The sequence below is a fragment of the Leptidea sinapis genome, chromosome 31, assembly GCF_905404315.1.
Source record: "Leptidea sinapis chromosome 31, ilLepSina1.1, whole genome shotgun sequence".
Taxonomy (NCBI): domain Eukaryota; kingdom Metazoa; phylum Arthropoda; class Insecta; order Lepidoptera; family Pieridae; genus Leptidea; species Leptidea sinapis.
The window spans coordinates 917,945-1,062,123 of record NC_066295.1 but is presented as its reverse complement, the minus strand read 5'-3'; the positions used below and the strand labels follow the sequence as shown (position 1 = coordinate 1,062,123).

Genomic DNA, 144,179 nt, shown 5'->3' with positions numbered 1-144,179 from the left:
TACCCCCATACCGAGAGGAGTCCCAGGAGATCTCCTGCCATTCACCTCGACCCTCTGAATCCTATTATTTAAATATGAGATCAGAAGATCGAGTGCAGATCCTCTTATACCATAGTGGCATAGCTTCCTGACCAGCGTTGAATGTTGAACACAATCAAAAGCCTTAGATAAATCACAGAAGATACCAAGTGCATTCTGTGATTCCTCCCAGGCCTCAAAAATATTCCTGATGAGTTCAACACCTGCATCCGTAGTCGTAGTTCAAAAATTTTACTAATGGTCGGCAACACCGAAACAGGGCGATAGTTATTCGGGTCAGAAGTGAGTCCCGATTTAAATATTGGTGTAATTTTACTATACTTCAGAAGGTCAGGAAACACGCCATGTTCAATACAGCTATTAAAAACTAGTGCTAGATATGGTGCTATGACGTCAATAACAGAACTTATTATTTTTACAGATATGCCCCATATATCGGCAGCTTTTTTCATTTCTAAGGATCTGAAAGTTTTAAGAAATTTTGTTTACATTCCTTAACATTTTCCAAAAGAAGTGACTCGGCAACACTAGGTAGGCTAGACAAGGGTGCTTGAGATGGAAACTGGAATGTCAGAAAAAAATTTCTCAAAAGCAGAAGCTATTCCCTGCTCAGAGTGGATTTTTTATAGTTTTTTTTGTTCAAGTTTTGTACCTTCTTGTAAATCCGAACATGGCTCGGTCATCCAGGCACTATGCAATTATTGGGTTTGAGCAGGTTATCAACTGTAAAATAGATCCTGCAGATGAAGCCGCAACGAGAGTTGACACAAACATATCAAGATTTATGAAAGATCCGACACTCAATGGAAGACGCAGGTCGCATGGAACCCGAGAGGTCGCGGGTTCGAATGCCGCATCGCTTATAAATTTTCTCTTCAAAGTTAATTTGTCATTGACCATTCCTTGATGACTAGCATAATGAATCTCAGAATTCAAGATCGGTACTAACTCATGAAGTTAAGTATATATCATATAGTCTAGAGATTAGGTTAAGTATCCTTTAAATTAATATTGACGATAGTTATCACGGGGAGTGTTCCGATGAGCTGTTCACCTGATTCCTGCCGCCGAAATACAAATTCTCACGACCCGCGACAAATTAGGATATCATCTCCACCATCAGATACTCCACTGTGCGCTTTTCAATGAGCTTTGTTCCACGTACTACAAAGCTGGGGTATTAGCTTGTGTGGTGTTTCCGGGACGATACGACATGGGTACCTTAAGGCGCTATAGTCCTAAAAAGTAACATTTTTAAAAATCTACTTAAAATACTTCTACAAATACTACGGTTCCAATTTTTTGACATGTTTATCTTCATTTCTTTATCTAAATTATCGCTGTTTCGAAAACACGATTACGAAAAAAAAATTCGATAGATTTATTTTTTGAAAAATAGTCTTTTTTATTTGAATTGTTTATATTATCATAAAACTATGATAGCTATAAACACAAAACTTATTTTATTCGATAGTTTATTAGTATTTATAAGTTTTAACTGTGGGATTTATCAATACGCTTTGTGAATTATTTTATATTAATTTTTTTCGTAATAAACTAAACGCGACGCCTTGGTTGCATGCTCGCTCAAGCCAGCAGTACGCCCGTGACCACTGTCAAGGAAGGTACTGTGTTCGTGTCTCTCGGGCTCACATTACGTAAGATTTTAGCAAACAAGTACAAAGCGGGAATCATAGTAAAAAAATAATGATGATGCGACAGCGTATTTGTTGAAATATATATGTAAATGTAAGTCGGAAAGTACTAAAATAAAATTTATGTAATATTATTTTGAATATTATGCCACGCGGGATTTTTGTATATATGTACTTTAGGGAAGTTAGATAAATCCAAGATGACCGCCGCACAAAATTATGATTTCAGCAATATGGATATCGTGTCCGAGGTTCTCGAGGGTGCAGACAACGATTTTGTGATCATTTTTGAAATCCAAGATGGCCGTCGCACAAAATTATGTTTTCAGCAATATGGATATCGTGTCCGAGGTTCTCGAGGGTGCAGAGAACGATTGTGTGATCATATTTGAAATCCAAGATGGCCGCCGCGCAAAATTATGATTTCAGCAATATGGATATCGTGTCCGAGGTTCTCGAGGGTGCAGAGAACGATTGTGTGATCATATTTAAAATCCAAGATGGCCGCCGCGCAAAATTATGATTTCAGCAATATGGATATCGTGTCCGAGGTTCTCGAGGGTGCAGAGAACGATTGTGTGATCATATTTAAAATCCAAGATGGCCGCCGCACAAAATTATGATTTCTGCAATATGGATATCGTGTCCGAGGTTCTCGAGAGTGCAGAGAACGATTGTGTGATCATATTTGAAATCCAAGATGGCCACCGCAAAAATTATGATTTCAGCAATATGGATATCGTGTCCGAGGTTCTCGAGGGTGCAGAGAACGATTCTGTGATCATTTTTGAATTCAAAGATGGCCGCCGCTCATAATTATGATTTCAGCAATATGGATATCGTGTCCGAGGTTCTCGAGGGTGCAGAGAACGATTGTGTGATCATATTTGAAATCCAAGATGGCCGCCGCACAAAATTATGATTTCAGCAATATGGATATCGTGTCCGAGGTTCTCGAGGGTGCAGAGAACGATTCTGTGATCATTTTTGAATTCAAAGATGGCCGCCGCTCATAATTATGATTTCAGCAATATGGATATCTTGTCCGAGGTTCTCGAGGGTGCAGAGAACGATTCTGTGATCATTTTTGAATTCAAAGATGTCCGCCGCTCATAATTATGATTTCAGCAATATGGATATCGTGTCCGAGGTTCTCGAGGGTGCAGAGAACGATTGTGTGATCATATTTGAAATCCAAGATGGCCGCCGCACAAAATTATGATTTCAGCAATATGGATATCGTGGCCGAGGTTCTCGAGGGTGCAGAGAACGATTCTGTGATCATTTTTGAATTCAAAGATGGCCGCCGCTCATAATTATGATTTCAGCAATATGGATATCGTGTCTGAGGTTCTCGAGGGTGCAGAAAACGATTTTGTGATCATTTTTGAAATCCAAGATGGCCGCCGCACAAAATTATGATTTCAGCAATATGGATATCGTGTCCGAGGTTCTCGAGGGTGCAGAGAACGATTGTGTGATCATATTTGAAATCCAAGAAGGCCGCCGCACAAAATTATGATTTCAGCAATATGGATATCGTGTCCGAGGTTCTCGAGGGTGCAGAGAACGATTCTGTGATCATTTTTGAATTCAAAGATGGCCGCCGCTCATAATTATGATTTCAGCAATATGGATATCGTGTCCGAGGTTCTCGAGGGTGCAGAGAACGATTCTGTGATCATTTTTGAATTCAAAGATGGCCGCCGCTCATAATTATGATTTCAGCAATATGGATATCGTGTCCGAGGTTCTCGAGGGTGCAGAGAACGATTTTGATTTTGTGATAATTTTTGAAATCCAAGATGGCCGCCACACAAAATTATGATTTCAGCAATATGGATATCGTGTCCGAGGTTCTCGAGGGTGCAGAGAACGAGTGTGTGATCATATTTGAAATCCAAGATGGCCGCCGCACAAAATTATGATTTCAGCAATATGGATGTCGTGTCCGAGGTTCTCGAGGGTGCAGAGAACGATTATGTGATCATATTTGAAATCCAAGATGGCCGCCGCACAAAATTATGATTTCAGCAATATGGATGTCGTGTCCGAGGTTCTCGAGGGTGCAGAGAACGATTATGTGATCATATTTGAAATCCAAGATGGCCGCCGCACAAAATTATGATTTCAGCAATATGGATATCGTGTCCGAGGTTCTCGAGGGTGCAGAGAACGATTCTGTGATCAGTTTTGAATTCAAAGATGGCCGCCGCTCATAATTATGATTTCAGCAACATGGATATCGTGTCCGAGGTTCTCGAGGGTGCAGAGAACGATTTTGATTTTGTGATCATTTTTGAAATCCAAGATGGCCGCCACACAAAATTATGATTTCAGCAATATGGATATCGTGGCCGAGGTTCTCGAGGGTGCAGAGAACGATTTTGTGATCATTTTTGAAATCCAAGATGGCCGCCGCACAAAATTATGATTTCAGCAATATGGATATCGTGTCCGAGGTTCTCGAGGGTGCAGAGAACGATTGTGTGATCATATTTGAAATCCAAGATGGCCGCCGCACAAAATTATGATTTCAGCAATATGGATATCGTGTCCGAGGTTCTCGAGGGTGCAGAGAACGATTCTGTGATCAGTTTTGAATTCAAAGATGGCCGCCGCTCATAATTATGATTTCAGCAACATGGATATCGTGTCCGAGGTTCTCGAGGGTGCAGAGAACGATTCTGTGATCATTTTTGAATTCAAAGATGGCCGCCGCTCATAATTATGATTTCAGCAATATGGATATCGTGTCCGAGGTTCTCGAGGGTGCAGAGAACGATTGTGTGATCATATTTGAAATCCAAGATGGCCGCCGCACAAAATTATGATTTCAGCAATATGGATATCGTGGCCGAGGTTCTCGAGAGTGCAGAGAACGATTCTGTGATCATTTTTGAATTCAAAGATGGCCGCCGCTCATAATTATGATTTCAGCAATATGGATATCGTGTCCGAGGTTCTCGAGGGTGCAGAGAACGATTGTGTGATCATATTTGAAATCCAAGATGGCCGCCGCACAGAATTATGATTTCAGCAATATGAATATCGTGTCCGAGGTTCTCGAGGGTGCAGATAACGATTTTGTGATTATTTTTGAAATCCAAGATGGCCGCCGCACAAAATTATGATTTCAGCAATATGGATATCGTGTCCGAGGTTCTCGAGGGTGCAGAGAACGATTATGTGATCATTCGAGGTACCGTATTCGAGTTACTCGAGGGTGTCGAGGGCAAATTTTGAACGGTGGCCATCTTGGATTCCAAAAATGATCCCAAAATCGTTCTCTGCACCCTCGAGAACCTCGGACACGATATCCAAATTGCTGAAATTATAATTATGAGTGGCAACCATCTTTGAATTCAAAAATGATCACAGAATCGTTCTCTGCACCCTCGAGAACCTCGGACACGATATCCATATTGCTGAAATCATAATTAAGTGCGGCGGCCATCTTGGATTTCAAAAATGATCACACAATCGTTCTCTGCACCCTCGGTAATCTCGGATACGATATCCATAATGTTGAAGTCATAATTTTACGCGTAATTTAACATTTCTCTCATACGTCGATAAAAAGATTTACTTCAAAAATGCATAAAAAATATTATCACAGTAATTCCGTACTCTAGCACAACTGTAAGTTTTAAAAAATATTACGCGGTCCTTTGGGTCGGCGGTCGTTGACCCGCATCGCTCGGTTCGTTCTCAGCCATGCCCGACGCCTGTGTCCATGCGTACCTATCGAATCTAACGTTCGCTCAATTTTTACCTAAAGTGTTGGGAAAACCTCGCCTTAAAAAAAGAACGTACACCTTCCGTAAGGGCCAGCAATGCTCCTGTGATTCCTCTGGTGTTGGGCGGCGGTGATCACTTAACTTTGTCACACAGTTTGTCCCCCCTTTTCCATAAAAAAAAGTTTGCATTTCCTGTATTTGTAACTGTAGAGTAGTTTATAGAGTACATTCTACGCTCGTCTGAACACTTACTTGTAACCAATATCCCACCAGCCCCGCGTGTCTACATGAAACCGTAGCATCTCCGTCATTGCTTGTTCACACTGACTCCTCGTAAAGCAAGCTGGTGGTGAATACGAATGGTGTATTACCACGAATGGGACCGGAGTCGATAATGAAAGGTACTGCTTCGGTGTATCTGCATTCCAACCTGAACGTGGAACGAATTCAAAATCATAAGTTGATACCTCATTTTCAGAATCTGAAAGAAAAACAATTGCTTGGTTAAAATTGGCCTTCGTTCTAGTAGTAAAGTGGGGGGCTGCGCAGTTTGTCGGAATAATATGTATATATCATTTGTAATGTTATATCAGAAATAAAAAAAAATATAAAAGAATATCTGGTTGGAATATTTGGTTTAGCAGATTTATAAAAGAAAAGAAAGTTCAATTCATTGACGGCCGTTCCCAATATTCAGTCTATTTCTTATTTGAGATATAAATAGTAACTATCGTTGAGTTTTCTGTCCCAATAAACTTATCGACAGTAACTCACCTTATCCGTACACGCTGTCTGTCAATGGGACGAACGACGTACAGCTTACCAGCGAGAGAAGTTTGTATGGAAATTTAAATTCACGCGTCGCAATATAAAGCCATAAGAATGACTTATCGGGTTTATTGGGACAGCTTCAGATTATTGACAGCTAATTACTGACAGTAGAAGGTAGTAATTTATCTCTATCTGTAGGTAGTATATTGGGAACGGCCGTTAATCACTTAGGTAAAAATTACAATTATGAAAGACTTTACCACCACTTCGAAAATGTTGAGCTTTAATGAGAAAAAGTGGCAAGAAACTCATTGCCACTCTTTTAAATCTAAGTACCTACTTATATTTACAGATTTGTCTATTTCAAATATACATGGAGTGATGCACCAAAATTATTCTAACGTTTTGACTTACTTGTGTAAGTTAATAACTTAAAATTGTAAATTATAATTAATACAAGACCGACCAGGCACCACAATCAGCGCCCGTTCACGAGCATGACGCATGCACCAGCCATCGCTAACCTCGCTATCTTAGCGACCTGCCCTACGACGCCACCACGAGCCATTTAAGCGAACATGATAAACTCCGTGCTGGAAACTTGGTCAGAAAATATGTGATATATATACTGACGAAATACCTCACAGTAAAAGTAAAATATTTTAAAGTTAAGAACTTTATAGTGAATTACAAGAATCCAGATCTATCTAACTATCGTTTTTTTTATGGAATAAGAGGACAAACGAGCGTACGGGTCACCTGTTGTTAAGTGATCACCGCCGCCCACAATCTCTTGCAACACCAGAAGAATCACAGGTGCGTTGCCGGAAAACATCTTGATCTCCGACAACGTGCAGGGACAGTTATTAAAGGAACGGAACGCAATTTTTGAATCTATCTGTCATCATATAATCTATCTTCCTTCTTCTTGCCTCGACTCGTGTTTAAATATAATGAACGTCTGAAGAATATTAAACACAAAGACACAGATTTGTAACAGAACTTTTTTAAAAAACAAGTGTTCAACGCGTGTTTAACTTTTTTGTGATAACACCGTAGGTAAATTATTATTATTATTATTTCAACAGATTTTTGTTCTCGACTTTAGGTCGGTAATGAACCTAAGAACGGGCATATGCCAAGTAACTTAGTTCAAGTGTTTTGCGAATGAAGATGTGGTGTTGATGAGTTGTGTGTTAATGAATGATGATTGGTATGATTTTCGTCTTGGATTGAAAAGAAGTTGGGTTCATGAAACGGTGGTTATTATAATTATTATTTATAATAGACTAAGCAGCTTTCATTATTTGCCATATCTATTCAAATGTTTGTCCAGTCTATTCTTAAACTGATTAACAGATTTTGATTTAACCACTTCCTTGGGCAATCTATTCCATATATGAACAACTCTGTTGGTCAAGAAGTGTTTTAATGGATTTGATGATACTAATTGATATTCTAGCTTCATATCATGTCCCCTTAGTCTGTGTTTAAGAAAGGTAGATAGTAGACAAAGATCTTTTAGTAACGATCAACTGAATAAATGAATTAGAATGGGGCAATCGTCACCATATACAATATAATTAATACCTACATAGATATAATTGTAATGTAAAATTATCTTGTGGAATAGTGTTTCGAACACGAAGTACGAGACTTGATGGTCTTTTTAAATATTTGCTCAAAACAAACAAAAGAGGAAGCTATAATGATATGTAAAAATTCTAAACAATTCTGAGAGGCCGCTGTATTAATTTGTTAAGAAATGTTAATTATGAATTTGGCATCATTGTTATTATATTGGCAATCACACACTCTGTTTAAATTTCAGCAGCCGAGCATTTACGGTTTTGGAGATACAGATAGACTATATTCTTAACGGGAAGGGTTTTTTTTAATGAAAATAAGGGACGAGACGAGCAGGACGTTCAGCTGATGGTAATTGATACGATCAAAGAAGACCTGAAGATTGATGCTTAATATCGATAAGAAGGACATGTTAGGGCAATAAAACAATCACTACAGTTAAAGAGTGGGTCAATAAAAATGCTTGGTCTCCCGATATAGGTTGCCCTTCTCTGTCTGCCGCTGGTTTGAGTCATATCTTTTCGAATATATTTTCTGAATATTCATTTGAGTGATTGACTTCTACCACTCACACCCACCCTTCCATGCAAAGCCAAATAAACTTTATTAAATTAGTCTTAAGTGCTTTAAATCATCACTGTAAGTATTTCTTTTAAATTACTGAATTTACCATATTATATTTGAAAAAGTAGACCTCGAGAAAAGTAGCGTCCGTTCACAAGCATACGCATGGACCTGCCATCGTTTCCCTTGACCATATTTTAAGGAAGTGAAAGATCCACCCACCACTGTACAATGACATCTTCAATGAGCATGACCAAATCTGCAACAAGAACTCAACCAAATAGCAAGCAGTAACTTCATACCCGACCCGTCATACAATTATTATACCTTCTTAATAACTGTCACTATCCAATATACCTGCGGTTGCTAATAACATAATTTCGTTTATGTTTTACTCACCAATTGGAGCTGGACTACTCATAACGTTGATCTGTTGCCACAAGAACAAAACACTGACCATAAACAGCAGAAGTCTTGCCATGACCGAATAGCTGAAAATAATTTGTAATATTCATACAATTATTTATGGTTTTAGCATATATTTGGAAACGGCTTTAAGTACTTTATTGAAAAAAGTGGAATTATTTAATCGCAGATCCTTTGATTTTTTAACCACCAGGTGGAGGCTCGTTTGCACAGTATGCCGGCTAGATTATGGGTACTACAATGCTGCCTTTTTCTGCTGTGAAGCAGTAATGTGTAAGCATTAGGTACTGTGTTTCGGTCTGAAAGGCGCCGTATCTAGTGAAATTCAAATTCAAATATTTTTATTCAAAATAGGATTTAAAATCACTTATTGAACGTCAAAATATACCACTCATTCAAAAGAGACTGCCTCAGACCTGAGATGAATGGGCGCAAGAAACTCAGCGGGCTTTTTTTTTTATCGTACAATAAACATTTATAATTAAAGAGCCTGAGGGTGTTCGCTTTATTCCCAGTCCGTGGTGTCATTAAGAACATAGTTTATGCTATAATAACCTTTCCCACACAAACGTTTTTTAACAATTCTTTTAAATTTCGTAACACATTTGTTTTGTACATTTTCTGGGATCATATTGTATATACATCGCCCAACAAAAGACTTACTAACTCGACCCAACCGAGTAGTAGGCATAACAAGTTTATGTTTGTTCCTCGTGTGAACATTATGAATGTCACAGTTTCTAGAAAATTCCTCAATGTGCTTATGAATATACAAAACAATATCAAAAATGTATTGAGAAGCAACAATCAAAATGTTTATTTCTTTAAATTTTTCTCTAAATTACTTTACTTTCTCCGGGGCTTAAAAAGAATAGGGGAGTCCAAGGCCAATGGGTGTCGTAAGAAGCGACTAAGGGCTTTTTAGAATTCGGAGAGTCACCTACCGTCTTTTGACGTCAGTACAATCGTGCCAGACTCGTCCTGGTTAATTAACACACTGGCACGGAATACTGGCGTGAAGTAGCGGCCTAGTGCCGCTATGTTTGGCATAGGTTAGTGTCGAGGACCTGTGGCGATTCGATTTGCATTGGCGTATGGTCTGTCCCAATTGGTTGAGTCACCAACGCGGCTCCCGGATGTGGATAGCCACATGCCGTCCTTATTAGATCTTCTGCTGACTATACATCCCGATGGTTACCAGGTCTTTGTCGACGCCCCTCTCGGAACGTCCGACCATTGCCTGATTAGGAGAGTAGTGCCTATCCGACGCCAACGTCGCAGACCACCAGCGGCCCGCCGCGTTTGGCACTACAAGTCAGCAGATTGGGATAGGATGCGTTACTTCTTTGCATCCTACACTTGGGGCGGGGTTTGTTTCCCTTCGGATGATCCTAGTGCCTGCGCCGTTGCAGCAGCCGATGTGATACTACAGGGCATGGATATTTTTATACCAAGTTCTGTAGTACCGATCGGTGGCAGATCACAGCTCTGGTTCGATGCGTCAGTTAAAGAAGCATTTGACTGCAAAAAACAGGCCTATCGAACTAGGGTTGCGGCGCTGGGCACAAAGGATTCGAACAGCAAAGTTCTTAAGAGGAAATATAACCATGCCTCCAGATTTTTTTAGCGGCAAATCGCCCGTGCGAAGTCAAAGCACGTCGTCAAAATCGGCGAGCAGCTTTCCAGTTACCCGACCGGAACACGCAAGTTCTGGTCGTTGTCGAAAGCTGCTCTTGGTAACTTCAACCAGCCGTCCACGCCGCCGTTGCACATGAGGAATGACACCCTGACCCATACGGCAAAAGAGAAAGCCTGTGCGCTCTTTTCGCCTCCAACTTGACTCTTGACGACAACGTAGAGCAGCTCGAATTGTCGGGGACCCAGTGCTTTTTAAACGGCTGGACTTGGCTTTGCGTAGAGACGTCGATTCATTGTCTTCTATCGCATTTATCACGAACAGTGTTCCGAAGAGATGTTTCACCTGATTCCTGCCGCCGAATTGCACCTTCGCACGACACGCCACATGTTAGGATATCATCCCCACCATCTGGATGTGTGGCGGTCCTCCACAGTGCGGTTTTCAAGGAGCTTTCTCCCACGTACTACAATGCTGTGGAATGATCTTCCTTGTGCGTTGTTTCGGGGACGATTCGACAAGGGTACCATCAAAAAAAGCGCGTACACCTTCCTTAAAGGCCGACATCGCTCCTGTGATTCCTCTGGCGTTGCAAGAGATTGTGGGCGGAGGTGATCACTTAACAACGGGTGACCCGTACGCTCGTTTGTCCTCCTATTCCATAAAAAAAATATTACCGGGCAAAATAGGACTTAACATCTTATGTCTCAGGGTGACACTCTGACTTTTTGAGGTTTTTCAAGAATCATAAATTTACACTCAATTAAAATCAAAACATATGGATAGTACTGGACTTCCACATAATAACGCCTCATTCAATAAATTTTCTTTATATCATCATCTACAACTCAAACCACATATTAGCAACTATCAGATCGAGAGGTAGCCACAGGTTCAATATCTAGGACTCCTCCTCGACCGTGAGCTCACATTCTAATGAGAATGTGTTTAACGATTAGTGTACCAGTGGGATGCTCTTTTGCACAGGATGCCGGCTATATTTTGGGTACCATAATAGCGCCTATTTCTGCCGTGAAGCAATGTGTAAGCATGTGTTTTCCAATGAAGGGCGCCGTAGCTAGTGAAATTACTGGGCAAATGAGACTTGACATCTTATGTCCCATTTGTGACGAGCGCAGTTGTAGTGCCACAGAGAATTTTTGGGTTTACAAGGGCAGGACGTTATTATCATAAGGTGAACGTCCTGCTCATCTCGTCCCTTATTTTCATAAAAAAAGGTCACGCTGTCCGTAAGGCAGATAGCCTACCGCTCTGGGAGACAGTCTGCAGTGTTTACCCTGAATGCCAGCTTCAAAAAGGCTTTGATAAAAATTAATTAGGCAAATTTGTATATATAAATAAGCACTTCATAAGAATAATTATCAGGATATTTAGGAGTAGATACTGAATACTATATATATACTGTATACTACCCTCACCATAGCGTAAAATAACTTACCAGAGAAAAATTATGACCGTAAAACAATCAGCGAATCACTTGAGTGCTGATGAATTGGCATGAGAATTCAATAAAAACATAAATTGTTAGAACTTATAATTCGTCGAATGACGAGTACAGCTTAGATCATAATAATATGATGTAAACATAATTAATGATCCTTACGTCATTCTAATGCTGCTCATTACTGATCAACGGAAAATTCCACTGGCCGTATATTTTTTATTTATCTAAATAACCAAGTAGATAGATAGTTGAACAAGATATACCAAGAGTTACGAGCGTTACGTCACTCGAACGCTTGGCTTAGTGGAAGTGCGCTCGGACGGAAATTAATTATAATGATATCACTTTAAAAATGACAAATTGTTAAGATAATACAGTCAAAAAATATTAACAATTTGAAGGATCTTGAGTGTGTCATTGAATGCGTCGAATAGATAGAGTCTTTCCGCCTTAAATAGCCGCTAAGAAGTATTTTTTCTCATTCTGACTTAGGTCAATAGAAGAAGACAGAGTGAGAATTAGCAATGCTTTAAGTTAGCAGACTATTATGAATAAGGGGGTTAAGGGTACGGAGAACTACATGCGTCGCGTAGGGTATAATACGGTATGCGACTTAGATCTGAATAAGTTTTGCTCAGCGTTCAAGATTCAAGATGAGAAAAGGTGCGTTCACCAGTGGGAGGCTCCTTTGCACAGGATGCCGGCTAGATTATGGGTACCACAACGGCGCCTATTTCTGCCGTGAAGCAGTAATGTGTAAGCATTACTGTGTTTCGGTCTGAAGGGCGCCGTAGCTAGTGAAATTACTGGGCAAATGAGACTTAACATCTTGTCTCAAGGTGACGAGCGCAGTTGTAGTCCCGCTCGGAATTTTTGGGGGTTTCAAGAATCCTGAGCGGCACTGCATTGTAATGGGCAGGGCGTATCCATCAGCTGAACGTCCTGTTCGTCTTGTCCCTTATTTTCATAAAAAAAAAAGATCAATGCTGTTGCAAAAAGTATTTTTATATTAATTGAGATATATTAAAGATAAAGAACTACATATATCACACAAATAAAATTACTTTAAGCGGGAGGTGCAGCGGCGGAATCTGCCGAAAACCTAAAGCGGAGGAAATATGCATCACTCGGTGATGGATACATATTTGTTCCCTTTGGGGTGGAGACGATGGGACCTTGGGGTTCATCGGCACAAAAACTCGTTAAAGAGCTATCCAAGCGTCTAGCCGATTTAACAGGTGACCCAAGATCTGGTACGTACGTCTGTCAAAGGATAAGTTTGGCTATACAAAGAGGTAACGTTGCCAGCTTCATGGGCACCTTACCTGCCGATAGCGATCTTAATGATATTTTCTATTTGTAATTTATTAATTTTGTTAGATTAATTAAGTTTTATTTTATTATTATTTATGTAAATAGCGTTATTAATTATTAAGTCATATGTCAATGAAATTTGAAAACAAAATTTTATGAACGATACGGGACCTCTGGCGTTCCTTGCCAGTGCTCTACCAACTGAGCTAACCGTTCGAGTGACGTATCGTCATAAACATATAGCATATATCCCAATACAGTATTTTTTAAAATGGGAAATAATATCTGAAAGTTACCTATACACTTTACAATTCAAATTCGAAAAATAAACAACGGTATTTTGAGGTAACGAACATGAGAAATATAATAATATAATATTGACACACTTTTTACACAAATTATCTTGCCCCAAGTTTAGCATATATAGCCTGTGTTATGGGTTACAAGACAACGATATATTTAATACAATATACTTACTTAAACATACATAGATTCATATAAACATACATAAATACATTTAAACATCCATGACTCGGAAACAAACATCTATATTCATCATATAAATGCTTGCACCTACCGGGATTCGAACCCGGGACCTCTAGCTTAGTAGGTAGGATCGCTAACCACTCGGCTATACAGGTCTATATATACACGTATTACGTACATGAAAAACATTCTTTTGCAAGTATTGCAAATATAAAGTATGATTTGCTTAAAATAATATAATTTTTTTTTTTATAAAACTTAATCTTACTTACTGTCTTGACTACTATACCTACCACGCCTAACACAATTATCATAACCTCACTGCTGATACACGAGTTCAGCTGCTATTAAACTTACTCCAAATATGTACTACGGCTTTATATTAAGACCATTTCGTGCGTATTTAACGGTAAGGTTATTCCCCTGAATAAATAACATGGTGTCAATCTGCGATACGAAAAAATTAATGAGCTTATGATTTTGTTATGTAAAAATACATATTGGTTAAGTTTGCTTATTGCTAAGTATGTTTGTTGTATCATTTTACATATTATACTGTAATTGGAATGATTTGTAAATCGATGGAAACGTAAATCTTGATATAATAGAGTGGCAATGAGTTTCTTGCTACTTCTTCTTATTACCTCAACCCTTCACGAAGTAGCGGTAGATTCAATAAGAAAAATATTTTTTTGACATTCATAAGTGTCATTTCCGTGACCTGCATGAATAAAGTGATTTTGATTTGATTTGATTTGATCTGATACAAAGAGTTCACTATAGTATTTCGTTTGATGAACTTTAGATAATACCACACATTTAGATTATAACAAGTTTAATCCTATTCATTTAGAAGTTTTACTTTAATTAAATATTGGCCAAACTAACAACAAGAAAATAAGTTGAAACCTACTAACATTACTCACTTCTAATGTGAAAAATAATTGTTTTGAAGTTTTACGCGTATTCAAAATTATTTTGGGAATAGCACGCATTTTAAATATTTTAGATGCTGTTACACAATGTACAAGTAAAGTTACGAATAGGCTACCTGCTACTTATCTATCGAAAAAAGACATCGTATGCGTTTCAAAATATATAAATAGTATTATCTAGTAGGTAAGTGCCATTTAAATTATAGGATTGATGTAGTAGCAAGTAAAATAGTTATCTGCCTGGTACTGAATATCCTGTAAGAGTGACAAGGATTTGACAAAATAATGTCAATTTATGAAATGCTAGGGGAGAGACTAAATAGGGATTTACTCGAGCGTCATGGGCACCTATTGGATTGTGAAGGTTAGATGTAAAAAGAAAAAAGTTTATATGATATGTACCCTGTCATTGGTTGGGGGAGCGTGCACAACAAGGTAAAAACACATTCACAAAGAGATATACAAAGTCAAATTCGAATATCGAATAAATAAATTTGTTGAAAGTTAAAAATCCACCAATCATTCGGTGCCTTAGACCTGAGAAGAACGGGCGCAAGAAAATCAGCGGGCTTTTTTAATAAAAATATAAATGAAATCACTACATAGTATAAAACAAAGTCGCTTTCTCTGTCCCTATATCCCTAATGTATGCTTAAATCTTTAAAACTACGCAACGGATTTTAATGCGGTTTTTTAATAGATAGAGTGATTGAAGAGGAAGGTTTATTGGTATCATAACATCCATTAAGTCGTGGATAAATACTGTTATTTTTGAGGTTTCTAATGTGATGTCGTAAATAATAACATTTTTTTCCGTTTTCATTGCAAACGCAGGCTGAACCCTACGAGATTTATCAAAATAATGTACTAAGTATTGTACACATTGAAAAAAGGTCTAGGCAAAGGCAAGAAACATAAGTGACAGACATATATACTATGTCTATCACTTATGTTTTTTTTTTGTCATTTACTTTTTACGACAAATAATGGCTAATAATCGAAGCGATTTTAAAAAATACAGCATTAATCCTTATCTAATTAAATACCTTTAATGCATTGTGGATTTAATATAGCCCTATATGGCCCTTTACAGCATTTGATTTAAATGAATATTTATGTTCTCCCTATAACACTTTGAATTTAGCAGCGATCGGACGCATTTATTATAGGAAAATAACAATCTATATATATAAAAATGATATGCTGTTCGTTAGTCTCGCTAAAACTCGAGAATGGCTGGACCGATTTGGCTTATTTTGGTCTTGAATTATTTGTGGAAGTCCAGAGAAGGTTTAAAAGGTGAATAAATAGGAAAATGCTGCTAAATTAAATAAAAACAACAAATTTATTTTTCCTTTGATGTGTCCATACATAATTTCTGTGAGAGAATTTATTGACGCACGGATTGACAGTTCTGCTGTGAAACAATATCATTACGACAGCAGATGAAGTTCATATAAAAACATTATTTTATTTATTATATACAGAACAACATCTGTCGGGTCAGCTAGTACTTAGTAAAAACGTGCTGATATTCCAAAGATAACAGGAAATCTTCATGGTTTTGGGAAAGAAGAATTGTTTTACTCTAAATTTAACGCATGCGGGCCGCGGGCAGTGATGAATAAATCAAAATGACTGGATCGATTTTAATCATTCTTTCAGTGAATGACATAGGCTTTATACTTTATACCCGTGCGAAGCCGGAGCAGGCCGCTAGTTATACATATATTTTTGTTTATTACTCCTTAGTCCTTATGTTCTTTGGTAATTAGTTATTCATTATTGGATAGCCAAAAGACACAAGCATGATAACATAAGTCCTTGGTTTAAAACTCTGCAGACATTATTAGGGAGGGAATAGGGGAATACATTTGTATGATGAAACTGCAGCTTTTAAAGGCATTGAATGATCGGGGAAGTATTTACTAACACGTCAGAATATAATGATAATATTTATCTTGAGATTACCTCACTCTTGTTAATGATGTTTTAATAGAATGATTCATTTGCCTTTTAACTTTATATAAAACTAGCTGTTCCGACAGACGTTGTTCTGTAGATAATAAAAAAAATACGGAATTTGCCAATAATATTTAAAAACATCAAGTATTATTTCGTAAAAAATGCTCCCTGTTGTTACAATGCCATTGTTTAACAGCGGAACTGTCAAACCATGCGTCACTAAATTCTCTCATAGAAAATATGTCCATGCAAAACAAATATTTAAAATAAAAATAATTATGGGTCCCAGATTAAAATAAAAACTATCCTATCTCTCAAGTTGGACCAAACTGCACTCCATGAAGTGCTCCCCATTAAAATCCGTTCATTAGTTTAGGAGTCTATCGCGGACAAACAACGTGTCACGTAATTTATATATATTAAGATTATTATATATATATATTATGTAAGTAGATCTGAGCTACACATATTATGCAAAGATCTACAATTTTTTTGATTCCATATCCTAAATATACCGAAAAACAATTTCTTTTTGTATTTAGAAAAACTGTGCAACAATTATTTTTCAAGACAATATTTAAAAAAAAAACAATATTAACAATTCAGAAAATTATTCGACAAAGCCAAAATCGCTAGTGTTAACGCATACGTTTATCTTAATATATATAAATTACGTGTCACATTGTTTGTCCGCGATGGACTCCTAAACTAATGAACTGATTTTAATGGGGATTTCTTAATGAAGTGCAGTTTAGTCCAACTTGAGAGATGGATAGTTTTTATTTTGATTTGGGATCCATAATTATTTTTATTTTAATTTTTGTTTTGTATGGACAAATTTTCTATGAGAGAATTTAGTGACGCACGGTTTGACAGTTCCGCTGTGAAACAATTTCATTATAACAACAGGGAGCATTTTTTACGACATAATTCTTGATGTTTTGAAATTCCACTAAAACAGTATTTCTTTTTATTATCTACAGAACAACGTCTGTCGAGTCAGCTAGAAATATATATAAACATGATGTTGATAATATTAGCGTCATCGGCGAGGTAGGTGGTTTCTGAGACGCCCCGCGCCTGTGAGCTACTTTTTCGGCCTCCAAGGCCCCCGCCTGACTTCGCCTTAAAAGTCTTTAGGGCTAACAAATTAGGGCACAGAGGAGGTTTTTAGTCGGTTGGGGGTGTTTACACCCGCGCCCAAAATATGAGCCCCATTTCCGGATCTTCAATACGTAAATGTATTTTCCTCCTCTCGAAAAAAAAGAAAGGTGGACCATCACCACGGCGACCCTGGCTCGATGCTTGCCGGTTATGTACCAATGTTTCGCGCTTTAAATTTATATATATCGGCAGCGCTCCTGTGATTCCTCTATTGCTTTATACCATCCGGCGATGCACATGCTCTTTCATAAAAAAGAACTGAGAATTTATACCTATATCCCGCAGAACATCGTAGCACGGTAATACTGCCTTAACTAGAAATAACGATGTAACTAAAGGGTGCTCAAGAAGCAAGGAACTTCGGACGATAATAAGACCCTCGACCGACATGTATGTAAACTTTAATATTATATATTATGCATGCCAAATGTAAATGTAATGTAAAGACTATGGTTACTTCAGAGCTGTAAATACGACGGATCTATACAAATATGCATAATTGTGTTAGATTTAATATTACCTAAGCTGATTATGATATGTTGTCGTAATGGCAATGTCTCTCAAGAATTATAAAATTATATCTCCGTAATGTTGATATGTTAGGCAGATCCAATTTCCAGAAGGAGGTCACTCGTCGAATCCAACTCGGATGGGCAGCGTTCGGGAAGCTCCGTAAAATCTTCTCGTCCCAAATACCGCAGTGTCTGAAGACGAAGGTTTTCAACCAGTGTGTATTGCCAGTGATGACTTACGGTACACAGACGTGGTCCCTAACTATGGGCCTTATGAGAAAGCTCATGGTCGCTCAGAGGGCAATGGAGAGGGCTATGCTTGGAGTTTCCCTGCGAGATCGAATCAGAAATGAGGAGATCCGTAGGAGAACCAAAGTAACCGACATAGTCTAAACGATTGCGAAACTAAAGTGGCAGTGGGCAGGGCACATAGTTCGACGGACAGGTGGCCGTTGGGGCAGTAAAGTCCTCGAATGGCGACCACGTACCGGAAGACGCAGTGTTGGCAGGCCCCCCACAAGATGGACCTACGATCTGGTCAAGATCGCTGGAATACGTTGGATGAGGGCAGCATCAAGAAATATTTGTTAATGACCATAACCGGAATGTGCCAAATAGTCAGTTAATTTTATGATTATAATATAGAATCTACACGGTCTACATGAAAGTAAGTAGAATACTCCATTTGAGAGACGAAGTTTCTTTCAAGGTCTTCGTTTTTGAAGTGAAACTTCTTTAGAATCGTTGTGATTTGAAGTCGATGAAACGAAAAAGCGAGACGATAGAGACAAAAACAGATAAATGTAATAGATTCAGCCGGCGAGAGAATGAGACTGGCACATAAATTCATAAAATTGAACGTGGGAGAAAATGAGATAGGAACCGAGAATAGGAATGAGATAAATACCAGGCGATCATAGTTGAAGAAGAGGTTGTCTCATGTATGATGAATATTCAATATACCTTAATATAGTCTGATGTCATGCGCCTGATGTATGTAACATCAACACCAGGAGACCATAAATATGATAGCGGTGATAGTAATGTCCTTCATAGCGGTTGAAATCGTGTGTCATGTCAGCAACATGTACCAGGACCTCATTTGCAGTTTAAAGGTTCATGCACAATGCACATATTTAAATTATTATAGTACAAGTGCTGACCCGTTGCTGTTCGTTGGTATTCGTAGTTCTCCTTGTGCTCTGTACCCCCTCCACTAGTGCTTACTTAAGGCTAGGCTGGACGAATTTGATGAATTTAATTTTCTTGAAAGTCCATTATTTAAATTATTATTGTTATTTTCTAGAAGAGACGACAAAGGAGAGTTCCAAATGTAACGTGTTGAGTTTTGTAGCAATTTTTGCCGAGAAATATCTCTGTTGTGATAATTTTTGTCTCTCAAATCCCACAAACACCTGTTCTCGTACACGAGAGTGACGAAAAAATCAAACTCGTTTGAACGCTCGACTGGTTCTGACGACGTCATGCATGTTCTGACGCGTTCGTCGTTGCCAGCGTAAACACTGTGATTGGATACCAGGCGTTTGTTTCTTCTGACGAATCCGTCAGAACTCGTCAGAACAAATTTTCGTCAGAACTCGCATCCATAGTAACCCTAGCCTTAGGCAAACTCCCACAGTTTGCTTGGGTTTCAGCGTTGTACGTGTGTTCAACGTACAAAGCTTGAGAAAAGGCATCACAACAACCGTGGTGCTTTGTATACGTGTACAGATATATACATTTGTATTTTTTTCATGATTTCTATGGTAAAATTCTTAAATGATTTTTGATGGTTCCACCACGTGTGAATTGCACACATTTCTTTTATGTTTGATTTCTTTACCGCTTCATGAGACTGTATACCTTGGTGTATACACTACTGAATTATTTGTATTGCGAATATATTGGTATTTCTAAGTCAAAAAAATATAGATTCGGGATAAGTAATCACCAACATATCATATACTTAAACCTTCTCCGAAACACGCTTCATCTTACGTTATTAGTATTATTTCGATCGGTTTTTCTAGTTTTCGTAGTATATCCGAAGGAAAAACCCGGATACTAGTAATATTAGTATAATTAGCAATTAGTAATATTACTTTATCTACACCAATGCTTTTAATCCTCTATAAAAGAGCTTAAAACCTCCTCCTCTATAAAAGTTAGCTTATTGCCAATATTAAAACACCCAATGTTCTAATAACCATTACATCATCCCAACGAGTGTTGTAATGTTGTACTGAATTTCATAACAACACTCCTACGTTTTTTTTTCGATCCCTTCATGCGCAAAGAGTTTCAACAGACAGCCACATTCTTATTGCTCGGTGCGTGGTATCTGTATGAATTTCAAAAAAAGAACATTTTCGTTTATGCGCGTTCCACACTACCAGAACGTCGCGCGCCGTAAAAAAAAGTAGGTTATTCGAATCCCCGCCATTTTTTTTCGATATTTTTATTGTTTTGTTTACAAAAAATGAGCGATTCATTTTAAACGCTGAATATTCGAGTGAATTTTAACTATTGCACTATACAAAATGTAAATTACTACTTAAATTAATAATTGATACATTAATACTTAGTTAATTTGTATATAATCAGTAATGATTGATATTAGGTTACTACTAGGACTGGTGTTTCAATGTTAGCAGTAAGCTAACTGTTCCAGAATCTTTTAGAGTATTCATATTCTGGGTGTAGATAAAGTCTTTCAATGCAACTGTTGATAATTAGGTATTAAAACACTCATGTGATACTATTATCACACTCGGCTTCGCCTCGTGTAATAAATCCACATTCGTGTTTTAATACCCTTTATTACACAACAGTTGCATAAATAATACATATTGTTGACATAGAGTATGCCATTTCAAAAACATATATGTTTTTGAAATATACATATATATGTTTTTGTTCGTAAATAAAAATTTTTCGCTGTCAATCATAGATATTCTCGGCTAACGGTGGGGTTAAGGGTATTATATTAAAATTTAATTGACGTACCGCCGACCCATTTCAACGTGAAAAAACGGAAAAGTGACCTCGCCTTTACTGCCGCAAACGATGTTTTGACCTAATGCTAGTGTTGACTTCATAGGTCTCCCTGGGACAATAACTCAGCACTCCGCACTCCCACGGCAGGTAGATTGTGTTATTTAGAAATCTAAATTGTCATATTTTTCTTTTATTAAAATTAAATATATAATATTATGGCCGTTGGGGCAGTAAGGTCCTCGATTGGCGACCACATACAGGAAGACGTAGTATTGGTAGGCCCCCCACAAGATGGACCGACGCTCTGGTCTAGTTGGATGAGGGCAGTGCAGGACCGATCGTTGTGTAGATCGTAGTGTTAAGGGAAGCCTTTGTCTAGAAGTGGACGTCTTCCGGCTGATGAAGATGATGATGATTATCTTGTATTTGTTTACAAAACATACGTTTTATGTTGAATCTTTACTATACTTATTTTCCCCAGCTTTACCTAGGCCCAGTTAATTCTCTTCTATACCCAGCAAACGTTGTATTGTCATATAAAGTAATAAATAACAAAATCCATTGCCATCTTGCAACCCTATTGCGGATCTGTGGATGTAACAGAATTATATAAAAATCGCGATAGAAAATTAGGTGTTTATAGTAGACGGGTGTAAATTTGAATTTGTATGTATTTCTTAAAGTTGTATCATAAAAAAATAAAAAATAAATAATTTATCTAAAAATTAAAAAAAAAATTAGGGGTGGACTACCCTTAATATTTAGGGGGATGAAAAATAGATGTTGTCCGATTCTCAGACCTATCCAATATGCACACAAAATTTCATGAGAATCGGTCAAGCTGTTTTGGAGGAGTTTAACTACAAACACCGCGACACGAGAATTTTATATATTCGATAGCAGTGTACTGAAATAAATAAAGGGAACGAATATCAAAAAATTTATTTGAATTTCAAGATGTCAGCGCTTATTGGACAACTCATTATTCCCATTGCCTTCTTTGTTTCCTTATGGATGACCGCGATATAGCTAATGTACGGTGTTTCAGGTTGTTGGGAGGCACAGGACTGCTTGGAGAACAACGATACATCCGTTTGAACACCTTTATCTCTCTTTTCAATGGTGACCTGAAAAAAAATGTTTTATCAATTACGTAACCTACACCAAAATTTTGCTTAACTTAAAAAAACATCATGTTATAACCAAAATTTGTTTATTGCTATTCAAAATACTCTCCTTTACATTTTAAACATGCGATCGAACCATTTTTTAAAACAGGAGGATCACAGATCTGAAGGCACGTTTTCTACGTGCTGATTGAACGCTATCACTGCCTCTTCGGAATTGGTAAAAGTGAAACCTCTCATCAAATCTTTGATTTTGGGGAAAATACAGAAATCATAGTTGACACACAATTGAGAAATCATTTTCCACCAAATGTTTTTTTATTACTAAGAAGGTTGCAACGTTTCCAAAAATAAAACATTCGAAATTCAAATAGTTCCGATTAGCTAGAAATGCAAAACTTTTAGTGTCCCGTGAAGTAAATATAAAGTATTTAATATTAAAATAATAATATAAATATTAAGTATTTATTGGTATCTTATGGCTACATTTAGAAATAAGTAATTTTAAAGTTTGATCAGGTATATGGTAATAACTCAAAACAATAAATCATGCATGTCCATAGCCTACCTATGGTTTAAAATAATTTTTCTCGGCGTGGATACATGGATGTCTTTCTTGATTTATCGAACCGAAAAATTACCCATAGTTAAATAAAAATACTACTTACTCTGTCAAATAAATACCAGGAAGTGATCAATAATTTACAATATGTTAATTATTCATGCAAAGGCGAATGGCATGTTTCAGTGGAAGTCTCGTACACCAAAAAAAAAGTCGTGTTGAAACATGAAATATTTACATTTAATAGATCATTGTATAAGAATATGTGGCATTCATTTTCTTTTTTTTTTATAAAGTTGGGAGTCATAAGTTAAGTTTGTATTTTTAAGAAGTGTTGGGGTTATGTTACGACCCCGTTTGCTTGACTGTTAGAGATCAATATCTACACAAATAATTGAAACAAAATCATTCTAATATACACACATACATACATATGTATATGTATAAATAAACGGTCAGATAAAAAAGCAAGAAACATAATTGAACATAAATATATATATACGCGTCGAATTGAGGACCTCCTCCATTTTTGAAGTCTGTTAAGTACTACCTACTGCTCAACTAGCAACAGCGGTTTTCTTCGTGTAAAACGACAATTTTCTCATGTTCTAGGATACTTTAGAACTCCCACCAGGCAGTCTACTACTACTACATAATATACTACTTGCATATTTTGAATAACAAAAACAACTTTTTCATTAAATGGTGTTTATTGAGACAGATCTTATCTACATGTAGTATATAAACGTATGGATAGTGGCGCCTTTTCAATCAACTACACTCTTAAAATAATGTCATTCAAGAAATTAGCTGGTCGCGTCACTCCCTCATGGCGAGCATAGCCCAGGTACCAGATGATACTCATCACATGGGAGCAACACCCCACAGTTCTCAGCCCTACAATGCAGTTGCAATAATAACTTATTATTGCTTCTCTGCCACGATTACTTCGTTCAGTTACAATAAAAACAAAGTATGTTTTTCCTGAAGAGAGAGAGATTTATTCCCTGCAATGCTGGTATTTGGTCACGGCTCACTTCTAATGTGTAAATACCGTGAAACCTGAAATATTGTAAAAACGCGCCTGCTTTATTTGATAGGTGCCACAAGCAAAAAGAATCAAGTCGGTCATAGTTTGAAATCAAATAACTGGAACTCTTCTGAGTGTATAAGTATGTTGCGTCTGCGATTGTAATGGCTGGTTTTTGCTCTGACGGAAGATCAGGGTCCCCAAGTACCATCTGTAACAATTGAATTTTTTGCTGCCACTTGCTCTCTGCCTACACGCACGATCGGCATTTTTGCTGCAATAGTTCAGATTCGATTCCACAATCACAGCACAAAATAAGACGTATTAACACAACACAGCGTCCTTTTAGCAAAATCAAAACAACGTAATAAGCGTCCTATCGCAAACTGTAAAAGTTTTTTGAACGAAGGAGCACAAACTCAACTCAACGTCGTTGGGAAAAGATGTAGTAATAAATATTCCCTATATATTATTATGCTCTTTGAAATAAGCCAATGTTTCAAAAAACACACAGTACACGACATAAAACGGCTAGTAAATAGTTTCACGTTTTTGCAAATGTGAAATTCAAATACCCTGATTTTCACTTTGACATGACAGTTTGATTCTTTTTTGGCTTGAAAGATTTAAAACAATCGATGGGCATCCCCGAAAAAGGTTGTAAAATAATTTAAATAATGGCGTTCCGTTTCTGTTTGTAAATTGAGTTTTATTTAATTATTTACTTCCCCCTAATTTAAAAAAATATTTGAAAAACTGAAAAAAGAGCCAGTTGCGAAATACTAAAGTTGGGAAAATATAAACCCAAAACATTCTTTTAATAGGGCGGTACACCAGATGCCGTTCTCATTTATTTTATCGTTAGGTTGGTTCGGAACTGACTCTTTCTAGCGTGCCCTCAGTGACTAATACGATTGAGTTTTTCAAGAAAATTCAGATCTTTTGGAATTAAACGAGCGGCAATTTAAAAAGATACAGAAAGTTCAACGACAACAACAAACTTGAATGAGAATTTTCAGTCCTTAATTCCTTCACTTTTGCGATGTTAACTTCAGTTAGAAATGTTGATGTGATACCAGGGCGAGTTAGATCTTTCAGCACATCACACTTTTGAACGCTTAGTACCAATAACAGCACTTGATTTTGATTAAGAAAATTAATCTATTTTTATATTTTCAGTATCTCAGAACATAAAATTCCATGCACGATGCACAATTTAAGACAAACTCTTTGTTGAATCTTTTAATTCATTATGAAATTCACAGTCATCAGCATCATCATCATCAGCTGGAAGATGTCCACTGCTGTACAAAGGCCTCCCCAAAATATTTCCACGACGATCAGCTTCTTCCGGTCAGACGTAGTGTGACGTAGTGAAATTCATAATAAACAATAGATATTATTATTTTACTAAAAACAGTATATAATCTTATACAACAGTACTCGACACGATCGCACTTGTGGCGCACGCGTCTAGCGACAACTAGTATTTCTTAAACCTCTCGCGGTGTTTTTTGGTTTGCTTTAAATAATTTACACAATATGGTTAACTGTGGAAGTTGTGGTCAGGAAGCAAGAGACTGTATTCAATGCAGTTCATGTTCTAGGCATTTTGACTACCAATGCTCAGGTATTACCGAGGCCGGGTACCGTAAACTTGGCATAGAAAGGCAGGCAGCCTGGAGATGTCCTTCCTGCAAATCTGGAGGATCAGCTGTTTCACCTCGTATAATTTCAGGAGAAAGCGGCTTATTACTTTTTCATTGGATCAAGTCATGCAAGAGCTCAGAAATATCAAACGCACAGTGGATTCGGTTTCAAACATTGTTGTAAACGGGTATCGACAGCATTAAAAGTGACGTCAGCGAGTTGAAAACCTCAATGGGTCAATTCACATTAAAATTTCAAGGTCTAGAAGAAAGGATCCATGTTATAGAACAAGCCCAAGCTGAGGTTCTAAGTGACCGTATTCTTACTATGGAAAGTGACCTGAATGACAAAAATCAGTGGATGAGGCTCAATAATGTGGAGATCAAAGATGTTCCCATGAAGGACCGTGAAAACCTGATTGAAATTATAAACAAAATTGGAAATAAAATTCAATATCCCACCACAAAACAAAATATAAATTTTTAGGCGAGAGTGCCTTCGAGAGATGGCCTAGCCGACAGGGCCAAGCCGATTATAGTTTCATTTTTAAATAGGTATGTGAAAGAGGATTTTGTTGTCTCTGCACGTTCATTCAAGAAGTTGATTGCTGTGGACATTGACTTGCCAGGTACCTCGCCAATATTTATTAATGACCATTTAACTGTGGAAAATAAGATCCTTCTTAAGAAAACTAAAAAAATTGAAGGAAGAAAAGAACTTTGATTTCGTCTGGGTAAAAAACTGCAAAATATTCGCAAGAAAAAACCCGGGATCCAAAATAATAACTACCAAGAGCGAGAAAGACTTGTTAAGAATGCAGTGAGGTCTATTTGTTATAATAACTCCGTTTGTTATATTATACTTGTAAGTGTTGTTTACAATTTAATTCATAGCATTAATAACTTTATCGCTAAGTATTTCCCGCTTCGAAGTATGTCTTTAGCTGCCAATGATCGCTCATTGGCAGCTAAAGACATAATTCGAAGCGTATTGTGTATTTTGTGTTATTCTATTTTACTGAGGTGTACCTACATATTTTGATGCGGTACAGCCAAGCTTGTTTGAACCTTATATACTCATATCATATGTTTTATTATTTAACAAAATTAGCTAGTTATTCACTTATCTGTGCTGGAATTCGATGCCAAACAATGATTTCAATTTTTTATTTTCATTTTTATAAACAATTAAGAAGTGTTATACCGGTTTCAAATGGCTAACCTATCAATTTATTATCAAAATTGTCGTGGGCTTCGGACTAAAACATTATCTTTTTACCGTAATGTCGCAATAAATAATTATGGCATTATTTTGTTAACTGAGACTTGGTTGCTTGATAGTATTTTTGATAACGAGTTATTCGATGACAGGTACTTAGTTTACAGGCGTGACAGAAATTATGTTCTTACAGGTCAGAAAAAGGGTGGCGGAGTAGCTATAGCAGTTCACCGTCAATATTCATCTTTGTGTAATGTGGATTGGTTATCGAGCGCAGGGGATTTGTGGGTGTCAAACTGCGTAACTCTCGGAGGACGGTAATTACATTCAATATATGTGTACTATATTTATGCGATCAAAAAGGAGGTTTGAATTTCTTTCAACAATTAGATAGCTTTTGTCGAAATCTTAGTGACATAGTTTATTGTAATCTGTCACAGGAATTTATTGTTGTTGGAGACTTCAACATGAGTGACATTTTATGGCTTCAGTCTGACGTTGGCTATGTACCTTCTATTCCTACGAACCCCCGAAAACAAGAATTTATTAATTACATGAACCATTGCAGCCTTAGGCAATATAATTTTCATAAAAACAATTTAGGTGGCATTTTGGATTTAGTTTTCTGTAATGACTTCATTTCGGTTGCGTCTTGCTCCGACCCCCTTACGCCTGAGGATGCCCTGCACCCGAGCCTAATTATTCAACTATGTGCACTTGACACACCAAAACGCACTGCTTATTCTTACATACGAGGTGGCTACGACAAAATATGTTTACATTTATCGCAAATTGACTGGGACAATAGCCTTGCTTTAGGTAGTGTTGACGATGCGGTTAATTACTTTTATTTAATACTTTATAAACTTAGAGAACAATTTATTCCGATGCGTACTACAAAGATAGGCCAGTATCCGCGATGGTATAATTATATAATATATTAATAAAAATGATAAAAGAGAAATTTAAGTACCTCAAGAAATTCAAAATTTATGGTAATAGATCAAACGAACACAACTTTAGACTACTTAGAAATAGAGTTAAAGCAGCCGAAGATAATTGTTATAAAAAATACATAATCAAAATAGAAAATAACATTGCTGCCAACCCTACGAAGTTTTGGTTTTATATGAAGAGTAAAAGGGTTAGTAGTGTATATCCTGCAACAATGACTTATTCTGGTACTAGCAGTGACACTGGTCCAGGAATCTGCGGTCTATTCTCTTCATACTTTCGATCGACTTTTTTGGCTCCTGACACTGAACCTGACAATGTTTTGTCTTTTCCAAATTTACAAAATACGTCTTGCAGTATTTCCTCTATTGAAGTGTCTGCAGGATGTTTGACGATTCTTGAATCATCTAGATCGTAGTAAGTCAGCTGGTCCCGACACCATACCAGCATTACTTCTAGTTAATTGCGCCAACGAACTGTTTAAACCAGTTACAATACTCTTTCGTCGTTCCGTTACTGAGGGAATTATGCCAGCTATATGGAAATCAAATTAAAAATCAGAAATCATCTAAAAATCAAATAGAAAACTACAGACCTATTAGTAAGTTATGATTGTTAGCAAAAATCTTAGAGCGTATTGTGTACAACCAGCTATACAATAACATTAAATCAACTTTTATCCCTCAACAGCACGGTTTCTTGAGAGGAAGGTCAACTGTGACAAATCTAATTACTTTTAATGATTACTCAACATTTCATATGGATAAAGGTTCTCAGGTTGACACTGTCTATACTGACTACAGCAAGGCTTTTTACCGTATTGACCATAGTATACTACTGTCAAAATTATATTCTCTAGGCATCCATGGTCATTTGTATAGATGGTTTTCTTCCTACGTTCTAAATAGGTCTCAAGCGGTTGTTCTGAATGGTTATACCTCGGCGTGGGTTGATATTCCGTCAGGCGTTCCTCAGGGATCATTGTTAGGACCCCTATTTGTTATATTTATTAACGATATCAGCTCATGCTTTTCGAATTCAGAGTTTTTATTATTTGCTGACGACATGAAAATTTTCAAGACTGTTAACAATCTTCATGATGCTTTACTTCTCCAAGATGACTTGAACAGGCTGGATAACTATTGCACATTCAACAAGTTAGATTTGAATGTCTCTAAATGCTTTTTTATAAACTTTTCACGTAAACGAAACGTTTTTGAATATTATAAATATAAGATTAAAAATCAAAATTTAGCTGTTATAAAAAATATTAAAGATCTATTTGTAATTCATGACAATAAATTAATGTTAGATGACCATGTTAATGCTGTAGTAAATGGAGCCTATCAGGCTCTTGGATTTATTATTCGTGCTTCACAGAATTAAAAAAACAAAATTAAGAAAACTATAAAAATATCTATTGCGCCTACGTACGTAGTCATTTAGAGTACGGGTCTCAAATTTGTAATCCCTGTTATAAAATATACTCAGACAACATCGAGAGAATCCAAAGGAAATTCACGCGTTGCCTGTCATATAAATTTAATATACCAATGTCTGAATATCCACAGCGAATCCTGATGTTCCATCTACCTCCATTATATCAGAGGCGAAACATGTCGGACATCGCGTTTTTACTGAAATTAGCCCAAAATAACATTGATAGTCCGGAGCTTCTTAGCAAAATTAATCTTAATATTCCTACTCGTAGTCCTAAGAAACCGGCTTTGTTTAGCATTGATTCCAGCCACTAACTACCGGAAAAATTGCTTTTTTCCTCGTTGCATGCGGCAGTTCAATAAGCTTAACCATGATGACCGTTTTGACCTCTTTACTTGTAGTCCTCGTGTAGCTAAGAATGTGCTTACCAAAGACAGTGTCGATGTAAGTCTAACATAAAAAAGAAGCACTTAATCTCATAAGTTAGAACCTATTTTGTGTTACAGTATTGTTTGTGTTATATATTAATCTGAGCTTAAGCAATTAAAAACATATGTGGAAGCTTGTAATTAGTATTTATTAATCTATTTGTTGTGTAAAATTTGTTAAAATGGCTGTAAGTTTCCCAAATAAAATAAAATAAAATAAAATAAAAATTATTTGTAAACTTGTTTATAATCTAAATGACAGATGCAACTCAAACCCCATGCCATAATGAAGAACAGATGTGCAACAAAAAAGCTTACTAAAAATAAGATAGTTCTGGCAGAGAGGGCGAGTACTACTTCTTCCAACAGCACCCAGCTTATCTGTGACATACTAATAGACACCACAGCAGAGACACACTCATATTAGAAGTAAAACGTGGTGACGCTCTAACTGAAGAAAGAATGATTGACTTTTAATACTCTCACTATACAGTAAATGAAAATGTAATAGTTAGTTCTCTGCCTTCGAAGGCAGGGCCAGTAACGCACTGGTTTAGCGGGCCAGTTATGCACTGGAAGCCTGAACGGCTTTTATGTGGTCGGGGTCACGCTGAAAGCTTGAGGAGTCAACGAGCAAATCAGGGATCCACCAGAAGCCTGAAGAATTCGTGCGGGCGGAGCGGGTGATCACTATTTCAGTGCGACCGAGGTCACCAAACTAGCGTTGGAATTGTTTCTGATGTCCATTACGGATTTTGTTGACGATGATGATCCGTTGGAATTGTGTATCTTAAGTATTTATTATATAGCGACACAAAGTAAAAGCTAGCGGCAAGTACAGCCTGAATTATAATTTAAGATTATCATGTAACCGATACCTTTCTAGATCGTCGAACACTGCGACGACGTCTGCTGCTTTCTCGACGCCTTGGTGTTGTTGTTGCTCTTTTAGGGAGTGATGGCGTTGTTGTTGCTTTTCTAGATGGTGGTGGTGTTGTATGAATTGCTCCAGATGGTGATGGTGTCGATGTTGCTCTTCCAGGGAGTGATGGTGTTGTTGTTGCCATTCTAGATGGTGGTGGTGTTATTGATACTGCTCCAGATGGTGATGCTGTTGTTGTTGCTCTTCCAGGGAGTGATGGTGTTGTTGTTGCCATTCTAGATGGTGGTGGTGTTATTGATACTGCTCCAGGTGGTGATGGTGTAGTTGTTGCTTTTCCAGGGAGTGATGGTGTTGTTGTAATTCTAGATGGTGGTGGTGTTGTTGATACTACTCCAGGTGGTGATGGTGTTGTTGTTGCTCTTCCAAAGAGTGATGGTGTTGTTGTTGCTCTTCCAAAGAGTGATGGTGCTGTTGTTGCTCTTCCAAAGAGTGATGGTGTTGTTGTTGCTCTACCAGGAAGTGATGGTGTTGTTGTTGCCATTCTAGATGGTGGTGGTGTTATTGATACTTCTCCAGGTGGTGTTGGTGTCGAAGTTGCTCTTCCAGGGAGTGATGGTGTTGTTGTTGCCATTCTAGATGGTGGTGGTGTTGTTGATACTGCTCCAGGTGGTGATGGTGTTGTTGTTGCCATTCTAGATGGTGGTGGTGTTATTGATATTTCTCCAGGTGGTGTTGGTGTCGAAGTTGCTCTTCCAGGGAGTGATGGTGTTGTTGTTGCCATTCTAGATGGTGGTGGTGTTATTGATACTTCTCCAGGTGGTGTTGGTGTCGAAGTTGCTCTTCCAGGGAGTGATGGTGTTGTTGTTGCCATTCTAGATGGTGGTGGTGTTGTTGATACTACTCCAGGTGGTGATGGTGTTGTTGTTGCTCTTCCAAAGAGTGATGGTGTTTTTGTTGCTCTTCCAATGAGTGATGGTGTTGCTGTTACCCTTCTAGGGAGTGATGGTCTTGTAGTTGATGTTCTAGATGGTGGTGGTGTTGTTGTTGCTATTAAGGATAGTGGTGATGTTGTTGTTGCTATTCCAGGTGGTGACGGTGTTGTTGTTGATGTCCCAGATAGTGATCGTGTTGAACTGTCTATAGTCTCGTTGGAATATTGGTTCTCATCGAAGCATTCTGAAATGAGGTTTTAATAATTAAAATAAATATGATAATAATGTGGTTTATAAAAACATACTTTTTCAACAATCAAAAACAACGATAAAATAAAAAGATATTAATATAATATAATTGTGATTGCCGCCATTTAACTGAGCCGTGGCATTCCTGGAAACTGTGGATTCATCAGTTGAACAAATTGGAACTGTTGACCATTCAATATTATCAATTATTTTGATTATGAGGACAAAATTAAGTAATTTCTCATCAATTTTGGAAATGGAAATCTCGCTATTTGCAAGAGCCCACGTCTTATCGACCTGGAAACACTGCGGTCCAAAATTTAATCCAGATTTGGTTCGAACTGGAAGGTCCTCGACAATCAGTCTAGAACTTACAGTGAATGCAAGACTCACATCATGATGGTAATCAACTTTATTAAATGTGATGCGACACTCGAACTCACTAGTAGAAACCAGGTGAAACCTACATACATAAAAGTGAATGTTTGTCTGTATGTACTTTATAGAATCGAAAACTATGCGTTTAATCAGATGATGATCTTCAGCAAAGTGTTGTGCATGAGCCCACGAAGGATTCTGAGTTGGCACGATCAATCATCGACAGATGGCGCCACTTTCATTCCAAGGAATTTCAAACATTATATTGAATTTATTTTAGTTAGTGTCTTAGCAGCGCGCGATAATGAATCTAGATTGTAAGTGATCATAAAAAATGCCTTCAGGATTCCCGCACTACCCTAGTAATACCACAGTCACACTATTAGTAGATTACACCTTTTTTTTATGAAAATAAGGGACGAGACGAGTAGGACGTTCTGCTGATGGTAATTGAAACGCCCTGCAAATTACAATGCAGTGCCGTTAAGGATCATTAAAAATCCCAATAATACAATTTATGCTCGTCACTTTGTGACATTCTTATGTCGCATTATTGGGATTTATGACATCTTTGTCAAGTCTCATTTGCCCAGTAATTTCACTAGCTACGATGCCCTTCAGACCGAAACACAGTAATGCTTACACATAACTGCTTAACGGCAGAAATAGGCGACGTTGTGGTACCCATAATCTAGCCGGCATCCGGTGAAAAGGAGCCTCCCACTGTCACTCCCACACACCTGCCTAGAGCCAGCTTTATCCGAGCAGTTCTATAAGCATCTCTTTCGGTTAGGACTACGATGGTTTGTAAGGCACTCACCGGTGAATAAGTTGTCAGCGCGTTTCTGAAGAAGTCTAGTCATTCCACTCTGGAGTAGTGAAGATGTTTTGAGAGAGAGTCGCTTCTTGGGATTGTCCGATGTGTTATTCACCCGTTTCTTAACATATGAACTATAAAATAATAAAGTATAGTTTTAGCAAGCCTTATTTTAGTTTAAGTATAATTCAAATTCAAATATATTATTCAAAATAGGATGTGCCAACACTTATTGAAAGTCAAAAATTACCACCCATTCCAAAAAGTATGCCTCAGGCCTGAGAAGAACGGGTGCAACAAATTCAGCGGGGTGGTACCATTAAGAAATTCATTTATGTTATAGTAGACTTTGTCACACAGCCGTTTTTTATACAATTCTTTTGAATATCGAAAATAATTTTGTTTTGAAAATTTTCTGGGATCTTGTAGTAAAAGCATATACAAAAGAAATACTAACTTGACGTATAAGAATTTATTTAACCAAATCTTGACGAAAAATGTATTTGGAGGTAGCATAATTTTACTCATAAAGAATCTGTACGCTTCTAAAATAAATTAAAAAAAAATGCAGAACAAACTTAAAATGTACATCAAACAACAGTTATAACGATACCTACTAATCAATGACGTTCTATGCACCTATTTTAGGGACATATCATGTGTGACAACTGTCACTGTCCGAATCGAACGTAAACCGAATGAAAGTTTTACATTGCTGCTTATTGAAGAATAATATTTTATGCAACTGAAGTAATGCAGCAATGTAAAAGTATATCAGTCGAAGCTTGTTATGATGTAATTTGTGACATGACGTGTTGTATCTATTTGTATAGAACGTCATCACTTCATATTATTATAATAGGATTAATTAGAACTATAAAGCATGGGAGTGGATTTTCCCAAGCTGACAACTTACATTATTGAAAATAATTCAAATATTGTTTACAAAATCTTATCAAATAAATAAATATTTTATTTGAATACTTATTTAAGCTTGAATTTCCAACTCGTCATACTATTATTTATTTCCATTTTGTAGGTGCCGCATATGGCTCAGTGCTTACTGACTCTGACAAGGCTTAGAGCTAGACCTCCCGGGTTCGAATCGCGGTAGATGCAAACATTAGTAGGATGAATTCGAATGTATGCTGCAAAACAAACAGACATTGATACATCCTGCCCATTAATTCTGAGCGGCACTAGAACTGCGCACGTCACCTTTAGACTATAAGCTGTTAAGTCTCATTTGCCCAGTAATTTCACTAGTTACGGCGCCCTTAGACCGAAACAGTAATGCTTACACATTACTGCTTCAGGGCAGAAATAGGCACCGTTGTGATACCATAATCTAGCCGGCATCCTGTGCAAAGGAGCCTCCCACTGATAAAACACTTTTTATATGTTATTTATCTTTAATGAAATGAAGTTATTCGTTTTCTGACACCCATAGCACAAGACTGTAAACTTGGTTAGAAGGTTTAAAAATTATATTTGATATTTTTTTAATTGTTCATGTTAACATTAAACAATCACAGAAGTTGAGTAGAACTTGTTTCTTGTCGCAAAACTGTAAAATGTTATAAGTAAAACAAAAATATTTGTAAAAAGAGTATCTGAACTAATTTCGCAATAAAAACGTAATACAAAAAAAATTTTAATGTTTCCATTACACTATCAATGAAATAATGATTAATGCTCTTATTTGGGCAATAATCAAACAAGACATGCCACTTGATTTATTTTGTGAGCGTCGTGTTAATTCGCTTCGATACACATTCAATATCCAGGGTAGGTTTTGCAATTTGTGTCTGTCACATGTACTCAACAATAATTATTTTAGGTAGAGGTTGAATCTAATATTGTTTCACAGTAACACTGGTACACCACCAGTGAGGAAGGAAGAACTTCTTCAGCACCAGTTTCTAAAAACCTCAAAACACTAGAGATGCTTGAACAGCGTATTGTCCCCGCGTTCACGGATCCATCGAATCTTATTTGAGTTTCAAAAGTACAGAAAAATTAAACGGATACAAAATTTTTTAAGAGATTTTAAAACTTACCACACAGCGTTCAAATTTACAGAACCCTCATAACTGGGTAATGGTTGACTATGAGCGGCGCACCAAACAGTTCTGGTCGAAGGGTTTTTAATAATTTTCTCCTCGAAAAACATTATAAGTAGCTACTGTCCGTAAACCGTTCTGTGCATAGACTACATAGATATACTAAGATGTTCTGTCTTGTCTATTTAATATTTTTTAGAAGTACCCTCATTTTTATTACATAGATAAAGTATCGTCTAAGTTTAAGCAATTTACATATTATGGTCTGAACTTTTAAAAGAAACGAATATAGTAATAATAAACATAATAGTATAAATATACTAGTTGACACAGCAAAGTTGTATTGCCATATCAAGTAATTAAAAAGATATTCAATAATTAAAATTTTTGGTGTATAAAAATTAGATGACGACCGATTCTGAAACATATATCGTATATACATAAAATTTATCGTAGTACAATTATTGTATTCGATTGCCATCTTGCAACCCTATTGCGGATCGGTGGATGGAATAGAATATTATAAAATTGCGATACAAAATAGCTGTTGATCCTAGAGGGTTGAAAATTCAGGGTTGTGTGTATTTTTTAATGTTGTATCATAAAAAAATAAAACATAAATAATTAATCTAAAAATTAAAATAAAATTGGGGTGGACTACACTTAACATTTAGGGAGATACAAAATAGATGTTGATCGACTCTCAGACCTACCCAATATGCACACAAAATTTTATGAGAATCGGTCAAGCCGAAGGTCAAGAGTTTCGCAGGAGTTTAACTACAAACACGAGAGAGACACGAGAATTTTTTATATTAGATTTACATATATGTACTAAGTAGGAAATGTATGAACCGTGCAGTCATTGATAGATTGACAGATGACGGCTATAATCTTGTAAGAAACGGAGATAGCCGAAATCAAAACAGACACGGCCTTTGAATCCGCATCTAACATGAATCGTAAGGATAGAATCCTGCATTATGTAATAGGGAAGTCACTTACAACAAGAACCTTAATTATGAGGCTTAATTTCACAATATCTTAATGCTAACATAATATTAATTGTCATTTCTACTAAACTGTTACTGGTTCTATGTGCATTCTGCATGAACCTCTAAATTGCATATGAGTTCCTGGTATATGTTGCTAGGATGACACATGACTTCAACCGCTTTGAAAGACATTGCTGTCACCGCTACCATATTTATGTTCTCCTGGTGTAGTAGTAATACGTGGTGAGCATGACGTCAGAATATATTGAGGTATACTCGCGTCATACATAAGACAATCTCTTCTTCAACTATGATTGCCTGGTACCAAAACACTGCATAATGCCTCCTTTCTCAAAGAGAAAGTTTTTTATTTTATTAATTATATTGGTTATTTGGTTTAAATTAATTTTATGGAAATTTTAAAGAACGACCTTAAGTTAAGTTTGAATACGAATTTCTGCCTGCTTCATTTGTGATCATTTTTTTTAGCTTACTTGAAATAAGTTCCTAGTTGCTATACATTGTTGGATAGCTAAGGAAACGGTTATATTTTTAATCTGCAAGCCTAAATCCATAACTTGTTTTTTTTTTTTTTTAAATTTATAGCATAGCAAAGGAAAAAGCCTTAAAAAATTATCATTTTTCGTGTCGCAATTTTAAATTTGGACCGCTATTGACCAGTGACCAACCTTTGCTCTTACAAAACATTGAGCGGCAATTTTAAATTTGCTAAATTCGAATAAAAAAATCACTACGTTAATATATACTTGTGCGTTACTATAAAGTATACGTGAGTATTTGCGTAGTGCTCTGGTATGAATTGGAAGAACTTGATAAAAAGTTATTTTCAATCTATATGTGATTATTTTCCTACCCTTGCGTTCTGGGCATGTATAGAATGGAAAGACGCTGCCCGGCAACTTCAGTTTCGCAATAATCTGGGCTTTTTTGGTGACTTTAGTTCTCCCACGGATCTCCTCATTTCTGATTCAATCTCGCTGGAAAACTCAGAGCATAGCAATTCCTCAATCAATCCCTCTGAGCGACCATAAGCTCCCTCATAAAGCTCATAGTCAGTGAACCCGTCTGCGTTCCGTGTGTCATCACTGGCAGCACACACTTGTTGACAACATTCGACGAATGATTTCTTTCGCAAAATTGGACCTGCCTATCTAGATTATTTGTCTATGGTAGTAGTACTTCTCAACAATTTCAAGAGTAGAGTACCCAACTGTTACGGAAATAGGTGCGACATGGACATTAGACATAATGTTTGTCTTATCCACGGCTAATTGAGACATCCTCTGTGGCAAGTTGTATTGAAGCCATCAAGGCTTAGGTCTTCCATGGTCGCAGCCAAGATTAAAATATCGAAAACCAGTGCTCTGTAAACGGCTGGATCAGTTGGCGTTGCTTCATTGTATGTCTTCTACCGCATTTATCACGGGGAGTGTTACGAAGAGCTGTTTGACCTGATTCCTGCCGCCGATTTCCACCTTCGAACGACACGCCAAAAGTTACGATATCATCCCCACCATCTGGATGTGTGGCGGTCCTCCACAGTGCAGTTTTCAAGGAGCTTTCGCTTCGCCCTGTACTTTCCCCGGGGCGTAAAAAGAATAGGGGAGTCCCCCCGCTTGCTCGGCAACCTTAAGCCATCACATGTGGCTTTCTGGAAGCTGCCTCGCGCGCTCAAACAGGAGCCACCCACTGTCATGCCTCCTTTGGACAGACCGGGACTGCAGCCGGCGCTCGATGACGATGAGAAGGCTGAATGCCTCGCCGATAGTCTCGAGAGTCAGTGCTCTCCAAATGCAGCAGCCGACCCGACACACGTTGACGAAGTTGATCGTGAAGTTGAACGTCGCTCCGCTCTGAGCCCTTCAGGCGATGTAATAAAACCCACCTCTTACGAAGAGGTGAAGCTAATCATTAAGGAGCTTCACTCCAAGAAGGCCCCGGGGCCCGACACTATAAACAATAGGGTTCTTAAAATCCTACCCTTGACTCTTATTACTTTATTGGTTACCATTTTTAATATTCTATTGTCTAATAGCGCGTTCCCCGAACAATGGAAGGATTCCATTGTTATCGGTATCCCAAAACCCAATAAACCTAAAGCTAATCCGAGTAGCTATAGGCCTATTAGCTTAATTAACTCGATCGGGAAACTTTACGAAAGATTAATTCTCGCGCGTCTTAATCATTACATCGCGGAGCTCAACCTGATACCCGACATACAGTTCGGATTCAGAACCGCTCACTCGTGTCCCCAGCAGGCCCACCGACTCACCGAGTACATTCTCCTACGGCGTCAATTTCACGCTACCACGGCAGCCGTGTTTTTCGATGTCGCGAAGGCATTCGACAAGGTATGGCACAACGGCTTAGTATTCAAGCTGTATCAACTGGGAGTTCCAGACAGGGTCGTGCGCATCATACGAGCCTACCTTACTGATCGCTCCTTCCGATATCGAGTAGAGGGCACCCTATCCTCACCCAGACCCATCAGGTCTGGCGTGCCACAGGGTTCAGTCCTCTCTCCCACTCTTTTCTCGCTCTTCACGAGCGACATTCCCAAGTTTCCGAGTGTCCAGCTCGCTCAGTACGCTGATGATGCGGCACTCTACTTTGGCTCCGCTCTACTGAACCGCTCAACCTTGAGCAGGAACATTAAAGTGCTTCAAGCCACCGTCGATGTACTAGGTAACTGGTTCAGAAAATGGCGGATTGAAGTGAGCCCCACCAAGAGTGCAGCGGTACTCTTCGGTAACGCGAATAGCATCCGCGCTAAAAACGACCGACCGACGTCATTAAATTGTATGAAACACCCATACCGTGGGTGAAGGATTACAAATACTTAGGAGTCACGCTCAACAGCAATATGAACTTCAAGAAACATATTGATACAGTATGCAATAGAGCCCGATTTGTCCTCAGTCGCCTTTATCCACTTGTGTGTGGGCGAAGCAAACTTCCGCTCAAACACAAAGTGACGCTGTACAAAACCATCGTACGTCCCATACTGTCATACGCAAGCGTCGTTTTCGCGCACACCCGACCGAGCTACTTACGTCGTTTGCAAGTAGTTCAAAATAAATTCACGCGCATGGCAACCGGAGCCCCGTGGTTCATCCGAAACGTTGACCTTCACCGCGACCTAGAGCTTCCGACGATAGCTCAACACTTTAAACAGATCTCGCGACGCTTCTTTGACAAGGCACCTAACCATCCAAACATCTTGGTTAGGAAGGCATGCGGGTACACCCCCCTTCGCCATAGTCTCAACCCAATAAGACGTCCCAGACACGTAACGGTAGACCCGGATGACGACATCACCATCGCGAACGCGACACCCACACAAACACCGACACAGACACGCACACACCGCCTTCGCAGGCGTAGGTGCGGTCGACCACCGCAAACTACTGGCACTCGTCACTCTGACGCACCCTAGATACACCACACATTGTTTTGATACCCGATGAGACGTTAGTCCTCGTCCTGTAATCGTTTCACTACACCCACTCACACACGGACTGACATACACCACTTACACAATCACAAACTCACTCCACAAACAGACACAAACACAAACATACATGCACACTAACATTTACACTACTTACACACATACAAACATACATACATACAATCATAAACACATACACACACACTTACATACATTACACTAAACATCACCACACTCGCCGGCGAGTGTGTTCTTCTCATCTTTTCATCTTCATTTTCATTTTCATTCTCTCTCCTTCCCACAAGCACACAGCCGGTCTGAGGTTCGAGTCTCCTTAGGAGACGCCCCGCGACTGTTGTTGCGTAGTCTTTGCGGCCTCCACGGCCCACGTCCTACTCCGCTGTGAAAGCCAGGGCTGCTAACAGCACAGAGGAGGTTTTAGTCGGTATGGGGCGTCCGCTTACGCGGACACTCGAGTCCGACATATTACGCCCCGTTCCGGGGCGTAAATACGTAACAGTATTTCCTCCTCTCAAAAAAAAAAAAAAAAAAACAAAAAAGGGGAGTCCCAGGCCCATAGGTGTCGTAAGAGGCGACTAAGGGCTTTTTAGAAGTGGGAGAGTCACGCTGCCGTCTTATGACGTCAGCACAATCGGGCCAGACTCGTCCGGGTTAATTACCACACTCGCACAGAATACCGGCGTGAAGTAGCGGCCTGGTGCCGCTATATTTCGTATAGGGTAGTGTCGAGGACCGGAGGCCATCCCTTCCTCCAACCAACAAAATATGAAAGCGGTCCGTAAAAAGATATTACCCCAGGAGGGCTATTACCGGCTCTACCAGAGCCGGAGAAACCCTCCCCGAGCTCTCTCGCTTGGGCTGCCCTTCGTATTCTGGGGTGGGCAAAGAACCGCGCATGACCGAGGACAAACGAGGCAGTAACACTACGGCACCCCGCTCCACGCTCAACGTACGGTACAAAATTGAGCACAATTTTTTGCCTCATGCCGGGGTATGTGTGTACGTTAGGGAGGATATCTGCTGTCGCCGTCTCGGCAATTTTGAGGGTAGGGACCTGTCTACTCTCTGGCTCCGCGTAGATTTAGAGGACCGCGTCCGCATCTATGCGTGTGTCTACAGGTACCATAGTGCTACCGCAGAATCAGATCATCTCATGGGCTGCGTTCAAACGGCAATTGACGACGTGCTTGCACAGATCCCTTCCGCTGAAATCGTAGTTCTGGGTAATTTCAACGGGCACAATGCCGAATGGCTTGGATCACGTACCACAGACTACGCAGGGCGATCTGTGCATAATTTTGCAATGGCGTATGGTCTGTTCCAATTGGTTGAGTCGCCAACGCGGCTCCCGGATGTGGATAGCCACATGCCGTCCTTATTAGTTCTTCTGCTGACTACACATCCCGATGGTTACCAGGTCTTTGTCGACGACCCTCTCGGAACGTCCGACCATTGCCTGGTCAGGAGTGTAGTGCCTATCCGACGCCAACGTCGCAGACCACCAGCGACCCGCCGCGTTTGGCACTACAAGTCAGCAGATTGGGATAGGTTGCGTTCCTTTTTAGCATCCTACCCTTGGGACAAGGTTTGTTTCCCTTCGGATGATCCCAGTGCCGGCGCCGTTGCAGTAGCCGATGTGATACTACAGGGCATGGATATTTTTATACCAAGCTCTGTGGTACCGATCGGTGGCAGATCACAGCCCCAGTTAGATGCGTCAAATAAAGCATCATCTGACTGCAAAAACAGGCGTATTGAACTTGGGTTACGGCTCTGGGCACAAGGGATCCAAACTGCTAAGTTCTTAAGAGGAAATATAACCGTGCCTCCAGATTTTTTAAGCGGCAAATCGCCCGTGCAAAATCGAAGCACATCGTCAAAATCGGCGAGCAGCTTTCCAGTTACCCGACCGGAACAGGCAAGTTCTGGTCGTTGTCGAAAGCTGCTCTTGATAACTTCAACCAGCCATCCCTGCCGCCGTTGCACATGAGGAATGACACCCTGGCCCATACGGCAAAAGAGAAAGCCGATCTCCTGTGCGCTCTTTTTGCCTCCAACTCGACTCTTGACGACAACGAAAAAAACACCGCCGACCATCCCGCGGTGTCAGAGCTCTATGCCTGAAGTACAGTTCAGACAGAAAACTGTTACGCGAGCTCTGTTTTCGTTGGACGTCAGGAAGTCGAGCGGGCCGGATGGCATTTCTCCAATCGTGCTTAGAACGTGTGCCCCTGAGTTGACGCCGGTGCTAACGCGTTTATTCCGGCACTCTTATTCAAAAGGCGTAGTCCCTGACTCAAGGAAGTCCGCCCTTGTCCATCCGATCCAAAAAAAACGAGACAGTTCGGATCCAGCAAATTACAGGCCTATTGCTATTACCTCCCTGCTCTCCAAAATCATGGAGAGCAAAATCAACCCCCAGCTCTTGGTATACCTAGAAGGTCATCAGTTGATCAACGACCGACAGTACGGCTTTCGCCATGGTCGGTCGGCAGGTGATCTTCTGGTATACCTAACACATAGATGGGCTGCGGCTATTGAAAGCAAGGGGGAAGGCCTGGCAGTTAGCCTGGATATAGCGAAGGCCTTTGATCGTGTATGGCACAAGGTGCTCCTCTCAAAACTTCCATCATTTGGGCTTCCCGAGAGCTTGTGCAAGTGGACCTCCAGCTTCCTCACTGGGCGTAGCATACAGGTCGTTGTCGACGGATATTGCTCGAACCCGAAGCCCGTGAATGCTGGAGTGCCCCAAGGTTGAGTGCTATCTCCCACGCTGTTTCTTCTGCATATCCATGATATTTTGGATACCTCCGACATACATTGCTATGCAGATGACAGCACTGGTGATGCCGTATACACGGGCTATGCAGGTCTCTCTCGGGAAATTGACGACCAGTGCCAGGAGAAACTTGTGTCTTCTATCGAGTCATCTCTCGAGAAGGTCGCGGAATGGGGTAAATTGAACCTTGTCCAATTTAACCCCCAGAAGACTCAAGTTTGCGCGTTTACCACTAAAAAAACCCCATTTGTCGTATCACCGCTCTTCAACAACACTTCTCTTAAAGCATCGGAATACTGGGTCTCGAAATCTCGAGGGATTGCCAATTCCGTGGGCATCTGGAGGGCAAAGCCAAATTGGCTTCGAAGAAGCTGGGCGTTATCAATAGAGCACGGCAATACTTCAAGCCGGCCCACATTCTAGCGCTCTACAAAGCACAGGTTCGGCCACACATGTAGTATTGCTGTCATCTCTGGTCTGGCGCACCCCAGTATCTGCTCGATCCATTTGACCGCGTGCAACGTAGAGCAGCTCGAATTGTCGGGGATTCAGTGCTCTGTGAACGGCTGGATCACTTGGCGTTGCGTAGAGACGTCGCTTCATTGTGTGTCTTCTACCGCATTTATCTCGGGGGGTGTTCCAAAGAGCTGTTTAACCTGATTCCTGCCGCCGAATTCCACCTTCGCACGACACGCCACAAGTTAGGGTATCATCCTCACCATCTGGATGTGTGGCGGTCTTCCACAGTGCAGTTTTCAAGGAGCTTTCTTCCACGTGCTACAAAGCTGTGGAATGAGCTTCCTTGTGTGGTGTTTCCGGGACGATACGACATGGGTACCTTCAAAAAAAGCGCGTACACCTTCCTTAAAGGCCGGTAACGCTCTTGGGATTGCTCTGGTGTTGCAAGAGAATTTGGGCGGCTGTGATCACTTTACACCAGGTGACCCGTACGCTCGTTTGTCCTCCTATTCCATAAAAAAAAATGACATCAACTTGTCTGACTCCTCGCTGCAGTGGGATAGGCTTCGAGATCTGATTCTGCAGACAGACTAAAATATTCAACAGATTATCGATGTGGCCTTTGGTTTTCTCATAGTCCATGAACGCCAAGCACAGTGGATGGTTATACTCACCGTCTTCTCTATTACCTGTCGCAACATTTATATGTGGTCTGTAGTGCTAATGCCTTTTCGGCACCTGGCTTGTTCAGGAGATTTGAAGTCGTCGAATCTGCGAAAACAAGACGATTCGTGATAAGCAACAACTTATAAACATGGCTTTTTGAATCACATACTCTGTCAGTATTTAACCGAGTGAAATCTTATAAATTATATTATAGGAATATAGTGACCGCGTGCTCTTGGATGTCCGAAAATTTTGACGAAATTTATTTAGTTGCGTGCTAGAATGCGCCAATAGTTTTTAATCCGTCCATTAACCTAGCTGATTGATGACACCGCAGATAAATCAATCAGAGATAAACAACGTGGCATACTCTTGGTGACTTGATAAGAGCATGTAAGCTATTAATTATTTAAAAGATACTTATATGCATCGTCAATAAGTTGCTGAATCAGCGGGATACGAATTCTAGGTCAGGTCCACATATAACAAAAGACAGCCGAAAAAGCAATGGAAGAAAATGTAATCATTAAAAAGGTTCTAGATAAAATTAAGTGAAATCCAAGATGGAGGCTGCGCATAATAGATGGATGCTCCGCTAAACTTATCATATTTAATCTTATTTACCTATATTTGCATAACAATAATAATTAATACATCATTATATACATACATTTTGACCAGTGGGAAGCTCTTTTGCCCTGTGCGTACCACAACGGCGCCTATTTCTACCGTGAAGTAGTAATGTGTAAACATTATCGTGTTTCGGTCTGAAGGGCGCCGTAGCTAGTGAAATTACTGGGCAAATGAGACTTAACATCTTATGTCTCAAGGTGACGAGCGCAATTGTAGTGCCGCTCTGAATTTTTGGATTTTTCAAGAATCCTGAGCATCACTGCATTGTAATGGGCAGGGTGTATCAATTACCATCAGCAGAACGTCCAGCTCGTCTCGTAACTTATTTTCATTAAAAAAAAGCACTTAGTGACATTTTTTTGAGAGTGCAAAACACAATTGACACTGGACAAAGTTGCGGGCAAAGAATGAATAGTAAGTACACATAGATATTATAATTAAAATGAAAAAAAAATAAGAATAATCTTAATATATATAAATTACGTGACACGTTGTTTGTCCGCGATGGACTCCTGAACTAATGAACGGATTTTAATGGGGATTACTTCATGTAGTGCAGTTTAGTCCAACTTGAGAGATGGATAGTTTTTATTTCGATTTGGGACCCATACTTATTTTTATTTTCAATATTTGTTTGTATGGACATATTTTCTATGAGAGATTTTTGTGACGCACGGTTTGACAGTTCCGCTGTTAAATAATTTCATTATAATAACAGGGAGCATATTTTACTAAATAATTCTTGATGTTCTGAAATATTATTTACAAACTAGCTGACCCGGCAAACGTTGTTTTGCCATATAAAGTATAATTCACGCGATAGTTTTATAAGTAATAAAATATTGCCTATATTATAGCCTATACATCATTTTGTTCTATTGTCAATAGTTTTTGCAGCGCACGCAATAATAGGTTTTCGATTTTACACCTTGTGTTACAAAATAGCAATTTTACTACGGATCCCTAACTTTGAAAAAAAACATAGCTTATAGCCTTCCTCGATAAATGGACTACCCAACACTGAAAGAATCATTCAAATCGTACCAGTAGTACCAGAGATTAGCGCGTTCAAACAAACAAACAAACAAACACTGCAGCTTTATAATATTAGTATAGATTTATAAAAAAAAAACGTTTTTTATTTATTATGAACAGAACAACGTCTGTCGGGTCAGCTAGTTGTTCTATAAAACAGGCAGCAGTCTGTATTTGGTAAATTCAAGTTATTCATTTATTCACAGTGCACAAAATTACTGAGATCTCGTTCTAGAAAATTGGCATATTTGTATGTATTAAGGTAATTCACCGTGTGATTATGTAGCAAGAGCGAACGACGGTGAGATGAATGAGATAATATCAAGAAAACGAAAACAAATTCGACTCAATGAGATGGCGCTAACTTTTACGATTGTCCTCGAAATGTGTCTAGCAATAAACGACTTTAAACGTACCATGTTACGGATTATTTTCATTTTCTGGCAATAATATACAATAGGTAAACACTATAGCTATTGTTGTTTTTAAACGCTTTGCTGTTAAAAAATGGCAAGGCGTTATAAATTTAATGTACGAACGGAGCTAGGGCGAGTGATAAATCAATAAAATAAAAATAAAAAAACAAACACACACGCACACACACATACCTCTTTTTAGTGAGTTTGCTAATCTTTATATATATATATATATTTCTTGTGTGCGTGTGTGTGTCACTAAACTCCTCCTAGACGGCTGGACCGATTTTGATGAAATTTTTTGTGTGTTCCAGTGAATTTGAGATTGGTGTGTGTCTTCAGGTGGTTTCGAGAATGGTTTAGATTCACAATTAAACTACCTCCTAAACGGCTGGACCGATTTTGATGTTTTTTTTGTTTGTTTCAGTGAATTTGAGATATGTTTAGATTCTCAATTCCGTCCATATAATATAATTCTCCTGCTCATGTGTATGTTAGTGAACTCCTCCTAACGGCTAGACCGATTTTTCAAATTTAAGACGTGTGTACAGGACAACGTCTGTTGGGTCCACTAGTTATGTATAATTTCGGAAGGACCTTGCCTATTATTATTAATGAATATATCATTATAATAGTACAAGTTATAATATTAAAAAAAAAACAAATATTTATTAACGTAAACCCATTTGAATCATCAATAATTCTTCTACACCACCAGTGATTCGTGAAGCTTAGTATGTTTAGAAGAATAGGCAAGTAACTCATGAAACAGATACCGAGGGTCCTGATGTTGACGTCGGAATGTCAGTCAGAGGCCGTGGCGATGAATTCGTTTTACCGAATGTTCTCTTTGTTAGATTGCAAAGATGTGGCAACGGGCTGCCCACAAGGAGGGGTACTCTCGCCGCTGCTCTGGAACCTTGTGATAGATGAGCTCATCACAAGGCTAAACAAAAAGAAACTGTACACGGTGGGCACGGTGGTGGGTGGTGTAATAACAGGACCAGTCGAGAGCGTCTTATGAGATCTGCTTTTAAGATTTTGGAAGAATGGTGCGCGCAACACAAACTCACAGCTAATCCGTTAAAGACAGAACTAATACTATTCACTAACAAACGCAGCCTTGGTAATCTAACATTACCAAAGCTGTTCAACACCGATCTAAGCCTTACTAAAGAAGTTAAATACCTGGGGGTTATACTGAATAGTAAGTTGCTTTGGAACAAACACCTTGAACACAAGCTGGTAAAAGCATGCATCATCTTTTGGCAGTGCAGAAGACTCATAGGCAGAACCTGGGGTCTTGCTCCAAAGATAAGCAGATGGCTCTATACAGCAGTCATCAGACCAATTATCTCCTACGGAGCAATAGCGTGGTGGCCCAGGACAAAGCTTGTGACAGTATAAACCAAGCTGCAGCGTTTCCAGCGGCTGGCCTGCACAGCCATAACAGGATGCATGCGCACCACGCCTTCCTCGGCCCTTGAAACTATTCTAGGGCTAACACCACTCGACATACACTTTCAACAAGAAGCGACAATGGCGACTCTACGTCTAAAGCTGTTGGGTGTATGGAAGAATGAAGACGGCCTAACAGATAAGCTCTGGAATAGGGTAACAAAGGATTATCCACTCTGTGAGGCACCATGTGATAAGATACCTAAAACACATACCTTCCATAAAAACTATCACATACAGCTATATGAGAAAGATGCTGACCAGTCAGGTGTAAACGAATTATGAATTTACACAGACGGCTCGAAAATGGCTACTGGAACTGGTGCCGGCATATTCTCACAGGAACTAAACATACACATTTCCATACCCTTGGGCACACACAGCTCCATCTTCCAATGTGAGTGCGTAGCCATCAAGGAAGCCGCCAGCGCTATATTAAGAAGAAAGGTACATGGCCACAGCATCAGATTTCTTTCTGACAGTAGGGCGGTACTAACAGCGCTGAAGGGTACCACACACAAGTCAGCACTAATACACGAATGTCACCAAACCCTGGAGCAAGTTGCCTCTTATAACCAAGTAACTCTGCAATGGATCAAGGGACATAGTGGTGCGTTGGGTAATGATGCAGCGGATGAGCTTGCAAGGCGGGCATCGGCAAATATAGTGACTGGTCCTTTGCCACTTCTGCCACTGCCCTTCAGCCAAATGCGCTCATGGATATGCTCTCCCACCAACGACCTACACAACACCCGATGGATGAATGTCTCAAGCTGTAGATAGTCGAAGGTGGCGATACCTGCACTATCGCCCAAACTGACACGTAGACTTATCAGCCTCAACAGACATGACATCCGTATAATGGTGGGCACCCTAACGGGTCACACATCACTAAACAAACACCTTTTCACAATCGGCGTAACGGACAGTCCTAAGTGCAGAGGTTGTCTGACCGAAGACGAAACGGTCGCTCACGTAATCCTGGAATGTGCGGGGGTGGCCAACCAACGGGCAAAAACCTTAACCAATACGAGGTCGCTCCAAGAAGTCTGTGAACACCCCAGGAATGTTCTGAACTTCTGGAAGGAGCTGGGCTGGTTGGAGTAACTGGCCATTACTGCACGCAAAATGAACCCATGCTAGTGGTTTAATTGCGGAAACAGGACCCCTATACCATACCATACCATAGATTGCAAAGATGTGGTAGTTGGTAGTTTGCTACAGGAGTAAGTACTGGAAGCTCTGAACGTGAAATCTTGTATGTCGTGCTAAAAATAGTTTACATCTGCCTACTCTATAGTATGTATTAATTTATTACTCCATTAACTCTTTATATTTCTAACACAAATGCATAGACAATAAATTCTTAAGAACTTTTTTCTTTATTTATTTATAAAACTTATTACACAATATATAAGCAAACACAATACACATTCACACACACACTTACTCATACAAACGCACACATACACACACACACAAACCTTATTAGTTTTTAGTAGGTACCTACTTACGGCCCTTTTTAATAACCTATCTAACCTTAGTTTAACTTACTAGACGTAGACAAATCTATCCTTTAACGCTTACTTATATTTCAATAACCTATTGACAGAAAGCATTGGACTATAACTATATTGGACATAACTATGGATAGATAAGATCTTGTCAAAAACTAAGGGTAGATAGGTTATTGAGAACGGCCATTAGTGATTATAGATATGGAAGAGCGGGTACTTCTGATTCAGGTTTTGTTACCTAAAAGAAAGTATACCAATTATATCATGTAGCATAACTTTTGGTACCAATAAAGAAATTTGAATTTGTTAACGTGACAAGTTACGTTACACTCGCGGTTTGTATGACACTTTGTGTTAGTGTGCGTGAATTGCCCAAAACAGAGGTTACTTCCAAAGTCTATTTAAGATAATAACAAGCAACTTCTTTTTATTATTATTACTTCCCGTGGTGGTAATAACAGTATAAAAAAACAGTAACGGTATAGACGTGTTTCTGATAAGCCTTTTTGAATTACAATTATTTTTGTTGATCCACGACGTGGATGCAATTTTCTCTGTACAGTTATATTATACCAACTGAAGTCCCGCGTCCAACCTCCATTAAATATCTACTCTACCTAGTTTACACTCCTTTTGTTAATATTTTCTGTAATAATATAATAATATTGACACACTTTTTACACTAATTATCTTGCCCCAAATTAAACATATATAGCCTGTGTTACAAGACAACGATATATTTAATACAATATACTTACTTAAACATACATAAAGTCATATAAACATAGATAAATACATTTAAACATCCATGACTCGGAAACAAACATCCATATTCATCATATAAATGCTTGCACCTACCGGGATTCGCACCCGGGACCTCTATAGCTTAGTAGGTAGGATCGCTAACCACTCGGCTATACAGGTCGTCGTGTTATTAAAAAAATAAGATGAAGTTGTAAATATCATCAAGTACTTATATTAATTAATTATTTAAGTAATTCTATCTGAGTATGTCCTTTATAGTCTTATAGCATGTATATTATTTGTTTCAGATATTATAAGAAAATTAAACTTTATGTAATTTTAACACCAATCATTCCCGTTAAACTTAGAAGACACATACTCAAAGCTTGGTAGTCTACTTTGACGTGATACTGGCAAATCTGTGGTGTGTCTTCCACAGAAGCCACAGTAGGAAGAATAGAATAGAATAGCAGTAATGTGTAAACATTACTGTGTTTCGGTCTGAAGGGCTCCATAGCTAGTGAAATTACTGGGCAAATGAGACTTAACATCTTATGTCTCAAGGTGGCGAACGTAATTGTAGTGCCACTCAGAATTTTTGGGTTTTTCAAGAATCCTGAGCGGCACTGCATTGTTATGGGTAGAGCGAATCAATTACCATCTGAGCTGAACGTCCTACTCGTCTCGTTCCTTATTTTCATAAAAAAAAAAGATGTGGATCGCAAATAAAACACGACCGTGTTCGTCACGATATATCTGATGAAACTCCTTCGAAATGTTTACTTTTAATCCAAGTCTCGTAATAGAAATGTTCAGCACTGTGTTTACATTATCATCTCAAAATATCTATTGCAGTGTATGAGAGTAACCCTAATAATTACTATTAAACAAGAGACAACGACAATAGGTTTGACGTTACTAAATATATTGATGAAGCTTTTAACAATCTACAAGAGTATTTCAATTCACATTCAAATATATTTATTCAAAATAGGATGTGACATCACTTATTTAAAGTCAAAAACTACCACCCATTCCAAAACGAATGCCTCAGACCTGAGAAGGGAGCAACAAACTCAGCGGGCTTTTTTTATCGAAAAAATATATTAACAAAGTAATATTGTACAATTAAACTTATTATTTAATAGCCTGAGGGCGGTCGGTCCATTCCCATTCTGTGGTATCATTAAGAAAGGCATTTATGTTATAGTAACCTTTACCACACAAACGTTTTTTAACAATTATTTTGAATAAAGTAATACTTTTTTATTCAACATTTTTTGGGATCTTGTTGTAAAAGCATATACATCGCCCCAAAAAAAAACTTACTAACTCGACTTGGCCGAGTAGTAGGCATTATAAGTTTATGTCGGTTCCTGGTGTTAACATTATGGTTATGACAGTTTCTAGCAAATTCACTTATGTGCCTATGAACATACATTGCATTATCAAGAATATATTGAGAAGCAACACTAAAGACGTTAATTTCTTTAAATTTTGGTCTCAATGATTCTTTAGGACCTAGGTTATAAATAGCGCGAATAGCCCTCTTCTACAGCACAAATATTGTGTTAACATCGGCAGCGTTGCCCCACAGCAATATACCATAATAATATGGAAATAACTAAAGTAAACTTGTCGCCCCGCATCTACGTCAGTGAATTGTCTAATCTTTTTAACCGCGTATGCTGCAGAACTAAGTCCGTTTGCGAATAATATTATATTTAGTTAATTCATATTTACGAATCCTACTAAACTATTTTATGTTAAATTCTCAAGACCACTCGAGACTCTTAGTTCATCCATACTTCGTACCAAAAAATAAACCTACCTGATGGGCTGGCAACGCCCCTGTTATTCCTCTGCTGTGTTGTCATAATATTAATCAAGTACGCTCATCTTATTATATATTATTTAATGTAAAAGTCATATTCTGACTCTGTTTCTTCAGTAAAATATGTATTAAATTGTACTTTATATAACAGTGCACATTAAACCCTAAATTCCTACACATTTGTAATAATAACGACATTATAAAATGTAACACATTATTATACAGTAAATTGTTGTACAGTTTTTGTGTTTAGGAATATGAAATGATATTAATAATAGCGACAAGCAAACTCAAGCCGCGCAACACACATGTGAATCTCCCACAGAGATCAACTTTAGCGAATGCACCTCTCTTTATGTCAACTTCATTTTAAAATAATTATGTTATACAACTCGGTTTCTATAGTACATCTTATTCTTGTCTAACGGCCGTTCCCAATATTCAGTCAATCTCTTACTTGAGTTATGTGTCTTATCGTTGACTTTTCTGTCCCAATAAACTTATCGACGGTAACTCATCTTATCCGTACACGCTGTCTGTCAATGGGACGACGTATAGCTTACCAGCGATAGAAGTTTGTATAGAAATTGCAATGCACGCGTCCCAATATAAGGAGATAAGAATAACTTATCGGGTATATGGGGACAGCTTCAGATTATTGACAGCTAATTACTGACAGTAGAAGGTAATAATTTATCTCTATCTGTTGATAGTATATTGGGAACGGTCGTAAATTGTATACATAAACGATGTAATGTCGTATGTATCTCACTTCCTATATTCGTTACGCTTGGATAATATTTTTGTATGTAAGTATATACGATATATTTAATAGAAATACTTAATTATGTATTTGTGATAAATATACCATTATCTTGCACACCTATCTAGTATTACTTATACTTGGACGACTAGAGAGAGGAGCTAGATAATTTTTGTGGAAAAGCGTAATTCGTTATATCTTAATATACTTAATCTCGCCATAAATACTCTTTGTGACAGAAAAAGATCTGGCCGTCCACGTAGTGTTCGTACGAAAAAGGTGGTCAAAGCAGTAAGGAAAAGAATTCGAAGAAATCCTGGCCGAAAGCAAATTTTTTATATCGGGAGATGAAAATAGCAACTAGAATCATGTCACGTATTTTAAAAGATGACTGAGGAGACATCTTTTAAAATATATATAGGCTGCAAGTCCTAAATTGCAGCCTATAAGAGGCGTACTAGTCATTTATTAACTGATAATTTAAAAAGAATAGGGTGGTAAAATCGAAACAACTACTGAAGCGGTACGCAAAGGTAGGTTACAGAATTTTGTTTACGGATCAGATTTTTTTTACAACTGAGCCACATTTTAACAAACAAAAATTTTCAACAAAAAAACAACCGCCTTCAAAAACACTATTCCAAAACAATAGATATAATGTGCACTAAAAAGTATAAAAATAATTGCGTATTTTCATACAATCTAATAAATTAATCTAATTCTAGTTACGATTATTGTAATTTTTGGAACTGGTGTCCATCGTTTCCATTTTTTCTATAATTTTTCTGGTTAATTTAAAAAACTACTCTTAGTAAAAATAAACTGAAATTGCTAAATTTATTGTTGACAAATCCAGGATATGCGATGGTTACTTTGATAGCCCTTTTGGTGAAGATGAAATGGGTTGTAATGGTAATACTGAGTTTAATATAATAATAATAATATACCAATTGTCGTAGTACCTAGACCTAGCACACGAGGTTACTGACAAGTGGGATATTGATTTAACATCCCACTTGTCCCAATAGTCATTTCCGTAAACGGTCTTATAGCAAAGAGCCTCGACAATCATCTCAAGGGACAGTTACAGAATGCAGCTGTTTTGGGAACGGCACGCATCGTGCGTAAGTTCCTCAGTCTGTCACCGTACAGTGTACCACCGGCGGAATTGTCGTGAACCAACGCCGGTAGGACTCTATTTCTTATATTTATATTTGTAATATATTTTTTTATTAAAAACGTTATATATATAAATGTAGAAAATAAGATAAAATTGTAATAAAGAGTACTTATAATAATAATCATAAAATTTATTACCTTGAAGTAAATTTAAGTTTACAAAGTCAACTTATTATAAAAACATTAATTTTTTTTTATGGAATAGGAGGACAAACGAGCGTACGTGTCACCTGGTGTTAAGTGATCACCGCCGCCCACATTCATTTGCAAACCCAGAGGAATCACAAGAGCGTTGCTGGCCGGTAAATTAAGACAAAGGGGAGTAGGCTCAGTGCTTGAAATAATAATTTCATGCAGCGATGGTTTTCAGCCATCCCCATATCCCTAAGGTTTTTTTTAAATGTATCAACATCTATATTTATGAGTGTATTTGTGAGGGTGAGTGTTTCTGTTGTATAAATATATAAATGTGTGCTAATGTGTCAGTTTAAATATTAATATCCGGACGACCGAGCCTTCCTCGGATTTTTAAGAATGTACAAAACCTGAACAAAAAAACACTAATAGGACATCTGGATTCGAACCGGGGTCTTCTGCTTTCTGGATCACCCAATGTCCCATCTGAGCTATAATAGTCTTGTATATAGTGGCGAAATTTACCTTTGTATTCTAATGTTATTGTAGCTGTTTCTCATTCAAACATGGATAAAACCATTTTTTTTTAAATTGAAACCTAGCTAGATCGATTTATCACCCCCGAAATCCCCTGCATACTTAATTTTATGAAAATCGTTGGAGCCGTTTCCGAGATTCAGATTATATATATATACAAGAATTGCTCGTTTAAAGATATAAGATATAAATCGAGTTGAAAATGTTATTGCTAAATTATGAAAAATATTAAAATTATACTTAAAACCAAATAGTATATCTTCTATGCAGATATAGTTGTTACTACAGTATCACCCTGAACTGTAGGCATATTGTTTGGCAGAATTCCAAATATGTTTAAGTAGCTTGTGATATCACGTAAATGGTGTTAGATATTTGTTTAACAGCATATTATGCATCACTCTTGAGATGAAGTATTATGTTATCAAATATCAGGAAAGAATTAATAAGTACATATTAACTTTTTTAATGGCTCCATATTTGTATGGAGTTGGTTTGAGAAAAAGCAATGGTTGCGGTTGGAAAGTGATGTTGAAGAAGATGAAATGTTATTGAAAATGAGTAGGGTCATGTTCTGAGGATAAATGAATATTTAATCATAAAATTAATATAATTACGAGTTATTTTCTTAGAATCTGTTGTTATACGTACCATGATATAAATAATGCTATTTTGTAATGATTTTGCTAAGTTTCGCAAAATCACCTAAACACAAACGTCTAAGCACGTGTAATCTTTAGCAACTGTTGCCTCGCCAAGTTATTTTATTTATTTCTTTATTTATTATTATAAATTACATATAAATATCAAAATTCCTATACATACAAAAACTCATTCGAGTTTTACCGTGTATAAAATTTAAAGTGTAATACTTATTATAAAAGAAAAAGTAAACAACTAATAAACTACATACAAATATTAAAAATGTACAAAAAAAAGCATTAGAATTTAGGTGCTAAGACATATGAACAACATTACAAACTAAAGAATTTAGGAATACCCTCAATATTAACAATAACAGCATTGTTGCTTCTTATACAGAGTGAATATTTTATTAACTAACAATATACTAACAACTACACTACAAGAACGACGAGGAGGTTGAAAATAGTTATGGAACGTATGTCACTGGCGATAGCGTTACAGATCATCACATAAAGTAATTTAAATAAATGTCAAAGTATGCACAGTGGAGCTGGTGACATGAATGTGTTAGGACAGATCGCACTGTTCGCATTTCTTACGATTAGTCCGGGGATGTACTAGCAGCCAAGCTAAGAGTACCAAGTGGAAGAAACCAGGGATATGTGTTTTATCATGGCAAAAGCTCCGCAATCTCTAAACAATTTGTTATGTTTTTAAAGTGATAACCCTCACTTCTAGGATTAATACACAAATCAAATTTGAAAACAAAATTTTATGAACGATGCGCGGCTCGAACCCATGACCTCTGGCGTTCCGTTCCAGTTCTCTCCCAACTAAGCTAACCGTTCGAGTTCCGTATCGTCATAAAAGCTTGTATGCTTTGTTCAACTCTCAGGTTGTGGCTTCATTTGGGAGAGCACTAACTGGGAACGCCAGAGGTCGTGGGTTCGAGCCCCGTGTCGTTCTTCAAATTTTGTTTTCAAATTCCGCAATCTCTTCCCACACGCACTTACAATGTTTGTCTTAAAGTTTTGAAATCTTTGTTCTTATATCTCGTATAATAATTTGAGATCCGCTTAGTAATGCTGATAGTATACTTAGTATACACAAGTGACTAGAATACTAACGGCCGTTCCCATTGTACTATCTACAGATAGAACAAAGTTACTACCTTCTACTGTCAGTAATTAGCTGTCAATAATCTGAAGCTGTCCCAATATACCCGATAAGTCATTCTTATCGGCTTATAGTGAGACGGGTCAATTGAAATTTCCATACAAACTTCTATCGCTGGTAAGCTATACGTCGTCCCATTGACAGACCGCGTGTACGGATAAGGTAAGATACCGTCGATAAGTTTATTGGTACAGAAATGTCAACGATAGTTAAGATTTTTGTCTCAAGTAAGAGATACACTGAATATTGGGAACGGCCGTTTAGAGATTAATTAACGTGACAATAATGTAGTATGAAAGATTAGTTCCCGGGCAAGAGACGATTGAGACTTCATTTTACCAGTGGGAAGACCCTTTGCAACGGATATAGGCTAGATTATGAGTACCACAACGGCGCCTATTTCAGTTGTGAAGCAGTAATGTATAAGAATTACTGTGTTTCACTCTGAAGGGCGCCGTAGTTTGTGAAATTACTGGGCAAATGAGACTTAACATCTTATATCTCAAGGTGACGAGCGCAATTTGCATTACATTACTATGGGCAGGGCGTGTCAATTACCATCAGCTGAACGTCCTGCTCGTCTCGTTCCTTATTTTCATAAAAATAATCCAGGTTATTGCGCTTGCTCCTATCATCAATTCTCATGTTCACGCCTTAACTCATCCCGCAATTTACAGCCCATACTATCTACAGCTGATAGAGATAAATCACTACCTTCTACTGTCAGTAATTAGCTGTCAATAATCTGAAGCTGTCCCAATATACCCGATAAGTCATTCATATCGGCTTATAATGGGACGCGTGAATTGAAATTTCCATACAAACTTCTATCGCTGGTAAGCTATACGTCGCGACATTGACAGACAGAGTGTACGGATAAGGTAAGATACTGTCGATAAGTTTATTGGTACAGAAAGGTCAACGATAGTTAAGATTTTTATCTCAAGTAAGAGATAGCCTGAATATTGGGAGCTGCCGTAAAATGAGGCCGTTAAATTGTAAGAAATGAAGTCGATTAACAATCTACCAGTTACAATATCACTAGTGAAATTGTAATATCACGGCTTTGACAATATACCCGCGACATAAATATTATAGAAAAAACACTAAATTATACGGAACCTTATTGAAAACGTGTTACAGAAATGGGTAAGAGACCTATAAAGCGGTTAATGAATCGGTGTAATCAATTTCCTTGTTAGTGTAGTCCGCGTTCTTATCAGCTCAGTGTAAAAACTTGAGACATTCACCTCTCTTCACAGTGACACATAGAACTGACACATACGACATGATAATGTTTCGGTTTTAGTGATAATATAGTTTTTACTAGCTGACCCGACATCGTCGTTGTTCTGCATATAATAAACAAAATAATGTTTTTTATGAATTTGTCGATAATAGAAAATATGTCCATACAAGACAAATATTGGAAATAAAAATAATTGCTTTAGATTGTAAATTTTCTCCCACAATGACAACAACCACTTCGTCAATGGTGGGTGAATTAAACCTCCTCGTGTGTTCACTGGCAGGTGTTTTGTTAGCTCGAATGACAATATTATGGCTGTTTGATGTACACGAACTCGTTGCATTCTAAGCCTGCCAATGTACTTCATTGTCACTCTCAAACTTATGATATCAGTCCACATAAAAATAATCTGATAGATAGTAAACAACTGTTGTTTATCTACCAACTATAGTTATCTAAAATTAAGTTTTTTTTAATTTATTTTTTACCTCCTGAGATAGTTAGAAAGATATAAAAATTCTTATTAGTTATTCATTTTAAACTATTCTTTCAATTTGATTTCTGTACGACGGGGGACACATCAAAGGAAAAACAAATTTGTTGTTTTTATTTAATTCTGAGCATTTTGATATTTATTCACCTTTTAAACCTTCCCTGGACGTCCACAATTAATTTAAGACCAAATTTAGCCAAATCGCTCCAGAGGTTCTCGAGTTTTAGCGAGACTAACGAACAGCATATATATATAGATAATAAATAAAGTTTTACTTATGAATGCACGCAAGAAGTTATACTTCTTTGACCTAACGAAGCAAAAATCATTAAAATGATTTATTCCTCGTGCTATTATACGTTTTTAGAAAGAACAATTTTGTAAAAATCTTGCAAAGATGGCTTTGAAAATTAATTATTAAATAATAGATGCGGCTGTATGGGCTTGCACCATTTGCCTGTCCTAATAATGGACGGCGAAACCAAAAAAATAAATAACGAATGATGCAAACGTCAGAAATATATAGTAACCAACTTCAACCTGTTACTTTTGTGTTACAGTGATTCACGCGCATCTTAATACTTTGGAAATAATTGGAGGAGGCCTTTACTCTATCGACATCCACAACTCAAAGAAAGCAGCAAAATAAGCAACTAATCTTACTTTTCACCAAACAAATTTAGTTTTATCTTACCTAATAATACACTTTGTGTAAAAAGAGTTATGGAATAAATGAAGCTTTATTATTAATATTATTCTGAAGTACTGCCATCTCTGATCTATTCGAACCCCCCAGCTCAAAGCTTTTGACAGCGTGCAAGGAAAACTTCTCAAAAGAGGATCAAGTACTCTTTTAACATACGCAACCACAATACATACCTAACACAGGGAGTATTTGGTTCAGCAGATGTCACCACTAAAGTAAAAGTCTGCCCAATTAATATTAGTATTACCAATTATAATCAACGCAATATTTGTAATTCAAATTTAATGTGCTACATTTGTACTGTGTAGGTACCATAATGTTTACAAAACCAGATTTTCACTAAACAGATTAATATGATATCAAATTGTTAAAAATGTCAGATGGCGCTAACGTTGATAAATTCTTGACACTTGGGCGAACTTGCCATCCCATTCACTGTAATTTTTACTTTCTTGTTGAGAAAGGGATAATCATATGGTTATGGAACGCCTTCTTTGTCAGTTATTAGCCGACTTCAAAAAAGATGGAAGGGTCTCAATTCGTCGTTATATTTTTGTATGTTTGTTACCTGAGAACTTTCGACTGGGTGAACCGATTTTGATAATTATTTTTTTACTGAAATCACGATTATTTTTATTTTTGGAATCGGTGTCCTCCCGCTGCGGCCACGCTCTAACATCCTCACGTCGCGCGTGCGAGTCAAGCACATCTCACCTATAACTATTTATGTATGTAGTTTCAAAGCACAAACATACCTTGGCTAACACCGACTCCAAAAATAACGATAATCGTAACTAGAATTAGATGAATTAATTAGATTGTATAAAAATACGCAATTATTTTAACACTATTTAGTGCATAATATTATATCTATTGTTTTGGAATCTTGTTTATGAAGTCGGTTGATATTTTATTAAAAATTTTGTAAAAATAATTGGGCAAAAGAAAATAAAAACATTATCTAGATTTTTTGAAAACAAAATTTTATGAACAATGCAGGGCACGAACCCACGACCTCTGGAGTTTTGTGCCGGTGCTCTAATCAACTGAGCTAACCGTTCGAGTGACGTACCTACCTACATAAAATCTTGTATGCTTTATTCAACTCTCAGGTTGTGGCTTCATCTACAGGATCTACTTTACAGTTGATAACCTGCTCAACCCCAATATTTGTATATAAGAAAATTGACTTGAGATATCGCTATTGTAAATCTAAACAATTCTTTATTCTGTATTTATCCTAAAAGTGAGGGTTATCACTTTAAAACATAACAAATCATCTCGATTTACCAGACATCAATAAACTATACAAACAATATTACTTCATAACGAAGTAGGCACCCACCAAACTGCACAATACCGCATTCACCTTCATAGAGAGGTTAGGTAGAACTAGGTTTTTCTTTGATACCGATAAATACATTTAACAACACTCGGCTCGGGATCACTTGACTCCGGTAGCGCGCCTGTGAATTGAAACGTGTACAAAATAAACATGGCAGAAATGTGTATATGTGCTTGCTTTCATTAAAATGAAATATGTGTTTTCTTTGATGAACGCTAGTGTAACACAAGGAAATATTTTTTTTAAAGATTAAATCGCGTGTAATTGTAACTAATACCAATAATTATAATACTACAGACACACTTTTACACAAATTATCTTGCCCCAAACTAGGCATAGACTAGACTAGACAACGATATATTTAATACAATATACTTACAAACAATATACATAAATCAAATCAAATCAAAATCAAAATCAAAATCAAAATCAAAATCAAAATCAAAATCAAAATCAAAATCAAAATCAAAATCAAAATCAAAATCAAAATCAAAATCAAAATCAAAATCAAAATCAAATCAAATCAAAATAATTTTATTCACGTAGGTGAGGACGGAAATGACAATTATGAATGTCAAAAAAATATATTTCTTATTGAATCTACCGCTGCTTCGTAAAGGGTTGAGCTAATGAGAAGAAGTAGCAGGAAACTCATCGCCACTCTTTTATATCAATATTTACATTTCCATCGATTTACAAATCATTTCAATTACAATATAATATGTAAATACATATAAACATCATTCAAACATTCATATTTATCATATAAATGTTTGCACCTACCGGGATTCGAACCCGGGACCTCTTGCTCAGTAGGCAGGGTCACTAACCACTGGGCTATAGGGATTGTGTTGTAACTGTATTTTTACATTAGGTTTTTACGTGACTGTCAACTGCAATACCCCTTAAAACTTTGCAGAGATGCAAACACCAGGTAACGTCGGGTTAAATAAAATAATAATAAAAATATAATGTTTAAATCCCTTTTAAAGTATTTTATTTAGAAATTTGCGTAATATACCATTTCTATTTGTTATCTAATAACCAGCCCACAACTTCGTCTATAACTTAAAATTGCATATTTTAATACGTTATGTGAACCGATATAAACCTGTGACACCTCAAATTTGCATCCGAATCGATAAGTCGTTACCGAGATTAGCGAAAAGAAATCCACTGATAAACAGATGAAAATTATAAAAATAATTCTCTACTTCAGTCTCGTGTAGAAGCTGACTCACAGAAAATCTGGATTCAAAACTCTAATCAAGCCATCGAATATTGAAATCAGCTGTGAGAAAGTAGTTACTTAATTTAGAATTAGAGTAATGCGATATATTATATAAGCCGGTGTGCCCAAGCCTACGTATTTCGAAAGCTCTCCGGGCTCCGAAGCCTTATTTACTTCAAAGCTCCGCCGCGCGTTGTGCTGGAAGCACGTTATCGATTTCGATCCGGACAGAACCGTAAAGTTCGTTCGGAGAGTGTGTTCCAGGAAAAAGTAAGTTTTAACTTTGACATTATTTTTTTTTCATATTGAGTTTTGCTTTATTTGTTCTTAATAATAATTAAATGGTATTTATACACGTACTAAAATTGTATCCTATATCATAATAAATAAAATGTGTTATTAAATTTATTTTTGGTAATTGATATACCAAAATTGTTTCATATTAATCTAATATATAAAATTCTCGTGTCGCGGTGTTTGTAGTTAAACTCCTCCGAAACGGCTTGAACGATTCTCATGAAATTTTGAGTGCATATTGGGTGGGTCTGAGAATCTAACAACATTTACTTTTCATCCACCTAAATGTTAAGGGTGGTCCTCGCCAATTTTTTTTTTAATTTTTTTGTATTTTTTTTTTAATTTGTTTGATTATGAGTCAGCATTAAAAAATACATACAACTTCGAATTTTCACCCATCTACGATCAACAGTTACTTTTGTATCGCGATTTTAATATCGGTAATACAACGTTTGCTGGGTCAGCTAGTAATATTATATAATTTTTCTAAAAGCGAATATGTTGATGGTCTTTAGTTTTATTTTTTATCGCTTCAGAAAAAAGCGTATTATTTTTGGGTACCCTTAAATATGAGACTATAATTAAGGTATACAAGAATTAATAACTTTTAAAAATCATATCGGTTATACGATTGTCGTATTTAATGTAGGAAAGTAAAACTCAAATTGTTTTAATATTTAGCCAATAAATAATGAATATTGTCATATTTATTCCGTTTTATTTAATATAATATATTATATGCTGACCCGACAGACGTTGTTCTGTAGATAGTAAAAAAAAATACTGTTTCATAGAAATTTGCCAATAATATTTCAATACATCAAGAATTAATTCGTAATAAATGCTCCCTGTTGTTATAATGAAATTGTTTCACAACAGAACTGTCAAACCGTGCGTCGATAAATTCTCTCACAGAAAATATGTCCATACACAACAAATATTGGATTTAAAAATAATTATGGGTGCCAAATCGAAATAAAAACTATCTTATCTCTCAAGTTGGACCAAACTGCACTCCATGAAGTAATCCACATTTAAATCAGTTCATTAGTTTAGGAGTCCATCGCGGACAAACAACGTGTCACGTAATTTATATATATTAAGATTATATGCTGACCCAGCAAACGTTGTATTGCCATATAAAGTAATTAAAAAAAAAATCAATAATTAAAATACGTACAAAAAATAGATGCAACCGATTCTCAGATCTATTAAATATAATAACGTACTACAATTATTGTATTCGATTGGCATCTTTCAACCCTTTAGCGGATTTGTGGGTGGAACAGAATAATATAAAAATCGCGATACAAAAATAGTTGTAGATCGTGGAAGGGCAAAAATTTGAAGTTGTATGTATTGTTAAATTCTAAATCATAATAAAATAAAAATAAAAAAATTTACAAAAAATAAAAATAAAATATTTAGGAGTGGGTCATTTAAAGTTATGAAAAATAGATGTTGGCCGATTCTTAGACTCAGAATCGGTTAAGCTGTTTCGGAGGTGTTTGGTAACAAACACCGCGACACGAGAATTTATATAGGTATTAGATAATGGTCACTATTAATTCCTATAGCTACTATATTTTACGGGTATTTATTGTTGCAATATAAGTAGATCTAATACAGAAAAACGTTTTAATTATTAACATAATAATGTACAAAAAATACAATAGACAGTAATTTTTTTATTTTTATGATAATAAGGGACGAGACGAGCAGGACGTTGTTAATTGATACGCTATGCCCATTACAATTCAAATTCAAATTCAAATATTTTTATTCAAAATAGGATTTATAATCACTTATTGAACGTCAAAATCTACCACCCATTCAAAAGAGACGGATTCAAATGGGCGCAAGAAACTCAGCGGGCTTTTTTTATATAAAATATGGATTACAATGTAATATCGTACAATAAACATTAATAATTAAAGAGCCTGAGGGTGTTGGTGGTGGTGCCGCTTTAATCCCAGTCCGTGGTGTCATTAAGAAAATCGTTTATGCTATAATAACCTTTCCCACACAAACGTTTTTTAACAATTCTTTTAAATTTCGTAACACATTTCTTTTGTACATTTTCTGGGATCATATTGTAGAAGCATATAAATCGTTCCTTAAATTTTTCTCTTAATGATTCTTTAGGACCTAGGTTATAAATCGCGCGAATAGCCCTCTTCTGCAGCACAAAGATGGTATTAATATCGGCCGCACTGTCCCATAACAATATACCATAGGACATAATACAATAAAATGCAGTGCCGCTCAGGATTCTCAAAAAACCCGAAATTCTGAGCGGCACTACAATTGAGCTCGTCACCTTGAGACATAAGATGTTAAGCCTCATTTGCCCAGTAATTTCACTAGCTACGGCGCCCTTCAGACCGAAACACAGTAATGCTTACATATTACTGCTTCACGGCAGAAATAGGCGTCGTTGTGGTACCCATAATCTAGCCGGCTTCCTGTGCAAAGGAGCCTCCCACTGGTAACAGTAAATACAATATCTCCCCGATGGGGACAATTTTAAAGGAATTGTACCCTTATATTTTTGGTATGGAAACGTTTTTAATTCTATACTTTTAATTATTAATATATTTTAGAGCACACATTTGTACTGTCTTGGGCATTAGTCGCTGTCGTGAAAACATTGGGCTTAATTATAATGAAATATATATATTACTAGCTGACCCAGCAAACGTTGTATTGCCGATATTAAAATCGCGATACAAAAGTAACTGTTGATCGTAGATGGGTGAAAATTTGAAGTTGTATGTATTTTTTTAATGCTGATTCATAATCAAACAAATTTAAAAAAAAATGTCAAAAAATTTCGTGTGGACCACCCTTAACATTTAGGGGGATGAAAAATAGATGTTGTCCGATTCTCAGACCTACCCAATATGCACTCAAAATTTCATGAGAATCGGCCAAGCCGCTTCGGAGGAGTTCAAAGTTTAACACCATGACACGAGAATTTTATATATTAGATAAGCAGTACAGATTATTTTATGTAAGAGAATTTTAGCGTTATACATAGTGTTTTATTTTCTGGGTCAACTATTTATTCTATTCAAATCTATCTGTGAAATATTATAAAATGATCTACCTAGTAGAAATAATAAAGTAAATTATATTATTATTCATAGTTACGGTTTAATAAGGTTTGCATTCTGATTTTTTACTGATCCGAGATTTGATGGACACCAAAATATCTTAATAATCTATGTACCTACATACGCCAATCTTAGAAATCCTCAATAAAAGGCATAAAAAGGCATAAAAGGCATTTATTTTCTCAAAATTGATTCTTTTAGAATTCTTTTTGATGTCATTTCTTATACTACTACCGCTTCGGAAACAAATGGAGCTCTGAGAGAGAAGAAGCGGCGCAAGAAACTCTCCCAGCATTCTTTTTTTTGCGCTCTTTTCAATAAAAAAAGAAACTCTCCCAGCATTCTTAATAGATGGGTCCTACAGTGTCAACTATACATATAAATAATATTGGTGTAATATTGAAATCTGTTTGTAATATTGAAATTTTATTCTTATACATTTATATGAATAAATATACGGTACATACAGCAAAATAATTTTTTTTACAGTTTTTGTTTGTATGTCTGTTTGTTCCAGCTAATCTCTGAAACGGCTGGATCGATTTTGACTGGACTTTTATTGGCAGGTAGCTGATGTAATAAGGAGTAACTTAGGATACGTTATTTTAGAAAAATAAAGAAATGTTGCCAATATCCAAGAATAGGTCTAACTCTAAAAATAATTTATATGGCAAAACAACGTTTGCCGGGTCAGCTACTATATAATATATCGAGTGTCCTGATGTTTGTTTCCAGTGAAGTCCTAAGCTAACGAACAGATTTTAATGGGGATTACTTCATGGAGTGCAGTTTAGTCCAAATTGAGAGATAGGAAAGTTTTATTTCGATTGGGGACCCATAATTATTATTATCTCCAATATTTGTTTTGTATGGACATATTTTCCACAGGAAAAAGACATATTGTAATATTTTCTATGAGAGAATTCTTTGACGCACGTTTTGACAGTTCTGCTATGAAACAATTTCATTATTACCACAGGGAGCATATTTTACGAAATAATTCTTGATGTTATGAAATATTTTTGACAAATTCATAAAAAGCAGTATTTTATTTATTATGTACAGAACAACGTCTGTCGGGTTCGCTAGTGTTGTATAAATTAGCAATATCGCTCATTGATTAAAGTTATAACTTCTTAAGGTGCGTTGACCATTTAATTGGGTATTAAATTACACTTGGCTATGTAACGCTCAATGCGATCAGTAACAACAAAATTTTCGGCAGTAGTTTATACAAAATTATCAATTTATAAAAAAAAAACTTTATGAATAGAATCACTATGAGTACTGACCAACCCCTACGGTTATGTCCGTTCAAAGTTTAATTACAACATCCAACAACGGACTAGTAAAAAAATAAGGACTCTGTGTCACCTTACATAATCGTGTAGCACCAAAACAAGCCGATTAACGTGTAAATACATAGCCCCACGCACAAACTGACACTACTACATGCCGATAGGCGGCAAATATAAGAATTGTCATCGTCTGTGACAGATCAGTTTGCGTCTCAATAAAATATTTTAAAATGCCGTCGTGCGTTGTGGAAACGTGTAAAAACGATACTTTATAAGTATTTGTGGTCAAATAAATAAATATATGATTATTTAAGGGAGAAAACATTATGTATTTATTATTATTATTATTATTATTTGAAGAGGGTGGCTATTTCCTGGTCCTAAAAGGTTCCTAGTAACACCGCGTCCAGAATTGGACTATTGTGTTCGCCACTCATACTAAAGCTCATCGTCAAGCCCTACCGCCTTTACGAACCGCAGTAGTTCCTTGACGCGAGTGTTGCAAACACTATCTGGTGGTACGAAGTAGTTGCCAAAGATTGTGTTACGCTTATGCATTAGTGGGCCGCAGTCGCAGAGTAGATGAATAGGTGTTTCATCATCCTCAAGGCAGAACCTGCAAGCCTTGTCGCTTCTGATGCCGACCACACTGAGGTGCTTGTTTAGGCGACAGTGCCCGGTTAGCATCCTAGTGAGTATGCATAGATTTTTCCTGTTCAATGATAGGGCTTCATTCGCATAGCTACTGTTGAATGCCCTTATCAGTGCTTTAGAGTGGTTTAAACCTGAAGAGTTGTTCCAGCGTTTAAGTGCTTCTTGTTTACATTGGTTACTCAGGGTGTGTCGGATGGCGCTCTTTGGCAGTCCACAAATGGGTTCCGGACCATATTGGACTGCTTTAGCCCCAGCTCTTGCGAGCTCATCGGCCATTTCATTGCCTATGATTCCGGCGTGCCCTGGGACCCATCTGAGAATCACTCTGTTTTTCATGCCTAATGAATTCAGGCATTCGACGCAATTATTGACTAACTTAGACGACGTCAAGTCAGCGTCTAAAGCCAACAATGCTGCCTGACTATCAGAGTGAATGTATATGTTATGATTGAAGTAGCCTTTTTGGATATTGGTTTCCGCACATTCCAGGATGGCGTACACCTCTGCTTGAAATATGGAGGTAAAGCTTCCCAGGTTTGTGCTGGATTTAAACCTGGGGCGTTCTCCATAGACCCCACAGCCGACTTCATTTTCCATTTTGGACCCATCGGTGAACCACATGAGGCTCCCGTCCTTCCACGTGACTTTGTTGTTCATCCAGTCGTCCCTGGAAGGTAGTTCCACGATATAGTGTTTAACAGAGATTAATTGTGGAATCATCTGATCAGGTAACATGCCTAATATGTGGTCTCGCAGAACTGAGTCCTCTAAGGTAATAAGCGTTTGCGACATCCAGTTACATGAACCCCCCTGGGCGATTGCCCTCAGCATGCTTGCCTTCGCCTCTTGCTGTATGAACAGTGGAAGAGGCGGTAGGTTTAGCATTGCTTCAATGGCCGCACCAGGAGAAGACGTCATGGCTCCGGTTACCAACATACAGGCAAGTCTCTGCAGGCTATTTAGTCTGTCTGCAGTTGTTTTCTGGATGGCTTTGTTCCACCACACAATGGAGGCGTATGTGATTGTTGGTCTCACAATTGCTTTGAATAGCCATAGGAGGATTTTGGGGCGCATTCCCCACTGTCTCCCTACCAGACGTCGACATACACCCAAGGTTGTTTTAGCCTTTTTCACGGCTTTGTCGATGTGAGAATTCCATGTGAGTTTCTGGTCGAATGTGACTCCCAGATACTTAACCTCAGCTGAGAATTCCAAAGTAGAGCCGTTCAAGGTGGGAGACTTCAGTTTGTTAAGTGTCCGTTTCCTCGTGAATAATAACAGTCTTTCCTGCGTTGACTGACAGTTTGTTGACTGTACACCACTGTGAGATGGTGTTTAGCGCCTTTTGCAGTATAGAACTTAGTAAGCTTTGGCAGAAACCTCTGACGATAATAACTAGGTCGTCTGCGTACCCTAGTGCATCAATTCTGAGTTCTGCCAGCTTACTAAGTAGTTCGTCTACTGCTAGTGTCCATAGAAGTGGCGAAAGAACGCCACCTTGTGGGCAACCTCGCGTAGTGTATAGCTCCAGTGATGTCCCATGGAGGGAGATTAGAGCTTTGCGATTTGAGAGCATTGACCTTACCCATTTGACAGTGAGTCTACATTTCTGTTAATTAGTCCCTTCACTAGCGTGTCTGTCGGGGTATTGTCAAAGGCGCCCTCAATGTCTAGAAACGCACAAAGTGCAATCTGTTTGTCTTGTAACGCCTTCTCGACTCTATCCACAAGTTGTAGAAGGGCCGTTTCTGTAGACCTGCCTCTACAGTAGGCGTGTTGAGAGCTATGAATGGGCTTTAGGCTTAGAGCATGCTCTCTTATGTGTCTGTCCAAGACTTTCTCAATAACCTTTAGGAGAAAGGAGGTTAGGCTAATGGGTCTGAAGGAGCTTGGCAGGGAGTAGTCCTTTCTGCCTGCCTTAGGTATAAATAGTACTTTAGCCCTAGTCCATTGCTCTGGAAGATAGCCCCAGGCAAAGCTTACCCGGTATATCTTGACTAGTAGCGGTACTAGGATATCCAGGCCTTTTTGAAGAAGCGCTGGAAAAATGTTGTCTAGATCGCTTGACTTGTAGGGTTTCAGAGTCTTGATGGCGCACCTTATATCCCGGGGTCTGATTATCTTTGCCGCTCTACGCCAGTCCTCGTCAAGAGGCCGTTGTGTAGGCGTTGCTACAGTTGGTTGATAGGTAGCCCCCGGAAAGTGGTGGGCCATCAGTACTCTTACGTTTTCTACGTCGTCGGCTGTAAAAGATCCATCTGGTCTCTTAAGCAGGCCGATTTGGCTAGGTTTGTCCTTGGCGAGCAGTTTGTGTACTCGGGATCCTTGGGGAATTTTAGATAAATCCTCGCAGAACCTCTTCCAAGATGCTCGTTTGGCCTTCCTAACTTCTCTGTTGTAATCTGTTAGGGCTTCTTTGTAGGGTTCCCATTCTTGGGTTTTTTTAGCCCTGTTAAACAGCCTTCTGGATTTCTGCCTTAGTTTGTTTAAGTTTGAATTCCACCAAGGCACTTTCCTGTTTGAGTGTTGTAGGGAGAGAGGGCAGCTAGCCTCGTAGGCGTCAGTGATGCCATCCGTGGTTACTTTCACTGCCAACTCTAGCTCATCCAGGGTTCTGATGCGCTTAGAGATATTCTCCAAATTACTCCTGAGTTTCTCTTTATAGACAGTCCAGTTTGTTTTCTTTGGATCCCTAAACGTATATAGTTGTTTTTCGAGGCAAGTCAAGATGTCGTATGCTATGTGTCGGTGATCCGATAGCGAAATTTCATCACTGACTCGCCAGTTTGATATTCGCCTGGCAATGTTGTCGGTAGCGAAAGTAATATCTAGAACTTCCTGCCTGTTTGAGGTAACGAAGGTTGGCTTATTACCTCTGTTTAGTACCTGTAGGCCGTTAGTGTCTAAGAAATTAAGAAGTTGCTCACCTCTGTGGTTGACGTCGCTGCTTCCCCAAGTTGTGTGGTGCGCATTGACGTCGGCCCCGACAATCAGTTCGGCGTTGTTGCGTCGTGCATACTCGACCACTCTCGCCAATTCTGTTGTCGGGTCTCTTTCTTCATATGGAAGGTACGCCGAGCAAACGATCACTTTGGTGCCTTCCCAACCTTCGAAACAGAAATACGCCGCAACAAGGTCGTCGGTGCAGACCTCTGTAACAGGTAAGAAATTAGTGTTCTTGTTGAAGACTATGCAAGCTCTGGGTTTTGATCCGCTGGTATTGTAGATTAACTTACCAGCGGTGTTCAGTCCCAGTATTTTGCCGGTATTGACATAAACATTATGTAACTAGTATCCCCCGTAACCGCACACACACTATTATATACCCGAAAACGTGGAGCGAGTAAAATCGTCTGTTCGTGACCAACCTGGACTATCAACTCGAAAGCGGTCTGCTGTCCTTAACGTGCCAAGATAATGATTTATTAAACCGCATTCTCAAGAAAGATTTAAGTCTACATTCCTATAAAATCCAAATGGTGCAGGAATTAAGGCCTCAGGACCATGCCACTAGGTTGCAGTTTGTGAACGAAATGGTAGAGCGATTCACCAGTTTTGCAAACATTTTTTTCTCAACAAGGCACACTTCCACCTAAATGGGCATGTTAATAGACAAAATTGTCGTTATTGGAGTGACACTATGTCATGGTGATCAAAAACCATTCCAGCCAACCAACCCAGTAACTCTTGACGAATTAAAGGATCGTATTCGCACAGAAATCCAAAACATCTCAACAGAAACATGTAAAGCTGTCATCGAAAATTTCCGCTTTAGATTGCAGCAATGCCAGAATGATGAAGGATTGCAAATGGATGATGTAATTTTTAAGAAATAAATTCCCCCTTTGTTTACTTTCGAAAACAATAAACAATTTTGATCTACTGTAATTAGTTTTTTCTTAATCATCATTCCAATTATAAACGGACTTTTGGTCCACCCTGTAGCATAGCGGTGCTTCACTTGCTAATATCACGGCGCGGAGTCCTTCTTTTTTTACTTGTCCGTGCATCCAACCTAAGCCGGCGGTAGAAGCTAGTCTAATTATTGTTTAGTATTGTCGTCTGAGTAAAGTACGCTCTTGTACTTTGTATCAAGACGCGTCTGAGTTCAGGGAAGTTAATCACTCAGCCTTCAACTAGGGTTGCCATTTACTTTAAACCTTTTAAATAAAAATGATTTTATTTTTGAAGTTATACATCTTTAGGCGCGTTATGAAATTTTGAGGGTGAATTTTTATGATGCGCACGCATCACTGAAACAAGGTGGTGGTTCCTAAAATTTTCTGACTTTTGCGGCATTCGTCTTTTTTTGGTATCTTCGTCCATTATTAGGATAGGCATAGTGTTCCGTATTCCTAATTAAATAATTAATTGTCAAAGCCATCTTTGCAAGTTTTTTTTACAATATTCTTTCTACAAACGTAGAATAGCAGGAGCATTAAATAATTTTAACGATCTTTGCTTTGTTACGCCAAAGAATTATAACTTCTTGCGCGCATCTTAAAATTTCACTCTCATAATTTTTTCATAACGCGCCTATAGAATTATAACTTCAATAAATTGTAATGATTCTGGTTTGATTGAAGCATAAAAATTAAAAGATAATATAAAATATCTTCCACGTACTACAAAGCTGTGGAATGAGCTTCCTTGTGCGGTGTTTCCAGGACGATACGACATGGGTACCTTCAAAAAAAGCGCGTACACTTTCCTTAAAGGCCGGCAACGCTCTTTTGATTCCTCCGGTGTTGCAAGATAATGTGGGCGGCGGTGATCACTTAACACCAGGTGACCCATACGCTCGTTTGTCCTCCTATTCCATAAAAAAAACATTAATATTTTGCTTTTTTATTATGCCTTTCAATTTGTAACAAATAATACCTAATTAGAACGTTTTCCTACTTTGACGAAAAATTACTTCCAGCACCGCAATATCAATATTACTACGTTTGTCAAACATTTTTAGGATGGTTGATTATTATCAACACAAACGATAACAGTGCACAATTGAACAATAAATACTTAAAGCCAACTTTGATATTGTAAATATATCGGTATGTTTTATCAGTGGGAAACTCCTTTGCACAGGATGCCGGCTAGATTATGTGTACCACAACGGCGCCTATTTCTGCCGTGAAGCAGTAATGTGTTAGCATCACTGTTTTTGGTCTGAAGGGTGCTATAGCTAGTGAAATTACTGGGCAAATGAGACTTAACATCTTATGTCTCAAGGTGACGAGCGCAATTGTAGTGCCGCTCAGAATTTTTGGGTTTTTCAAGAATTCTGGGTTCCTACTGCATTGTAGTGGGCAAGGCGTATCAATAACCATCAGCTCTCTGAACGTCCTGCTCGTCTCATCCCTTATTTTCATAAAAAAATGTAGGTTTGTTTGTTTGTAACGCCTTTACTATATAACCAGTCATTTAACTTTGCACACACGTCATAGGTACAGGAAAGGCCATAGGTACCCTACATATCATCCCGAAATCACGGACAGAACTTAATACTGTGATAAATTATATTTTTAGAAATACATTTAACGAAGAACGTTGACAGCCCTAGCAAGTTCTGAATAACAGAGAAACAAAAGCTTTCTAATATGCAACAAAAGCACTCTTTTTCTATACGCCTACAGTTATTAGTGGGCTATTATGTTGCGCGTTCTGTTTAGTTAGAATAGAAGTTTATTGAAGGCAACTCTTGGATCGAAACAGGTAATTAGCAGTGTCGCGCCGGCCTTTTTAATTTTTATTTCCACCGACTCTCACCTTTGTAAATACACAATGTATTTGAAGACTTTTGTGTTCAAATAATTTGGAAATTTAATGTTTCTAGGAAAATAGTACACAACAAAAACGCGGCAACGCGAACGCTTCTGTGATTGCTACTTTTGATTATAGAAAAATAGTACGAGATTGGTATCTTAAAACAAGTCTGGCAACTGTCCTGTGATTGCTACTTTTAACTTTAGGAAAATAGTATGGTTTTAAATTTCACACACACTAAAGAAACGTAATAATATTTTTAACTGTGAAGATTTATATGAATAATATAAAACGTTAAATTTAAAACATCAATAAAAGAAGAAGGAAGAAAAATGTCTCAGACGTGAAAAGATCGCTTGCAAAAAATTAACAGAATTGTTTCTGCTTATAAATATATAAAAATAACAAAAAAATAATATGCGGATGATTTTGTAATTATGTATTTTTACTGTGATAAAGTAAGAAAAATAATAATCTCAGTTGCAGCACTATTTACGAATGAACCCGCCGATTGTAAACATAATTCATCCTAAGATTCCATCTTAAATTGTATCTGAGAATCACTTTAATGCGTGCAATTACATCGAAACTGTATGAGCAGGCAAGCAATGTAACAATATTGACAACACTATGTCAGAGCGTATCCTCCATAGACTAAGAATGAAGTAGCGTATACACTACCTAACAACCCAATAATGCGTAACCAATTGTGATTTGTCCAAGTGCGTTAGCTGGTGGTTCAATATTAATAAACATGAGTGAAACCATCAAAAATTTTGGCTTCAAGATGCTCAGCACTTGTATAATAATTTTAAGATGTGCATTGTGCATGGATCTCTAAATTGCAGTCCTGGTACATGTTGCTAGGATCACACATGATTTCAACCACTATGAAAGACCTTACTATGACCGCTACCATATTTATGCTCTCCTGGTGTCTATGTAGTAATACGTCGTACACATGACGTCAGAATTTATGAAGGTATACTCGCGTCATACATAAGACAGTCTCTTCTTCAACTAAGATCGCCTGATACCAAAACACTGTATACTGCTTTCTATCTCATTCTCTCGTCGGCTGAATCGAATACATTTAGCTGTTTGTGTCTCTATCGTCTCGCTTTTTCATTTCATCGAGTTTCAAATCACAACGATTCTAAAGAAGTTTCAATTTAAAAATATTGAGGACCTAATGACAAGCTTGGCTGTGTTGGTTTGATTTATTATTTTCCCGCACACGCTTTGTGAGTATTTAGAAACCCCAATGAAATAACGGAGTCGAAGGAAACCGAGATAAAGGTTATAATTCACTTGCTTCGCTCCACATACTGTTACTCTTTCGTATCACTCTTTTTTGCGGTCGTTCGTAATATCCGGGACAGACATTAAAAAGTTACAATATAAAAGAAAATACGGCCTTATTAAGAAACGTCAGCTACAGCAATATCCGTTTCGCTTTGGTTTAAACCGGATCTGACACATCCTTTAAATAAGAATTGTGCTTACTGCTGCCCGGATATTGCTCACAATACGGTACACTTCACTTAAACACGGACCCGGTGCGAACTCTCAAAAGAAACCTTTAAAGGAGTGTAGTGCTGACAATAGGACAGTGAGACTCAAGTAATTACGACACATAGTGCAGTGCCATCAATAATCGATAAAGTCTATATTAAAAGTATTCATGATTACTTTCATTGTTTTACTGTATTTAGTAAATTAAGTTAAAATTAAATCGCTTAGTAGCGAGATTGTAATTAATTATCTATCATTTACGAAATCCATGGGAGACAAGTTGGACTTTTTATTCAATCCAGTCGGCATTGCATTGTAATGGGCAGGGTGTATCATATTCAATCAGATTCTCTATGATATATGATATGAAAATAAGGGACGAGACGAGCAGGACGTTTAGCTGATGGTAATTGAGACGCCATGTCCATTACAAATGTAGTGCCGTTCAGGATTCTTGAAAAACCCAAAAATTCTGAGCGGCAGTACAATTGCACTCGTCATCTTGAGACGTAAGATATTAAGTTTCATTTTCCCAGTAATTTCATAGCTACGGCGCCCTTCAGACAAACACAGTAATGTTTACATGTTACTGCTTCACGGCAGAAATAGGCGCCGTTGTGGTACCCATAATCTAGCCGGCATCCTGTGCAAATGAGCCTCCCACTGGTAAACCTTTAACCACAGGTTATCAGATCCCTTATAGAAACTATCAGTTACCATTTTAATAACAAGAGTCAGGGTCGATTCATTTAATTGGTAGGTCTGAGAATGGGTTGCAATTTATTTTTAATATGGCAATACAACGTTTGCCTCGTCAGCTAGTATTAGTATAATATGGTTATTAAAAATAAGAAACTAATATTTTTGTTTCAATTTACAAATTACATTCGCGTATTGAATCGAGAATAAATACGCGAATACAGGCTTTTTCTTCATAATATCAAAAATACAAAAAAATTTGCGTCCCGAAAATGATTTCCGCTTTTAATGCGTAAATAAATATAAAGTTCATTCAACTCGTGGTAAGTAGGTTGTCAATTATGATAGATCACGAACTTAAACACGCAAGCCTTAACTCCAAAATGTACGTGGAACAGCCCGTCTGTATGGGAGTGGTTGAAACTCTCATGTAATACGAATATAAACTAAATCCAAACTTAGGCTTATAAAATGAGCTTCTACCAAAATACCATTAAAATATCTAATAAGATTTATGGAAAAATAAAAAATGTAATACATGCCAAATCACTAAATTACAGATTTTAGAATAATAACTTTGAGCTTTCCAATATATACCCTCTTAATTGACAATGTCGACTGTAACTAAGCTGTTGGGTGTATGGAAGAATGAAGACTGCCTTACAGATAATCTCTGGAATAGGGTAACAAAGATTATCCACTCTGTGAGGCATCATGCGATCATGCCTAAAACACATGTTTTTCATAAGAACTACAACATACAGCTATGTGAGAGGGATGCTGACCAGTCAGGTGTAAATGAATTAAGAATACACCGACCGCTCCAAAATGGCTGCTGGAACTGGTGCCGGCATCTTCTCACAGGAACTCAACATACACACTTCCATACCCTTGGACACACACAGGTCCATCTTCCAGTGTGAGTGTGTAGCCATCAAGAAATCTGCCAACGCAGTATTAAGAAGAATAGTACATGGCCACAGAATCAGAATTCTCACTGACAGTATGGCGGTACTAACAGCGATGTAGTAATATACGAGTGTCACCAAACCCTGGAACAAGTTGCCTCTTATCGGGTAACTCTGCAATGGATTAAGGGACATAGCGGTTCGTTGGGTAATGATGCAGTGGATGAGCTTGCAAGGCGGGCATCGGCAAACCAAGTGGCTGATACATTGCCACTTCTGCCACTGCCCTTCAGCCAAATGCGCTCATGGATACGCTCCTTCACCAACAACCTACACAACACCCGATGGATGAATGTCTCAAGCTGTAGACTGTTGAAAGAAGCGATACCTGCACTGTCGCCAAACTGACACGTAGACTTATCAGCCTCAACAGAAATGATATCCGTATAATGGGGGGCACCCTAACGAGTCACACATCACTAAACAAGCACCTTTTCACAATTGGCGTAACGGACAGTCCTAAGCGCAGAGGCTGTCTAGCCGAGGACGAAACGGTCACTCACGTAATCCTGGAATGTGCGGGAGTGGCCAACCAACGAGCAAAAACCTTAACCAATACGAGGTCGCTCCAAGAAGTCTGCGAACACCCCAGGAATGTTCTGAACTTCTGGAAGGAGCTGGGCTGGTTGAAGTAACTGGCCAATATTGCACGCAAAGTGGACCCATACTAGTGGTTTAATTGCGGAAACAGGATGGTATAGGGATACCATACCATAACATATCCTCGTAATTATTTAACAATAATTGAACACTGCAGAATAAATAATTTAATCGCGAGCAAGACATTTCGTCACCCCTCTCCTCACCCCTCATCGCCTCTCCTCTACTCGCCTCACACTTCACGCCGCTACACTAGCGCCAGCTTTCAGACACCCGCTGCTCACTTCACTCGACTCGATACAATATATTTGACATAGATCGGAAGTATTTTGGTTTCACCCAATATTAATTAATTATTTTTTGTGTATTGCAAAACAATAAAAACAGTTTTTTTTTTACAAAATAATTGATGTTATATAAGTAAAGTAACTGAGAAGACTTCGTTATACTGACGTATAATGTCATAAATGTAAATAATTATATGTATATCATTACGCACAAGGTAGCTAAAAGGAGTCGAAAAAAATGGCACATAATTATATATAACATTAAAATAACATAAAAAATACGGTAATTGAATGTAAATAAACTCTGAAAAAAAAAACAATTTCTTTAGATTTCAAATATTATTTCGTATTAAATTGACAAAATATTTCGTAAGTATATTCCTTAACAAATGAAGTGTGTTCCCGTAACACAACCTCACGAGCCCCTGGGGTTACACGAACCATTAACGCGGGAACAGTGTTCAAATATTGGCAAGTTAATGAGAAATTTTAAACGTATATAAAATATATATGAATTAACTTGATATAATCGATATCTTATATCTTTAAACGAGCAATTCTTGTATATATATAAATTATTATTATTATTATTGGAGCCGTTTTCGAGACTTAGATTAATATCTATGTCTCGAAAACTAGACGAGACTTAGATTAATATTTAAGTCTCAAGATTCTCTAATATACAGGGGATTTCGGGGGCAATAAATCGAGCTAGGTTTCAATTAAAAAAAAATGTAGTTTTATGCGTGATTTGATGAGAAACAGCTACAATAACATTAGAATACAAAGGTAAATTTCTCTCTCTGCTCACATGGGAGAGACATTGGGTGATCCGGAAAGCAGAAGACCCCAGTTCGAATCAAGATGTTCTATTAGTTTTTTTTTGTTCAAGTTTTGTACATTCTTAAAAATCCGAGCCAGGCTCGGTCGTCCGGATATTAAATACTTATACTAAGAATGTTTCTCCAATTTCTTATTAGATGAATTTAAACTGAAATTTTACATAATATTGATGAAAATAAAGATGATGTGCATTTTTAAGGTTTGATTTCTTATAAAGTTAAAGTTACATACAAAGGCAAATTAACTTTATTCAATTAGGCTTACATGTTATTTTTGATAGTGTCAAAATAAAATCATTTTTTCTTAAACTATTTTTAATTCAAATTTATTAAGATTAATTTTTAATTTTTAGTGAGATTTTCTATAGAAGAGTATTTTTTTAGCTTTTCTTAAACAATTATTTATTTTTAATTTTGATTCAAGTGAAACTTCTTTAGAATTTAGAAAAAACGACAGGTAAGAGACACAAATACAAAAATGTGTAGGATGAAGCCGGCAAAGAATGAGACAGAAATATGCATACTATTGAAGTTAAAATTTCTTTATCATCGTTGTGATTTGAAAGTCAATGAAACGAAAAAGCGACGGTAAAAATAGCAGTCACATCAATTCATAATATTTAACATGGGAGATAATGAGATAGGAAGCATAATACAATGTTTTGGTACCAGGCGATCATAGTTAAAGGAGAGATTGTCTTAAGTATGGCGCGAGTATACCTTAATAACTCCAAGCGCACGACGTATTACTACATAGACACCAGGAGAACATATTATTTTAAATATTAGTGGTGGTAGGAATGTCTTTTATAGCGATTGAAATTATGTGTCATCCTAGCAACACGTACCAGGAATTCATATGCAGTTTAGAGGTTCATGCACCATGCAGGTTTCACTTCTGACATGTGTACTTTGTACGCACGCAATGATTTTTTTTATTTGCTGTAATAACACAGTAACTGTTTCAATTTTCCAAGCCTTGATTGTATCCACTCAAATTTATAAGTGACAATCAATTTCCCTTGTAGTGTTATCACAAAGCAGATAAGTAATTTAAACTCAAACGCTGCGACCCTTGAGGTCTATTAATAGAAAGTGTTGAAAGATTGATAAGGAATGAACCGAGAGAACGGGTTAAGAATGTCAATGAACAACCTTTAACACGATGATATTGCTATCATTGACTCATTCATAAGAACGAGTGAGATTTATTGATGCTGTTGCAGTGATTGGTGTCACGGGAGTTCATACAGAACTCAAACATTATGATAAGGACGTTATAACGGAAAAGCGGAATCTTTTAACAGCCGTTTTCAATAACCTTATAATATATAATAACCTCGCGTATGAGTAAAAAAAGAAGGACTCCGCGCCGTGATATTAGCAATTGAAGCACCTTTATGCTAGTGTGTGTGCGGTTACCAGTTACACATTTTTTTCTCCTTTAAATAATCATATACGGCCACAAATACTTTGATAGTATTGTTTTTACACTTATTCACAACGCACGATGGCATTTTTAAAATATTTTATTGCGACGCAAACTGATCTGTCATAGACGATGGCAAATCTCTTAATGGTGGTCGATCGGCTTGTATTAGTGTAAGTGTGTGCGTGGGTCTATGTATTTACACGTTTACCGGCTTGTTTTGGTGCTTCACTGTTATGTACGGTGCAACGTCCTTCTTTTTTTACTCGTCCGTGAATAACCTTTAATATATATAACACTAAGGATAGCATTAGTGTGCGCGATGAACAAAAGAAAGATTGATATCTTCTTAACAGGATTACAATTATTGTTTCTTGTGTAGTTCAGGTGTCGCATGCAAGTAGTTGAAGTAAAATAGAATGAATGAATGCAGGTGGTATTTGACAGTTAGATGAAGGATAAAATATGATTGACAGAGTAGGTAAAAGAAGTAATGTTTGAGTTATTTGATGGGTTTAGGTGTATGACTCGATATAATAATAAATTTAATTTAATCCTGTCCACGATAGTAAATTTGGCGTTGTCTTAATTTAACTTACTAGAGGTATACAAATATATCCATTTACGCTTACTTACATTTCAATAACCTATCGACATAAAGCATTGAACTACAAGGTGGGCCAAAAGAAATCAGCCTATTGGAAGATGCTCTCATTTTTGCAAATGGCCGCCAATGTCAAATCTGTTTTGGCATTTATGGACTAGACAGATGCAGAATACAAGTGAACAAGCCATGGAGCGATACACTCCCCAAGAACGCTGAATAATTGTGTCTATTTTTTGCGTAACAATTCGTCTGTGTTGTTGGCGTAGCGCGAAATCCGTCGCTGATTCCTCGGCCATCTGACACCGACTGCGCAAACACTGCGCCGTTTGGCCACCAGCCTTGAAGAGTATGGGACCACACGAGACGATGCCAAAAGTGGCCGGCCCCGAAGGGCCCGTTCTGCTGAGAATATCGCCGCTGTTGCCAAGGTTGTCAAGCTGTCGCCGGAAACATCGACCAGACGACGTGCCACGCAATTAGCCATCAGCCGGACGTCCCTAACGCAAATTTTGGTCAAAGACCTCCACATGTTCCCGTCCAGAGTCCAGTCCGTGCATCACCTGCTGCCTGACGACCGCTAAACGCGTGTAACCTATGCCCAAGCCACCCTCAATCTCGAGGAAGGAGTGGACGATTTTTCGACAAAAATCATAATGAGCGATGAGGCTCATTTCCACCTCAGCGGCTACGTGAACAAACAAAACTATCTCTTCTGGGGCACCGAAAATCCACGAGTGATGCACGAGGAGTTATTACACCCGCTCAAAGTGACTGCATGGTGCGCTGTTCACGCTGGAGGAGTTATCGGGCCATTTTTATCGAGAACGCCGCTGGCTAAACGACAACAGTGGACGCTGCGCGCTAAAGGGCCATGTTGTCCGAGTTTTTTCTGCCGCAATTGGACGAATTAGGCCTGCATTACATGTGGTTCCAACAGGACGGAGCAACGGCACACACTGCGCGAGCCACAACCGATATTCCGTTCCCAGATCACCTCATCTCTCGTTTTGGCGATTTGCACTTTCCCGCAATGTCGCAAGATTTAACCGTTTCAGAATGGGGGGGGGGGGTTGGAGTCCCGTGTTTACGTGAACAAGCCCGAGACTCTGGAGTCCTCAAGGACAACATTCGACACGAGTGCGAGAATCTGTCACCCAAAGTTATCGCTGAAGTGATGAAAAATGCCATAAAACGAGCCCATAGGGCAATCAATTGTGACGGCGCCCATTTGGCCGATATCATATTCTCGACTGGACCAATACAATTATAAAGGTTCAAATAAACATAATCAAAAAACAGAATCGAAGTTTTTCATTTAGAAAAAAAAAGAGAGCCAAACAACATCGGATGACTTCTTTTGACCCATCCTGTATAAGTATATTGGACATAACTATGGATAGATAAGATCTTGTCAGTAAACGGTGATAGCAATGTATCCGTAACTAGAGATACGTTAATGAAAACGGCCGTTAGAAAACTGACAGTCAACTTTAACTCCTTTATAGTGATATTCATTATTATAACACTATCTGGAAATAAGGCATTGCTTGTAACTAATTCTAGTAGGCTTCATAAGATATATAATAGCTTTAGGGTAAATGTATACACTTTTATAATAAAGTCTCAGCCACTGTTCACGCATTATCTATTAATAAATTTAAATGTTTTATTAAAAATGGCTCTGTCGTAAATCCTGGCACTATTTCTCGACTGCTGTTGCTGGCGAGTAAGTAATTATTATTTTATTATCAAGAAAATAATTTCTTTAGAATAATCGATTCACCTGTTTATACTCGGAAAGTCGTAAAATTTTTGGTCAAATGCCGATTTAAATGTTTAATTCAACATATTAGGTAAAAGGCGTGTAAAATTAATATACGCTTGGGCCAAGATGAACCATAGTACACTCAAACAATTAATAATGTTCTCATCTCATCTATGGCGGGGAATTTTCCCTAGTAATGACTTACCTGAATTCTGCCTCTGAATGAAGGATATCATAAAATTTTACCTTACAGTATGCTCTACTTAAAAAATATATTATAAATACGAAACATAAAGTTCTAGAAATATTAAGTTGTTTGGACACTCAACGCTATTACGTCACTACACGACGCGGTGCGATGTTATGACGTCACTCGAGCATTTCGCGCCGTATCAGTTTCTTATGATTTGACAAACTTTTTGATACTTTCCATTCCAGAATATGCTAGAAACTCTTCTATCGTAAATAAAAATTGAATTTCTAAATAAATCGTAGGACACAGAAATGACACTTATTAATGTCAAAAAAAAAAGGTTTTTTCCTTATTGATTCTACTGCTACTTCGTTAAGGGTTGAGCTAATGAGAAGAAGCAGCAAGAAACTCATTGCCACACTTTTAAATCATGTACATTTTCATTGATTTACAAATCATTTCAATATAATATGTAAAGTGATGCAACAAACATACTCAAACGTTAAATAGTCAATGCCTTACACGAGTAAGTCAAAAACGTAAATGTAACTTAAAACAGAACAAAAGTTATTGAGTACAGTAGCTGCATCATCCACACACACCGTAAATAAATAAAGGTGTTCTGTGTGAGCATTTTATAAGCGACTAGCTGACCCGGCAAACGTTGTTTTGCCATATAAAGTATAATTCACGCGATAGTTTTATAATTAATAAAATATTGCCTATATTATAGCCTGTACATCATTTTGTTCTATTGTCAATAGTTTTTGCAGCGCACGCAAATATAGGTTTTCGATTTTACACCTTGTGTTACAAAATAGCAATTTTATTACGGATCCCTAATTTTGAAAAAAAAACATAGCCTTCCTCGATAAATGGACTACCCAACACTGAAAGAATCATTCAAATCGGACCAGTAGTACCAGAGATTAGCGCGTTCAAACAAACAGACAAACAAACAAACACTGCAGCTTTATAATATTAGTATAGATTATATACATATAGCCTGACGACCTGTATAGCCGCGTGGTTAGCGATCTTACGTACTATGCTAGAGGTCCCGGGTTCGAATCCCGGTAGGTGCAAGCATATATATGATGAATATTGATGTTTGTTTCCGAGTCATGGATGTTTATATGTATAAATGTATGTTCAGAATGTATTTATGTATGTTTAAGTAAGTATATTGTATTAAATATATCGTTGTCTTGCAACCCATAACACAGGCTATATGCTTAATTTGGAGCAAGATAATTTGTGTAAAAAGTGTGTCAATATTCTTATTCTTATTATATATATAACGAACTAGCTGACCCGACAGACGTTGTTCTGTATATAATAAATAAAATAATGTTTTTATATGAATTTGTCAATAATATATCATATCATCAAATATTACTTCGTAAAATATGCACCCTGCTGTCGTAATGAAATTGTTTCACAGCAGAACTGTCAAACCGTGCTTCAAAGTGAAATTATGTATGGACACATCAAAGGAAAAACAAATTTGTTGTTTTTATTAAATTTTGCAGTATTTTTCTATTTATTCACCTTTTAAACCTTCTGTGGACTTCCACAAATAATTCTCGAGTTTTAGCAAATCTAACGAACAGCAATTCGTTTATTTATATATATTAAACCTTAGTTACCGGTTTACGCTACAAAATCTAGAATCCTTGCTTTAATGAATCTCCATAAACGTTTCCAAATAAAAACTATACGCAACCTAAACTCTTCAGAGCAAAAGTAATTTGTACGTCCCACTATAAAAGCGCTTTCGCACTACGTCCGATCCGAATCCGATCCGTATCCGTCAAAACACGGTCCGGTCAAGTAAGTTCAAGTAGTCGTAGAACTATTTCTATGATACAAAAATGATTTGAGTTTTCTTTAGTGTTAATTCCGCCAATAGAGACTAAAGTCTCGTGCCAGATTTCGGCGAGACAACACGTCCTGAGGATGCCTCGTTTAGATACAAAACACGTGTCGAATTGTTGAAAGACAAATATTGGCGGAATTAACACTAAAGAAAACTCAAATCATTTGTATAATTATGGATTTCCGCAAAGTAACGCCTACTTCAATAAATTTTATTTCTATGGTATTTTACGCACTAGATCCGTCTTCAATCATCAGATTTCTTGTCGTCAACCGTTAGAAATAGTTCTACGACTACACCTCACCGTTCTTCACGGATGCGAATCGGATTCGGATCGGACGTAGTGAGAAAGCGCTCTAACAGTTGAAATTCATCATTCATCAAACGAAGTTAGGCAGTTGCGGTATTGCTTAATCTAAAATCAGACCTCTCATAACTTTCGGTGCTGTTCCCGGCTCTCAAACAAGTTGCACGTTAATTAATATGCAAATTGGCAGTGTTCACATGTTCTCCTTACGAGGAGATTAATACGTGATCAACTTGGCTTCGGGCTGTGTTGAAGTTGAGGGAAAAGTTCAAATATGCTTTATATGTTATTCAGTCGATTCGGTAATATTTTAAATTTGGAACGGCATTGTGGTACCTTGATGACCTCGTGGTTTGTAACTCAATAATAATACTAAGATAGGGGTGTCCCGAGATTGAAACTGTCATAACCATTATGTTAACATCAGGAACAGACATAATCTTATAAATCAAATCAAATCAAAATCACTTTATTCATGTAGGTCACGGAAATGACACTTATGGATGTCAAAAAAATATTTTTCTTATTGAATCTACCGCCGATACTTCGGTCTATAATGCCTACTACTCAGCTAAGTCGAGTTAGTTAGTCTTAGTTATTAACAAATTCAGCGGGCTTTTTTTCCATTAAAAAAATATGTTTACAATATAATATTGTACAATGAAACTAATTATTTAATAGCCTGAGTGCGATCGCTTCATTCCCAGTCTATGGTATCATTATGAAAGCCATTTATGTTATAGTAACCTTTACCACACAAACGTTTTTTTACAATTCTTTTGAATTTCGTAATACATTTGTTTTGAACATTTTCTGGGATCTTGTTGTAAAATCATATATATACAATGCCCCACAAAAAGAGTTATTATAAATAAGGTGTCATTTTTTATGGAAAAGGAGGACAAACTAGCTTACGGTTCACCTGGTGTTAAGTGATCACCGCCACCCACATTCTGTTGCAACACCAGAGGAATCACAGGAGCGTTGCCGGCCTTTAAGGAAGGTTTACGCGGTGTTTTGAGGGTACCCATGTCGTATTATATCATTTGATTTATTAATAAAATAATTCAATAATCTAAAACAAAAATATCAAAACCTTTCTGGAATGTTTGGCCCCTAATAAGATGTACATTTACCGGCGGACACCCTCGAACGTACGAGACTCTACAACATAGTTATATGTATATACATAATATATATTACACACCCAAAATTAAAAAAATCTCAAATTACTAATTTGAGCCTCAAACCCCAAAAGCTTTGAAATGAAATCCATACTGATCCATCCATGTGATATTATAAGCAGCACGCGGCGGTCAACTTGGATTGTAATATTGATCCCAAACTCGGTCTCTGATCTTAATTTTTATTTTGTGGTGGAGTATAGTGGTCATTACTCATCATCATCATCCTCATCAGCCGGAAGACATCCACTGATGGACAAAGGCCTCCCCCGAAAATCTCCATGACGGTCGATCCATCTTATGGGTGACCTACCAACACTGCGTCTTCCAGTACGTGGTCGCTATTCGAGGACTTTTCTGCCCCACCGACCATCTGTGCATCGAACTATGTGCCCTTCAGTTACGCAATCATTTGGGTTGTGTCGGTGACTTTGGTTATTTACTCATCATTATATTTCATTTAACTGTCTGTATTCAATAAAGTTATTTATGTATCATAATAACATATGGTGAAATAAGCGAAACCTGTTAATGTGTCCGGTGTCCTTTTTCATGCAGTGCTAAGTACTCGCGATTTTGGAAAACTCAAAATATCTGAGCGGAACAGTGATAGCAGTCGTCACCTTCTAATATTTTATGCCCCCCTAGGCCCCCCTCAAACGAAACACAAATACTTATTCCTTGAAAATAATGATAGAGGGGCCCAAATACATCCCTACTAATATTATAAATGTGAATGTAAGTTTGTTTGTTACGCTTTCACGCCTAAAACACTGAACCGATTTTCATGAAATTTAGTACAGTGATACGATGCAAGAGCTTTGGAAAGGGCATAGGCTACCTTTTATCGCAAATAAACGGCTTGGCGGGGTGGAGGGTAGGAATATAGGGGGGTGGAAATTTGTATAAAAGTTCGTCATTTTCGAAGATAACACCATTAAAATTTGTAATTGGGCACTACTTAAGATATAAATAAATATTTGTTCTAGCGTTTTTAAAATTTGGACCTGTGTGGGGATGAAAAAGAGGGGAAAAAAATTCTATAGTTTGTTGTATATTATTTGCGTATAAGTGAGTATATTCAAAAATAAAAATTGCTGCCCAAATTGCGCGCACGAAGTCGCGGGTAAAATCTAGTAACTTATAATATTACTTGTGTATTGAAAGTCGCCACTTATTCCAAGTGTCTTTTCATTTATGAATATCATTTTAAGTAAATGTAAAGTACAAAGAAACAAAGGGGTAGGTATCATAAATATCATACAATTCTAATTCATAAATCAAAGAGTTGAAGTAAGAAGATTTCGAAATAAGTCGAACTTCAATATAACTCGACTGCTTTTGTTTCTATCTTCCATTTTCGTTATTAAATGTTGTTGGTAACTTAGCTCTTTGTACAAAGCTCATATTTTATTATTGGGCAAATTTTAAAGTAATTATAAAGTCATCATATTTTTAAATGTTTGCTAGTTCAACACATCCTCGAAAATATAGACAAACAACAACAAATATAGACAACACAAAAATATTATATTATATTACTTCGTAGATAAGAAAAAGTGTGTTAGTTTTTTTTATAACAATAAGAGACTAGAGGAGCTTTAATGGCTTTAAAGGGCTTTGATTCAGTGCCGCTCAGGATACTTGAAAAATCCAAAACTTCCGGCATTACAACTGCGCTCGTCACCTTGAGACATAAAATGTAAAGTCTCATTTGCCCAGTAATTTCACTAGCTACGACGCCCTTCAGACCGAAACACAATAATTAAACACGCTTACACATTACTGCTTCACGACACAAATACTCGCCGCTGTAGTACCCATAATATAGTCGGCATCCTCGCACTGGTGTGTGTAAAATTTTACTTCTTTGCCATAAAAAATAAATAATCTAAAACCTTTACATTTCTAAATAAAATAATATGTAGAAAACTCAAACAATTGATTGAGCGTTAGAAACATCTTAACTTAACTTTTTTTTCCGAAACGCACATATTATTTTGCCGCGAGCTTTACTTTTATATATCTTTGGAAATGTAAAATAAATGTAAGGTGTACAAAAACATCGTCTTAACACAGAATAAAGTGACATCGGTATTATAATCCAGATCACGAGACAATAAGTCTTTATTTGACTCACAAATATCCTCGGCGGAGGATTAGTTCCTTTTATTGTGTAAAACCCACATTTTTTCCTAAGTAACTATTTTGAAATTTAAATTTATGACGCCAGTGAATTTCAACGGTTTATGTGTATTATTATATATGTATAGATGAGGGTGTGTTCCCTGACCTCATGAAATACAGCAAAGTTATACTTTTGTTTAAATCGGGCAGTTCTTTTGACCCTGCTAATTTCAGACCTATTTCAGTGCTGCCTGTTCTTAGTAAAATTTTTGAAAAACTTTTGTTTCAACAGCTACAAATGCAATTTTGTAAATTAATGAACAAAAATCAATTTGGTTTTACTAGGGGCTTATCAACAATTAATGCGGGTACTACACTCATTGAGCACATCTTTGACGCCTGGGAAGAGTCACAGGATTCATTGGCCATTTTTTGTGATTTGTCCAACGCATCTGACTGCGTCCACCATGAAACTTTATTCCTAAAATAAAAGCATTATGGAGTGAAAAATGGAGCACTAAATCTGTAAAAATCATATTTAAGCGAAAAAGTTGAGATAGTCGATGTAAATGGCAAACGTTCTTCGGGTAAACCTGTGGGAATAGGTGTTTCACAGGGTTCTATTCTCGGTCCTTTCTTGTTTCTTATATATATTAACGATCTACCGTTTGTGGGAGATGATAGCCATGAGATTATTGATCGCTGATGATACTTCACTTATTTTTAAAGGGAAGCGACGTGCAGATATTAATGACGATGTAAACAATGCACTCTCAAATATAGTACGTTGGTTTGAGACGATTAATCTGTACTTAAACAGTAAAAAAACAAAGTGTTTACGGTTCATTAGACCAAACACAGCGGAGGTACAAACCAACGTACTTATAAATGACCAGAGATTGGAACTTATGGACACTACGGTCTTCTTGGGCAACACGTTAGATAAGACGCTTCAGTGGGGTTTTCACAGCATCATGACGTACGGTATTTTACTATGGGGTCATACTGCTGAAATTGATAATATAGTGTTTGCGCTGCAAAACAGAGCTATTCGTGCTATATATCAGCTTGGTTAGACAGTCTCTCAAAGAAAAATTTAAAGAAATAAATATTATGACTGTTCATTGTTAGTACATTTATGAAAACGTAACACGTTCGTCGTAACGTCGTAATACGTTCACAATAATCGTCACCTTTTTGCTCTTAATAGTGATTTCAATTATTATAACACTAGAAATAATAAATAAATAATAAATAATAGCTTTAAGGGTAAATGTATACACTTCTATAATAAAGTCCCTGCCACTGTTCATGCATTATCTATAAATAAATTTAAATGTTTTATAAAAAAAATGGCTCTGTCGTAAATCCCATTACTCCACTGCTGAATATCTAAATGATCGGACAGCCTGGGACTAGATTGTGATTATTTTATAGCGATAGAAATGACTGTACTGTTGTATATTTTTATTGAAAAGAGCGCAAAAAAAGAATACTGGGAGAGTTTCTTGCGCCACTTCTTCTCTCTCAGAGCGCCATTTGTTTCCGAAGCGGTAGTAGCATCTAGTAGTTATTAGAAATGACATCAAAAAGAATTCTAAAGGAATCAATTTTGAGAAAATAAATGCCTTTTATGCTTTTTATTATAATGCTTTCACATAATAATTTAAGGTTAATTAGGTATTGTATATCTTATATCTTTAAACGAGCAATTCATAATTATTTAATCTGAATCTTGGAAACCGCTCCAACGCTCAGCTTTTCAAAAAATTTAGTAAATTTGTTGAAGTAGGCGTTACTTTGCGGAAATACATAATTATTATCCAAATGATTTGAGTTTTCTTAAGTGTTAATTCCGCCAATATTTGTCTTTCAACAATTCGACACTTGTTTCACCTCTACACGAGGCATCCTAAGGACATGTTGAGTCGCCAAAGTCTGGCAAGAGACATCATCATCAGTCTCGTGCCAGATTTTGGCACGAGATAATAAGAGAGAGAGAGAATAATAATAATTTAGACACGTCTGGAAGTGGTTGTCTTCGTAAAAGACAACTCCCCACACTTACAAAATGAGATCCGAAGGCCAAACGAGAAATTTACGTTTTGAAAATCGCTTATGTCGGAATCAAACACCCCTATGAAACACTCAAGCATAATCTGGGTGGCACAACATACTAGAGCATCTGAGAAACTGGCCTAAAAGGCAATTTAAGGCGACACTAAATGCCAGCGACCTTGAGCGATATGAGTTCACGGCTGCCGGCCCGCCATCTAAGTAACAAAGCCAATATTTTCAAAATTCTTGCGTGGAAAACAGTTTATATGCTTAGAATCCTCGTTATTCACTAGGAATCTGAATAAATGAACCTACAAAAAAAAAGTACAAGCTATAAGAATAACTTTTCTGAGAGAAGTACCAAAAAAATGCGTGACGCCATGCCAAAAAACTTGTTTAACTTCAAAGATAAGTGGTAGTTCAAAAAGGCTCGGCAGTGTTAACTATAACCAACAGCAAGCATTAGCAACCTACAAATAAGACTTAAGGATATGTGTAACAGGATTAAATAGTGTTCATAGCTCGAAATGTTCACCACAAAACTTGTATAAAAACATCATGTTTGCGTGTTTTCTGCTTACTCTTCGCTTAAATATAAACTTTAGATATATAAAGCGCATAAATCTACACATATAAATAAAATTGGAGTGTCTGTTTGTAATATTGAAATAACTATTTTTTACTACATGTATATGAATATATATACGGTACATACACCAAAATAACATTTTTTACTATACGTGCCGCTCAGGATTCTTGAAAAACCTAAACATTCTGAGCGGCACTACAACTGCGCTCGTTACCTTGAGACATAAGATGTTAAGTCTCATTTTCCCAGTAATTTCTTTTTTTTAATGAAAATAAGGGACGAGACGAGCAGGACGCTCAGCTAATGGTAATTGCCCTGCCCATTACAATGTAGTGCCGCTCAGGATTCTTGAAAAACCCAAAAATTCTGAGCGGCAGTACAATTGCACTCGTCATCTTGAGACGTTAGATATTAAGTTTCATTTGCCCAGTAATTTCACTTGGTACGGCGCCCTTCAGTCCGAAACACAGTAATGCTTACACATTACTGCTTCACGGCAGAAATAGGTGCCGTTGTGGTACCCATAATCTAGCCAGCATCCTGTGCAAAGGAGCCTCCCACTTTAAAGTGAGAATGGCTTAAAGTATAACTGTGTTTCGGTCTGAAGGGTGCCGTAGCTAGTGAAATTACTGGGCAAATGAGAGTTGACATCTTACGTTTCAAGGTGACGAGCGCAGTTGTAGTGCCGCTCTGAATTTTTGGGGTTTTTCAAGAATCCAGAGCAGCATTGTAATGGGCAGAGCGTTTCAATTACCATCAGCTGAACGTCCTGCGCGTCATCCCTTATTTTCATAAAAAAAAATAGATATTAGGTAAGTACGTCATATGAGTACGGTTTATTCCTCCATAATATAATAGCCAAACAATAATAACCAATTAATGACTTCTCAATGTTTTATATTGAAATTTGTAATCAGACATCCTGTCTTTTGTTTGATAAAAACAACGTAAATAAAGCTGGAATAATTTATTAATTTTATAACACACGGTACAGTTAAAGTTTAATTTAGTTTTCTGCACTTCTTCTTCGTGTAAGCTTTCATTATGCTATCACAAAACCACAGTACCCTATGCTCGGTGTCATTAAAAAAGGATCTAAAGTTTTCGCGTCTCGTATAAATATATAGCCTTGAGTAATTTTAAAAGCCTCAACATCGGCCTCTTTAGCTCAGTGGCAGAGCACTGGTCTCGTAAACCAGGGGTCGTGAGTTCAAATCTCACAGGAGGCATACATTTTTATATCACGTCATTTTTATCATATTTCACAAAATATATATATTTTATTAAATATCATTAATTTATGTATTCTTTTTGTTGCAGATATCCGTTTTAAATAATCTAAAAGCAAAAAACAAATAAAATTTAAAAAACTTACAAAATAATTATAGAAAATATGTTGCGTTTTAATTTGTGGCTTGTTTGGGCGGCTTTTTTGACAAGCAGTTGTGGCGCGAATTACTGTAGAGATGCCAACCTATGTTGTCCGGGGCGTGACAGTGCGTGTGTGGTACAGAAGGCTCATCAGAACGCAATCATTGAAGACTTAACGGACAAGCCGTGCTACTGCGACCATGCGTGTTTGAAGCTTGGAGATTGTTGTCCAGACTTTCGAGAAACATGTGGAGGTAAGAGTCAAAAATAGCATTATCTAGGAGCGGGCGCCCGCAACATGGATTTTTGGACACAATTTGAAGAGTTTACATTTTTATACCATTGTTACATAATAATTAAATAATTACATTGTTAAATTTACACTAAACCTCTAAACTGCACATTATTATGAAGTCCTGGTACATGTTGCTAGGACGACACATGATTTCAACCGCTATGAAAGACATTACTATCACCGCTTCCACATATATATATATATTTATAATTGTATATAAATTACTCTGCTTAATTCTGCTCTGATTAAATTAAGCGTTCAGTGCACCTGAAGAATTTTCAAATGAGTTCTATTTTGAGTCTTCCTGATATTTAAATGTAATTTCAAACGTCGTTCTCAGGATTCGCTTTCGCATTATGAGACGGGAATTTTCGGGAAGAGAATGATTGTAGGTTTTAGTAATGATCATAGTGATACAAGGTTTGATAATTATTTTACATTTTATTCGTATATATTACATAGATTTATTCAGACTCAGAGCTTACATTTACGATAAATGATACAAGATGCTTATAACTAAAGGATGGAATAAATACTTTGGTCTTAATATGGTTCATATATCTTTGGAATATTGTGTCAATTACTGTTTTTGATCTTGTTGTTTCGACTGCTGCACATTTTAATTTGGCGTCGAAAAACTCAATCAAGGAATCGCTGTATCCGATGCAAAATTTACATTTCAAACTCCATATGAAGTCCTGCGGGCCTACCATGAACTCTTATTGCGATTCAGTTGACAACCTAAAATGAACTGCTTTGCTATTTTGTACCACGACGTGATTAGAGCTATCCATTTTAGGTTGACGTCAAACCAACTGATTAAATCGCAATGTTGTCAATTGAATGTCAAAAATGACATCAATTGTAACGCAAACTGATTTAGTTCGTTCATTAATTCGTACCATGAGGTAATATTTCAACCAAAACTGGATAGCTTATGTGTCAAAGTGAGCGATTCGAAAAAAGTTGCTACTTCCTTAGAGTAGCGAAAACATACAGAAAAGGAAAATTTTATTGATGAAAGATGAGATGAGAATGCTTTATTGAAATTTTTATGTAAAATAAAATACTGAAAATAAATACCAAAAATGAAAATACTAAAGACGAGGCAGTAAGGGCCCGGGCTATAGCCTATTCGTAAGAACGAATTAAAAAAAAGTACTCTGTGGTCCTGTCAAATCAAACATCAATTGAGGTGCGTTCTTAGCTCGTTATTTTTACGAAAACACCTAAGCAAACATTTAATTTGTAATTCAAAGAACTATTTTTATTTATATTACTACTATTTAATAAGTGGATACAAAAAAGGGCTTAATGGTTTATAATTTGACGCTATACAGCGCAATTTTGAAATGTATTTTTAGTATTTTCTACGCAAAAAAACCGCTAAAATCATATCATTTTAGGTTTCGAAACGCAACGAATATGGTTCGAGTAAGAGAGACAAACCTATGCAACGACTATAGAGTGTCATTTCTTTCTCACACCGCGGACCGCAGACATATTTATTTCCTTCATTCTTCATATCCGATGCAAACGACATTTAGTAAAAGGCACTTCATGGTACGAATTTTAGTGATTCAGTTTAGGCATCGGAATCGCATCGCTTATTAAAAGTTGATGGTAGGCCCTCTGGTACATATTGCTGTGATGAGACTTGATTTCAACCACTGTGAAAGACATTACTATCACCGCTACCATATTTATATTCTGCTGGTGTCTATGTAGTAATACGTCGATCGCATGACGTCAGAATATATTAAGGTATACTCGTGTCATACATAAGACAATATCTTCTTCAACTATGACCGCCTGGTACCAAAACACTATTTAATACTTCCTGTTTTTATCTCATTCTCTCGACGGCTGAACTAAACATTCACCTGTTTGTGTCTATCGTCTCTCTTTTTCGTTTCATCGAGTTCCAAATCACAATGATTCTAAAAAAGAGTCACTTCAAAATGTCATTTATGTTATTTATTTATTTTATTTAATATGATTTGATAATCATTAAAAAAACTTCAAAATAAAAACCAAAACTAACCCACTTAGTGAATCTTACAAACCTGTGTGAATTTGCTAGTACCTCTTCTTATACCATAACCATATTATTATATTCTAGATATTACAATTGTACATTTAGATTCTCTTATTAGTTCATTTTCTTTTTTAAGAGTTAAAATAATTAAATTTATTTATATTGGCTTTATTTACTGTTTCTAGTTTTGATTCAGTTATTTTCATAGCAATAAGTATATAGATGATTCTATTTTTCACAGTAGACTGCTAATACAAAATTTATTCAATATATTGTTTAAATTTACTACATAAATGACTTTTTCTTTTAAAGAAATTTAAAATGATGCTGCAAAATATCTGCCACGATAAACAGCAGAATTTTCTTGTAGAAAAGTATACAAACAAAGGAATACAAAAGTTAACATAATTAATGTAAGTACGGAAACGGAATATTTAATGTACGGAAAATGAGGTTTAAATTTGTATAAATTCTAAACAAAGTGTACGTTGGAATACGAGATAAATATAATACTATGTACTTGTGGAATATTTTTGATATAAAAATTGTAATATTGTTTAATTTCGATCGCAGCCATTTTGGAATACGCCATCTTGTTTTATTATTGACAGCTGGCGGGCGGGGCGCACGGACACCTGTGTTATAGTATTAGAGTACCTACCACTGGGTTCCCTTCATATTCTTTCCGTGCCGGGAAACTCAGATCGCGCGGTATGCCTCAGATCGGCGCAATATATTGCTCATAATTAGGATGATTTGAATGAATTTATCTGAAAGCTATTGAAACAAGCTACAAGACCATCTAAAATAAACCGTCTTATATACAAAATAAGGGTCAGATTTTGGTGAGGGATTATTGTGCCGTGCTTCGGTTTTCGGTGTATCTGAAAAAACTAGTGCCCTGGGGCACTGCCGATTTCGGAACGTTATTTAAAATAACCAATGAAATTATAGAATAATGAACATTGGGAGATATTTCTAGTTATTTAAAAAGCTTAAATATTCCTCATCATCAAAATTATTAAAACAAACAAACTCAGATAATCCCACTAAGAAGGTTTTGTTAAGCTAAAATATATTAGAAAACTTAAGAAATAAAATGATTATAGAGTTATTACTTATTTTATGAAAATAAAAAATTATGCAATAAATTCCACCTTCGCACAACACGCCACTAATTAGGATATCATCCCCACCATCTCGTTATATGGTGTTCCACCACAATCCGGATTTCAAGGCACTTCCTTCCACGTACAACTAATCTGCGGAAGGAGATTCCTTGTGCAGTGTTTCCAAGACGATACGATATGGGTACCTTCAAAAAAGCGCGTACGCTTTTCTAATTTCATTGTTGTTATTATTCATATCTGATGTTATTGAATACAGAACTGAATATATATATAATGCTGAAACTGAACACTGATAGGTTCTCCGAACATGGATTGTTTTTTTTTAATGAAAATAAGGGACGAGATGAGCAAGACGTTCAGCTGATGGTAATTGATACGCCCTGCCCATTACAATGCAGTGCCGCTCAGGATTCTTGAAAAACCCCAATACTTCTCAGCGGCACTAGAACTGCGCTCTTCACCTAGAGATATAAGATGATCTCTTGTTATGTCTCATTTGCCCAGTAATTTCACTAGCTACTGCGCCCTTCAGACCGAAACACAGTAATGCTTACACATTACTGCTTTACGGCAGAAATAGGCGCCGTTGCGGTACGCATAATCTAGCCGGCATCCTGTGCAAAGGAGCCTCCCACTGGTTAAGATGCAAAGAGATAATAACTAAATAATTACATATTTTTTTTTAAATAAATAAAAAGATTTCGTTTATTTCCATAATTGATATTGATTTTCAAAGATAATAATCATAATTTAATTATAATAAATTATTGTTTTTACCAAGCCCTTAAAGATTACGTTCATTTCGACGAAAAAGCCCGAAAATAAATTGCTAGTCACAAACTGAAGACCTATCAGAAAAGCTGAAGTTATTAAAGCATACAACGCCATATTGCATTGAACGAAGATGTCAATTTTTAAGTAAAGACAACTTAACCACTTTTATTTATTCCGTAACTCCGTAGTAGGAAGGAAAATTAAAAGTTAAACCTTAGTGCACATCGCATTTGCTATGCTATTACTTTTCAGTATAACGGTAGGTGACCTGGTGATCTTCTCTAGAATCTGACATGTTGCTACTAAAGTTAAATAAAATTAATGTACCAAAATTGATTGAAACTGATAAAAAAATAACATCTCAGCAAAGTCGTTATGTACTAAATATTGGTGTGAAGTGCGAAACACTTTACGTGCATACCTGAATACCGTACGATTTACCAGATGACCAGAAACAAATGCGTATAGAGTAGTGCCTTAAACTTTTTAAAAAGTATAATAAAGCAATGGTTATATATAATTTTATTCTCTTTCGATCCATTTTATCCGTAACAGGACAACTAGAGCGAGTTGCATCTTTGACATCACAATTCCCTGATTATAAACACTTAAGCTAGGCTAGTCAACAAGTTCAAAAACGTATTAATTCTTCATTCAGACGTCTATATGTATGTATTAGCACATAAAGAATTGTAAATGTTATTAACAAATAAAAAAATGAAACAGAGATGGCATTTAGGTTTTCCTTTATAACTCAAAAATGATTAATATTAAAGGAATTTTTAATTCTTTACGGAGGAGGAAATTCCAAAGAAAAGGTACCGAATTTCGGTACTCTCTCGTCTGTATTTATAATCTTATTCAGCGCCAAAAATAGGTGCCCGCGCCACCGTTGCACTATGGCCGCATTGGCGCTTAAAGATCAATAATTTATATATAATTTATAGATATATATTATAATCTTGACTAAGTATATAATTGTGAACATAATTAAAGTAAATACTTGATTACCCGTATTAATTAAATATCATTCTTATGTTATTATTAAATATATTGTAATGAATAGTCAAACCAGTGCACTGAGCAAACACTCAAGTGAAAACAAATATAATAAAATAGCGAGCGAAGTTTGTGTAGTGGACGCTAGCCCTTACACAAGACAGTGTAGTCAGTGAGTCGTTTCCAGCGAGATTTTAATAAAAGAAATACAACACAGCCCGTCAGTCTGTTATAACAAATCATTTCTTGGTATTTCGTTTAATAAATCATACTTTGATCATTTATTTTTGCTGGCATCTCATTTCATACTCCGCTGTGTTTTATCATGGACTGCCTGCATTTTATTAGCTCTCGACACTTTTAGCCTGAGGCCGAACCCAAGCTTTAAAGCTATGATTACTTAGGACACGAATATTTGAATGATATTATGTTTAAAAAGCACTCCAAAACTAATAAGATGATTTCAATAGAATCTACATTTACAACTTCATCGTAAAACGATGATGCAACAAAAACATTAAAATTGAATGGAATCTAGATATATAAAAATTAATTGCTGTTCGTTAGTCTCGCTAAAACTCGAGAACGGCTGGACCGATTTGGCAAATTTTGGTCTTGAATTATTTGTGGAAGTCCAGAGAAGGTTTAAAAGGTGAACTAATAGGAAAATGCTGCTAAATTAAATAAAAACAACAAATTTGTTTTTCCTTTGATGTGTCCATACATAATTTCTATGAGAGAATTTATTGACGCACGATTTGACAGTTCTGCTGTGAAACAATTTCATTACGACAGCAGGGTGCATATTTTACGAAGCAATTTTTGATGTTATGATATATTATTCACAAATTCATATAAAACATTATTTTATTTATTATAATATACAGAACAACGTCTGTCGGGTCAGCTAGTTGATAAATAAAAATACGTCAATAGTTATTGAGTAGATACAGTGGATGCATCAATCCACATACACCGAAAATAAATAAAGGAATTATGCTAGCACTCTTTATTACTTTAATAATATGAAATGAGGAGATTTGTAGGAGAACCACCTGACATAGACATTCATAGATTATCTATCTATCTATCTATATATATAAAAATGAATTGCTGTTCGTTAGTCTCGCTAAAACTCGAGAACGGCTGGACCGATTTGGCTAATTTTGGTCTTGAATTATTTGTGGAAGTCCAGGGAAGGTTTAAAAGGTGAATAAATATGAAAGTGTTCGGAATTAAATAAAAACAACAATTTTGTTTTTCCTTTGATGTGTCCCCCGTCGTCCGATATTTGTTATGTATGGACATATTTTCTATGAGAGAATTTATTGACGCACGGTTTGACAGTTCTGCTGTAAAATAATTTCATTACAAGAACAGGGAGCATATTTTACGAAATAATTCTTGATGTTATGAAATATTATTGACAAGTTCATAAAAAATTGTATTTTATTTATTATATACAGAACAACGTCTGTCGGGTTAACTAGTTATTTGTAAATATTGTTCTCATGTAAGTGAAGTAACCGACATAACAAAGACATAACCAGATAGCACAGATGATTGCAAAACTGAAGTAGCTTTGGGCAGGACACAGAGTTCGATAGACTAATAACTGTTGGTGAAGAAAAGTTCTCGAATGGCGACCATGGCTACGTACTGGAAGAAGCAGTGTTGGTGGGCCCCACACAAGACGGACCGATGCTCTTGTGAAGATCGTCACGATATGTTGGAAGAGGATAGTGCATAAGTCGTGGAGATATTAGGCCGTTGTCCAGCAGTGGATGTCAGTCAGCTGAAGAGAGCTATAACAATAACAGATAACTTTAAAATTGAACAACATGAACCAGTTAACGATGACAGGATCATCTAGCCATCACCTTTTTCTATTATATTTTAGAGAACATCCGCCCCACGATGCCGCTACAAGCAATGACACTTAATCGTGCATGAGGAAGCCTGGCCTGGATAAAGTTTGCACTTTAGTTGTGCGTTCTTATGCACAAACCTTTTTAGCAGTAAATAATATTTTATACTCTAACGGCCTTACAAATAAACTTGGTATAAAGTCATAACTAAGCATAAACAAAGAATATGCAAAATGTTTACAATATCGTTGTCAACACTGTCAATACAATGATAATTCTGAAGTTTCCGGATGACAGGTAGCGTTGCAAATAAACGCAGGAAACGTTATAACGTCCGAATAAACCAATCGTAAGCAAAATGTTTACAAATAATTTTGCATATTCTTGGTTTATGCTTAGTTATAATTTAATACCAATTTTATTTGTAAGGCCGTAACGGTATAACTTTATGTATTCTTTTAAATTTTCGCATTAATTATAAAACTTTGCAGAACACGATGAAAAACTTCAAGGAACCCTAATAAACAAACCCTAGTAAACTTCTTCGTTGTGAGTATTCTCTAGACTATCAGAGACGACGCGTAGTTTCGACAACAATACATAATAAACTTAGGGTAGTGGTGCATTATTCTGAAGTTTCGGAGACAATGCCACACTTAATCATTATGAGGAAATTGGACTATTAACTAGCAACTTGAAATACGTAGAATATGGGACATTTCAGTTTAGCTTCATACAAAAGAGAATTTAACTTAGAACTATTTTTATTTAATTTTCAAACTTAGGTTAGCATATTTCCAGCTTAAAGACAGGCACTCATACATATCTTGACCCCTGGTATTACACCATTTGGCTCCCTGATGTTTAAAAAACTAACGCTCGTTCAACTACGGTGAACTTATTTCATTTGTACCGCTGATCCAGTTTATATTTACACTTATTAATGTCCACGCACACAACAAATGCAATGTTCCTATCAGCAATTAATCCGAAACCCCCGGTTTCAAGCAAAACGCAAGCCACTCCATCAATAAATTAGTGAAACCTAACAGATATGAATTTGTTATGTTTTCACACCAAAACTACTTACCCGATCGACATGGAATTTCGGACACACTTTGGGGATACAAGAAAAGATAAAGATTGTAAAATCTAACTTTCACGCGGATACTATCGTGGACATAAGATTACTAACCGTAAATAAATATCCAGCGCATAAGTTATGGAAGCATTGAATAAGTTATCTTGTGTCCTATAAAAATAAAGAAAAATAATTACGCAATTTTATTTTGTACACAATATGTTGGAAGTGAAACCTGCATTGTGCATGAACCTCTAAACTGCATATTATGAAATCCTGGTACATGTTGCTAGTATGACACATTACTATCACCGCTACTAAATTTATGTTCTCCTGGTGTGTACATACACACCAGGAGAACATTCTATCCAGAATTTAATATCCTTCAAACGTCTCTGAATTTAATAAATAATTGCATCTTGTATATGGTAAAAGCCTTGCTCCCGCATGTTATATTGAGTACTATAACCATTTTACATAAATTCAAATATTTTTATTCAAAATAGGATTCAAAATCACTTATTGAACGTCAAAAACTACCACCCATTCAAAAGAGGCTGCCTCAGACCTGAGAAGAATGGGCGCAAGAAACTCAGCGGGCTTTTTTTTAATATAAAAATATGGATTACAATGTGCAATCGTACAATAAACATTTATAGTTAAAGAGCCTGAGGGTGTTCGCTTTATTCCTAGTCCGTGGTGTCATTAAGAAAATCATTTATGCTATAGTAACCTCTCCCACACAAACGTTTTTTAACAATTCTTTTAAATTTCGTAACACATTTGTTTTGTACATTTTATGGGATCATATTGTAGAAGCATATACATAGTCCAACAAAAGACGAGTAGTAGGCATAACAAGTTTATGTTTGTTTCTCGTGTTAACAGTATGAATGTCACAGTTTCTAGAAAATTCCTCAATGTGCTTATGAACATACAGAAAATTATCAAAAATGTATTGAGAAGCAACAGTCAAAATGTTTATTTCTTTAAATTTTTCTCTTAATGATTCTTTAGGACCTAGGTTATAAATCGCGCGAATAGCCCTCTTCTGCAGCACAAAGATGGTATTAATATCGGCCGCACTGCCCCATAACTATACCATAGGACATAATACTATGAAAATAACTAAAGTATACTAGTCGCGCCGTATCTGTCAGTTAACCGTCTAATTCTCTTAACCGCATATGCTGCAGAACTAAGCCTATTCGCCAATCCTTCAATATAGGGGCCCCATTGCAATTAAAACCAAAATAACATTCTCGTGCCTGTGTTTTGGCGAGGCAACATGTCCTGGGGATGCCTCGTGTAGAGGCGAAACACGTGTCGAATTGTTAAAAAACAAATATTGGCGCAATTAACACTAAAGAAAACTCAAAAAATTTGGATAACATTCTTTCCCCTCCGGTAATGTTATGAGATCAGAAAGATATGCAGCTTAAGGCCTCCTGGTAATATGGATATAGATAAGTGATGATTGCCACCTATCTGTTCATAAGCACATTGAGGAATTTTCTAGTAACTGTGACATTCATACCTTAATACATACAGACATAACACGAGGAACAAACATAAACTTGTTATGCCTACTACTCGTCTTTTGTTGGACTATGTATATGCTTCTACAATATGATCCCAGAAAAAAAGAATTGCTAAAAAACGTTTGTGTGGGAGAGGTTACTATAGCATAAATGATTTTCTTAATGACACCACGGACTAGGAATAAAGCGAACACCCTCAGGCTCTTTAACTATAAATGTTTATTGTACGATATCACATTGTAATCCATATTTTTATATTAAAAAAAAAAGCCCGCTGAGTTTCTTGCGCCCATTCTTCTCAGGTCTGAGGCAGTCTCTTTTGAATGGGTGGTAGTTTTAGACGTTCAATAAGTGATTTTAAATCGTATTTTGAATAAAAATTTGTGTAAAATGGTTATAGTACTCAATATAACATGCGGGAGCAAGGTTTTTACCATATACAAGATGCAATTATTTATTAAATTCAGAGCCGTTTGAAGGATATTAAATTCTGGATAGAGTACTGTTGCCAAATTAAGTTTGGCTGATTTGGTTTCAAGCTTGCGAGGCTTTGTCTGTCCGACGAAGCTTGGACGTTTCTATTTGCCAATCGAATGCAACTCAGCCTTGTATTGCAGATTCCATCTTATTTTGTTGTACAGTCAAATACACTTTAAGAGATCTCTTTACATGTCTTTGTTTATAGTATAGGTACATTGTGCGCGGTATTATTAACTACAATTGCCAAAGGAAGTACAGTTGCAACTTTAGTTTTTACCGTACTCTAAAATAGACTACTGTCATCTTAATCATCTTCTCTGAAAACAGACATACTTACAAGTGGGCGTGTGATAAATAGTGAGAATGAGATGTAAACTCTTTAGAATAAAAAAAAAGTGTGTGTATACTTATGTATGCACGCAAGAAGTTATACTTCTTTGGCCTAACGAAGCAAAAATCATTAAAATTATTTATTCATCGCGCTACGTTCTTAGAAATGACAAATTCGTAAAAATCTTGCAAAGATGGCTTTGAAAATTAATGAATACGGCTGTATGTGCTTGAACCCTTTGCCTGTCCTAATAATGGACGAAGAAACCACAAAAAACAAATAACGGATGACGCAAACGTCAGAAAATTTTAGGAACCATATTCAACCTGTTAATTTTGTGTTACAGTGATGCGCGCACATAATTAAAATTTCACTCTCATCATTTTTTCATAACGCGCCTAAAGAAGGCTTTTATAACGGGATTCATTTATAAGAAATTAAAAAAAAATGCGTGCGGTTATTAAGTATCTGTTTGTGTTGCCTTCTGTGAATTAATTAATTCAACGAATCGAACGAGAGAATGACTCGAGCCACAACCGGTTATCCAGCTCCTGAAGACTTCAAGAAAGCAAGTTCATTTTGTAACAAAACCTCCACGCACGGCATACTAGTAATTTTAATCCCTACTATCAATATTATAAATGTTAATGTAAGTTTGTTTGTTACGCTTTTTCGCCGGAGCTACTGAATCGATTTTAATGAAATTAGGTACAGCGATAGACTAGAGCTTGGAAAAAGCCATAGGCTACATTTTATGCCGTATAAATCCATCGTATACGGATTTGTGAAAAACTGAAATTCACGTCAATGAGCTATAACTTTTCAAATTATTTAGTTTGCTATAGCAATCTTCCTTGAAATAAGATTCTTATAATATGTTGGGAACTTGAGCGAAAACGGGAACCAGAACTAGAATAGTACATGAGATAATCTACAATTTCAAACTTACTTATTATTTTTAAAAACCCTTAATCTACGCGGACGAAGTCACGGGCATCGGCTAGTATGTTTATAAATATTTAAAGTGAATTTATTTTATTTATATTCATGTTCTGAACAGTAAGTGCTTGTAAAGTATCAGTGTGGAATTATAGGAGTAGTATTCTACACAGTACGTTCCAAATCTACCAGAGAAAATCCTAGCTCGGGTTACCCAGCAATGGAAGTGAAAGATGAAATTGTTAAAATAAATGTTTTTGCAGCTATTAGTCGTGTCTTATACCCGAAGAAGTCAAGTATGCTTTTAATATGAATAAGGTTACGTTGAGCAGGGTTCCCGGAAATCATACCAATGCACAAAAACAAATGAGACAGAACATTTCTCGAGCTTCTTTGGAGCTGTTATTTATAGCCATGGATGCAACATGGCTTCACCATGATGATCCAGAAGTATAAATTACAATCTTTGACCTGGATGAAACTATCATCTCAAATCTCTAAGAAAAAGGCGAGTCGAACATTCTGAAAGATTTCTATTTTCTGGGATAGTAAAGAAGTGGTCATGATTGAATATCCCAAACATGGTGCTACTGTTGCTGGCTCTTTATTTACTCTCACTCAGAACAAGTGGGAGGCTCCTTTGCACAGGATGCCGGCTTGATTATGGGTACCACAACGGCGCCTATTTCTGCCGTGAAGCAGTAATGTGTAAGAATTACTGTGTTTCGGTCTGAAGGGCGCAGTAGCTAGTGAAATTACTGGGCAAATGAGACTTAACATCTTATGTCCCAAGGTGACGAGCGCAATTGTAGTGCCGCTCAGAATTTTTGGGCTTTTCAAGAATCCGGAGCGGCACTGCTTTTTAATGGGCAGGGCGTATCAATTACCATCATCTGAACGTCCTGGTCGTCTCGTCCCGTATTTTCATAAAAAAAAAAACAAATTTAAAAAACTGCAAACGAAATTCGTAAAAAAGGGTGATTCAATAAAGCAAAAACTGTTTTGTTCCATGAAGATAATGTCCCGGCTAACAGGCCCTCCGTTGCAATGACTGCAAATCGATACAGCTGCACCCGACCTTACATCCACTTATTTTTGTATACAGGTATATCCAAATTTGAAGAATTATTTGAATGAACAAAATGCATCAGTGGTCACTGTTCTACAGACGATTTTAAAGAAAAGAATTTTAAATTTAGAAAAAATATATTTCATGTAATGTAAAAAGGCGATAATGTTGAAAAATAAATTAAAATTGACTAAACGCTACTGGTAACAGACTCATTTTTACTTTTTATTAAACGCCGTATGTAGGTTACTTCATATCTTACAAAATAAATTACTTACAACATAATTGTACTCGTTCAAGACGAGCTAGTAAATCTATTATTTGGCAAAGTAATTGTAGGTTCCCAGATTCAAAACAAGTGTTGCTAAATTCAAAATAGTTGTTGTAATAAACGTTTGTATAGTAAGTAGTAACTAACTAATACTAGTCTATCTAAATGACACCACACCTTGGTACTGGAGCAAACGCCCCCAGGTTTCTTAACTCCATAATTTCAATACAATTTTATTTATAGATAAGGGCCCATTTTTCTCAGGTCATATTAGGGGCATATCTTTTGTAATGAGGTACTTAAGTAGCATTTGATTTTTAATTACTCATTAACTGTATGGCCTATAAGGCCATAATACTTTTCAGACAGTAAGGCTAGGTTGCACCAAATAAACATAACTTATGACGTCATAAAATTATATCATGGATTCGTTGTATCCAACTTACCATCCGGTATAATTTTCTGGGGAAGCTCATGGGAAAAAGAGATAATATTTAAAGCCCAAAAGAGCTGCATTAGGTCAATGTGTAGTCTTAAAATAGCGGATACTTGTAAAACATTCTTTAATAAACTTTAAATTCTTACATTGACTTCACTATATATTTATGATATAGCATTATTAAAACTAACCATAATACATTTGTCAGACCATCTGATATCCAGAATAATAATTAGAGAAGCAAGAATAGATTACGTTTACATGCTGGCAACACAGCTTCTATGTCCAATAGTGTTCTTGAAATGGCACCGAGAATATTTAACAAACAACCAACCAATATCACAGAACTGAAGTTAACCAGTTTTCATAAGAAACTACTTAATCTCCTACTGACAAAAACGCACTATTCTAAGACTTCTTTTCAGATGCTTCACTCAGTTGACATTTTAAAATATCATTTTACTCAATTTAATTACTTACTAACTAATGTTAAGGTCAGCGTTACAGGTAACGTTAAATTTGACTTACCCTTAACTATAACAGCTAATATCCAGCCCAAGTGGTCTAATCTAGTAACGTTGCATATGTAATTTACAGTGTATTGCTATTGCAGAAAAATAAGGGTTTAAAATATATGCAAGACTGAATAGAAAATATGTAGATAATATTTACTATGATTTAGTTTACATAAATGAATCTCGGCGGACGGAGAATGGGCTAAAAGAATAATTGAGTCGGTGTTTCTTCAAGTTCATCATTCATAACTACTCTAGATTATACCTTCATCCTCGTTGTTGCTTTATCCTTGAGTACTGCTTTGTAAATCCGACTAAATTATAGGAATGCATTTTGTAGTCAGTCGATTATTCTTTGAGTCAGTTGTCAAAGGAAAATTTGCCAAGTCAAGCATTGTTGTCGCTTCGCCTGCGCTGTAAAGTTTCCACAAGAATAATTTCACAATTTCGAAACTTTACTACGTGTAGGTACATTATTTTTCATTATCTTATATCTTTAAACGAGCAATTCTTGTAAATATAATCTGAATTATGGAAACGGCTCCAATGATTTTAATGCAATTTAGTATAAGAAATCGATCTAGCTAGGTTTCAATTTTAAAAATATAGTTTTATCCGTGTTTTGATGAGAAACTGCTACAATAAAATATGGACACAAAGATAAATTTCGTCACTATATATAAGACTATAATAGCTTAGATGGGACATTGGGTGATCCGGAAAGCAGAAGACCCCGGTTCGAATACAGATGTCCTAATAGTTTTTTTTTTGTTCAAGTATTGTACCTTCATAAAAATCCGCGCAAGGCGGATATTGATATATTAACTACTAAATACTATGTATTATTATAGTTTATGAATACTTTGAAAAGGGAATTCATTTTTAGACCATAATAACGTTTATAAAGAAAAATTAATATTGAATACAAATAAAAACACTGTGACGAACGACAAACAAAAAGAGAAGCAAAAGTCACATCAAAAGCCTTAAACTAACTTATGAAAAATGCCAGTTTTTATTTGATTTTATAACACGTCTGTTTTTCTTAGTACAGCGCTTCTGACTACTTTTTTTAAATTCAAACATTACTCGAGAGATACACGACTAAATTAAATGATCATTAAAACCTTACTAGAAAATATTTTCACTCAATCGATTAATGTTATAACGAAAAAATGTTTAATGTCGCTTACATTAAGGCTTGGGACCGAGCCAACGGCCTTGAGCAATCGAGAAGCTAGGTTACTTACCTCTCTCGCACAAGATCGCCATTGTTTTAGTTAACAATTAGAAGCATACTTAATTTATTACAAACATAATACAATTTTCTTTAGAAAAATAACAAAAATATGTCATGTTAAATTTTTGTTAAACAGTAATTAATTTTTCATAAATTTTATATCTAGATTGAATGATTGACACTGTCTATAAAAAATAAAAATGTAAAAAAAAAATGTTTTTTTTCTCATATTCTGTAAATATACAATCATATTTTGTGAAAATATATTATAAGCTTTATATAAACCGTCAAGAAATGGTTTCAATTATTCGCTATTTTGGCGATTTGTTGGGATAGCGGCCTTAATTGTTTTTGGACGGGTTTGCGACAGTGCCGCTTCAGTCAATTTGTAATTCAAAAAATGTAAAAACAAAAATTTTTTTCGTACATTTAAAAATTTTATGTATTTAATAATAATAAGGTTTTATTAAAATATACCCAGCATATATATGGAACAAATAGGTACAACGATATTTTAATACATATAAATAACTAGCTGCCCCGACAGACGTTGTACTGTAGATAATAAAAAAAAATACTGTTTTATAGGAATGCGCCAATAATATTTCAAAACATCAAGAATTATTTCTTAAAAAATGCTCCCTGTTGTTATAATGAAATTGTTTCACGGCAGAACTGTCAAACCGTGCGTCACTAATTTCTCTCATAGAAAGTATGTCCATACAAAACAAATATTGAAAATAAAAATAATTATGGGTCCCAAATCGAAATAAAAACTATCCTATCTCTCAAGTTGGACCAAACTGCACTCCATGAAGTAATCCCCATTAAAATCCATTCATTAGTTTAGGAGTCCATCGCGGACAAACAACGTGTCACGTAATTTATATATCTCATATCTTTAAACGAGCAATTCTTGTATATATATATAATCTGAATCTCGGAAACGGCTCCAACTATTTTCATAAAATTAAGTATGCAGGGGATTTCGGGGGTGATAAATCGATCTAGCTAGGTTTCAATTTAAAAAAAATGGTTTTATCCATGTTTGAATGAGAAACAGCTACAATAACATTAGAATACAAAGGTAAATTTCGCCACTATATACAAGACTATTATAGCTCAGATGGGACATTGGGTGATCCGGAAAGCAGAAGACCACAGTTCGAATCCAGATATCTTATTAGATTTTTTGTTAAATTTATTTGTACCTTCTTAAAGATACGAGCAAGGCTCGGTTGTCCGGATATTTATATTGAGATGATAAAAACTAAAATATATATTAAACTTATAAACTATCTGGAAAGGCATGGAAAATGTCTTCCCAGGCGTCTTGGTTTTTACTTCCTATTTTTGTTTTGATGCACTGATAACCAATATTAAAAAATATTGCTAGGCATCCCGTCACAAACCGTTTGGAGAATGTGGTTCTGTGCTTTGCGGAGTCTATCCCAGAAGCAAGCAACTCTTTTTCTCATCACAGCATAGAAGTTTATAGATAATGAAAGTTATCAAAGTTATCTTCTTATCTTCTATATATATGTAATGAAAATGGTTTTTGTTTGAGGCTCAATCACGCCTAAAACCACTAATCGTATCTACATGAAACTACCACCATTCGATGCGACCAATTTATCCTAGATGATTTATGGCTACTTATTTTTCGTATTCCAACGTTCCTTCCTTTTAAAATTCGCCCAGCGAAGCGGGCGGGAACGGCTTGTACATAAGAAAATAATTTTAGTATAATGCTGAGTTTTTAAATCTAATTAACATAAAACTGTGTGTCATAACTAGCTGTTCGTCGTCAGGTTGCAGCATGTTTTAATTATAGAATATTATTATACGCTATGGGTGTAATTTGAAGCGAGCGAGGCATCAGGCAGTGCACTCACTGAACTGGAAGTGATCACTTATGTGTAACGAGAAACAAAATATTATCAACTCTATTTTATAACTTGTTTTCTGTTTGCTTTTTATATACCTACATTTTTTGCTTATATATTGAGTCGAAATGGTAAATAAATAAATCCCTTCAAGAGGATCACCATTTCTAATGTTAAGACCGTCGAAGATAAAGTCAAATGTTCTCATTATTTTTTTACGGCCGTTTTCAATAACCTATCTTATCCTTAGTTTAACTTACTAGAGATAGACAAATCTATTCTTTTACGCTTACTTACATTTCATTAACTATAACTAATAATACAAATATATTGGATATAAGTATGGATAGATAACATCTTTTCATTAAAAGGTGATAGCAATATATCCGTAACTAGATATACGTTATTGAAAACGGCCGTTAAACAATTGCTCTAATTCAGGATGGTTACCAGGTCTTTGTCGACGCCCCTCTCGGAACGTCCGACCATTGCCTGGTCAGGAGTGTAGTGCCTATCCGACGGCCACGTCGCAGACCACCAGCGACCCGCCGCGTTTGGCACTACAATTCAGCAGATTGGGATAGGATGCGTTCCTTTTTTGCATCCTACTATATTTTTTTGTAGCCGATGTGATACTGTAGAGCATGGATATTTTTATACCAAGCTCTGAAGTACCGATCGGTGGCAGATCACAGCCCTGGTTCGATGCGTCAGTTAAAGCAGCATCTGACTGCAAAAAACAGGCGTATCGAACTTGGGTTGCGGCGCTGGGCACAAAGGATCCGAACTGCATAGTTCTTAAGAGGAAATACAACCGTGCCTCCAGATTTTTTAAGCGGCAAATCGCCCGTGCAAAATCAAAACACGTCGTCAAAATCGGCGAGCAGCTTTCCAGTTACCCGACCGGAACACGCAAGTTCTGGTCGTTGTCGAAAGCTGCTCTTGGTAACTTCAGTCAGCCGTCCATGCCGCCGTTGCACATGAGGAATGACACCCTGGCCCACACGGCAAAAGAGAAGGCCGATCTCTTGTGCGCTCTTTTCGCCTCCAACTCGACTCTTGACGACAACGGAAAAACACTGCCGACCATCCCGCGGTGTCAGAGCTCTATGCCTGAAGTACAGTTCAGACAGAAAACTGTTAGGCGAGCTCTGTTTTCGTTGGACGTCAGGAAGTCGAGCGGGCCGGATGGCATTTCTCCAATCGTGCTAAGAACGTGTGCCCCTGAGTTGACGCCGGTGCTAACGCGTTTATTCCGGCACTCTTATTCAAAAGGCGTAGTCCCTGACTCATGGAAGTCAGCCCTTGTCCATCCGATCCAAAAAAAAGAGACAGTTCGGATCCGGCGAACTACAGGCCTATTGCTATCACCTCCCCGCTCTCCAAAATCATGAAGAGCATAACTAGCCGTCAGCTCTTGGTATACCTATAGGGTCACCAGTTGATCAACGACCGAAAATACGGGTTTCGCCATGGTCGGTCGGCAGGTGATCTTCTGGTATACCTAACACATAGCCTGGATATAGCGAAGGCCTTTGATCGTGTATGGCTCAAGGTGCTCCTCTCAAAACTTCCATCATTTGGGCTTCCCGAGAGCTTGTGCAAGTGGACCTCCAGCTTCCTCACTGGGCGCAGCATTCAGGTCGTTGTCAACGGATATTGCTCGAACCCGAAGCCCGTGAATGCTGGAGTGCCTCAGGGCTGTGTGCTATCTCCCATGCTGTTTCTTCTGCATATCAATGATATGTTGGACACCTCCAACATTCATTGCTATGCAGACAGCACTGGTGATGCCGTATACATGGGCCACGCAGGTCTCTCTCGGGAAATCGTCGACCAGTGTCGGGAGAAACTTGTGTCTTCTATCGAGTCCTCTCTTGAGAAAGTCGCGAAATGGGGTAAATTTAACCCTGTCCAATTTAACCCCCAGAAGACTCAAGTTTGCGCGTTAATCACAAAAAAAAAACCCCATTTGTCGTATCACCGCTCTTCGACAACACTTCCTTTAAAGCCTCGCCTAGTATCGGAATACTGGGTCTCGAAATCTCGAGCGATTGCCAATTTCGTCATCTGGAGGGCAAAGCCAAATTGGCTTCAAAGAAACTGGGCGTCATTAATAGAGCACGGCAATCTCTACAAAGTGCAGGTCCGGCCACACATGAAGTATTGCTGTCATCTCTGGTCTGGCGCACCCCAGTATCAGCTCGATCCATTTGACCGCGTGCAACGCAGAGCAGCTCGAATTGTCGGGGACCCAGTGCTCTGTGAACGGTTGGATCACTGGCGTTGCGTAGAGACGTCGCTTCATTGTGTGTCTTCTACCGCATTTATCACGGGGAGTGTTCCGAAGAGCTGTTTAACCTGATTCCTGCCGCCGAATTCCACCTTCGCACGACACGCCACAAGGGTTATCATCCCCACCATCTGGATGTGTGGCGGTCCTCCACAGTGCGGTTTTCAAGGAGCTTTCTCCCTCGTACTACAAAGCTATGGAATGAGCTTCCTTGTGCGGTGTTTCCGGGACAATACGACATGGGTACCTTCAAAAAAAGCTCGTACACCTTCCTTAAAGGCCGGCAACGCTCTTGTGATTCCTCTGGTGTTGCAAGAGAATGTGGGCGGCGGTGATCACTTAACACCAGGTGACCCGTACGCTCGTTTGTCCTCCTATGTCATTAAAAAAAACCCTAATCAGCTGTTTTTTTGAACTCTCTTTGACCTAAAACAGATAAAACTGACTGAGACTAAATCAGATAATAGTAAAAATATATACATGCACACATTGCAGATCGCGAACGCGTCTAGATAATTAAAATGTAGATATAATATTATATATTATTGGATTAAAAAAATTAATTTCCTATTTTACTTAGCATGTACCTATAGTTTCTATTTTAGATTGTAATAATTTTAATGATAATGATGATGATACAAGAGTTGTCGAAATTGTTAACGATGATTCATAAAAGAATATTAAATGTATTTTAAAGTTTCTAATAATTAATAAAAAACAATTCATAAATAAAATGCAATATCCCAATAACCCTAGTACCCATCTAAAAATTGTTTAACGCGCCAGAATTAGTTTTCACTTCTGTTGGCAGTCCCGGAGTGCAACTCGATTTTTTTTTTACAAAATTATAAGGTTTCCTGTGACTGCCTGTATTTAATCTATACTAATATTATAAAGCTGCAGTGTTTGTTTGTTTGTTTGTTTGTTTGTTTGAACGCGCTAATCTCTGGTACTACTGGTCCGATTTGAATGATTCTTTCAGTGTTGGGTAGTCCATTTATCGAGGAAGGCTAAATAAAATTGCTATTTTGTAACACAGGGTGTAAAATCGAAAACCTATTTTTGCGTGCGCTGCAAAAACTATTGACAATAGAACAAAATGATGTACAGGCTATAATATAGGCAATATTTTATTACTTATAAAACTATCGCGTGAATTATACTTTATATGGCAAAACAACGTTTACCGGGTCAGCTAGTGTTACTATACTTTTACAATGAATGTTTGTAATTGTCAGCAACTCAATATAAATATTTATTCCAGTGTCCGATTGCCTGGTATCTGGTTGGGGAGAGTGGTCAGATTGTGACACTGCCTGTGGATCAGGCAGTATGGTCCGCAGTAGGACAGTGCTCCAACAGCCAGCTCACGGAGGAAGACATTGTCCATCCCTGGTTCAGAGACGGGCGTGCCAAGCGCATCACGGCTGCTCCGCTGACAGTGACATTCCATTACGTGGTGAGTAGAATACACCAGGGTCACCTGTAGTTAAGGCTTAGTAATACCTTTAATAATTACCAGTGGGAGGCTCCTTTGCACAGGATTCCGGCTAGATTATGAGTACCACAACGGCGCCTATTTCTGCCGTGAAGCAGTAATGTGCAAATATTACAGTGTTTCAGTCTGAAGGGCGTCGTAGCTGGTGAAATTACTGGGCAAATGAGACAACATCTTATGTCTCAAGGTGACGAGCGCAGTTGTAGTGCCGCTCAGAATTTTTGGGTTTTTTGAGAATCCTGAGCGGCACTGCATTGTAATGGGCATGGCGTATCAATTACCATCAGCTGAACGTCCTGCTCCATGTCTTTCCTGCTGTCACTTTTATATCGTTTTCACATTGGAATTCAAGTCGTTTCGCTTAAACAAGTATTTTTTTCAGAGGAGACTGCAATGATCTTACCAGGCGGACTCTCAGTTAGTCGCCGTTCCAACGAGACGGTTGACATCAGAAAGAACCTGCGACTGCGCAATCCTGACGACCCGGAGTCGAACTCACATAGAGAGTGAGTTTATTATTTCATTAATTTATAAGTATATTTGGATCATATAAAACAGTTATGCCTGAAAATAAAATTAATGTGTCTTTAGTACTAACCAAACCAAAATTACAATACAGCGAAAACTTAAAAATACAGGGGATACAAAAGTTCTGGGCGTGGATCGCTGGTGCCTGTGGTAGGTAATAAAATACCTGTATTACTGTTCACCAGGATTCCACTTTTACAGAGTGACTAAAAAGCTCTAAAAATCATAAGGATAGAGGTAAGTGTGTGTGTGTATGCATGAGAGGGGGTGTGTGTGTATGTGTGTGTGTGTTTTTTTTCTGAGGGGAAAAATACTATTACGTACTGTGGGGTCAGTATGCCAAGGACCCCGTATGTCGGACCCCGTAAGCATTTCTTCACGGGGAGGGACTTAGCTGTTAGCAGCTATTTCCACTCGATGCTTGACTTATTTGGGCTCTTTCCCTCTCTTGGGTGCGTAGCTCCTTTAGCACTTCGGTGTGTTTATGTGTGTGTGTGTGAGAGAGAGAGGGTGTATGTGAAAACATGCGTGCGATAGGGTGTTCTCGGTTCATAGGTGTGCTAACCATCCAAGACCTCCAAAAGTCCCTCTGTGTGACAGTAGTCTTGCAAAAGGAGCCATTCGTGTGCAGTTGATCGACATTTGTACATGTTTAGACCATACAGACATAATACCTCATGGAGCTTATTATAAAGGAACGGTCCCAGAAACAGAAATTCCACCTTCGCACGACACGCCACAAGTTAGGATATCATCCCAACCATCTGGATGTGTGGCGGTCCTCCACAGTGCGGTTTTCAAGGAGCTTTCTTCCGCGTACTACAAAGCTGTAGAATGAACTTCCTTGTGCGGTGTTTCCGGGACGATACGACATGGGTACCTTCAAAAAAAGCGCGTACATCTTCCTTAAAGGCCGGCAACGCTCCTGTGATTCCTCTGGTGTTGCAAGAGATTGTGGGCGGCGGTGATCACTTAACAACAGGTGACCCGTACGCTCGTTTGTCCTCCTATTCCATAAAAAAAAAACAGAAAGAATCTGCGGCCAAATGATGAATGGAACAGCCAGACCGATTTTACGGAAGTTTACGGGAGGAGTCTATGAGGCGTTTTTGTGTTTGTTATGTGTTTGTAATGTATGATAATTTAAGCATGGACTTGATCTTTAATCATTGCTTAAAATACCGACTACAAATACTCACATACTTTTAAATAATGTGAAGAAAAGTTGGTAGATAATCCCTAATAACTAACCAACATAATATTACGAATTGATATTACTTCAGGCATTACTTAAGGTGTACAATAAGTAATGTTTTTCTGTGTTTAACTTCGCTCTAATCTCGAAATGTTACGCATGAAATTATTTGATTTGTTCCTGTTTCGCCCCGAGTTTTCGTCACACATTCCTGTTTCGTCCCACGTTTATTTTTATTCCTGTTTCGGGTCACTCCATAAAACGTTATTTTAGTACAGCCAGAATAATATATGTATTTACAAGAATATTTTAAATATATATAAGAGCAATAGCTCACCCGAGACCAAACGATGGCATGAAAGGAGTTCCTTTCCTTTTAATATTTGGTATTGAAAATAGAAAAATTAAAATATTTATTTCCGTCATAAAACATTTCTTAATAATAAAGGGATCTAAGGCCACATATTTTGTATCAATTAAGTAAAAAAGTGTGTATATGTTTATGTATGCACGCAAGAAGTTATACTTCTTTGGCCTAAAAAAGCAAAAATAATTAAAATTATTTATTCCTCCTGCTATTCTACGTTTGTAGAAAGAACAATATTGTAAAAATCTTGCAACGATGGCTTTGACAATTAATTATTAAGTAACGAATACGGCTGTACGAGCTTGAAACCTTTGCCTATCTTAATAATGGACGAAGAAACCAAAAAAAAAAAATAACGAATGTCGCAAACGACAGAAAATTTTAAGAACCAACTTCACCATTTTTTACACGCATCTTAAAATTTCACTCTCATAATTTTTTCTTAACGCGCCTAAAGAAGTATAACTTCAAAATATACCTGTGTCAGTAGATTCTGCTCTTCTACAACCATAATTATAATTAATGTTGTTACTGTAATAGTATCTGCAAACAGATTCATATGAAACATTTATCGGCACCGTCTACGCTGTCTGTGAGCTGAGCTACTAATAGATAACATTAAAGCCGGCTGTACACTGTAGACAACAGCACAACACTTCCATAAATTATAAATCGTATAATGTTAAGCCGGGATTCAATTGTATTCTGTATTGCAGGTACTGCGTTCAGTTTGAAGTTATCAAAGTTTCAAAAGCTTGTCACGGCGATTCTGACTACAAAGCCTTGCGAGAAGGTAGGTTCAGGTTGATTTGTATGGAATTACATTGAAAATAAATTATAATTTAATTTGCCTTTAGGTTACAGTTGAATTGTTCTGAAAAAGAAGAATTATGATATTATTATGTCATATGGGTTGGTCATGGTTATTATATCTATTACAACTAGATACCGCAGGCGTAGGCGCAAAGTGCGGCAACTAATACTACGCCCAAGTGGACGTACTCGAGCCAGTCTCGAAGAATGTGTGACGTTGACGTGCCACATGTTCTGTTAACAAAATAAATAAAATACTGTTTTTTATGAATTTGTCAATTCAAACTTCATAACATCAAGAATTATTTCGTAAAATATGTTGTTATTATGAAATTGTTTCACAGTGGAACTGTTCAATTGTGCTTCAATAAATTCTCTCATAGAAAATATGTCAATACAAAACAAATTTTGGAAATAAAAATATTTATGGGTCCTTACTAAACTATCATCTCTCGAGTTGGACTAAACTGCACTCCATGAAGTAAACCCCATTAAAAACCGATCATTAGTTTAGGTGTGCACTGAAAACAAACATCAGGACAATGGATTTATATTTATGAAGATATGAACTCCCAAAAAAAAAAAAATAACAGCTAAAATACCATTAAGGTTTAAATCTGTACTAAATTTGTATAATTTTTTTCTTATTTCATTTCATTTTTGACTATCTTGAAATTACGCTTGAGAAGTCGCGGGTAGACTATTATTTAAAACTGAATAGCGTCTTCATAACGAAATTTGTTGACATACTCCTCTTAATCAGTATATCTCTATATACTGAGATAGATATAAACGTATAAAATCTTATTTCGTACTATTTTACATTATTGCACGAATTCCAACCAAATTAAGTTTGGTTTGTAACTCGTCGATAGAGTGAAGTTTGGCAAGCTGAATGTCTGAGATCCGTACTAGAACTTGTGTCTCTGATTGTCTGATCAATTTGAGAGAGACAGGGGATGTCTACACACTAAATATAGATTGTATATGAATTAGCAAAGAAGTTTTATTAAAGTATTCAGATTTGACGACATCAATAGATTTAATATAATAAATTATTTAATATTTTTATCTTACTAAGATTTAAATCTTTGTACTAAATTTGTATATATTTTTCTCATTTCATCGTAAATAATAGTTGTCTTTAATCTCATTCTTGTTCACTAGGTAACACTGTATGCGTCATGTGTGAGGCAGCTGCTCTCAAGCGGGACCTCAACTGGCGCTGCACGGGTCACGGGGTTCCATCGACCACCACCAGATTCTTCGCGCTGGTTGCCCCGCACTGCCATGGAAAATGGATTCGAACCGAACACAGCCCCGACAAGCGGAGCGATTGTTGTCTCAACCCTCACTTCATATTTGTATAGATCTTCTCGTGTGTTCTTAATAACGTTCGAATCACCATATTTCTAATAATTTTAGCTCATTTTATCTTATACATTGTTGTTCTATGCACAATAATATATTACTATAAATTAATATATTCAAAGTAATCGGCTTTATTATAAATACATACCTAAGTTCGGTTAACAAACTGAACTGGGTGTGTTCAGACTAATCCGTACAGAATTGTCATTATACCTAGATACGGTAGTTCGCCTCGTGTGATAATAGTATCACATGAGTGTCTTAATACCTAATTATCAACATTAGCATACAAGACTTTATCTACACCCATAATGTGAATCTGTAACAGTTAGCTAACTGCTAACATTAAAAAAGACAGTCCTAGTAACCATTACATCATCCAAACGAGTGTTGTAATGAAAACGGATAATATAATGTTGTACTGAATTTTATTACAACACTCGTTTGGACGATGTATTGGTTATTAGGCCATTAGATGTTTTAATGTTGGCAATAAGCTAACTGTTATAGAATCTTTTCTATTAAAGACTTAAAGCATGGGTTTAGATAAAGTCCATGAAACAAACCATTATTTAAACTTGAGTGTGATCTTATTTTTATAACTGTTTTGACTTTATCATCTGTGTAGCACAATCTGTAATAATCGTTATAATATATGCTAGGATATTTGATAAACTAGAAGAATGTTATTACAGTTCTGAATAAATAAGAACATTAATGTGCAAGAATATTAAATACATAAATAGTTTTAACACCCAATTATCTCGCAAAAATGAACAGAAAATATTTGGATCACGCAAACTTTAATTCACTCATTTAGTATAAGGTCATTTGTTGGCGTGAATATCGCAAATGAAACAGCGTATATTGCAAAGCCTTCCTTTCCAAGATCAGAAGTTATATAGGATACTATAATAAATTCAGGTTAGTTTTAATAAATTTTGTGTAGGTGGGTAGTTGGAAATAAACAGAAACAATAGACGAATGGTATTAGTATTTGCTGGTTTCTAAATATTTTATCGCATTGTAATGATAATAATAATTAATGTCTTAAGTAAGAATAGTCTAGTGAAACTGTAAATAAATTTCTGGTTGATAAAATATAAGTGATAAGACGTAATCTATTTGTTTTATTTCTTGGTTTTGTTATGTGAAGTTGGGTATCGACGAAAGTCTTGAGAAAGGTCGAGCTGGGCGTAATCTACCGTTTACCGGATGTATAACTCCGTACCCTGATTCCTCCTGCTAACGTGGTATGGTACACTGTGTGGTAAAACCGGTCCAATTCCGACACATCACCCCATCGAAAACTCCGGCGGGGTAACGGCCTAATCCGGCCGGCGTAATCTACCGGGAAGTCTCTTAAATGCATCGTATACTTAAGTAATAACTACCAATGAAATCGTGACTAACTATGTGTAAATTAGAAGGCAACTGGAAGAACTAAACAACTGGACAGCAAAATACAGGAAATAACTGTGATATCTAACAAGCTTCCTCTCCAGCCATTGCAAGTTGATTATGCACACGGCCAAAATGGTCCAATCGATGTACATTGTGCTGGCAACTTATTGAAGGGCCAGCATATCTTAAATGGAGTGACTATACCTACTTAATGAAGGGGAACCCCTCTGTTCCCTTTAAGGATCTATGCCTCTTATGAGTGATAGGTCAGGAGGCTGTGATTTTAACTCTGGCAAAGCAAGGTTAACTGGTTCTTTTCAGTCACGATTTCCACATCTTGAAAGTTATAGATAGTCGAGAGCATGCGCTCAAGCGCAAGCAAGAAGCACAACAGATCCTCGGCTTTAAGTACTTTGACCTCAAATTTATAAAGGCGAACATTTCACAATCAGGTGGGGGAAATAATATGGAAAGATCAAGCCCTGGGATTTATTATAATTATTACAAAACAAGCGTCTAGCGTATGTCGGAGCGAGCAACTCCGCACAGTGCCCAACACTCTCGGCTGGAGGTTCACGGGGTCCTCTCACTGATAGACAGGCGTGTTGCTTCCCTGCCTAGTCGAATTCCGTAAGAACATGTTAGTGCTATTCGTTCTAGGAAAGAACTTACTGCATATCTTGACAGGTCGAGGAGCCTCAGTACATATTTAAGAGATTTAGCTCGAATATCTCTCCCACCTTCATCTACGGCATATAAGTTACCACGTTTCCCGTTAAGTCATTTGTTAGGCCACATATTCTCATACAAGCACGCTTGCTTCTCAGCCTGTCTGGTTGTACTAGAATCCAACATTACATTAACCTCAAAGGTCTCCTTACAATTATCATTTGACATACTCCTCTTAATAGAGATATAATGAGATAGATATAAACGTATAAAATCTTATTTCGTACTATTCTCCATTAGTGCCCGAATTCAAACCAGATTTGATTTGTAGCTTGTCAAATGAAGTTTGGCAAGCTAAATGTCTGAGAGCCGTACTAGAACTTGTGTCTCTGATTGTCTGATCAATTTGAGAGAGACAGGGGATGTCTACACACTAAAATATAGATTGTATATGAGTTAGCAAAGAAGTTTTATTAAAGTATTCAGATTTGACGACATCAATAGATATAATATAATAAATCAATCAATATTTTTATCTTACTGAAATCATCAAACTATACGATACTAATATTAAAAACAAAAGATATCATGCCTTATAGTCTAGCGTTATAGTCTTAAAAAGTAACATTTATGAAAATCTACTTTAAATACTTTTACAATTAGTACGGTTACAGTTTTTGGACATGTTGATCTGCATTTCTTTAACTGAATTATTGCTTTCGAAAACACGATTACGAAATAAAATCTCGATAGATTTATTACATGACAGAGAGAAGTAATTTTAATATTTATGTAGCTAAGCTAGAGGTCCCGGGTTCGAATCCCGGTAGGTGCAAGCATTTATATGATGAATATGGATGTTTGTTTCCGAGTCATGGATGTTTAAATGTATTTATGTATGTTTATATGAATATATGTATGTTTAAGTAAGTATATTGTATTAAATATATCATTGTCTTGTAACCCATAACACAGGCTATATATGCTTAACGTGGGGCAAGATAATTTGTGTAAATAGTGTATCAATATTAAATAATCTGATCCGATTTTTCTCACCGTGGAACCATTTCAAAAGTGTACCTCTTCAAGCTTCAAAAAAAATAATCGGTCTATACACGGCGGAAATATTCGGTAGCAGTGCAGGTAATACAGTGGAACTAAGAACAGATTCCTGTTTTTGAAGTCAGTTGAAATTTGGAGAAATTCTTAAATGATTTTGTTATTATATCTAATATATAAAATTCTCATGTCGCAGTGTTTGTAGTTAAACTCCTTAGAATCGGCGTGACCGATTCTCATGAAATTTTGAGTGCATATTGGGTAGGTCTGAGAATCGGACAACATCAATTTTTCATCCCCCCAAATGTTAAGGGTGGTCCACACCAATTTTATTTTTTATTTTTTTGACATTTTTAAATATGTTTGATTATGAGTCAGCATTAAAAAATACATGTAACTTTTCAACTAGCAAATTTTCACCCATCTACGATCAACAGTTACTTTTGTATCGCGATTTTAATATCGGCAATACAACGTTTGCTGGGTCAGCTAGTATTGTATATTATTTATGTATATGTTAAGTATTCGCGAGCAAGACTGTTGGATAACTGACGTAAAAAGCTAAAAATTCCGAGATAGTGGAGTAAAATATTGTCCTTCTTTTTTGAATTAACGTCTTATTTTGTATGGAATGGAAAGTTAAACCTGTCACCTGATGGTGAAGTGATCACCACCGCTTATACTCTCTTGCAACACCAAAGAAATCACCGGAGTATTGACGACCATTGAGGTGGATTTCGTAAACCTTTGTACCGTGAATGAATTAGTTCGCATCAACGGACAAATTGCCCTTTAGCTATTATATTATATTATTAACGAGGTTGGAAGTTGGGAGATTTACACAAAGATCCAGGAATTATCAAATCATAGTATATTCTTCAAGTTTGTTATCAATTATGGACTCGATCTAATAATTCAAATATGACAGACGAAATAATATAAAACATGATGAATATTTTTTTATAATAATGTAAAAATAACTATATAATTACTAGGCCACCATTACACCAGAGGAATCGCAAGACCGGTGCCGACCTTATAAAGCGTCGAATAAGATATATATAATACTTAAGATAACATCAGCATAAAAACAAAGACCAATCTTGTGCGATCACTGGTGTTTTCCATTTTCATATATGGCGCTGAAACATGGACTTTAAAGAAAGCCGACCGAAAACGAATCGATGCCTTCGAAATGTGGTGCTGGAGAAGGATGTTGGACATACCTTGGACAACAGCACACCGAACTAATGTGTCGATCCTGAAACGGCTGAGCATTGTGACTAGGCTCTCTACCACCTGCTTGCGTAGGGTCCTAGAATACTTCGGCCATATCGCCAGAAGGGATGAAGACAACCTGGAGAGACTTATGGTAACAGAGAAGGTGGAGGGAAGAAGACCAAGAGGAAGGAGCCCCATGCGATGGACCGATCAGATTCGCACTGCCCTTGAAACCACTGTCCACGACGCTTTACACTCTACTTCCGACAGGGGCAGATGGCGGCAAATAATACGCAAAAAAGTGAGTACTTTTGTAAGTGAGTCGTCGAGATGATCACGACCCTCAGCACTGAGGAAACCGACGCGAGGAGGAATACTTAAGAATTCTAAAACCTAAAACAGATAAGTTGTGGGCTAGAATAGAAGCGGGGCCACCGTGATTCAACCATTCCTCTATTGCGCCACCGAAACTAAAAACTCTCTCAGTCTAAAAAAATGCTGTAGTTTTTGAGTTTATCGTGAACAGACAGATAGACAGACGCGTCGGAGGACTTTTTTGACGTTTTAAAATATGTAGTGTATATATATGCGATCACTGCGTAGTATATGTGGGGTAAGACTGACTGATAGAATTCCGAATGCGGTAATACGAGCACGCTGTGGTTTGAAAGAGTATGTTGTGACAAGGACTGAAAAAGGAATGCTTAAATGGTTTGGACACGTGGAGCGAATGAGTGAAGAAAGAATGACGCATCAAATATATAAGGTAAGTGTGTGTGGGCAAGTCGGTCGCGGGAGACTTCGTAGAACATTCGTCGATCAAATTGGGGACGTTTTGAGAAAAGGAGAGGTCCGAAGCACCCGCAACCGGCGTGCATGTATGAAAAGAGTAATGAATGTAGAGGAAGCGCGTGAGGTTTGTAAGGATAGAAGCAAATGGCATTCTATTGTCTCTGCCTACCCCGACGGGAAACAAGGCGTGAGTATGTGTGTGTATGTGTATATATGTTCACAGCATTCAACATGATGTATGTATTATAATATACCTGGTACAGTATTTTTGCACTAGACTCCTACCCCGAACCGTGATCTTTTAATGGAAAATATCCGGACGACCGAGCCATGCTCGGATTTTTAAGAATGTACAAAACTTGAACAAAAATAAACTAATAGGATATCTGGATTCAAACCCGGATCTTCTGCATTCCGTATCACCCAATGTCCCATCTGAGCTATTAAAGTCTTGTATATAGTGGCGAAATTTACCTTTTTATTCTAATGTTATTGAAGCAGTTTCTCATTAAAACACGGATAAAACTACATTTTTTAAATTGAAACCTAAAAATAAATAGATCGATTTCACGCTCCCGAAACTACCTGTATACTAAACTTCATTCGTTGAAGCCGTTTCCGAGATTCAGATTATGTATACAAGAATTGATCGATAAAGATATAAAGATACCTGCAAACTCTTGGGCTTCCGATAGATCTACAGAGATGCGTTGATAGCACTTGGAGGAACGTGGAGCAAACAGCCAATATTATTTCAAGTTCATTACAATAGACGTTTGCTGAAAACAACAGTTATCAAATTTGAGGAAGCGACGACCAAACAGTTAATTTATATTGTTGTATGGTAAGCTTTTTACAAGCACCTATTTACAATCGGTGTTACGGACAGTCCTATGTGCGGGGGCTGTCTAAAAGAGGATGAAACGGCCACTCATGTAATCCTGAAATTTGCTGGGATGGCCAACCAACGGGCAAAAACCTTAGTACTAAACTTCTTGAAGGAGCTCGGCTGATTGGTATGACTGGCCAACATATTGCACGCAAAATGGACCCAACTAAGTGGTCTTATTGCGGAAACAGGAACCAATAACAATATGGCAAGCTTTATCGCATTGTTGCGACGTTTAACCTGGAGTCAGTTAGTTCGATGATCGCTTGCGAATATAATCAATTTTAATCACACGGCGTGATTCGTCCCAAAATCCCGTCCTTGCAGGTCCGCTTCAACATGGTAATAATTATCCATGCTTCTGTCTGGAGTTAATTCGTTAGTTTTAACTCATATACAATAAATACTGTAATTTAAATCTACATATCTTTATTTTAAGTTGAATGATAAAACAATAAAAAGTCTCCACCATCTGGATGTGTGGCGGTCCTCTACAGTACGGTTTTCAAGGAACCTTCTTCCACTTACTAATGAGTTTCCTTGTGCGATGTTTCCGGGACGATACGACATGGGTACCTTCAAAAAAAGCGAGTTCATCTTCCTCAAAGGCCGGCAACGCTCTTGTGATTCCTCTGGTGAATGGCAAGAGAATGTGATCACTTAACACCAGGTGACGGGTTTATCCTTCCATTCCATACAAAATAATAGTTTAATTCTGGTTACTGCTATTCCGTGTGTACAAGGACCATATTTAAACTCCACAATTTAGAAATGCTTAGCTTTTTACGTACGCTCGTTTGTCCTCCTTTTCCATAAAAAAAAGTTCTAGCTGTCACGTGATAGAAGTTTCACCCAACAAAGGCGAGTTACTTTTAACCAAAAGCATCCAATACACTAAGTTCTACTGTCAGTAATGAGCTGTCAATAATCTGAAGCTGTCCTAATTTACCCGATAAGTCATTCTTATCGCCTTATATTGAGACGCGTGAATTGCAATTTCCATACAAACTACTATCGCTGGTAAGCTATTATGCGTCGTCCCATTGACAGACAGCGTGAACGGATAAGGTGAGTTACCGTCGATAAGTTTATTGGGACAGAAAAGTCAACGATAGTTACGATTTTTATCTCAAGTAGTCCACAACCGGAGATAGACTGAATTTTGGGAACGGCCGTAATACGACAAAACGGTAATTTAATACTTTAACCCCTTATATTATATCAATTATGGATACACTATGAGAGACTTTTCATTAGCTCGGCTAATTAAGTCCTACTGAGTAGGATTCCATGCTTCAAAGGAATCATAGTACAAAAAGGGTAATTTCAAATGTTATGGAACGAACTGTATAAAGACGACAGAATATTTTGAGTCTTGAGAGTGAATAAGATTCCGTCTATCTTGCTGTAGGAGCAGCGATGCGGAAACCCTTTGTGGCGGTCGTTTTGTAGCCGTCAAGACATTCTTTCACTCAATATTAATTTATAGCCATTAGTCTTGGATCAAGGATAAAATCCTGTTTCTGATCTTGAATATTTTCTTTATAATGTTATCTTGTATTAAGATGGTAAACGCTTTTACAATAAGATCCCAAAAAATGTTCAAAACAAAAGTATTACGTTATTCAAAAGAATTGTTAAAAAAAAATTAACAAAAAAACAACCGACTTCAAAAACACTATTCCAAAACAATAGATATAATATGCACTAAAAAGTATAAAAATAATTGCGTATTTTTATACAATATAATTCTAGTTACGATTATTATTGTAATTTTTGGAATCGGTGTCATTCCGCCGCGACCCGCTCTCGCCTCTCACCTCCTCACGACTCAAGCACATCTCACCTATTACTATGTATGTAGTTACAAGCCTATCTTGAATGACACCGACTCCAAAAATTACAATAACCGTAATTAGAATTAGATAAATTAATAATTAGATTGTATAAAAATACGCAATTATTTTTTTACTTTTTAGTGCATATTATATCTATTGTTTTGGAATAGTGTTTTTGAAATCGGTTGTTTTTTTATTATTTTTTGATTTTTAGTGAATTTGAAGTACACTAACTAACAATTTGTCTAAATATGTGCAGTTATACAAAATTTTTCAATGCAGCACGGACGGACGCAGAGCATGAACGTAAGCGCTTAATTGAAGAGTTCCGTTACTTTGCCATGGATTCCGTAATCAGAACCTAACCATACTCTCACCAAACTATCTTTGAAGTATATCCTTTCAAATAAAAAAAGAATCATCGAAATCGGTTGGCGCGATATTGAGCTATTCGTAAATTTATCATATTACTGTGCTATAGGTATGTATGGCAAATTTAAGACTTTTATGGTTTTCTCATGGATGCCATCGTCAGATCAGAACCAAATTACAATGGAAGCACCAGCTTTCAATTAAAAAAAGAATTATCAAAATCAGTTCACCCAGTCGAAAGTTTTGAGGTAACAAACATACAAAAAAAAATACCGACGAATTGAGAACCTCCTCCTTTTTTGAAGTCGGTTAAAAACGTTTGTGTTGGTAAAGATTACTATAAAATAAATGACTTTATTATTGTATCCACAGATTGGGAATGGAGCGACCTCCCTCAGGCTATTAAATAATAAGTTTAATTGTACAATATTATTTTGTAAACATATTTTTTCGATGAAAAAAAGCCCGCTGAGTTTTTTGCCCCCAGTCTTCTCTCTCAGAGCGCCAGACTTTCAAAAAGTGATGCCACATCCTATTTTGAATAAAAATATTTGAATTTGAAGTAACTATTTACTATATGTATTGTATTAATTTCACTGTAAAATAACACGAAGCGTATGTTAAATTTTTAAGATGCCATTGAGCGTCAAGATGCCACGCACACAAGCATCTAATAGCTAATGTAAAACAGACACAGCCTGGGACTAGATTATATATATATTATAGATTAGAAGTAGCGGCCTAGTGCCGCTATGTTTCGCATAGGTTAGTGTCGAGGACCGGAGGCCATTCCCCCCCGTCCTCCCCCCCCCCAACAAAATATGAGAGCGGTATTAAAAAAAAATTACCCCAGGAGGGTATCGGCTCTTGTAGAGCCGGAGAATCCCTCCCCGAGCATTCGCGCTCGGGCTGCTCCTCGTATTCTGGGGAGGGCACAGTACCGCGTATGTCACAGGACAAACAGGGCAGCAACACCACGGCACCCCGCTCCACGCTTAATGTGGACATTTGTAACATCCGGGGAATTCACTCCAACTTAAACGCCGTCCACAACCACCTTGAGACGGCGCAGCCGGCCTTGTGTTTCCTTACGGAAATGCAAATATCTCGACCTAGCGATACGTCATATTTAACGTACCCCGGGTACAAAATTGAGCATAATTTCATGCCTCATGCCGGGGTATCTGTGTACGTTAGGGAGGATATCTGCTGTCACCGTCTCGGCAATTTTGAGGGTAGGGGCCCGTCTACTCTCTGGCTCCGCGTAGATTTAGAGGATCGCGTCCGCATCTATGCGTGTGTCTACAGGTCCAATAGTGGTAACGCAGAAACGGATCACCTCATGGGCTGCGTTCAAGTGGCATTTGATGACGTGCCTGCTCAGATCCCCTCCGCTGAAATCGTAGTCTTGGGTGATTTCAACGGGCACAATGCCGAATGGCTTGGATCACGTATCACAGACTACGCAGGGCGATCTGTGCATAATTTGTCAGTGGCGTATGGTCTGTCCCAATTGGTTGAGTCGCCGACGCGGCTCCCGGATGTGGATAGCCACATGCCGTCCTTATTAGATCTTCTGCTGACTACACATCCCGATGGTTACCAGGTCTCTGTCGACGCCCCTCTCGGAACGTCCGACCATTGCCTGGTCAGGAGTGTAGTGCCTATCCGACGCCAACGTCGCAGACCACCAGCGACCCGCCACGTTTGGCACTACAAGTCAACAGATTGGGATAGGATGCGTTCCTTTTTTGCATCCTACCCTTGGGGCAGGGTTTGTATCCCTTCGGATGATCCTAGTGCCTGCGCCGCTGCAGTAGCCGATGTGATACTGCAGGGCATGGATATTTTTATACCAAGCTCCGTAGTACCGATCGGTGGCAGATCACAGCCCTGGTTCGATGCGTCAGTTAAAGCAGCATCTGACTGCAAAAAACAGGCGTATCGAACTTGGGTTGCGGCGCTGGGCTCAAAGGATCCGAACTGCAAAGTTCTGAAGAGGAAATATAACCGTGCCTCCAGATTTTTTAAGCGGCAAATCGCCCGTGCGAAATCGAAGCACGTCGTCGAAATTGGCGAGCAGCTTTCCAGTTACCCAACCGGAACACGCAAGTTCTGGTCGTTGTCGAAAGCTGCTCTTGGTAACTTCAACCAGCCGTCCATGCCGCCGTTGCACATGAGGAATGACACCCTGGCCCATACGGCAAAAGAGAAAGCCGATCTCCTGTGCACTCTTTTTGCCTCCAACTCGACTCTTGACGACAACGGAAAAACACCGCCGACCATCCCGCGGTGTCAGAGCTCCATGCCTGAAGTACAGTTCCGACAGAAAACTGTTAGGCGAGCTCTGTTTTCGTTGGACGTCAGGAAGTCGAGCGGGCCGGATGGCATTTCTCCAGTCGTGCTTAGAACGTGTGCCCCTGAGTTGACGCCGGTGCTAACGCGTTTATTCCGGCCCTGATTCATGGAAGTCAGCCCTTGTCCATCCGATCCCAAAAAAAGGAGACAGTACGGATCCGGCAAACTACAGGCCTATTGCTATTACCTCCCTACTCTCCAAAATCATGGAGAGCATAATTAACCGCCAGCTCTTGGTATACCTTGAGGGTCACCAGTTGATCAACGACCGGCAGTACGGCTTTCGCCATGGTCGGTCGACTGGCGATCTTCTGGCATACCTAACACATAGATGGGCGGCGGCTATTGAAAGCAAGGGGAAAGGCCTGGCAGTTGGTCTGGATATAGCGAAGGCCTTTGATCGTGTATGGCACAAGGCGCTCCTCGCAAAACTTCCATCATTTGGGCTTCCCGAGAGCTTATGCAAGTGGACCTCCAGCTTCCCCACTGGGCGCAGCATACAGGTCGTTATCGACGGTTATTGCTCGAATCCCAAGCCCGTGAACGCTGGAGTGCCCCAAGGCTGTGTGCTATCTCCCACGCTGTTTCTTCTGCATATCAATGATATGTTGGACACCGCCAACATGCATTGCTATGCAGACGACAGCACTGGTGATGCCGTATACACGGGCCATGCAGGTCTCTCTCGGGAAAACGTCGACCAGTGCCGGGAGAAACTTGTGTCTTCTATCGAGTCCTCTCTCGAGAAGGTCGCGGAATGGGGTAAGTTGAACCTTGTCCAATTTAACCCCCAGAAGACTCAAGTTTGCGCGTTTACCACTAAAAAAACCCCATTTGCCGTATCACCGCTCTTCGAGAACACTTCCCTTAAAGCCTCGCCTAAGATCGGAATACTGGGTCTCGAAATCTCGAGCAATTGCCAATTCCGTGGCCATCTGGAGGGCAAAGCCAAACTGGCTTCAAAGAAACTGGGCGTCATATATAGAGCACGGCAATACTTCAAGCCGGCCCACATTCTAGCGCTCTACAAAGCGCAGGTCCGGCCTCACATGGAGTATTGCTGTCATCTCTGGTCTGGCGCACCCCAGTATCAGCTCGATCCATTTGACCGCGTGCAACGCAGAGCAGCTCGAATTGTCGGGGACCCAGTACTCTGTGAACGGCTGGATCTCTTGGCGTTGCGTAGAGACGTCGCTTCATTGTGTGTCTTCTACGGCATTTATCACGGAGAGTGTTCCGAAGAGCTGTTCAACCTTATTCGCAATTCGCACGACACGCCACAAGTTACGATATCATCCCCACCATATGGATGTGTGGCGGTCCTCCACAGTGCGGTTTTCAAGGAGCTTTCTTCCTCGTACTACGAAGCTGTGGAATGAGCTTCCTTGTGCGGTGTTTCCGGGACGATACGACATGGGTACCTTCAAGAAAAGCGCGTACACCTTCCTTAAAGGCCGGCAACGCTCTTGTGATTCCTCTGGTGTTGCAGGAGAGTGTGGGCGGCGATGATCACTTAACACCAGGTGACCCGTACGCTCGTTTGTCCTCCTATTCCATAAAAAAAAAGTGTCTAGTATATTAGAAATGACATCAAAAGAATTCTAAAGGAATCAATTTTGAGGAAATTAATGCCTTTTATAAAAAAAATGTATTGTTCTTAGGTAGTGCGGTATCTAGTTGGAGCGCAGGGGCGAATCCTTAATGTAAGTACCCATCTGTATTTACGTATCTAAAAAGGCATAAAAGGCATTTATTTTCTCAAAATTGATTCCTTTAGAATTATTTTTGATGTAATATCTAATATACTAGATACTACTACCGCTTTGGAAAAAAATGGCACTCTGAGAGAGAAGAAGCGACGCAAGAAACTCTCCCAGCATTCCTTTTTTGCGCTCTTTTCAATAAAAATATACAATACTGTACAGTCATTTCTATCGCTATAAAATAATCATAATCTAGTCCCAGGCTGTCCGATCACTTAGATATTCAGCTATGGAGTAATGGGATTTACGTTAGAGCCATTTTTTTATAAAACATTTATAGATAATATATTTCTAAGCGTCAGTCTACGCGAGTTCAGCGCGTTTTCCCCGAAAGAGGCTGATTTCACTAAAGTTTGCACACCAAAAAATGCAACATCTATATATATATATAAGAGATTTCCACGTATCACTCATCACGATATCTCTGGAACCATTAGAGCTAAAGACTTGAATTTTGGTAGGAACATTCTTTTCACCGAGTAGAGGTAAGGACGGATTTTACAAAATACCATCCGCAAGGGTTTTTTTTGTTATGAACAGAACAACGTCTATCGGGTCAGCTAGTTTACTAATAACAGAACACAATAATCATGTTATTTTAAAGTTTTCACGTAGAATGTACTTTGGTATATTAAAAACAAGTCCATAAATAAGTATAAAATAATGAAGATCGAATCAGCAATTTTACGTTCAAGCCGAGTCGTAGCGTCGAGAAAATTTAATAAATCACTATTAGGAGCCCCAGTTTACAATTTGCTGCAGCACAGACTCGACGCGGATTCTATAATTTATACTTGCTTATATTTTATTTATGTTTTATATTCGCGTAAAAGTATTCATAATACATTTAGCAAACCTGTTATAAAATCAAATTTAGCACTGAACTTCTCAGTTGTCAGAGCTGGTCAACAATATAACATACTTGTTAGAAAACACTCAAATCTTATATTAAAGACTACCTGATACCCGCGACTTTGTCTGCGTACATACATGACTACGCACGTAGTACTTTTAAAAAATCTTTATTTCTTAAAACTTTTTAAACTTTATATTCAATGAAGATAGCGCCATATTTTTGTTCTAGATCAGGGCCAAGTGTCTATGGAATAAAACTTAGAAGACTTAATAATTAAAATATATCCAATAGTTTTTCCATGGTTCGTGGTGGAAAACCTCTGTTAGCTAACCAACTGTAGTTAATCTACCAACTATAATTAGCTAAAATTAAGTTTATTTTTTGCCTCCTGAGAAAGTTGGAAAGATATAACAATTCTAATTAGTTATTCATTTTAAACTATTCTTTCAATTTAATTTCTGAATGACGGATCAAAGGAAAACAAAATTGTTGTTTTGTTATTTAATTCCGAACATTTTCATATTTATTCACCATTTAAACCTTCTCTGGACTTCCACAAATAATTCAAGACCAAAATTATCCAAATCCGTCCAGCCGTTCTCGAGTTTTGGCGAGACTAACGAACAGCAATTCATTTTTATATATATCTAGATATATTCAACGATTCTCTTGTCACACTTAAAATTAAAAAAATGATATACTTTTAAGTCAAACTATAAACCTAGTAACTTAAATTAATTTTTACATTAACTTTAAATTTTTATTAGTCCATGCTGTGCATTTCACATAAATATACCTACATATTAGAATTGTAAATAATGTTAAGTTTATATCTGTATTCTGTTGAAGTGCCTAATATTTTTTTTTTTGGAAAAAGAGGACAAACGAGCGTACAGCTCACCTGGTGTTAAGTGATCACCGCCGCCCACATTCTCTTGCAACACCAGAGGAATTGTGATTCCTTTGCGAGCGTTACCGGCCTTTAAGGAAGATGTACGCGCTTTTTTTGAAGGTACCCATGTCGTATCGTCCCGGAAACACCGCACATTCCACAGCTTTGTAGTACGTGGAAGAAAGCTCCTTGTATGTATGTTCCATAAAAAAGTGACTCATAAAAAAAATCTATTATTAAAATTTAACCCTCAGTCTTTGCATTTTTTTTACAGCTTCAGCGGGTTGGGTGCGACTTCCCTCAGGCTATTTAATAATAAATGTTAGTATTCCATGTTATATTGTGACGAAGTTTTATTTTAACATACGCTCGCTGAGTTTCATGCGCCCGATCTTCTCAGGTCTGAGGAGTACTAATCTTCAATGATTCTATCTATTTGGGAAGAATATCTTAAAATATAGTCACTTTCCGTGAAAACTTGTAAGGCGCATCCTGTGTTAGCTCATAGTTAAGTTACCCGCACTTAGTCATGTCTTGTTTTGATTATGAAGATAAATGCGTTATTAACTTTACAATCAAATGTAATTGAAATAAAATTATTATTATTTATAAACTTCAATTTTCGTGTAATTATCAACACCATTAATTTTTATCTATCTGGCACGAGACCTTGGCGAGTCAACATGTCCAGAGGATGCCTCGTGCAAAGACAAATATTGGCGGAATTAACACTTAAGAAAACTTAAAACATTTGGATAGTTATGGATTTCTGCAAAGTAACGCCTATTCCAATTTTTTTTCATTAATTTTTAAATATGCTACAAATTACCTTAACTTCAAAACCAATAGACCTATAACAGTAAAATTTTGTGCTCCTTGTTGGTTATAGCCCTGTCTATCATCATCATGTCTTTGGTCCACTCTTTCTCCTACTTCTTACTGGACATCCAAGACATATGCTGAATGCCGGCTAAGTTATGGATATCACAACGGCGCCTATTTATACAGTGAAGCAGTAATGTGTAAACATTATTGTGTTTCGGTCTGAAGGGCGCCGGTAACATTATTGGGCAAACGAGACTTTAACATCGTATCTCACAAGAAAATAAATAGTTGTAGTGCCACTCAGAAGTTTTGGATTTTTCAAGAATCCTGAAAAATAATTATTTTTTCAGTTTTTGGTTTTGTTACTGTAGCAAGTTTCGTCATGATTATTATCGCGTGTGATGGCATTGTGTGGCTGTAGCATAGGGTGTGTCGATCCCTTCCCTAAGAATGAGTGGGTGTCACGTCTGGTAAAATGATAACAGTATACGGTAAACAACCATTATCTTTAATCGATTTATCTAATATTACGAGATGTTTGAATACCAAAGAAATCTTTTGTATAAAATCGTGTATTTTTAGTTTTTTTTTTTAACTATTATTTACTGTGCATCACTTTGCATATATTGTAATTGAAATTATTTGTAAATTGCATTGAAAATGAGATCTTGCAATACTTGATCTGTTTTGAAAAGAGCAACTTCAGTTTCTTGCTCGTTCTTCTCTAAGTAAATCTGCCTTCCGAATGAGCTGTATAAAAAATATTACATATTTCAAGTGTAATATGATTTACCTATGAAATAAAATATTGTTGAAACGCGATCATTTAACACTATTTTCTCTATCCACACGTCTTAAGCTATTCATGACATGTCAACAGAAAGTCACATACATAAACATGGGTGTTCCGACAATAAAACACCGGCTTTATAGTTGATACCGTTCGCGACGTAAACTATTTTACACTCTCAGCGCTCGTGAAATGCTGTTTTACCGTTTCACTCAATGGTCCTCATTTATTTTGATGCTGAGAGCGGAAAATGGAAGCGTGAAATATACACAATATTTAGTTTAGTTGCTCTAATATTTTTTAAATACTTTACTTGTAATTTAATATATTTTTTTTTTTGGAAGAGGTGGGCAAAGGAGCGTAAATACTGATCACCTGATTCCCGTAACACCAGAAGAATCACAGGACACGGGGATTGAACCGGGGGCAGGGAATGAAAGTCAATAGTTTATATAATTGCGCTATCGACGCGGGCACTTTAAATAACTTCAGTAGGGAATGGAATCACTTAAATAATAATTATTAAATACCTCGTGCTCATATTTGATTTGTATATTATTAGTTGGAATATTTATTTAATACTAGCCTATTGGATCATTTTATAAATTAAATTAAAGGCCGTTTCAGAGATAAGCCGAAACAAACGGACAGACAAAAACTTAACATTCGGATCATATAGTAATATTAATAAACTAAATAAGTAATATTAATAAACTTGTTTGATTTAAATTTGTTTGAACCAGAAATTTAAACATACTCTGAAAAACCACGGTCGAGTAAAAAAAGAAGGACTCCGTTTCACCTTACAAAACAGTGAAGCACCAAAACAAGCCGGTTAACGTGTAAATTACATAGCTCCACGCACACACTTATACAAGCCGATCGGCCGCCATTATGAGATTGCCATCGTCTGCGACAGATCAGTTCAAAATATTTTTAAAATGCCGTCGGGCGTTGTAAAAAGTGTAAAACAATCTATATGAATTTAAAAAATCGGATTTAAACGTAATTGTGGCCATATATGACTAATTAAGGGAGAGAAAATTGTTCGTTCATAAAATTTTGTTTTTCAAATTTTATTTGTGTATTATCCTAAAGTGAGTCTTACCACTTTAAAAACATAACATATTGTTTAGATTTACAAGAGCGACATCTCAAGTCAATTTTCTAATATGCAAATATTGGGGTTGAGCAGGTTATCAACTGTAAAGTAGATCCTGTAGATGAATCCACAACCTGAGAGCTGAACAAAGCAAACAGAATTTTGTAACGAGGCGGTACTCGAACGGTTGGCTCAGTTGGTTAGAGCACCGGCACGGAACGTCGGAGGTCGTGGGTTCGAGTCCCGCATCGTTCATAATTGTTTTTTTTCAAATTTTATTTCTGTATTTATCCTAGAAGTGAGGGTTATCACTTTAAAAACGTAACATATTGTTTAGAGAAAATTGTGTTACTGGTATTCCCCGTCACCGCACACACACTAGCATAAAAGTGCTTCACTTGCTAATAATATCACAGCGCGGAGTCCTTCTTTATTTACTCGTCCATGTGAAAAACCAAAAGAATGTTAAAATATAATAAGACTAACAACAAGATGCTGACGGACATAAAATGTGAAACTTCTCGAACGGAAACTATTTCTAATTTCGTAGTTTGACGGTGACAAACTGCCAATAATACAAGATCGAGTACCTACTTGCTCTAGTGAAATTATTTCTTCACTGAACTTGTAACTATCGATTTTAATAACGTAGTTTTTACATCCTCTTTGGTTCTATGAAAATGAAAATTAAAACCGGTGTCTTTTCAATATCTTTTTTCAATATTTCATTAGGTATGAGTACGGTATTACATATTTCATTAGGTAGTATTGACCGTAATGGTAAGTGTAAATCTTAGATTAAGGATTGTCTCCGCTGCGCACCAACTAGATACCGCAGTGTGGCAACTAATACTACGGCCGAGCCAGTCGCGAACAATGTGTGACGTTGATGTTCTCTTAAACTTTGTTAATAATTGAAACTAAAATGCCGGTTTGTGTAGTAAAAATTTGTAAAAATCTAATATATAAAATTCTCGTGTCATGGTGTTAAACATTGAACTCCTCCGAAACGGCTTGACCGATTCTCATGAAATTTCGAGTGGATATTGGGTAGGTCTGAGAATCGGACAACATCTATTTTTAATCCCCCTAAATGTTAAGGGTGGTCCACACGAATTTTTTTGACATTTTTTTTTAATTATGAGTCACCATTAAAAAATACATACAACTTCAAATTTTCACCCATCTACGATCAACAGTTACTTTTGTATCGCGATTTTAATATCGGCAATACAACGTTTGCTGGGTCAGCTAGTAATAATATAAGAAAGACACTGGGAGATATATCATCAGTAAGTATTTTGTATTTTATTAATTTCAATGTAAAATAACACGAAGCGTATGTTACAAATTTTGAAAGATTGATTGAGTGTCTAGATGTCACGCACTCACGCAATTTCTAGCTATTGCTATGCTATTGTTCTTAGGTAGTGCGGTATCTAGTTGGAGCGTAACGGAGACCAATCCTTAATCTAATGTGTAAATATTTGAAAGTTTTAATTATTTATTAAAGGACGCGTGAATGGAAGAAATGATTATAGTTACGGATGTAACGGTACAAATCAATTTAACGTATTTTTTTTTTAATGAAAATAAGGGACGAGACGAGCAGGACGTTCAGCTGATGGTAATTGATACGCCCTGCCCATTACTCTTGAAAAACCTCAATAATTATGTGCGGCACTACAACTGCGCTCGTCACCTTTAGACTTAAGATGTTAAGTCTCATTTGCCCAGTAATTTGACTAGCTACGGCACCCTTCAGACCGAAACACAGTTATGCTTACATTTACATTACATACTGCTTCACGACAGAAATAGGCGCCGTTGTGGTACCCATAATCTAGCCGGCATCCTGTGCAAAGGAGCCTCCCACTAGTGAAATAGATGTCATTAAAAAGCAAATAAATTGTATTGTATTTGTCGGGGATTGAGATATCAGGTCAACTTAATGTCTAACTAAGTACTATATGTATGCGGTAAGTAGAAATTATCCTTTACTTTCATCAATATGACAGCAGTGAAAACAAAAAAAAATATTTTTACAAAAACACAACCGATTTCAAAAACACTATTGAAAAACAATAGATATAATATGCACTATAAAGTAAAAAAAATAATTGCGTATTTTTATTGGATCTAATTAATAAATCTAATTCTAGTTACGATTATTGTTATTTTTGGAATCGGTGTCCTTCCGCCGCGACCCGCTCTGGCCTCTCACCTCCTCACGACTCAAGCACATCTCACCTATAACTATGTATGTAGTAACAAACCTATCTCTGATGACACCGACTTGCTTGCGCTTTGCAATTTGATTACAGACAGTTAGAAATTCTGCCACAGATCGCACCGTTACTGTAAGTCGTTAAGGAGTCCCATTGATCATCATATTCATGACTTAAATATCCGGATAGCATAAAAAATAATCGGCTAAGTATCGTTAATTTGCTGCTGCTAAGAATTGAAGAGTTCCGTTACTTTGTCATGGATACCGTAATCAGAACCTAACCAATATCTCACCAAACTATCTTTGTAGTATATATATCCTTTAAAATAAAAAAAAGAATCATCGAAATCGGTTGGCGCGATATTGAGTTATTCGTAAATTTATCATACACTTTGCCATACGTATGTAAGTATAGCAAATTTAAGACTTTTATGGTTTTCACATGGACGTCATTGTCAGATCTGAACCAAATTACAATGGTTTACAATTTACACGGGAAAAACCAGCTTTAAAAAAAATTAATTATCAAAATCGGTAAACCTAGTCGAAAGTTTTAAGGTAACAAACATAAAAAAACATAATTTAATTAAGAACCTCATCCTTTTTTGAAGTCGGTTAAAAAGTATAAAAAATATTGATAGCTTGCCCTTTGAAGTTGTTTAAAATTTCACCCTGCGCACCTATTAGTACTAATGAGGTAAAAATTTCAGAGATTAATGAACTTTTGAATCGAAAAAACCTCGTTTCCTATAATGTATTCGTGAATTTTAATGAAGTTCTCCGAGATGCCATTAACTTAATAAGATTTTGTTTACTTTTTAATTGCTACAAAATTCTGCTTAAAGCGGTGACTGGCCTACGATCGGATTTATTTAGAAGAAGTATTTTATAATACAACTTTTGTGTATCTCGTAACGGCTACAATTATTTGGTTAATTGATACCCTCTGTTCATTACAATGCATTGCCGCTCTGGATTCTTGGAGAACCCACAAAATCTGAGCGGCACTACAATTAATTTCGCTCGTCACCTTAAGATATTAGATGTGAAGTCTCATTTGCCCAGTAATTTCCTTAGCGGCGCCCTTCAGACCGAACACCATAATGTTTACACATTTCTGCTTCACGGTAGAACTAAGTGCCCATAATCTAGCCGGCATCCTGTGCAAAGGAGCATCATTTACAGTCCATCAAGGACCATACATAGGATACATTTAACACGATATACATACATAATACATATAAACATTTTTAATATTATTATTACCTTTGTGTATTTCAAATTAAATACGTTTGTAATAGATGTTGTTCACAATATCTATTATTATTCGTGCTAAAAATTTTGTGAGAACACTCATGCAGTAAATATAATGTAAACAGGTCTATCTTAAAATAAAATTGCGAGGAGAATTATTACTCGTCCTAAATAAACACAAAAGTTAATGGGGAGATTGTCACGAACATGATCCTTGTAAGAATCGAGTTAACAGGACGTAATATCAAGTCACAAAGTACTGAGGGCGAGCTTATGTATATATGTATTATTCATCAGCACTTGAGGTTTTGTTTGTCCTTAAAATCTGCTTTAGACTGTCAATCTCACAAGCGATACGGAACGATACGACATGGGTACCTTCAAAAAAATTCACCTTCCTTAAAGGCCGGCAACGCTCTTGTGATTCCTCTGGTGTTGCAAGAGAATGTGGGCGGCGGTGATCACTTAGCACCAGGTGACCCGTACGCTCGTTTGTCCTCCTGTTCCATATAAAAAAGCTCAGCTTGGAGTGCCGTCGCAGCTATGGTCACGTTTACTCCTTTTAGGCATAAAAAGTCATAAAAGGCATGCATTTTCTCACAATTGATTCCTTTAGAATTATTTTTGCTGTCACTTCTAACGCTACAAGCGCTTTGGTAACAAATGGCGCTCTAAGGGAGAAGAAGCGGCGCAGGAAACTCTCCCAGCATTCTTTTTTGCACTCTTTTTAATAAAATATACAATGTTTTACTGAAGGCAAGAAAAGGCCTTTATTTTTTCACAATTGATTCCTTTAGAATTATTTACACAACCACTGCTTCGGTTACAAATAGCGCTCTGAGAGAGAAGAAGGGGCGTAAGAAACTCTCCCAGCATTGCTGCAGCAAAATATACAATATTGTACTGTCATTGTTATTGCTATAAAATAATCATAATCTAGTCGCTGGCTGTTCGATTACTTAGATATTCAGCCGTGGATTAGTTGTATTTACAACAGAGCCATTTCTTAAAGTTTTCATTTGTTATTGTAATAAAGATAATTATTATTTTTATATAAATTTATTTATAGATAATGCATGAATGACTGGGACTTTATTATAAAAGCTATTATGTATCTTATAAATTATTTGAATTAAGAATCTCATAGCAATGTTTGTGGACTCACTTACTAAATATTTTTCATCTTCAATTGAACCAATCAACTTCAAACTATCTATCGAAATATGAATTTAAGACAAATAAAAGATATCTTGTTTTATGTGCATTTAGCACGTTTGAAATCGTGGGTAGTTTTGTAAAATGTTTTTATAGCTATTAGTTCCAATATTAAAAGACTATTGAAGCGTTATGATCAAACGAATATTTAGCTCCTGCAAATATAATGATAGCAAAAATTATTTAAATCTGTTTTTGCTCATTGATGACCGATATGTAATGTTCATCGTTTGCTCACGATTGAAACAACTAATCTTTACTATGTAGCACTCTACACCCGGACACGTCCGCACGCAACCAACAGCCGATTAGAACAGGCCTTCCGCTGTACTGTGCATTCCTTATATAGCACTCAACGTCACACGGTTTACGTCACTGTCGATGTCGTGACAGTGACAATAATAGTTAACACATACTCTGTTAAGACTAGATGTCAGTACACTACACGATACTTATTTATTATTATCATTATTTCAGCACTATTTTATGGCAAATTATAGTAAAAAAAGCTTAGGGCAGCGCAGAATTTGTAATAGATGTACCACGGCGTTTGCACTTAGAACATATCTTGATTCATACAATACCATCACATTAAAATTAATTTGTCAACTTGTCTATAGAGGGCACTGATTGATACAAAGACTCGCTTCGCCCGCCTTGTTGTTGTTTGGTGTTCGTTGCGTGTTGAGTATATACTGATTTCCGTTTATTTCCTTAAAATGCAAAAGCATAGTTCCGAATTGACTGACAAGATATTTACTATATCTACTATGATATTTATATGTAATTGGTGCAGTCCATCAATAAAATACTTCGAGGAGCAATTTTGACGCACGATGAGGAGGATATAATGCAAACATTCGCTATACAGTATTACAATAAAAGAAGAAGGATATAATATGTTTTTTTATTGTAACTTAAGTTCCTAATATCTACATTTCAGTAATTCTGCTAAATTTATGGCGGAATTCCTGTGTAAAATTAATATTACAATTAAAACAACCTACAGGTATTTATGTTATACGTATATGTAGGTATAACCGAGGAAAGTTTCGTCAACTTCCCACGCGATGTCGCTTTCGGCTTGAAATTGACTGACAACTCTATACCTATATTATATAATGTACTCTATGATATGTACGTACTAGCTACGTAAGCTGAGGAGCCACGTACGTCGCCAACGTAAGTCTGTCCTGCTCTGCGTCTCGTTCTATTGCCGGCACTGATTTCTGCGCGATGCGTGCATATTTTTTACCGCTAATTCAACTATATACACCTGTTTTTCCAACAAATTCTTAATTTTGTTGCAATAACATAACATTTAATTTTTATGATTACAGATTATTTATTTAATTGAATTAGTACGTTGTGAACCTTGTTTGTATGATACTAATAATCTAGACTATTCAAAAATATATTAAAAGAGTTATAATAGGTAATTATTGCCGAGAATTGAAAAGTTTTCATTTTATTTATTTATTTATTTATTTATTGGTTCCCATACAACATACATGTATTAATAATTACAAAATAACGCTAGTATAAGTAAATCATTATTAACATATACGTCAATTAAATGGAAACACTTATGATAGTAACACGTGATATTTAACTTAAATAAATGAAGAGTTATATAAAACAATAAATAATTTTATGTTACTATCATGACTTAGGAAAATGCATGTAACTTGTTAACTGAGATAAAATAAACATAAATTTAAAACACACAAACTAAAATTATATCCTACATACTATAAGTATAACATACAATAAAGCGAAACTGATACATATTTCAAAAAACATAAATATGAAGCACATAAAGATAAGCTAAGGCTCTAACAGGCGCAGAGTGTCTAAAACTAGGCGTCGAAAACTGCACAGACTATTAGAAAAAATATCAATACAGTTATTGATATTTGCTAAGTCATTATATGAACGAGATAATCTATTAACTGGTGCATTATGTGATGTCCACAAGCGAGAAGTTGGAACAAAGAAAGTCCTTACATTTCTAGTCCTACAAGGATTACAGTATAGTGAAAACCTGGACAACAGTTTAGTATGAATATGATGATTTACAACTTTATACATGTATATTAGATCAATTAATTTACGGCGCATTTCAAGTGAGTCTAGATTAAAATATTTTAATCTAGCTTCATAACTATGCAGTGATTTTCTAAGTTTGAAACGGTTACACAAAATTCTCAATAAACGTTTCTGAACATTTTCCACGGTATCAATGTGGTTTTTATAAAAAGGTGACCATGCTACTGAACCATATTCTAAAATACTACGAACCAGAGATTTATATAATATTACAACACTATGTTGGCATTTGAAAGGTTTTGAAATGCGTAAGATAAAACCTAGCATCCGATTTGCTCTTTCAGCAGTAGTATCAATGTGTTCAATGAATGATAGTTTTTTATCAACAATGACACCTAAATCTCTAGTAAATTCTTTATGACTTAAAAGTGAATTCGAAATGTGATAGGAAAAATTTACGCTATTTATCTTATTAGTGAATGTGGCAACATGACATTTGTCAACATTTAGTTTCATTAAATTATTATGGCACCAAGTACTGAGAGCAGAAAGGTCACGCTGTAGATTGAAACAGTCATCAATGTTTTCAATTTTTCTGTATAGTTTAAGATCATCTGCATAAAACAGATATCTACTATTGCAAGTAAAACATGATGAGACATCATTAATGAACAAAGCAAACAATAAAGGACCGAGATGAGACCCTTGAGGTACTCCAGATGGAACCAAAATGGCGTCAGAAAAAAATCCGTTGATAGCTACAATTTGTGTGCGATTTTTAATATATGACGTGATCCAACGCATTAAATCACCATGTATACCACATTCCATTAGCTTTATAAGTAAGAGCTCGTGGTTGACCTTATCAAACGCTTTTTGAAAGTCTGTATTTATGACATCTACTTGTCCCTTGTCATCGATGGTCTCAAATAGATAGTCAATATATTCAGTTATGTTAGATGTTGTTGATTTACATGATACAAATCCGTGTTGTTCAGGAATCAGCATAGGTTTAATAAAGTTGTAAATATGTCTATATATAACGCGTTCAAATATTTTCGCAAAGCAATTAAGTATACAAATAGGTCTGTAGTTACGAGCATCTGTCTTTTCACCAGATTTGTGAACAGGAATTACATGAGCAATTTTCCACTTTTTAGGAAAAGCTCCAGATGATAGGGATTTATTAAAAATAATAGAAAGGGGTGCAGAAAGTTCAACATGACATAATTTAACGAAATGTGACGGTATTCCATCCGGACCGGGTCCTTTATTCGGATTTAGGTTTTTCATAACTCTACTTACATCATCCATTTGAACAACAATACTGCTGAGACAGTCTAAATTACTATTATGGGCGTTAGTAACAAAATCACATGACATATTAGCCTCATACACAGTGTGAAAATAGTCTGCAAAAATTTTACATATCTGGTTACCATCTGTAGCAATTCTGTTATCTAATTGAACAGTAGGTGGAATAAGTGAGCATTTATTTTTATTTTTTACATAATTCCAAAATAACTTACTGCTACCTTTTTTAAGACTAGACTCGATATTACTTATATAAGTGATGTAACAATCTTGCATCATTTTCTTTGATCTTTTACGCAGAAAAGAAAAGGTATCATAATCCCGGGGGTTTTTAAATTTTTTGAACTTTTGGTGATATTTATCCTTTTCCTTTAAACATTTAATTAAAGAGTTGTTAAACCAAACTGGTATAGATGATCTACGTTGCTGTTTGTAAGGTGTATTATTTTGAATTACATTATTTAGAACTTTATAGAAGTTAGCCAGATCATTATCTATGTCAGTAGATGAGAGAAGTGAATGCCAATTGATATTGTTAAATTCTTCTTTACATTTTTCAAAGTTACACTTCCTAAAATTAAATGTCTGACTACGTTGACAATATTTAAGTACTGGTTTAGATATATCATGATTCACACTGACCTCAAAGGCAGGATGGTGTACATCTTCTCGAGACAAGGCTTGAGATGGCTCAAGTGATACGGAAATTTGGCGGGAGAAAAATAGATCAAGCGTATGATTATTTCTATTTTTAATATAATTATGTTGTTTAAGGTTGCCAATTGACATTAAGTCCAATAAAAATCTAACTCGTGTGTCCATAATTGCAAAATTAGACTCTACAGTTTTTGATACATTATCTATATGCCAGTTTAGATTGGGCGTATTGAAATCACATAGTAAAATTAAAGACTCATCTGTGTTTGATAGAATATCACTAGTTTTATGATAAAACATTTTTAACTTTTCTATAGATAGGTCCGGCGGCAGATATACAAGACCCAATTTAGTACTTATGGTTTTGTGCTTATCGTCACTTTTAGTAACAAGATTAAGCCAAATGCATTCAACGTTACATTCCCAAACAGTAACCCTATTGGCTACAAAACATTTTTTTATAGCAACCAATACCCCTCCACCAGTAATTTTATGACTAGTGTTAACATCACGGTCTCTTCTGAAAATATTGTAACGATCGTCTAAGAACTCATTATCCCTAATAGAAGAGTTCAGATTAGTCTCGGTTAAACATATTACATCATAGTTGTTATTTAATACATTTATATAAAAATCATATAGCTTCGTTTTAAATCTGTTTACATTCTGATAATAAATTAACATAATGTTAAAAACAACAGAAAAGGATATGAAATATATATAAAAATAAAATAAAGTGATAATTGCTTATTATCTAAGAAATGCTTTTGAGCTTATCTAAGCTGTTAATATTTATAGCTGGAGAGTGTTCGTCCTTTCTCATGTATACCTTACCGAATTTGACCCATACATACTTAAAATTCAAAACTTTTGAGGCTTTTCTTGCTTCCATATGCAGATGTTTAGCTTCAGGTGAAAGATTTTCAGCGACATATATTGGCTTTCTTTCTCCTATAATACCAAGGTCCAAAGAACAAAGCATTTCTTTTGGGTTAGCTTTATTATATCTATGAACCGCTGAAAAAATTAAATCACGATGTTTCGGTGTCATAAGAGTAACTACAATGGTGCGGGGACGATCAGATACAGTACGTTTAGCTACTCGATTGCATGAGATAACAACATCATCTGGAAGTGACACAGATATTTTATCAAATATTTTTTTTATAATTGTATTTAAATTTTCATTCTTCCTTTCTGGCACAGCTTGTATTTCTATGTTGTGGCTTCTTGATATTCGTTCCAGTTGCATAACCTTACTCAGAAGGGATTTGAAATTGTGATCGAAAGTAGAGGAGTCATTCTTTAAATCTGAGATTATATAAGAATCGGATGAAGATTCAACTTGTAGTGCCTCAATTTTTTTGGAAAAAAAATCTAATGAGTCATTGTGTTCTTTAATTTGACTTTGAATGACTCCAATTGAATTTACTGTGTCATTAAGAACTTCTGTATTACGATTGTTGCTTTCTTTTATGTTATTTGAACATTCAATAACCGAATCGAGATCAGTTCGAAGTGACTGAAAACTTTTCCTCATATCAGCCAACTCAGTCTGCAAGGAATTAAGGCCATTACTGAAAGCATCAAACTTCTCCTCCTGACTGGTTAGTCTTGAATGCATTTCACTACGAAATGATTTAAGTTCCGACAGTATGGTAGAGCAATCAGTTTGATTATTTATTATACTCGATGTCGACGGCGATGTCTCTATACGTAGTGGCACTCTTATAGGTGTATTAGTGTTATCACCACCCTTCCGAGTAACAGCAGTACATGCAGGACACACCCAATTGATACGGGCTATTTGTACTGAATTTGAGGATATGCATTCAGTGTGGTATAAACCATTACATTTAGTGCATCTAATTCTTTTTTGTGTTACTAGAACACCAATATTACATGCCAAACACTCTCCAACCATGATTATTTAGCAATTGTATGGATACGGCATTGACGACGAAATAATACCAATTATTACGAAAATTGAGGGTACATGAAAATTTTTTGTTCACTATGTGATTGTTTGCAAATTTAATAATAGTTTATCACTGTAAATACTGTACACTTTCACAATATAACATTTACCAAGGTTCACAACACTTTATACTACAAATACATTACAAAAGTCTGCAATTTAGTAAAGTTAGACACTAAAAATATAATTAAAATCTCTAAGCACAAGTTCCACTGTTGACAGTTGACAAACGACGATTTTATGTAGGTATGTTGAAAAAAAACCTAGAAGCGACCTCTTGCAACCGCCTTGACTTGCCGCTAGATTTATATATCTAGATGTAATAGATATAGGTAGTTTCAAGCAAAAACAAATCCCAAATCGCTTTTAAAAGGAGTCTTAAAAAAAGTTTTTAAAGTGCAAAGCTAGGACACACACTGGAAGTGTAATGGCAGTTAATTGAGTGTACTACAATCTAAATGAAAGCCATTCTAGGGGCAGCACTTAAAGGCCGGCCGGCGTCCTTTTAAATCCTCTGGTGTTGGCAATTTTATCTATATATATTATGAAGAATATTGATGTCTTTGTCAGAAGACAGGTAACAAACAACCAGCACAAGCGATGGAACCGTAAACTAATAAAAATAAAAGTGTATCCACGGATACCCCTAGGATCACCAACAGTAAAAGAAGAAGTACATGTAGATGCGATATCTAGCAGTTAGGACATCTAAAAATATTAAAATAAATAATACATGGCAATTCAAGGTAAGATAACAAACGTATTATAAAACCCCCAGACAACACCAACTGACACTTGTCTTCCGCCTCAACCAGGCTGAAAAGACAACATATCCAATGACAATTCAATGGGAGGCTCCTTTGCACAGGATGCCGGTTAGATTATGGGCCACAACTGCGCCTATTTCTGCCGTGAAGCAGTAATGTGTAAGCATTATTGTGTTTTGGTCTGAAGGGCGCCGTAGCTAGTAAAATTACTGGGCAAATGAGACTAGTGGGTAGGGTGTATCAATCACTTATCATTATTGACATTTTTTCTAATTTATCCACAAACCACCTTACCTAACTTTACCAGACCAACTTCTACACGCATATTTTAAAATTATTACATTTTCAATCAAAATTATTTTTTTTTATTATGCTTCATAGTGATATAGCATGGAGTGAATGCTGTGAACCTGCCAGCTTTTGTTAACCATCTCCGGGAAACTCTGATCGCGCGGTTTGCCTGGGATCGGTGCGAGTTTGGCGCTCGCGCAGCGTTCTGTAAATACGTATTATTTTACGCGTAGCAATAGATTGTAGTTAATTAGAATGCTTTGAGTGAATGTATCAGAAAGCTATAGAAACAAGCTATAAGACCATGCAAGATAAACCAATTTTTGAACGAGATAAGGGTCAAAACTTGGTGAGGGAGTAGGGTGCCGTAAAGCACACTCGGTTTTGGTGTATCTGAAAAATCTAATGCCCTGAGGAACTGCCCATTCTGGAAGTCGACCTTAATATCTATTACGAAATTCATAGACAGTAGATAGAGAGAAGCTTATCAATTAAACTTCGTTATAATTATTAGTGAACTACTTATACTAAAACTAACTAAACTAACTCTAGTAGCTTTTCGTATAGTTCAATATTTACGGTAAGCTTAACTACGTCAATAAGAACC

The 144,179-nt window shown here is 37.0% G+C and overlaps 2 protein-coding genes, 2 long non-coding RNA genes and 1 other non-coding gene across 8 annotated transcripts in view; 3 read left to right on the top strand and 2 right to left on the bottom strand.

Annotated features, from left to right (window-relative positions):
* The window catches only part of LOC126974222 (peptidoglycan-recognition protein LB-like), an 18,489-nt gene extending 4,447 nt beyond the window's left edge, over nt 1-14,042 (bottom strand). The window contains exons 1-3 of one of the 4 annotated variants that reach the window (XM_050821681.1): nt 13,977-14,042; nt 8,756-8,847; nt 5,687-5,915 (exon numbers count right to left, since the gene is read on the bottom strand). In XM_050821681.1, the coding sequence (XP_050677638.1) occupies nt 5,687-5,915; nt 8,756-8,837 (311 nt within the window). In that variant the 5' untranslated portion in view covers nt 8,838-8,847; nt 13,977-14,042. Of the gene's footprint in view, nt 1-5,686; nt 5,916-8,755; nt 8,848-11,877; nt 11,999-13,951 lie in introns of those variants that run through there. The other 3 variants (XM_050821679.1, XM_050821682.1, XM_050821680.1) reach the window with 3 other exon arrangements.
* LOC126974235 (uncharacterized) lies at nt 3,677-4,517 on the top strand. The gene is made up of 3 exons (XR_007731490.1): nt 3,677-3,950; nt 4,057-4,256; nt 4,357-4,517. It is a non-coding gene; the product is annotated as an uncharacterized LOC126974235 (long non-coding RNA).
* Nucleotides 14,043-31,580: 17,538 nt separating the features above from the next.
* Nucleotides 31,581-35,080, bottom strand: LOC126974238 (uncharacterized). Its single transcript, XR_007731493.1, has 3 exons — nt 34,985-35,080; nt 32,928-33,058; nt 31,581-31,724 (listed from the first exon to the last, which is right to left on the bottom strand). It is a non-coding gene; the product is annotated as an uncharacterized LOC126974238 (long non-coding RNA).
* A 25,543-nt stretch (nt 35,081-60,623) lies between these two features.
* Nucleotides 60,624-116,107, top strand: LOC126974219 (somatomedin-B and thrombospondin type-1 domain-containing protein-like). The gene is made up of 6 exons (XM_050821675.1): nt 60,624-60,745; nt 89,976-90,280; nt 110,480-110,674; nt 111,096-111,219; nt 113,520-113,596; nt 114,784-116,107. Exons 2-6 carry the CDS (start codon nt 90,049-90,051, stop codon nt 114,984-114,986), a joined length of 831 nt encoding a protein of 276 aa, XP_050677632.1. The 5' UTR covers nt 60,624-60,745; nt 89,976-90,048; the 3' UTR covers nt 114,987-116,107.
* Trnat-cgu (transfer RNA threonine (anticodon CGU)) lies at nt 89,813-89,884 on the top strand. Its single transcript has one exon. It is a non-coding gene; the product is annotated as a tRNA-Thr (tRNA).
* Nucleotides 116,108-144,179: the final 28,072 nt, after the last annotated feature.

Coding starts and splice junctions, on each gene's coding strand:
- LOC126974219 (XM_050821675.1), top strand. CDS start 90,049: ATGTTGCGTTTTAATTTGTGGCTTGTTTGGGCGGCTTTTTTGACAAGC. Junction 111,220..113,519: donor GAGTCGAACTCACATAGAGA/GTGAGTTTATTA, acceptor TCTGTATTGCAG/GTACTGCGTTCAGTTTGAAG. Junction 113,597..114,783: donor CTACAAAGCCTTGCGAGAAG/GTAGGTTCAGGT, acceptor CTTGTTCACTAG/GTAACACTGTATGCGTCATG.